This window comes from Echiichthys vipera (genome assembly GCF_963691815.1).
Source record: "Echiichthys vipera genome assembly, chromosome: 9".
NCBI lineage: Eukaryota > Metazoa > Chordata > Actinopteri > Perciformes > Trachinidae > Echiichthys > Echiichthys vipera.
Window position 1 is genome coordinate 8,042,602 of NC_139834.1, and position 131,634 is coordinate 8,174,235.

The window sequence follows — 131,634 nt, forward strand, 5'->3', positions numbered from 1 at the left end:
AACAAACAAAACTTTCACCCAGGAGACCAATGTGAGTTTCAAAAATGTCAATGTTGACTTTATTTTCAAAATTACGTAGGCTACATAAGTTAACTTTCTTATGTAACATCTTTTACACAATATTTTAAATAAACGCCACATTTTTTTAACCCAAACTACGATGTTTTTCTAAACCTAACCAATTAGGTTTTTTTGCCTTAACCTAACCAAACTGTGACCATTTTAGAATATTAACCATGTCAACTATTACGTGCAGGTATGAAGATGTGTGATCTTCTGCCACCTGTAGGGGCACTACTTAAGGAAAAACTCCTGTGTGTTGTATTAGGTAGGAACAAATGACCAATGTGGTCTTACAGGTTGGAGGAATTGTTGAATACAAAGGTTTCTCAGTGATTCCCAGGAACTGGAAAAAAATGTATCCATTAATCTAAAAGTCTGTTATTTGGAATCTGTAGTAAGTAAGCCGAAACCAAAAAAGGGCGTTATGTTTCAATTCTGGAAATGTGTTTGAGAGGGACTATTTGTTCATCTTTACTGTAAAAAAATATATTATTCACATCATAAGTTAGGTCCTAACACATGTCATTGCACCTGCACCTAAATGACAACACAATTTACGTTTCATGCTAATTTAATTGCACATTATTAGGAAATAAAATAAACAATCATTAAACAATAGTTGAAATTAAGTCATTTTAGTTCAAACTGTGGAATTCTTTTCGTAAAGCAAAACAAATATTTACACAGAACTGAATATGTATATTAGCTACCTTCTATTTCCAAGAGGTTTTTTTTCAATAAAAAATTGTCTAAATTGAGAAGTTATAGTTGAAAAACGTTTGTCCGCTGACAGATCAGATATGACTGATAGATATCACAGCTGATCAATCATATAAAAGAAGATATATTTTGAATATATCTTCAAAAAGGAACGTTTGATAAAAAGTGTACCGTACACTGAAGTCTGCCTGAGAACTGCTCCCCACACAAGCATAATATCTCTATGAGTAGCTAGACAGAACCACATCCCTCATGATGATCTTAATTAACTTCTACTCTCCTGTGAGGACACCAGCAGAATAAATCTCAAGGACAATAGACAGGATTAATTCATTTATTTACCAAGCAAGTGCAGCTCATCAAATTTTGATACAAGCAAGTCTCCTTCATGCAAATGGCTCTTTACTGGAACCTCACTTCACCGCGTGATTCCCTGATCCCTCTTTGGCCTTTATGTTTATTTAACAGGACTAATCAGCCTGGATGAGTACAGAAAGGATTTACCATTGTTTCAAGGCTGACACCCTAAAACTACATAAGCGGAACAGATATGGAGAAAAGTTGGCGAAGTGGTCTCATAAAATGAAGAAAAATAAAGTGAATGCCCAGGATACATCTTGTGCTTTAACTTAATAAAAAAGAATTAGTATGCCAGTATTATCTCTAATGCGGGGGTTATATTTTATATGTAAATCATTTTACTATTTTCCAAGGCCAGAACCTGCCTGCTAAAAAGAGTAAATGCCTTCTGCTGCTTCTATAGTGATGCCTATCGTGTGTGTACAGTATAAATATATAAGTATATAATACTGTGTTGTAATCAAACAAAGAGTTAAAAATGCTTATCAAGGACAACCACAAAGTTTTACGTGAACAAATAACTCAGGATATATGAATATGCTAATACGACAATCCAAGGATTTGCTGTGGCTATGATTACATACCCCGGGGGTGTAAACCAAATAAAGAGTTTGAAAAAAAAAAAAGTAAGCCTCCTCAGTAATTTAATACACCCCCGATCTGTTCTACCCTCCCTGTAAGCTTCAGCAAAAGTAGAGTGACTGTTGCTCTGTGTGGAGGAACATCAGAGAAATGCGTTATTTTCCTCTACATAGGAAATAGACATGGGCATGATGGAAATTGCCTCCTTCACAGACCCCTGTGAAGAGCATTTTCATATTTTCATGCCTTCATCATTTCTTTTGAAAACCGTGATGGGAGGGGGGTATGGATGCTGCTTGGCACGCAGCGTTTGATGCGTTCACCACTGTGTGTTAAAATGGATCAATGGAACAAGACAAGAAAGCTGTTGGCAGAGCTGTGCTGTACCCCCAGAGTGAAATGACGGTCGGGTAGGCCAATGGGACAGGAGGTGGGTGGGGGTTAACAGCGAGAAAGAGTCTTTGTTGGCCCCCTTTATCTCCACTCTCTCTTCTTCTTCTCCCCTCTTTGATTTCTGTTGACCAAAATCGACTTGGGGACATTTGCTCATTGATGGATCTTTTTTTTTTTTTTTTTTTACCACTTTGCTCTAAAGTAAGATACGAGGAGTTGCCTCACAGCTATGGATTAGCTTTGATTATGTGACAGAAGTTATCACTGCACACAGCTGTCTCGGTGGCCAAACTATAGGGTCCAGACTATGTATATGGGAGCTGGAAATGCATTGCATTGAATATTAATGTTATCAGTACTGTAGTCACTGTTTGTCCCAAAGAATAAAAAAATCACACTTTTAGATGGTGTAGACGGAGTGAGGTTTTGAAATTACAGTGTGACATGTTTCCTTTTCATTTTTAAAGGATTAATGCAAATGATTTCACGTCCAAGGTCATTGAGGAGAATATTTTTAAATTATAATGTTGTTTTTTTAATTATTTTTAATTAAATCTCCTCACACAATTTATTAGATAAATTTAGAGTTGTAATCCGTAAGATTTTTATCAAATCAACTGTCTGTTAAAGTCATAATCCGTAAGATTTGAGATATGTTGTTTCTAGCAGCCTCTTTGGTGGTAAGATGTAATTGCAGGCGAGCCTGTTCTTTCCATAGACTGTATAAAAAATGGATGTAGCCTCTCCGCTGGGGCCCTTTCTCTTAACTTGATCCAATCATATTCGCCTCTGGGAGTTCATTTGTCAGACATTGACTCCTCCTCATATCCTCTTACCAGAAAAGGGAATTGAAGTGACGTTGGGGGGAGGGAGATACGTCTGTCTGGGTGGCGTTTACAGAATTAGCAACATTAGCTAACATTAGCTCCACCGCCCGGGACACGTTACTAGATAAACGGGAGTGGGAGTCCCGTGTCTCTAGCAGAGACTACACCGGCTATGATATGAAATAAAGTTTTTGGGAAAAAAAAAAAAAAACACCAGCTCCAGGAGTGAAGTGAAGGCAGTCAGAGTTTATGATTTCTGATTTAAACTGATATTCAACACAGTACCATGCTCATAGACTGTAAAACACCGACCCTCACTGCCCAAATCCTCCTGGTGCTCCAGATTAGCATCTAGTATATCTGTCATAGATAGCAGGCTGTACTGCAAGTCATGGTGCAAGTGCCGCTATTTAATTAGCATAACAAAGCTAACGTTAACACAGTGGGTTCCTAAACCATCGTTTGGTACAGTTGATCCTAGATTGAAGCTACTTATGGAAACACCACAACACAAATGACCGCAGACCAGGTCGAGATGACAAAGTTAGCATGCTTATCCTGACAACTAGCCTCCAAGGAGAAGTGAGGGTCTGAGGCTAACTGTCACTCAAGAGACCATGCCCCTAATTATTAATAAACTTTAACCTCCAATAAAATAAAAACTCGCCTGTTACAAAAATATTCACCCTCCTAAGTGTTGTCAAATATACCGCCTGTTTAACATCAATGAGAAACTGCTCTATTGTGCAAACCACTCCTACTGGACACTCGGAGAACTGCAGTTTTTGGCACGTCCTGAATGGATCAACCAGGGAGTCGCTGTGGTGGGGGCTTGATTCTTTTAGAGCCCTCCATCATGTGTGTTGACTTTTTTTTTGCTCTTTGTAAACTTTCTTGACACATGTTCACCTCTCTACTTCCATTCCGTCCCCTGTATGTTACCCTCTTAAATCCACACACACACACACACACACACACACACACACACACACACACACACACACACACACACACACACACTCCTATTACACTTCTGCTCTTACTATAAGCCTGATTCCGAAATTGGAAGTTTCTGACTGACATATTTGTTAGTGACGAGCTGCACCAGCAGACCTATCACTGTCAGCAGTGTCACTAACATGTTGCATTTGCATTTGGAGAGGGAATGTCTCCACAGACACACAGATTGGAATACTCAGCAAAAAGGCAACAAGCGTTTTCATTAGTGGGTCACAGTGTTTCCCATACATAGACCAATGTGTGGCGCTTAAAACAATGGTGATGGATCAAATGACCCACTAATGAAAGCACTTGTATTTGCTGCTTTTCTGAGAAATACAATCTGAGAGTCTGTGGCAACTTTACTGTGCTAAAATCAAATGGGCTGCACAGTTAGTGACGCTTTTTACGTCGTTCCCCTTCTCCCTTCAGACCTCCTATTAGTGTTGAGCATGTGAAGGCATCACACTACATCGTACAGGTGAGAGCTGCCAATCTACTGACTTCATATAGTCGACACTGTTCAGTTTCCAAAGGAACTCTGGGAAATGAGGTCCCAGAGGAGTGCCCGCAATTACATCTTACCACCAAAGCGGCCACTAGAAACAACGTATCTCATCTTACGGACTACAACCCCACTTGTCCCTCCCTTTTATAAATGACCTGAAGTCTTTCACTTTATGTGAACTTTTTTATACGCAAATGTCGCTGCAGTACTCGTTTCGAATGAAGATAAAGGCATAGTTGAAAGTTATGCTGAGTGTGGAACTTCTTAATATCAGCAGGTGGATGAAAGATAACAAGCTGGGACGCATTTAGGAAAAACTGAATCCATTCTGCCTGGGTCAAAGATGAAATTGAAAAGGTGACCTGGTTTTAAAATAAAAAAAAGTGAAACACCGCTGAATGTCAAAGAAAAATAAACAAAGTAGGTGACAAAGTCTTCAAAAAACTAACAGCAGGCAACTGACCACGCTGTGTCAGTCCTCAGACAGAGGAACGGAGGTATTGAAAGGGACAGAGAGGCGAGAAACTCTCTGAGGGTGTGAATGTGATTTAGAGATGGTGTGCACTGTTTACACGGCCTGCCTGGAGGGATGCGCTTCTGTTGGCAGGAGAACATTGTTAGCATGGGAGGCACGTCGCTCCGACCCCACTTCCCTCTCTGTGTCTCACTCTCCCTCTTTCTCCAGCTGCTCGGGGCCACACGATGGTCTGGGAAAGATTAATGCATCTTCAACGGCATGCCGTGAAATCAAATTAGTGTACTCTGATCCAGAGACGGGGAGGGCTTAGGCCAGGGCGGCAGCAGGGACAATTCCTCAATAACCTACAGTTCTGCAGAACCCCATGAAAGCCACTGTCTGCTGGTTATTCAAATAGCCGACTTTGTTTTGACTGTGTTTTAAATCGAAGTTTGTTATTAATTTACAGATTTATCTGTATAATTATCCCAACCTGCTAGGCTGTGTTTTTTTCTTAATCACATTGATTTCTAACTCTGCAATGGGTCATTACATTACAGCAGGAGAGAAATGTGGAAAACAAAGCCACTCATGGCAAAGTCACTTTGCATTATCTCAGACATGCCCACATGTTATTGCAGGTTTCCATCAAATTCGGTCAAGGATGAACACCTATCCAGACACAATATGCTGTTCAAATTGGATTTGCTGGGGGGAAATGAGGGGATTATTACTACTTCAGTGTTTTGTTTCTGTACACTGCATTTTGTTACTCTTGTATTTGATCATGTAATCAGGCAAGGAAAGATGGAGTCATTCACAGAGTAATAACCTGGATATGGTTCCAGTGGTGTAGTAAATGTGGAGTGTGTGGATCAGTGGGGAAGTCTGTCCTTGGAAATGGAAATTCACAAATAACCTGTGTGAGCTGCTAAACCAAGCTCATGTTGTCCACCTTTAACCTGCGTGCTCTGCACTGAATATTTTGCATCACTCTGCTCACACCGGCTAATCTGTATTGATCATTGCCATTCTGTGCAGCTCCTGCTTACAACTGTATCCAACATTATTAGCCTTGTGATTAGTATTGCGTGACCTGTGCTCTCCCACTGAGAAACAGGTGAAGCGATGCCATTATTTAGTAAATTAGATTTATTCTTAAGGTGCTCAGTAAACGTAATATCTGCTGCCCTCTGGAAGGGAAGAAATAAATAAGAGAAATAAAATGCATTTACAAGAAGGTTGATGTACAGTGAATCATCATACAGAATGAACTTTTGATCCGCAGAATGGGATTTGATTATGCCTAATTGATTTTACAGCCCAGAGGATAATCAAGACAAGATAAGCAATAATGACTATTGACATCCTGATAAAGTTAACAACCAGTCAATATAGAGGCGCTTTATGTTTAAACAATGAGAGGCAGCTGTTGTGTGATTCATCCACATGAAATTGTTTTGTTCAAGCCTAGAAGAATAAATATCTGAGCCCTAAACATATCATTGATATGTGAAAATACTGTAACTACAGTTTTGGTGCAAAATATATATTGTAGTAAGGGCAGAAGTGTAATAGGAACATAGTAACCGTGACAAGACGGAAGCTCTGAAAGAACAGGCTCGCCCGCAGTTACTTTTTACTACCAAAGAGGCCGCTAGAAACAAGGTATCTCAAATCTTATGGAGTATAACTTTTAAGCATGTAAACACTTTCTAACAGAACAGAACAGAAGAAGTATGAACCTCAATTATTATACAAACAGAACTATGGTATTACTGCCTTGAGAAAAAGATATAAGTAGGTCCTCAAACTTGGTATTTTCTGAACTTATCAATTATTTTGCATAATATTCTGCAAAGTAGCCATGTAACGCTTAATACGTTTTGCTAAATACTGTTTGCTAAATACTTTTAGTAATAAAAAAATATGTGCTTTTCTTACTATAGATCCAAATGTGTGGGTTTTCTCCAGGTTCTCCAGTTTCCTCCCACAGTCCAAAGACATGCAGGTGTTAGGTTCATTTGTGACTAAATTGTCAATAGTTGTGAATGGTTGTCTGTCTCTACATGTCAGCCCTATGCTAGTCTGGCATCCTGTACAAGGTATACCCTGCCTCATGCCCACTGTCAGCTGGGATCAGCTCCAGCCCTCAGCGACCCCAACTGGGATAAGCAGTTAGAGGTAATTGATGGATAGAGGTTCAAATGTCTGCTGTGAAAAATCTCAATGCCTATCAAGTGGAGCAAAATATAAAGTCACATAAAATTAAGATTGTCAAATGAAGCACGAGTACTTTATGCACAGAGTATATGTACTCTGTTACTCAACCACCTGTGTGTTATATACACAATTCTATGCAAACATCTAAAATCTGCTTCCAATATCAGCATGTGTTATGGACGTAAGGGTTGTCACTTTACATAAGGAACAGAGCTAAAGTACAACTTGTGACAATTACAAAGTGCACGTGAATTGTTATATTAGCTGCAGCTGCAAAGGCTGGTAAAGATGGTGGTGATCAGTCTTAGCCAAGGCAGGTGCGATAGGCTTCGCAGCAGACCTAACAAAGACAGATTGGGACCTGCAGGGCACATAGCAATAACCAGCAGATCCTCTCACACACTCCAGCTTAAAGCTCTGAAATGTGACTGTGCATGGATAACTGCTGACATGACAGAGATACCACACACATAATACACAGAGGACAAACATATATTTCTTAAAAAGGTCAGAAAGATTGCAAAGCAAGGGGGACAGCAAGTTAATTTTAATGCAGAAGTTAAGTATCAACTGATTAACCTGCAGCAGAAACTTCTTGTAGACATGTTTCTGTTACAATGAGGTGGGTGGTCACTTTCAAAGTCTAAAATTCACGGAGATGAAATTGCACTGAATTGTAAACAAGTGATAAAAACATGTCAATCCCTCACTCAATATCCTTCATTTGAGGTGATCTCCAGTTTAAGATTCGGAGCATGTGTGCTTGAACCAGCCTTTGGACAAGTGCACACAGCCTTCGCATGAGCTTCTCTTTACCCTATTGACTGAGGATGAGCCTGTCACTGGATCCGGATTAAAGTCTTAAGACTATCTATAAAAAGGGGGTCGGGCAATGAGGGGGACTTGTCAAAGATTTGTTTGCTGTCAGGGGCTTGTTAGTGCCAGGAGAAGGTATGGCTGCAGAATAGCAAAAACCTCGATTTTTCTTCCAAAGTCACTTCAAGATCAAACCTCTCTTTCTCACCACAGTAATAATGAAAATCAGGCTCTTAATTAATCATTAGCATCCTGTCATTATATTAAGAAGTCAGGAACCTGGTGCCACCAGAGACTCTATCAAATCTATAAAACCCACAAGTTCTAATTTTGCCCCCCCCCCCCCCCCAGATGCTTGCCAGCCTGCTCCATGTGCCAGTCTGCTCTATGCAATTCACAATTTTTTAACACAGCTATGTTGTTTGGTAAACAGAGTGATACTACATAAACTATACCACATAAACTCACTGTGATTATGCACCAAGACGAAATTACTGTTTGCCTCCTACTTAAAGTCAAATGGGCCTAAAACTTTTGTGTGTGTAACAAAGTCTGGTTAAAAACCAAGGATGCCCAAAAGTCATAGAATATATATTTGTCAGATATTCCCCTCGTTATATAATCTCGTTTAAAAGCAATTAGAAATTACATCTATTCTGTTTGCCCTGATAAGAGATCAAACGTTGTGTCTCTGTGCAAACAAAATGCTAATAGAAGGCCACCCATATTGATGCACACTGGGCAAGTACGCCCCGTGGAACCCACATGCAGATTACCTGCCCGTCGACCTGTTCCTAATTATTATTCATGTTTACAAACTTTCATCTCTTGGGACGGGCCGCACAACCAGCTGCATATGAGATGAGCAAACAGAGGCAGCAGCAGCACACAGGAGTGGACATGAATTTATTCATGGTGGAAAGAGCCCATCCGCGCAAAAGGGCCCTACGTCTCTTTGCCTCCCAAGAGAGCAGACATTTATGAAGACATTCCCTCAAAATCATTATAATAGCATTATCATTCCAAGCAGCCACTACCTGCGTCATGATTGCATTTGTTGCTCTGCCAACCCTCCGCCGAGGCAACCAACCAACCAACCAACCAACCAACCGCCAACTAACCAACCCACCAACCAGCACCCCCCTTTCTTACATCCCACAAATGTAACCAAGCAAGGTGAGGGAGAGTGCAGTGAATTTCCCCTGGGGTAGGGGGAGCAGTGTTTAACGACAGTACATTCTTCAGTAGAAGTGCCTCCATTCACCACCCACTATGGGAGGAAACAGCTGCTTTGAACAACTGCTTTGACCAAATTGGGAAAATACTGGACAAACAGTCCTCAATTAACTGTTCTTTAGTCTGAAATGTGACATCAAATGACTAGTGGCAACGGATACTGACTTAAACCTGCGTCTCGGCCAAAAAGTTTCACCTGAACACACCACAAAGACTACAGCCAAGGGCCAACTAGCATTTTCTTTTTGTGCCTACATGAGAAGAAATATCATTCCATCAAGGTAGCGTTAATTAGCATTTAAGACACTACTTGGCCGGTTAGCACGTTAAAGGGATACTTATCCCATTTGAATCCAGGTCTGTCTAACAGCAACATGGGCATTGTGTTCAGATGAACAGTGTTTGGCCTTCAATCTCCAAACACCGATCTATATTAAAAGCAAATATCTCCTTGAAAACACAACCTGATGTTGAAAGAAACAACAAATTATATTTTTTGCTTGCTTGCTTTCCTCGCCTCCGTTTCTCTTCTCATGGACTGATTTGCTTCAGCTGAACAGCCAATCAGAGTGATTTATCTCACAGACGACTCCAATGCCAATTCAACATGCTCCAGCATCAGCCAAAGACAAAGGCAGACTAGCGCCAGCAGTATCAGACACACCGCTGACCACACTGATTGCTCATCATTGGGTCTTTATTCAGGAACATACTGTACACACAACTGTGCAAAGACAATTCTTTGGCTTATTTAAACTACTTACTTCTCTACAGATAAACATCTGATTGAGGTCATATTTATTTAATGTATGTAGTTTCGAGTGTTCATATACCATAGTATTTGTGCTGATGGTTTTCATGTGACTAACACATCTTTTGAGCAACCATGGTTAAAGATGACTATTTTTTCTTATTCTTTTGTCTGATTCACTTCAGGTGTCTTTGAATCAGCACAGCCCAATAAACATGTAGACAATGTCGGTGGCTTCGTAACTGATGGCAGCTGTATGTGCTGTCAGCTTTGTGTCAGTCAGCTCTATCAAAACAAGAAGCTCGGTCCACAATTACAGCTTGCTGTCAGTGCTTGATGAGGCATTAAGACAACAGAACAAGTTGTCAGATTGAAGCTCACACTGCTCAGATATTGTCTACATGACATGAAATACATGAGGCCTGCCTTTGCTTCCCCCGTAAGGCACCATACAGACCACACATCTTAAATATATACACTGGAGATCAAAATTAGAGAACAAAGTATTAAACCTTAATTTATTACTTTATTTTTTATTGTCCATAATTTGATAGAATATCTGCTGTGGCTATACCACTGCTGTATGAGCATGTCTTCATTAAATCACCTAGGCACTTCAACAAAAACCTTTATTTTATGAACAAAAACAGTGAGCAAAATTAGAGAACCGTAAAATTAGAGCAGTGTGAGAAACTAGTGAAGCCCTGTGGGCGCGGATGTGCTGAAGTCGTTCAAAGCAAAGGCCTACACTTCCTATTCATTTTGAATCCTATGTCCCTAAGAAAACATTGTTTAAATATTCTCTTCTGACACAATGGTTACTGTTCTCTAAGTTTGCTCACTGTTTTTCACTCAATAAAGGCTTTTGTTGAAGTGTCTTGGTTATTTAAAAAAAAAACATGCTAGTACAGCATGTACTAGTTCAGCCACAGTGGGTATTCTAAACAGTAGAAAATAACAGTATTTCAGAATAAATCAAGTATTTATAATTTGTTCTCTAATTTTGATCTCCAATGTATTTTTAGCAAACATTTTGTGTGACAACTTAACCAACAACTATGTTTCTCCATCTTAATAGAAGCAGTTACAGCATTTTATGATTTGGTTGCTGAGAAGTTGAGGTTGTGTCATCACTAGTCTGTCTAACACATACTGGAAAAACCTTGCACACCAAGGGCAAATGATTTTTGTTTGTAATAGCTATTAAAACAGTGAGGGTTGTTCCCATTAGCTAAATGGGTGATTAATGCACTAATGAATCATTAGAAGAGATCATTCCGGGTTAGAGTATGCCATCTCACAAAGTAATTGAGCTCAATTAAGCCAATCTCTGCAGAGGTTGCCTTGTTCTCCCTAATGTGTGACCACTGTCTGCCTGACCTCCAGCCAGCAGGCGAAGTCGTCCCATCGGGGCAGCACCAGAGGGCCAGTACGAGTAGAGCAGAAACCCCAGGAGAGAGAGGAGGGAAACGATGGAAAAGAAGGAAAATGAACATCTCCAAAATAATCCTATGCTCCCAAAACAAATTGGCACTCGTCTCCAGTCTAAGTGCTGCAAGGATGTACCGCGGGGGAAATAATCAATTCCACCTGACCTTCCAACTTAATCACCACTCGCTCCACTGCTGCTCTGTTGAGACCTCCAGCACTGTGAGATGATGCAGAGGGTGAGGCCTGCAGTGGAAAGTCACTGGATAAAGCTATAGTAAGCTTTTTTGATTAATAACAATGTCCCAAACAAAAAGTCCAACAAATAGATTTCCACTCATTTTTATAGTGTTTTAAACACAACTTTTAAGTAGCTAAAATAACTAAAATACATGTTGATTGGTGAAATACCTTAATAATTACTTATTTTTCATATTAAGTTAATAAAGCTATTTATGTATATGTATCTACCTGTGGGTTTGTTAATACAATGCATTTTTTAATTACCAAATGTATACATTTGAATTCCAGAATTATACTGTTACTATAAGAATTTATTGTGTACGTTTAAAATCTTAAAACCATTGAATAAATTAAAAACATAAATATTAAATAAAAATAAAAGTAAATAAATATATATAGTAATGTAATTTTAGTTATCCTACATTATCAAAAGTTGAAAATATTTCAAGTGATTAAATAAATGCATATAAACATTCACTATAAAGTACTTGCTTACCACATGTTCCCATGCTATTTATTGCATGGGGATAAATTACAAAATGTGTAGGTCAATATATAGATTTAGATATTAAATCAGAAACGTAATCATTAAGAGTCTGGCATAATTACACATGTAGTGTACAAGTCAGACATTGTGAAAGCATGAACGTTGATAACATATAAATAGAACACAATGCTTGGCTTGTAAAAATGTATGCAAAGAAGACAAGCAATATATTAAAATGAATTGATTTACTATAGCCAGTAATTAATATCACTTGCTTGATTTACTTTGATGATTCTATATTAATAACTAAACAAAGCGTTTGCAAATGTTCACGTTGTTTCTCTGTTTTTTCTTATTGTTCTGTCCACACCGATCCTCGTTCATGAATTTTCCAGCCTCTATACTTTATCAATTCCATTTTTCTACGTTGTCAAAGCTCCTCATATCGACAAGTTCCGCATGTCACCAATTACCATTCATCCCGAGCCCTCAATCAGTCAGTTTTTGGATGATGCTCTTTGAATGTCGACCCTCCACCTTTCGCCATCAATATGGTTGCCAGTCTGTCCCAAACCACTGAACCTAAAGGTCCCATTATCCACCCGCTGACATTTCTCCACCACCACTGTCCAGACCAAACAGTCGATGGCCCAGACTCTTGGGGGATCCTATCTTCATGGGTCTTAATTTGGTAAAGATGCTAAGCAAAAAAAAATAAAAAACTCTGTTCCTCTATTTCCAGTTGATTAATTAATCCAGATAATACATTTATATTAACTGCAACCGCAGCCAGATCTGTTACTACCTGCATCTCTTTAATTAATCTTTAAAACAAAATTAAGAAAATCAGATGTTCAACAATTCATAAATGCTGATCTACTGCAGTTGTGAAAACATGTCCTCCAAGCAGACTCCAGAAATAGTATAAATAGAACAATTACACATCTCTGTATGTGTCCGCTTGGGAGTATATTCAAAGACATATCTTGAGATAATGTAATAACCTCACTCAAGTGGAAGTTAATATTGGGCTGTATGTGCAGAAGAATGAGAGACCCATTACTTTTATTAAAAATTTAAAAAGCTACAAAATAATTAACAGTTTGAGTTTTTTTTAAATGGGAGACAAGACATTAAGGTGTTCATTAGAAATTGAATGATTCGCAGTATAAAGGAAACTCAACAAGTGTTTTATAGATAATTATAAAAGCAGAATGGGTGGTTCATTTCTCTGGCAGCTTTTAGAAAAGCAACAGTGAAATCACTTTTACAGCTTATGAGTTTGAGGCTTATGCATCAATTCTACAGGACTGCGTCACCTCAATCTAGACCAATATGTTGTTTTGCAAGTCAAACAAGTAATCTCCTTGATAATGGAAAATTGATTCTAAAAAGTGCCGGAGGCCACTATGCTGAGAGAAATGCCCTTTATCTCACAGCCTGGTCTGGCGTTTACAGAGCACAGAGGTCAGGACGGGTTCATAACCAGCGTTTGTGGGCAGCAAAGGGATGAGAACAGTAGACTCGTTTGACATCACGACCCTAATGTGCTCACTTTTCTCAGCTCTAAGTACATGTTTTAACATACAGTATACCGAGACTCCAGTTTGTACCAGCCCTTGAAGATGAGAAGGAGATGGCGCTTTATCTGGCTCTGCTGTGTTCCAGCTGAACTTGAAAGTCAGTGGAAAAAATGTATACTGGTACGCCCCCTGAAGTCGGAATTTCAGAGTTCCCTGTCAGTGATCTCTTTGAGCCCTTGACCTCAAAATCCAGCATGGCTGCCCCCGGCATCAACAGTGGTTAAAGCTTTAGGAATACAGTTCACTGTTTATTTGCACTTCTGACTTATTTGTGTCTCATTAGATAAAGTAACAGTACACACAGAACTGTCCATCTTTCAACGGTTGGTAAGCACTAAATACAGCATAATGCATTGTCATCAGCCTGTATCACTAACAATCGAACCTGTCAAATATAATGGTTTTCCGACTTTGTAACTGGAACCCAGTAAACTCGGGTGAGACGTCGTTCTGACTTCCAAGGTAAATGGAATGAACCAATAATTAAAAAAAAGAAATCCTCAACATACCTTGGCTATGGTTCAGTGTTTCTCCAATTGTATTATTAAGCATGACAAATAAAAACTTCATAATTGATTCTGTTTTGTTTCTCTATCCTTTTGCTTATTCATTTATTTTAATTTCTTCTCTCTTTCCATAGCCATGTGTACTTTATAGTTATCCCTACCTGAGCTGAAGCCTCTCTGGGTGCCCTTCATTGAAGGATAGGAGAAAATAGCTTCTCTCTTCTGCTTGCTGATAAGCACACCCAGGCGCGGGCAGGCCTCCTGAGACCACACATGCTTTTCTCCACAAACCACAAGTGGTAGCTCATCCTGCAGAAGGTCAATGAGAGTGAAATCTGCCTCTGTCTGCCTGGGGACCAGGATGTAGAGGAGACTCAATGACCTGACACCACAGGCCAGGGGACTGCACCAGTCCAGCGTGTTAAAGAAGTAAATTATATATGATCTGGTTTGCAGACAGCAAATTTATCTTTGTTTGGCTTCATGCACTTGAGAACACAAGGTGTATAATGGAAGGAGAGTGGACTTGTTAAGTCAAACATATGGCAAAAGAAATTGAAGTAATGCTGAAGATTGCCTCAGGAGTTTGCAGGCACTATGGCTTCCCACTACATTTCACAGGTCAATATTTGCTAGATGTATTGGCTTCAGTAAACACTGCAGTCCACACACAGTGCTCATTCCAGCAGAGAATAGAGTTCTCAACCAGCTGTACAGTATGAAATGTGTTATGTCCCAGTAATGACACAACAGAAAGCCAGGCAGGTGGTAATAAAGATTCTCTTTCTGCAGAGATGCCTCATACCCTCACTCTCCCTTACCCTTAATTTATTCCCTGAGGTGCTATGAGTGATTTTGTCTCTTCTTTCCCTTATATTAAACATCGCACACTATTAGCTCTCAATAATCATTTGCTGCAGCCCAGGACACAATGATTTCCCATGACACATAATACTGCAATAACGTCAACTTGGTTTCAGAAATAATATTGCCAACATTCTTTTTTATGCGTCTCCCCCGGCAGAAGAAAATACCTCCCTGTGACTCACCCACTCTCATATGGAGAAAAGAGATTGCACGAACCATTTGTAACTTTCAAAAGTTACAAGAATCTAGTTTTTACACATTTCTCCAAATTCAATATCTTAGTTACAAAGGCAAAAGGAAACATTTTACGCAGAAAAAAATGTGCTATACGCTAGGAGAGACAGATAGTGAAATAGTCTCAACCATGGCTTAGAATATTAATATACTGTGCAGTGTTCACCAGTTCCCTGACCCTAAATAATTATGATGTTTTTATAAGGGACATTTTATAAACTATTGTGCAGCATTGTGGTCTCTCTAGGACATAACGTTTACAGTTAAAACATACTGCAGGTGTTTCATATCGACTGTACTGACTGTTGATGCAGTAAAAACATTTCCTCTGAATGGAGAGACTGTAATCTCTCCTGTTTGGATGACAATAACGAGGAACCTCTGTCAAGCTGTGGTGTGAAATCACAGGGCTGGTTCACACTGTGTTCACACTGTGTGTCAAGTGAGTATTAGGGTGAGCTAAAAAGCAAAATTAAATTAGCTGTCAAAGAAAGGAAGAAATAGTTGGAACCTATTAAACTTGGCCAGGGTAGACTGCTCATTTCACATTTCTCCAGGCATGCACTGTGGACACTGTGAATATCTATGGTAATCAGATGGAAGTTCAAGTGAGGCCTTGGACAGTCGGGGTTAGAAAAGTCCAAGAGAGTTTCTCATATTCAATTAGTACGGCGGCAAATTCCACTGAATGTCAAGTCTTAAATAAGATGTTATTCTAGTGGCTCATCCATTAATGGAAATAAATTAAGGAAATTTAACTACAAGGGGAAACAGACAACTTTTCAATTTTACAGTGCCTCCGGTTGTTCCACTCCTACCATTGATGATTCCTGATGATAGCGACTGGGTAAGTTATATTGTTGAGTTGGCAAAATGCTCTCTGGTAAGGTGATGGAGTGTATACATCTAATGCTTTTATTGTGAAGGATAATGACAGAAGTAGTGATGATGCAATGCTCTTCTGTTGACAGTGTGGAAGTTTACCATCTTGGTTCAGACCACAGAGGATGTTTTTATGTTATTACCTTCATGAGTATAGACGCAGCTTAAGCGCTTTCTTCTTCCCTGTGCCGTTAAGTGAATCTTCATTTACACACCCGTTTACGGAGGGAATTGCATAGTAAGAGCAAGCTTATAGGCAGCCAGTCTAAATGCAGATGGTGTCATTATTCTATAGTCATTATACTGTGCAATCAACATTAACTTCATAATGATGAGGTAAAGGCAAAAAAACATGTCTATTGTCACTTTAAGTCTCAGACGTCTGGTTGCTGTTTCGTGTTTCTGCCAAAAAGACATCCCCCCTCGAAACTTCTCAGGTGGTTTCAAAAGGCAAAAAGATGTCAAATGATGTACCAATATCTTACAAAAATTCCAAACATGGACTGCAGATTTGTGCAGCGGACCTTCTTCTTTCCTAGCTCAATAATCATCACGATGCCTCCGATTTATCTTGATCTTCAACTTAGAATCACTAGACTGAACTACCTATGCTCCAACTTGACCTGATTCAATGGTAAAATGCTACTTACACATAACATCATCCCTAACAATCAAATAATAATACATCATTCCAGCCACCCTCTGCACTCTGCCATCACCTCCCAGAGGAGCAGGTTCAGCAGCAGACTGCTCTCACTGAGCTGCTGACTGAGGGGATCCTTCCCCCAAAGGGCCATCAAGCTTTACAACACTGGGAGGAGAGCAGGGATCCAGCCAGTAATCCACCTTTGGAGTAGTTCCTGTGTACGTGGCTATAGTTTATATTTTTATAAACTATAGCTATAGTTACACTTTAATGTATAATGATAACAATACACTGTCACTTTATATATAAAGTTATATATTTTGCCCATTTTATGTTTGCAATATTCCATTCATCGCACAACTGTATATTCTCATCATATTTTCTCTCTATATTGTAATTCTATTATACTGTATTTCTATATTTTATATTTTTGTAAATGTCCTGCTTGCTACTTGAGTGTAATATTTGGAACAGCTGAAACTTGAATTTCCTTCAGGATCAATAACGTTTTTAATTCATCTATGTCATTGATAATATTGCACAAGTCACAGTGGCCATTTTTCTGCAGAATAATATTTCTTCTACAATTGGGCCTTAATGTTGGCTCTTCCCTATTGTTTAAGACAGTTTTACACAGGATTCAGTACACAGCATCTTGTGTGTTTAAGACCGTTTACTTACTCCCCTATCTGCTTCAGTAGATGGCGCACAAGAGCATTTTCCTTCTCTTATTTGGCCAGGGAACACAAACATGTGATGATCCTCCTGCAGGTCATCAGTGCAGGTACTCTGCTGAGATTGTTATGGTCCTCTTAGTAACTCACTTTGTATCATTTTCCAGAGGAATAAATTAGGTAACTCCGAGATGCCTCATCACTAAGTATTTTTCTTATTAAAAGGACACTGCAGACATGTTTGTCTAATTCAGAAATCTCTCCTAATCTGCATCAGCATCGAGGCAGATAATGGTCAAGCATTGCTGGTGTTAAGGTTTAACAACCCTGCCAAAATGAGGTTTCAAATTGTACACCATTATCGGGGACTCAGATCCCATTACCTTCATGGAGATGTGTTGCACTGATGCATTTTGATGGTACTCCCACATAATAGAGAGAGTCAAGAAGCATCAAGCTGTTATCTACGCTTGAGGCAGGCAAACTGTATTACCTTTCCATTTCAAAGAAAATCTCACAGCTGGATCAGGTTTCACAGCTAGGCAGGTCCAGTGACTTAACCAGAGCCGATCACAGAGGACGAGAAGCTTTACAAAGCTGCAGCTCATGTTGCACTGTGTCAGCATCGTTCGGGAGAAAAATAAAGGCATTCTCATCTCAGTCAAATTCCTACAGTAACCTCAGTAGGATACTTCAGCGTGTGAGGAATCAAGGTGGAGGTGAAGGCAAAATATTCATGTGAGGGAATCAGCCTCAAGCACGTGTAAAGCTTCATCTGATTTCTTGAAAGGTAAAACTTTTTGTTTCCTCTGTCATTGTAGCATGACATGAAGCCTGCCTGTCATTAGTCCTCAGAGATATCAGAGGCTTAAGGTAACAAATCAGCACAGCAGCTGATGATGCTTTTTGTTGAAGTTCTAGTAAAAAGAATTCAGCACTAATGCCCCTTCTCTGCATTAAATGTCTCAATTACAATTTATTATGCATGGTCATAACCCGGGCCGATTTAAAGAATGCGTTCAAACACCACAGTTAACCTCCTGCAATTAAAATAATAATAAACAACTTAGTAGAGAGTGAACTTCCAAGTTGTCTTGTTATGTCTGAGCAAGTTTGCACAGACTCTTGAGGACATACATTGTGCAGATAGTGCGAGAACCAGAGACATGCTCCATCCTGTCAGCATTCCACAGTTTCTGCAGAAACACTTGTGGAAAATTCCTACCTGAGAGATGGCAGGAAGGAGAGAGGGGTGGGTGGAGAACAGTGAGAAAGATCCCTCATATGTCTGACTAACCGCTGAATAAATCTTTCATTGTAAGATTCTTCTTCATAACTAACATCAGCTTTATTCAGAGATAATCTACATAGTTTTTGACTTGCTGCAGGTCCCAATGGGATGCAAAAACCCTCCCCGACTACGGAGACTTCTGCACACAGGAGTCATCTAAATGTCAAGAATCTACAGTGCATCTTGGAGCTGACCAGATGAATTCCCATTAATTCTGGGCTCCACAACAACTGAATAGAAAAAGGCCATGGGATGAATATTTATCACAGATTAGATAGCAGTGCTTTCAATCAAATTCCAAACCCAGAACACTATTCTTATCCACATGTAAAGTAGGAAGTATTTATTCTGGGTATGCGCACTTCAGCGGGAATAAATAGGCCCTTGCAGAGCTATACATCTGCCGTCCTTGTTGCCCTCTCCTCATCTAGAGAGCGTGGCCTATGAAGAGGAATCAGCATTAGATGTTGATACATAATTTAGTTTCCCAGCTGCGTTATCCAACCTTTGCTACCAAATAAATATGTAAAGTCAGCAGCTGCGGCTATTATTTTCAAAAAAGTCAGAAATTCATTTTGCTTCTCATGTTCTATTCAGATAAGCAGGGGCTAGAAAATAACCAACGCCAGATTACAGACTCAATTTAGTGCCAATGACTTCTAGAAATAGAATGATGTGGAAATCGTCTCTAGGCTAAACATCAACTGCATTCTGACTTTATTTGTCATTCAGGATGGTGTTGATGTTGCATACAACCTGTTTTTCTTAAGTTTGGAATCATTTAATATCATAGCAGTCGGAAAATAAGTTTACAACTTTTTAGTTTAAAGATATTCCCCCTCACAAGATGTTGGTTGTAAATCATTTATACAGTATTAACAGAGCAGATATAAGACAGATACAAACGAGTGAATAAATACATCAGCATGCACTGGTGGAAGAAGTATCTACTTCAGTAAAATACCACAGAGCACAAATACTCTTACATGTAAAAGTCCTACATTCAAAATCTTACTTAAGTAAAAGTTCATAAATATCCAAATATATTAAATGTACCAAAAGTAAAATTTCTCATTGCAAAAAGCCTTATTTCAGAAAAATGTATGTTACTGAATTACAGTCAGTTATGCATTCATGTGTCAATAATGTTGCAGCTGATAAAGGCGGTGCTCATTTCAACTAAACTGCTGGGTAGCTTCATCTTTAAAAAGGTTTAATATGCAGTATTATCCTAAAAAACAATGTATCAACTAAGCTCTTCGCAGCCGCTGCTTTGTCGAGCCCCTTTTCCTCAATGTCTTAGGGCGCACTCACACTGTCCATCCGTATCGTGCCCCGTGCTTTAGGGTACCCCCCCCCCCTTCCCTCTCCCCCCACGCCCATTTGTACTCACACTACCTGGGCCTGTAAATATGCCAGAACAGGTCACACGCATTGATTGACATCATCGCGATATGTCGCTTTGTTTACAAATATTTCCATAGACCTCAGAGTTTTTGTGCGTCTTGTCGACTGTTTTTAAATATTTTCATCGACCAAATCTGCAGTAAACACTCCACCTTCGCATCACACCAACGTGAACCTTTCGCCGCCATTGTTTTAAATGTCCGCGCATGGTCCGTCTTTTTTTTTCATTTTTTTTTCTATGTCCGAACAGGCACACATAAAATGACATCAGAACCGCCATAGGCCTCGTGCTCGTGCTCGTGCTCGTGCTCGTGCTCGTGCTCGTGCTCGTGCTCGTGCTCGTGCTTGTGCTCGTACACGTGCGGACGCTCGTGCTCGTACATGTGCAAACATGCTTTACAAAAGCCCACCTCTCCCAAACGGGCTGTGACCGGCAAGCGTACCACAGCTAGGCGCACTCACACTGGTCAAACAAACTAGACTTTAGCCGTGAAACGTGCTTGGGCACGGTACAGATTGACAGTGTAAGTGCGCCCTTACACTGACACTGAAGGCCCAAGGCTGTGAGTTCTACCAGCATGCAGACAAAATCTCCCCTCTTTCTTCCGTCTGACGAAAAACCAAACATTCCGAGCAAAATATTCTGAATGGAAACCTTCTGTCACACACCCACACCGTCAACAATTCACACCTAGCCCCCATGGAAAGCAAACATTACACCTGTTAGTAATGGGAACAAACATGTTATCATCACCTGATTAGTTCTCCTAAGCTCTGATCTACAAATTAGGCTTTGTGTCATTTTGTGGTGGGACAACAATGAGCAAGTGACAGAAAGTGAACGATCCCATTTTGGATCATGGCCTTGATGAGGATAAAAATATCAAACCTGAAGAAGAGGCGTCTGAATAAGAAGTCAAGTATTAGTGGTGAAACAACAGATGACAGTGCTGGTAAACTTCTGATCTTGAACTTTAATTAATGCACCTTCTTCACAGCAGACATTTCTGACTTGTCATAGAAGGAAAAGTACAAGTGCAACTAATTACATAAACGATGGCTCAATTTTTTTTCCAGGTGTCCCAGTAGGCTGGGACAGTGAGCCAGCGTGCACAACACCAGGACAAAGTAGAAACCAAAGAAGGTAAAAATCCATCATTAGTTTCTGGATTTACACCTGTGCTTTTCCTTCTGCCCACTGATTTATTGGCCACTTGAGGACATTGCACCAAGCTCCAAAAACAACATTGACATAAAATACCCTTATAGGCTCCTGATGATATGGTGAACAGGTTAGCAAACTATGATTTATTTAGACAATGAGCAGACACATTTGTTGTTGTGAGCAGACTTTTGTGTCTACCTGATGAATGGAAGTGCATATTCACTTTGATTTCAGCTGTGTTTTGGACCAGTTCCTGAGAGGATTATCCTTCTTTTTAGCTGCTAAATGCTCTACTATGTTCACCAGTTAGTCTTTAACTCTAACACAATAAGCTTTTCAAGCTTTTCCACTGAAAAAGCTGAAAACAACACTGATGAGAGCAGTGAGAGTGAACCATAAAACCAAAACAATTAGCTGGAGGAGGCAAAAAGGATCCAAAACAAATCCCACCATGATGAATAGAGCAGGCTTTTGTACATATAACTAAGAAAAAATGCACTGTAATTCATATGTACTCCAAATATTAATAACTGTAGAGATTCCGTCTGCAGCAAAGAAGGAAATCAAGTGACGCAGCATAAGAATGCTAAATTCCACATGGATTGGTCTCAAAACACAGGATTTTCACCCGGGGGGAACAAACCCTAACCAAGTCACTTTGACGCATAACCCTAATGGTAACCTATTGGTGCCTAAACTTAACTGTTGCGGTCCAATTCCTGTCACCGTTTCATTGCGTAAAGTAGAATGTCATATTTCCTAAGCTATCATACAAATTGTTTGGCCAGAACCTGCTGATGAGAACATGCTGAGTGGGCTGATTTTATCAGCTTTAAAATTATTACTGGCATACAGATTTAAATGAGTGACAGTCCTGGCTTGTGTTTTTCCATGACATCACCGCAGTGTGTGTGGGGGGGGGGGGGATAAACCCGGCCTTAACTAAGGGAGGCACTGCATGAAGAGGATCTTGCTTAAAGATGACAGCACCTTCCCACACACACCAGCCTCGGCTCTGCCTCTGTGAAAGCTCCACTCGTCAAAAGCAAAGAAAAATTATGAAAATGGCAGCTCTGCACCCCAAGAAATGTGAAACAACATCATGTGCCACAAATATAACAAGGTCATTTGCAAAGCACCTGCTGAGACTACTACATACATACTACTACATATGGTTACGGTTGGTTTGTAGGAGGATCTGGACGCAGGACACTGTGACAAAACTGCAACTCCTGTCCACAAAATTGGGTTGTTCCTCATCCTCCAACTAGACTTCAGATTCAAGATGTTAAATTCCACACAAATATCATGTCATGGTTCTAGAGATACGGTTATGGATGTTTAAAATGCTGTTCATGTTCATACTAAAAACGAATCAACAGGATCACAGGCTGTGTTGAACAATAAATGAAGTTGAAACCCTTTGGCTGTTACGATACAGATGATTAAAATAATAATAGTGACAAAAGCTCACAAAGGTTCACAACAAAGAAATGTTGCCCTTTTTTGAGGTTGTTATGGAGCTTTCACAGCTCCCCCCATCTTAACTGGCTCGCCACTAGAAATTTGGTGTAACCATTAATGTCTTCTTTCTGGCTTAGCCCGGATAATCCTGTAACTCTATATTGAGCTGAAATGTGGGAAACAGCTCCATGAAGGTTAGTTTCAGTCCTCAAATCCCAAAAGCTGTCCAGGTCCAGCACCACCACCAGTCCTTTGAGAGATTAGGAGCTTCAGAGTGACAGCAGGGATGCTTTGTTACAAACTGACCTTTGCCAAAACATCTTTCTCAGGTTGTCAACAGCCTTAGTTGCTGAGTAATAGTTTTTTCTGAACTATTTGAAAATACTTTCATTATAACTGAACAGTGATTTTCCAATCATAGTTTAGTAACTATAACGAGGCACAGTCGGCCTGTCAAGATGTGGATTTCTCCATATGCCAAAAATGTGCGCATATAAATGTAGGAATATTCAGTAGTATATATGAAGGGTTCATTTGCAAAAACAAACAAAACAGTGTTTTTATTTATTTGTGTCCAATCCAGGGACTATCAATAAAGTTGATGCTTTATTAAGAGATCTCGATTTTTATTTCACAAACATTTTTTTTATTGTGACCTCAAGAGAATATCAATTGAACCAGTGTAAGGTAGTGTTTATTCATTTTTTAGAATGGAGTTTATCTGGTTTGACAGATACACTCTGCAAGTGGTTTGAACACGAGACTAAAAGTGTGAAGAATGAATTTAACTGTGTGTTTATCTGCTCGAATGTAATCTGAGAATGTTACAGTAGAATTACCTGTTCACTACTGTGGCTTACAGTCAGTGATGTAGTGGTAGCTGAGGCAGTAGGGTTTATTATTAGTGGGAATACTCTTCAATATATTCCAATGGCTTTTTGGCTGATAGGTGGGTATACTGTAAACTACCAGACAAAGACATAGGTATACCCTGTATATCATAACTGCGTATACCCTTCACTACACCTACTTACCTCTAAACACTTCCAAACATTTTGCTAGTATATCAAAGTTTTACAGCTCTGCCCTGTTCTTTAACTTTACACTGAGGCCACCCAGGCAACATGTGCATTAGATGGCATCATGTTACCAGTTGAATTAAAATACATCTTCTGTGATTCTTGACCATGTTCTTCTCTAGTATCCAAACCATCCAAGGGTTATGATCAACATACTTTAGATGGCTCTTCAGTTTAATTAGAATAGTTAGAACATACAGAGGCTGGTTGTTTGTAGAAGATCAGTACGAATAAAGCATATTGTGATACTGTGTAGAGTACTACAATTGTTCCTATAATTTTGTTATTTTCACACCTGTGCCTATACAATCAGCGCAAATTAACACTTCCTCGTTTTACTGCTTTGTGAGATTTAAATGCCACCAGGTGAGATTGGTCTGTGTGTTTGAGAACAGTCTGGAGCTATTTACCATCTCTGCTTCTGTTCTGTCAGGCCACTTGTGAAAAAAATAACCTTTCTGCTGAATTGTTGCTTTATATGGCTTCACAATCACACCTCCTACACATTTCACACACACACACACATACACACACACACACACACACACACACACACACACACACACACACACACACACAATCATGTTGTTTCAATTTGGGAAATAATAATTACCACTGCATCTACTGTATCACTTGTTATTTTTCTTTAACACAAATCAAAGTGTAGAAGTCTCACTAACTAGCATTCTGCACATAAAAACCTGGCAACATGATAAAAGGGCTAGACTATTCATCACCATTTTACACACAGATCAGGGTAATGGCCAGTTACATTACATTACATTTATATAGCTAAGTGCAATTTACCATGAAGGTACTACCCATAAAGTTCTCTTTGCATCTGTATGCAACAATGTCCAATGTAACATTATAGATGTAAACAGTCTTTCTTTTATTCACAATGTTAATCAACTACGACCGAAAAGTGTCTGTGAAACATTGATATTCAACATATCTGTGGTTTGCAGAAATGTTTTGTGGCGATGCAGCTGGCCCTGCCGTAAACCAAAAGTCAAAGCTGATTTTGTTTAAATTACACAGTAAGCTGCTTAGGTTTCTTACATAGCGTTCCTATATTCCTTTCATAAGGTTGTTAACCAACATTAACTAAGTTACATAACAAACATAGTTATTTCAACCCAAACCACAGTCGGTTCTTAACCTAACCAAGTAGTTGTGTTGCCTAAACTTAACCAAGTAACATTAGTTTTGGTTGAATTTACAACGGGACTCCAAAAGTGTTAAAAAGCTAATGGCAACCGTTACCGTTACCATGTGAAAAGATGATAACGGCCTTCTAAACCTACTAGTAGGTGTAGCTGGCCTATCCTGAGCCATATCTATGAGGCTGATAACCACCAATAATGCTCATTCAATTGAGACATTTGAAATACGTGATTTAATCCTTGTTACATTTACCAGCTGGACGTGAAGATGCCACCCTCATGTGTTTAGGATAAATATGCTTAGCTTAGCATAAAAACTGGAAACAGGGTGAAACAGCCAGCTCCGCTATGTCCAAAGGAAAAAAAATAAATAAATAAAAAACCATGGAAGCTGTTTCCTCAGTTTCCAGTCTTTTTGCTAAGCAAAGCTAAAAGGCTGTTGCCGTATATTTTAACAGACAGTTATGAGACTGCTATCAATCTTTTCATCCGACGCCGGCCAAGAAAGCAAATAAGCATTTTTCTCAAAATGTCAAACTATTCCTTTTAGATTTATTTTTATGATCTGTCAACAGCCAATAAATGTAAATTTAAATCTAATTTAGAGCTGGTGCTTTGTTGAAAGAGCAGTTACTCTCCTTTCGGAGATACAGCTTGGATGCAGTATTCAGCAAGAAAGTGACCACTGACATATTCTTTGCCTGCAGAATTTCCCCAAATAACCTTTACAAAGAGACTAACCGGTGCAGCAAGCACCCAGTCACACCCTGCTCACTTTTTCTGCCGCTTGTTTTGTCTCTGGATTAACTTTTGACTGCGGAGGCTGAAGAATCTAAATTGACTCTCAGTGACCTCTTTCAGTCCCCTTAGACAATATATTGACTTTCTGTGTCAAGGTACCCAAACGCTGTGACCTACGGTTAGCAGCAAAAAGAAAAAAAGAAATCAATCCATCTGTGAAGCTGTGTATTTTGAAAAACAATAATTCAGGAGATACACCTTGTATAACCTTTGCTTTATTTTGTCAGCTGGGAATTCAGGCCTCGAGTTGCAGCTGAATTGATGAGTGAAGCTGCACATGAATGGTAGATGTAAGTTATTTCCATATTAGCCAGACAGCACAGTCATTTCCTTGATATACAATTAAACCACATGCCCGGCATACACACACGCAGACCTGCACACTCTCAAACACACTAGAATCCGCGCCCTAATCATCATCAGACCTTTTGGAGATTCCAACAGTGCGATATTTGACCCAAGTGCTCCATGAAGTTCTGTTGTGTGACCAGGTTAACTAATGGACTAGCTAATCAAAGGGTGTTGCTCATGTCTGTCTCACCTTTGTCAATAGATGAGTGTTGACCTCTCAACTACGTCTGCCCCCCAGTCCCCTCCCAAAACGCAGACACAGAAGCCCTTTACCTTCATTCAAAACAAACTAATCAGCACCCCCAGCCAGCTGGAATGTCCTCATTTTTAAAGTATAGGCTTTAGTGAAAAGCCAGACAGGTATTCTGAACAGAAAACAAGCCCAGACTCATTCCATGACAAAGCTGCAGGCACTATTATAAAAAACATGGGAGTGTTTAGTGAAAGAACACAGTCTTGGCAGAGAACATTCTGCAAAATGTGACTACTAATGCAGCTTGTAATTTAACAATGCGTCTTTTTACAACTGTTTAATCCCCATGGCAACAGTGGGGAGTGATGTGTTGTCTTGATGGTTTTGAACACAAGAAAAGAAGTGATCGGGTGTCTGTGGTGTCGTGCTCTGCAGTGAATTGCACTGACTAGCCTTTCACGCTCCAGTAATATTCAGATAAGGCACGATGTTGCAGCAAAACGAAGCATTTCAAATGATTCCCGCTGCGATGCCATCCCTCCACTGTTATTACTGCACGTTCCATTACATCGTGTCAGGGAGAGAAGTGCATAAACACAGGGTACTGACAGAGCCTAACAAACATGAATGGGGGACTGATCCAGCTCTTTCCTCCCCCAACACACACACACATGTTGCTCCATTTAAAAACTATTTTAAAGCATTTATAATGTGCAGTCACTCAGAAGTAGCCAGTGGACGGCATTAACCCAAAATTTGTGTTTAAGAAAGTTTCCCATGAGTTCAGCTCATTAGTATTCATTAACACTGGAGGTTGGACATATGAATGGACAATCAATCAATATATGATAATAGATACAATTACTGTCATTAGTTCACTTATGGTAACAAAATCCACAGGGAATTAATTGCACGATACAATACAATACAATATGGTAGCAAGTCACAACCACAAATTACGTATATTGTGCATACATGTACATGTCTATACATTGTTTTAATTAGGAAAATCCTACTAGTTGTACAGTACCTGAGGTATGTACTTGTTACTTTCCTCTGTTCTATAAGGTAGAGCCAGTTCTATCCAGATACAGAAAGAAAAGACATAAAGAGTTTCCTGAAACCACCCACAACTTCCAAGCTCTCCTCATTGTATGCTGTTTGATCAATGTTGATGATTGCAGTGAAAAGAATACCTTGTGTTTTTTAAAAACTGCAGAAATTTTGGACATTCAGGTAGTTGCATCCCCTAGCTGGTGCCTGCCAATAGTTGAAATTGTGCAATTTGATTATGATTCAGTCTGTATTATGTATTTATTTATTTATTTTTTACAGTGATTCTCAAAAGGGCCTAATCGCATTGCACCATATTTGTCAAGTGCTCACACAGATCATATTCACACGTGGGCCTCGGTTATTTTCCGTGAGAGAGAGACAGCACATTTGTATTCTGGGTCTGACATCTTGAATCTGCATCCAAATGGAGAATGAAATATTTATGCTGCAAAATGATGGCACTCTTCATTGTCAATTTGCGTGAACATAAAAGTGCATTAGAAGGTGGATGCATTCCTGCCCAGGCAAGTCAGAACAGAATCAGCCAATGAGGCGTCAAGAGAGAGAGAGAGAGAGAGAGCTAGAAAGAGATCAGGGGAGTATCAAGGTAGAAAGACAACCTCTGGGCAGCCTCGGGCTGTTGAGCCTGCAGACAAGGCCGACACCCTGGAATCTCACACAAAAACATTCAAATTGTAATAGAAGTCAAAAGCCTCTGAAGCAAATACCATAATTTAGAGGTAGAAAGCACGTTTGTTACATTATTTAAAAGGCGAGTTTCAAACACACGTTTGTTCTACGATACATCTTCACTTCATTGAAGAATGGGAGATGTACAAGACGCACAACATAAATATTAAGCACATACAATATCGTGTGCTCATAATGCAACATGTTTCATGCTACATACATGAATAAACCAGAAGCATTTGTAACAGCTGTGATATGTTTATGTACGTATGTGTGTCATTAGTTAACAAATGTATGAATTAGTGTTATAGCCCTTAACATACTGTCATTTGCATTTTAATGGAGATGTAGATTGATGCAAATGTCTGCACTCACCGTTTTTCCAATGCATCTTAAATCATTAAAATGATCTGTTTTGTTTTTTTATTCAATTTGACTGAATGGCACAAGTATTAAGAAGTAGAAAATACCAGGGTTAGCACTTTGGAATAAATTATGTTTTTTTTATATACAAAATAGTTATTTAATAATTATTTTATATTCCTGATACTTGTTTTGTTCCTTTTTATATCTTAAAGTCGTTTTTATCATTATCTACTTGTCTTACTATCCTGTTTTTATCCCTTTAAAACTTTATTATTGTCACTTTCTTGTGTTTTCAGTTTTTAATAGCTCTGTTTGCACTGCACTTTGAGCTGCATGTTCTGAAAAGGGCTATATAGATAAAGTTCATTATTAGAATTGTTAACCCAAAAATATTTTTGATCATGCCATGTATGATATAAAATACAGTACTGCTTCTCACATGTTGGCACTAATATGTTTCTATTTCTATTGAATCTACTCATCAAATATCTGAAATCACATTTGGATAAATCGTCCACATTTATGACACTTTTTCACACCAACATGTGCATGTAAATCTACACGTGTGAGTTCGGTGTTGAAGCTCACATTCCTCACATGTGTGACGTGTTTCAACAGAGCCTTCACTCTGTGAGCTGCCTTCAGGGAGTGGAGTGTTGAAATTTAGCACCTCTTCATTCGACAAGTCTCTCTGTCTAAGGGTCAGCGCTCACCCCAAAACATCTCTGAATGTTCAGTAATCTTGCTTGTTCTTTCCATGAAAAGATAGATCTATAAAAAAAAAACGTGCACCTTTTCAGGACTGAATGCACTGTTGACCAACCTGTCAGGTATGTCCCCCCACTGGGACAAAAACACATTTAGCAACAGAACAGCAGTTTTAAGTAGATTTATTCTGAATAATAGAACCCTCTGGGGGTAACCTGCCCCTGAAACATTAAGCACATAGAGAGCCATTGAAGAGATTATTTTCCACATACCCTGATGGATATTAAGTGAACTGCAATTATAGGAGTAGATCTGATCATAAACCAGCAGCAGTCAAACTCAGCAGAGCTTATTAAACAGGCGAACACACTTTGTGGACGGTTTGTTCTCATGTTCTCTGTTAGGTTAAAATGTTTTGTATAGTTGCACTGTCGTTATTTGCTGCTCTGTGTGCCCTGAATTGCCCCCCGGGGACAAATAAAGTTTTTTGAATTTGAATTTGAATTTGAATTTGAATGTGTTCACATTTTTGCAATATTGTTTTTGTAGTTTCAATAAAAAAAATGTTGTAAACACAAAGCGTTTTTGTGGAGAGGGGCTGCTGTTTAACATCGGGCCGTTTGATCTCATCTGAAGCAGCTCCCCAAAATCAGCACACACCTTTGCTAGAAACTTCAAGGAGACCACAGTTGATGCATTTGATGCATACTGATACAGGTATGGTGAAGTCTAGCTGTGGAAAATTGTATGTATTTTACTGCGTATATGTTGTAAGTTAAGCAACGTTCAGACAGTATGAAGCAACATGGGCAGTGTTTTTAGAGGCTCGTTTTTCAGCTGTCACCTTACAGAAGTCCAAAAGATTACCCCGAACAAGTCACACTGTGCTATCTGGCCCCCACAGAACACAGAGGTAAAGCACTGTCTGTCTCCAGAGAAAAAGAGCTCATAACTCAAAGATATTGGTGTCCTTGTCAGTAAAATCACATATAAAGAAGATTGGGCTCAAATGAATGTGCTCTCGAGAGAAATATCTTGTCAGGTGAGGCTTGGTGCAGCTCTCTACCTCTCAGGAATGTATGGGCGCTGTTCCTCCTCAACCCCCCCCCCCCCCCCCACGCACACACACAAACACACACACACACACAACACCACCACCACCACACACACACACACACACAACACCACCACCACCACACACACACACACACACACACACACACGCACACACACACACACACACACACTAACCCTGCCATTGTGAGTGGGAAGGAATGCTTTTCAAAAAAGTCGGTCCTTTCACATTGAGGGATGTCGGGTGTCGACCCATTTTTCATTTTAAGGCTGAAAGGTGGGTATTTACGTGCAGCAAGAGAACAGAGCTGTAAAGTTTCTTGTTAATAAAATGTATTCCACCTGAAAACCACCTGTCCACCACCTATTGTACAGATGGCAGTTCAGTTAGCGCTATTTCGATAATAAATTACAATGTGGATTATAATGATTTCAGGGCTGAATGATGCTCAGGAGGTTGAATAGTTAATAGCAATTTAACTAACTGCAAAAGGCTCATCACATTTGCAAATTATCATTCAAATATTTTTATGAAAATGGGTGAAGGGCTTCTGAAATGCTTCAGACATTAGACTGATCTAATGAAGAACTGGGTGTACTCTAGAGAGTGAGACAAAAATTAGCAAATTACAGCAGAGACCCATCAAATAATGAACATGAGGCCCTTATTAGATGAATATTACATGAAACCCCTTTATTTCATTTGTAATCCTATGGCTTCCTTGGAGTCTTTGTTCAAAGCCTTTGAAGTTAATAAGATGTTGTGTCTGTTATGCTAACGAAAGATTTGATGATTTTACTAAAACTGTTGTATGGCCACAGCACTTTTGGGAGTACCTTTACTTTGATGACAGTTTATGTGTTTATTAGTTATTTTCTTCCTTATTCCTGGCAATAAAGCCACGCCACATGGCAGGGTGTGGCGGCTTTTTATGGCTGAAAAAAGGAGGTAGGTCCTACTCAGGTGCTCCTCTCTTATTGGTTGGCGCAGACCTCTAAAACACCAATACCTGAATCAGGTAGAGAAAAAAGCCAGAGAGAAGACAGATAGCACGTCGTCAGTTGTACCTCCAGTCCCTTGTGAAGACTTCTTTGAGCTATTTTGTTGTTTGATTTGCATTCACAGAGTCACCGGGGAACTAAAGGAGCAAATAAGGTGAGTAATGCATTTTGAGTAAGGTAAGGCATTCATCAATAGACAGAAAAAACTAAAGGTCTAATCTTGCAAATACTTGAGACAGTAGATTTGTCTAGAGCTACAAGTATAACTAATACCTTGTTACAAAAGTGCATGGGGTGAATTTATTAAAAGGATAAGATCAGAAGGACCAAAGATTTTGGGGTGTAGAAGGGGCACAAAAGTGTGCATAAAAGAGGAAGAATGACTATCAGAAAGCTTCAGGTGTGGGGAGTGAGTGATGTGTTGAGCTGGTGTCGTCTTTCCCCAGGGAGCGGAACTCTGAGGCAGCCAGATAGTGGGGCTGGCCACGGTGTCTGGTGGCAGTGGTGGGATTAACAAGGGCTGTGGTGGGGTTGAATCACTGATGACTAAACAGTCATTCAGCTCAGGCCTGTGATAACGTGCCAGAGCTCAGGATTTCAACAGCAGCCTGAAACCCTGGAGCCAAAGAGCAGGGCAGGCCTGGTCTCGCTCAGACTCAAACTTAAACTCATGAAAAAGGGAGAGGCCAACATTCAATCCCTGTTGCACTCATTGCCACCCCCTCAACCTCACAGGCTTCCTCATAAATCACACACAGTCTCTGCTCTGCACCAGGTGCCAGGGTCGGCCTCCGTCCAGCTTCCAGCTCAACATTAAAAATCATCACTTTGGGAAAAAACTGCAATGAATCAGAATCACAATGAAAATCAGATTGGAAAGGCTGTGTTATGAATATTCATGTCTTACATTTCAGACACTTTTCTGCAAGAATATTCCATGTGTTCTATCCTTCATTCCACCGGAGTCTGTATCTGTATTAAACCAGATTTCAGTGGTGTGAAGTGTAAAAGACATGGGGATACTGCTTCACAAGGGAACTCTCACAATACCAGAAGGCATCTAAATCAAAAGTCAAAAGTAGTAACTGGATTTGTTCCATTCTGACGGCATTTTGAACATTGGAAACTGCATGTAAGATCATACTGTTTATGTGATATGCTGTATTCTTCCTGCATCATAGAGTACAAAATGTATTATACATATATTTTCATTAATATGATACTGTACTGAGCAACTTATTAATATGAATAAACATCCTGACCATGTGCCCACTTTTTCTTTCTTTCAACATCTCAAATCATTAGAGAGCCATTATACCACCCACACCCAACTTTCTGTGGTTGTCAGCCCCAGAGCATGATTTTTTTTCATTAGCCAACACGGAGAATTTGAGACTCAGCCCACACAAACAACCTTTACTGTTTGGCAAATGAAGCTTATTAACAATTTAAAACATGCCCTCACTGTAGCCCACACAATAATGTCATTAAACATGTTTCTCCCTGCTAGAGGGATGCATCTCAAGTCTCCATAGTAGTGCGCTTCAAAGGAAAAGACAAACATACTAGTATTTGCTGTTTTACTTTACATACCTTAGTGTTTCATTTATAACCCACTTTGCAATGCAAGTGATTCAGATTGCATATGCAGGCTTTGGCTTTGTAGTTTTTTGGAAAGCTAACTGCAGGGTTTATCCACCACACTTGATCTGGATAAAGTTCAATAGAATTTTAAATAAAAACCTGGAGGTTTCCGCGCATGCACTTTGACTGCCAGCGTTTGTTTAGTTTTTGGTTCATGGCATTTTAAAAATGGGAAACATTAATGCCACAACAGAGAGAACGCAGCATATATTTGGCTCACATAAATATAAATGCACCCTACTGGTCTCAGTGGTCCCTAAATGTATCTTACTTACTTAAAAATGTCAGGCTATTATGTGCATAGCTACAAGCAATGTTGGTCTCTCAGAACACACAAACAGGAGGAGAGACAATGTGCTAGCTGAGATACTCAAAGGAAGCCCATTGACAACAGGTATGTGTAAGTCACACAATGAACCACTGCACCCAAAACAACTGTCACACACGTATGATAATTATTCACAATACACCGGATATTTACATTATATTTCACAGATATCTCAAAATACTGACATTATCACATCACTGTTTAATGTGATGTCGATTGTTGCTTTTGACTAATTTGTATAACTGTATATCTAAAATCAGTTGAGTAGATAAATAGACTGGTCACTGGACACATCTGAATATACATTAAAACAAAACATAGATGTAAAGTGTTACATCTATGTTTTGTTATTGTCACAGCCTGTAAGCCCATTACCAGTTTGAAACATGTTGGATCTTAACCGTTGCAGCCCTACAGTAAAATAAAATTCAAATCTTTCTCCTACCTTTTACAAATTGGACACACACACAGACACACACACACACACACACACACACACACACACACACACACACCGTTAAGCACATGCATAATGGCATTCATATTCCTTGCATGGTGATTGGCTGTTCCAAAAAAGGCAAAGAATGCTACTCATACTGTTCACCATTCAACACATTCTAGATCATTTGTAAGTTTTGAAAACAAACTTCATATATTGTCAGCAGCGTGTATAGAGTCTAACCTACAGCTGAAATGAAACTCTGTCCTTCCTTCTTCTTCATCTTTCTGCTTCTGAGTTCAGCACTTGGAGAAGACACAGGTGAGAGCAAACGTTCCTACAGCAGGTGCAGTTGCATCAGCAGCCAGCTTGTCTGAAGAATTCAACTGAGGAAACTCACAGTGAGACTCAAATTGCTGATTGCTCTGTTCTCTGCTTGTGAAATGTTGATTATCCTGTTTCTATTCACAGCAGATGAGGAGGGAAATATGACAGTTTCACGCCACACAAGCAGCACTTGCTAATTGAAAGCACAAGCATGCTGCAGAAATGTTGTGAAGTGTCAGCATTACGCTTCATTAACTGGATTTTATAGTGTATTGTACGGCCATGCCTTCAAATTGCCTTCGTGTGTTACGAGTACGAGCACTGGTCCTGTTATCTATAGGCTAAACTGGTGTTCTTCGTTATGGCTGTTTAGTGGCAGAAGACATCAGTGTCCATCAGCTGGAGCGGTTGGTGGAGTTACTGACGTCTCAAGAGTGCGAGGACCTTCTGTTTGCCCTCTCTCACCCAGAAGAAAACATCTTCCAGCACCTTGAGCGCCTCTCACCAGAAAAAAACCAACTAGATGTTAAGCCTAGAGCCAAAAGAGATGCTTCTTCTGCTGCAGGTCAGTACTCATCATAATCTGAAACACACCTTTGGCCAGTGGCGTGCACAGAAGAGGGCACGTTAGCATGCATTTTGGCTCCCAAGAGTGCACTTTAGCACACGTTTTGGCTCCCATGAGGTCACTTTGGCACACGTTTTGGCTCCTAGAGGGCACTTAAGCAGACATTTTGGCTCCCAAAAGGGGACTTTAGCACTGTTTTGGCCCCCATGAGGTCACTTGAGCACATATTTTGGCTCCTAGAGGGCACTTTAACATGCGTTTTGGCTCCCATGGATAGGCGTTCTTCAACAATTGGGCCACGAGGAGGGAAGACTGGCTTAACAGACTTAACAGCCGGATAGGCAGGACTGGATTAAGGTTTTGAATATTTTCTCAAGTAAAAGTACTGTTACTATAGAGACTCAAAAGTACTATAGAGACTCAAAAATACTCAGAAAAGTAAAATGTAGGTCAGATAAATGTTCTCTGAGTAAAAGTTACTGTTACATTTTTAAGGGGAAATATATGATGATGATTCTGTTACATGATAGAACTATTCAATTGAAGACATTTTTTAAAGATCAATCATAAAAAGTACAAAGGCTACATTAGCATTAGCATGTAAACTACACACAAGTGGAACAACATCACCCTATAATAAATTCATTTTCTATGGACGGCCATTTGCACCCTGTGCATACAACTGATTATCAGTCACAAATAAACAACCACCTTCCTCAGTGTTGTCTTAAAAAAGATTAATTAGAAAAGAGGACGAAACTCAAACAATTACACAACAACGATCAACAATAAACAAAACAAAAAATGTACATCACAGGTAGAACAAGCATTATTAGAATACATAAATGAAATATCCTGCTTCTCTAACAGCAGGATAAAACAGAGATGTAAAGTCAATATAAAGTCAGTATCGACTACAGCTACAAAAACACACAACAAAGCACAAGATCCTGCAGTTTTTACACTGCATAGTGCAACACACACAGCGCAACATTGAGTAACAACAATCAATGCCTTTGTTGTTGTACTCACCTGTGAGATTTATGCACAGGTTTTCACAATCTGTTTTACCTCTTACTGTAGGTCATTAATTCTCAATGCTAAATACAAGCAGTTAAAGCAGTCTCTCTGTCTCACACATCTAAAAGGTTTTGCTGCAGTAACAAACAGCAGAAGGCCTAACACACCTGACTGAAGGTGATGGATCCACCATGACTATATTAGCATTTAGCATTTAAGCTAGACCCAGCATGCACCTGTTGTCGACCTAACATTATAGGTGTGTTTCACTCGGGTCACTTGACATGCTAAAAATTACCTGTACAACAAAGTAACATTCTCAATCACATTTCAAGGGAAATGTATATAGTTTCGGATTACGTTTGTCTTTGAGTATAACAAATATTGTACTTTTTTTTTTTTTAACTTTGACTCATTCATGTAATATACCTTAACGTACTCAACCTAAAGTAAAAAGTAGGTCGGTTAAAATGTTACAAGTAAACATTACTGCTTTACTTTGCTTAAGTTTGTCTCTTGAACACCAAACTTTGGTGGAAGAACATAACTTTACAAGCTGCCAACTTGATTTGTGCAACTCTGACGCCTCATATTTTTCCGCTGAATGCATTTTTTCACAGGAAGAGGACTGTTCACTAACAATGAAACTGCTTTACTGTAGAAAGAGATTTCTTCAGGTCAGTACAATAGGATTTATTAAGGCAGGCAATACATATTTCACCGTACATATGGACTTATTATTTTAAGGTCGACTTGGCAAAATGTGAAGCTACCCTTCAAGAGTTAAACACTATTGTGACTGTAATAAGGTAAAAGAAAATAAAGTCCATTCTGAGACCTGTCTGTTTCTCACACGTCCTGCTCAGCTTGGGGAGTTGCTGGCAGCAAGCTGACTGTCAGAGACCTGCCTGTCTGAGGGCCATATGTTTTGTGTTTACTAGATAGTGAGGCTCAGTGCCGGAAGGCCCTGACAGACTGGCTGCTGCGGTACGGCGAGAAGACCTACTACGACAGGCTTTCACGCGCCTTGCAGCACATCGGCAGGACAGACATTGCCATCGGTGAGAAACAAATGGTCACAGAAAGAACACCATCTCTGAAACATTACTTTTTAAAATAAAGTTATTCTGTGTTGTGCCACTTTCAAATGAAAATAGTACACTTTTTATGTATCGTACACTGTTGTTTCAGCATGTCCCTTGACAAAAAGAAAATGGAACAAAGCCTCATTTTGGTACATGTCAGTGTATTTTCAAAACTGGTTTATTTCGGTCAAGAAGGCCTCCTCAAGACTTGAACAACAGTGCGTAATTGCTTCATTACTTTGAGATTTGTTTTAATTGGAGCTTCCAAAGTGGCACATTTTACACACTGCCAGTCTCTGGCATGTGTTGCAGTCCAGTGTGCACACAACTCCACAGCCGAGTGGCGTTGGATGGAAGGAGGTGTAAATGATCTGACAGAGGACTCAGTGGAGCTGACACCAGCCACAGAACAAACCATCTGCTCCTTTCATCAGCAGCTTTGGAGTAAAAAAAAAAAAGACAAGGAGAGGATGGGAAGAGATGAGTTATAAGACATGAGGGGTGGGCAGTGGTGGCTTTGATGAAACAGAACGTGTAGATGCAGAATGTGGCAATTATCCTACACTTGATTGCAGTTCTGAGGAGATGCACTCATATGTACAAACTTGTCATTTTGTTCTATTCTGCACCGAAGGACGACAGTTGTTCTCCTGCCAGAACTAATTATGTTCAGGGCGCGAAAACAACAATTAAATTGAAATGCACAATCTTTTATAGGATGAAATACATACTCTAAGCATTTGAAGTGGCAGAGAGATGCTTTTAAAATCAACCCTTTTTTTTGCAGAAGTAGGGAAGAACATCAACCAGGACAAAGTCTTGAGCCTGAAACGCTACGTTGAAGACTATCACAAATATGTCGACTCCTTAAACGTCCCACCGGTACAGTCACACATCAAGGGCCAACAGCATGAAGGACAGAGGGTCAGAAAAAGAAAAGGTAATTTATCCTAAAGCTTGAAAGAATCACACTAGTTTGTTTCAATGCAAAATAGAATTGGTGGTGGTGGGTGTGGGCATGCTTCCAACTAATTACTCCTCAATATCAACACTCGCTATATGAGGTGTATTTCCCAGGATACGGAAAAATTCAAAAATGTAATTATCACCTGTTCATTTTTTTTTTTTGTATTCTTCCTGTTGCTTCATTCAAGTTAAAACTTGCCCTTTGAGATGGTTACTGTATCTGTCCTGTTTGTGCTGTGTGTTAGTAAGGGATCTGACGTGGCGTAAAATGGATCTGATCGTGGAGCGGGCCCCTGTTGCTCTGTACCAGAAGGGTCCTTTAGATGTAGCTCTGCCCCTGATGTTTGGCATCCTGATGGGCTTCGGAGGTACCTTGCTCGCAGGCGTTTCTATACTTTTCATCATCATACACATCTCCCATAGAAACCAGCAGCAGAGCCATCACCCTGGGGTCAAAAACAGTCCCAGCTGCAGGCTCATGGTCGGAGATGCGATTGTGGGAGATGCAGCTTCTGGGGGGTCAGAGGCTGCAAAATAAGCAGCTTAGGGGCTTAAATTGTCTAGGGGATGTTAAAAATAAAGTCTGCATCCCAACTATATAACTTGTACACATACATAAATAAACACAAAACAGATTCTTTATTTGTTTTTCTGATGTCTCTGTTTTATGGAAGATTTAAAATGCCAAAATCTTCCAATGTCTTTGTCCACAGTAATCAGCAGAGCCAACACAGAAACTCAATATCGATTCCACCACACTACAACTAATTATGATAAATATGACATGTATAATGCCATTTCAAATAAAGTAATTATCCATGCTGTGTATTGCTAGACTAGTAAGCATTATTGTTTTGCCAGAAGGTAGATGACTAGTGATGTGACAGATGCGCTGGAACCCAGCCCTCACACCAAAGGTTGTTCCGGTGTTACTGTGATAGTGATGCAACTTTCCATTTCCCCTCCAAGTGACGGCAACATGCCCGTCTGGCATCGAAGAACAACTAATTATCCAGCCTGGCGCCTGCTTCCCTAGGAGCCTGCCGATACCTCCACAGGCAATCCAAAAGACTAATAACAATGACAATGCTAGCAGACAATGGAGCACTCTTGGTTGTGATGGCAGCTTCTGGCGGGTGATGGAAGCCAAATGAAAAAACACACAGCTATATCTTTTAAACGTGTGAATTAGCGAGGATTATTGGTAGGCTGAAAAAACGTGATATGTGAGATGCTGCAGCGAAGTAAATCAAGAAAGTGGCATCAGAAACCAAATTGGATAAAGAAACGTCCATGTTAGAATATTCAAATTAACTTTGTTAACACGTGAAAGCTTTAATTAAGAAAATCATTTGCCCACAATGAGACTATTTTCACATACTCTGCTGAGTATGTTTCATAATAACGAGACAGAAACCACGCTCATGGCACTGGGGTGCTTTCTAGCTTCTTGTTCCCAGTTTCCTACGCTATCCCTACTTTCGTCTTCGTAATTGAACTAATTACTTCATTATACAAATCTGGCCTAATGTGCTTCAGGAGGCAGACAGCTTGGATTAACAGTGGCACTAAGTAGCAATTACAGACAATTAGTTCATAAATCAACATTTAAACAAATTATAGTGCCAAGCAGAACTGTATGAGCAAAACTCTAAAAGGCCTAAAGGGCATCATGGAATTGAGTTTTGACTTATTACCTGAACAATGATCCAAATAATCTGACACATACGGCATGTTCTTCTTCTATATTCATATTATACTAAGCGCTCATTTTTGAGGTCCCATATCGAGAGAACTTTCACGTTGATGTTTGTATTTCGGTTTTCCACTAGAACATGTTTGCATGCTTAAATGTTCAAAAAAACACATTCTTTTTTTCATACTGTATGTCTGAATATACCTGTATTCACTATCTGTCTGAAACGCTGCGTTTAAGCGTCTGTCTCTATAAGACCCCCTCCCGAAGAAGCCCGGTCTGCTCTGATTGGTCTGCGCTGTCTGCACCTCATTGCAGCCAGGGAATAACTGAACCTTTCTGCCTATAGTCACACAAAAATCCATCTTGTGAGGCTCCAAGTAATGTGTAACTGCAAAAGTGAGCCAGACAATCAGCATCCTGTGAGGAGCTACTGGCAGTTGAGAGGGTGTATTCAGCTGTGGATGCTGGCTCAGGGTTGCATGAGTAGTTGTGTGGGGCTGTGACCACTAGTAAAGGGCCTTGGTCGCACAGAAGATAGATGCCCAAAAACGATCCTAAAGAGGTAAGCTTAGATGCTGCAATAGCATCAGTTTTATCAGAACTGGAGAGTATTTCTTCATTGAGAGAAGAGAACGACACTGAAGGCTTTTCTCGATGGAAAAGATGTTTTCTCTCTTCTCCTGATTGACTTTGGTGAGAGTTTGATAGACAGATGGTTCATCCAGTCATCTGTCAGGTATATTTTGAAAGTGCCTGCCCTTTCCTAGTCAGTTCCCAAGGACTCCTTCTCAGGTGATTCTGTGAAACAAACCATATGGCGAGTCAGGTTGCCTTTAATTAATAATCTAATGCATACTACTTGATTTGAATTTTTTACATATTTGGCAGGTGAAGCACAACCAGTAACATGCAGTGATGACATTCTGTCTTTCTCACCATGTGTCTTTAGTACAATATTGTGTTTCACCTTCATTACTAAGCCTCCCAGGAGGCATAGCAGAGCAGAACTCTTCACAACAAAACTTCCTCTGTCCTTCAGTTTTTCCCCTGCTGGCTTGTAGGATCCTGCAGGTGCTGACTATGACAGGTTCACCTGCTGTGGGCTCACCTGTATTTCTGTAAGCAGTGGAGAGGAAAGCCAGAGTACTGTATGCCTGAATGACTCACAGAAACAACATGCCACACGGGGCCTGCATCATGGTTGTGACACTCTTTAGCATAGCCAAGGTCCCACAGGGAAGCTGCTCTTAGTGGATAAAGAAAGCTATAAAACACCTTGAGCCTGTTGAGGCACACCGCATAACTTTAGAAATATATAGTACAGTGCACAATTTCATATTCTATAGAACAGAGCCAGATCATGCGATCGGCTGCTACCCGACTCTTTAAGATGCATTTCATTTATAGGGCACTGAAATCAAGGTCCAGAATAGGCCAGCATTCTTTTCAAGTCATTCTCATGCAAAGGGATGAAGCAATCACAAACGTCATGGATGAATAGAGAAAGAATCTGACATGAAATTGACATTTACAGCGAAGGCGAAGCCAACGTGTGAGGGTACGGTTTCCAGGCATAACCATTCTCATGTAAAATAGGGCTTTTTCGTTTTTATTCCAGTAGTTTCTTTGGGGTTATTTAATAGTTTTGTGGAGCAGCAGCTTATCAAACTGGATTGTCTGTGGAGGGCACATCTGTCTCGTCATTGCCTCGGCTCAACAAAAGGAGTCAAGTGTTTGTCTGGATGAAAATGTAGACGGACGAGATGTGATGCGTGCCAAGGGGACGCTGAGACAGAGAGGCTGTGTCCTTGATGTGCTGAGGCTGAGCGTTCTGCACCAAGGCCTCTGGGGTGTGCTTAGTGTCACTGAAGGCTTTAACTTCCTCCTCCTTCAATTTGCATCTTCATTCATCTACAGGGCCACTGAGGTGCTGCAGTCCCAACTCAACCATCACTCTCCCTTTGCTCAATATATATGGATCACAGGAAACAAGATCACAACACCAGCTCTTTTACAGTCATACTTTTTCTTTAATCGCCTCGGCTCCATCTCTCACAACTTTGTCTTTCATGGTTTCCTTGGGGGAATTTGAGACTTCTTCAAAGTTTTTACTGCTGATCAGAGAAGAGCAGCTCTGTGGGTTTACAGATAAAGCCACAGTGCCATCCTGTGGTCACAGCAGGCCATTACAGCAGGCAATCAACAGAAAGAATGAACTTAGAGTTGAGAATTGTATTTTTACTTATGAGTAGTTTTATATGGCTGTTATAATTCATTAAGCTGTAAGAGTAGAAAAAAATTGTAATAGTTATATACTGCTGTATTAAAGTGAGACACTGAGCCGTAAAAGTCATTCTGGATTCAGAGAAGATGAGAAGACAATTTCTGCTGTAATAGCCAGGGTACTGGAGTACTGGCCATTTGATTGGGTACACCTGTTATTGCAATCTAATCAGCCAATCCCATTGTAGCAACTCATTGCATTTAGGCATGTCCACAAATTCTATAGAGACGATCTGCTATAGTTCACACTAAGCATCCGAGTGGGGAAGAAAGGTGATCTAAGCGACTGAGAACGAGGAATGGTTGTGCCAGATGGGCTGGTTTGAGTATATCAGAAACTACTTATCTACTGGAATGTTCACGCACAACCATCTCTATGTTTTACAGAGAATGGAGAATATAACAAATGGTGAAAATATCTAGTGAGTGGCGGTTCTCTGGGCCAAAATGCCTTGTTGGTGGCAGAGGTTAAAGGACAATGGCAAACTGGTTTGAGCTGACAGAAAGCCAACAGCAACACAGATGAGGGTAGATGGGCTACAGCAGCAGAAGATCACAAGGGATGCCTCTCCTGTAAGCTAAGAACAGGAATGAGGTTACAATTGGCACAGGCAGTAATCAAAGACTGGAAGAATGTCGCCTGATGAGTCACGATTTCTGCTGCAACATTCAGATGTCAGGGCCAGAATTTAGCGTGAACAACAGGAAAGCATGGATCCATCCTGCCTTGTATCAACCGTTCAGGCTGTTGATGATGGTAGTGTGACAGTGTGGGGGATATTTTCTTTACACACATTGGGTCCCTACCAATTGAGCACTGTTTAAACACCACAGCCTACTTGACTATTGTTGCTATGTCTATCCCTTTAGGATCACAGTGTCATCCTGTCATAAAGTTCAAATCATCCCGAACCGGTAACTTTAACATTACAATGAGTTCACTCATGTGAGTGAACTCAAACTTGCCTCCACAATCACCAGATCTCGTGGAACGAGAGATTCCCATGATTGATGAGCAGCCGACAAATCTGCAGAAACTGTGTGATGCTGTCATGTAAATTTTTTCAATACCTTGTTGAATCTATGCCACTAAGAATTTAGTCAGTTGAGTAACATATATTGCAGTATTAAAGCGTTTTAAAGATCAACACAATGTGCTTTATGCCATGCAGAAATGTAGGAAGAGGGTCATTTGCAATTCAAATGCCTTTTTGTTGCACATCTACATGCGCGCAAGTACCCAAGACATTACACGCACAGCTTTGGCCTTTAAACATGTCCTTGCTGATGAAGCATTTTCCTTCCAGTTATTGTGACAACAGCATTGTGATTCAGAGTGCCTTGCTCTCTAAAAACAGCTGTCTAACACATTATGACCATCTACTCACCTCTGTCTTGCATTTAACAGCTACAAATCATCATGGTGTAACTGCTACCGCTGTTCTGAGAGGTGAAGCAATAAAATATAATATCCACTATGTGTCAGTTTGGAAATATTTGTAGTTATTTGTTTAAAAGTAAGAAATGTAAGGGATAATCACCCAGGGATTTAATTTGCAATAATGAGCAGCTCGCTGTACGTTATTCCGCTTATTACACGGCTACAAAATAAATCAATAATCTGACACAAAATATTGTTTTAATAATGGACCATGGCAACGTAGAATGTCGTAATTAACCAATCAGAATTGCATTTTCCATAGAGTAATAAGTTTAAATAAACCATATGACTTCAAAATAGACACAGGTAATTAAAAACTGATCAACATTATGTTCGCTAATACCTGCTGTGCTGTCCCTAAAGTTTAATATTGTGATACACTGTTCAAAGACTAGGCAATAGGCTTTGTGTCAATCTTCATGCATCCAATGGATAAAACAAAATTTGGCTCCAATTTAAATGAGATAATGAATTCCGACCACAGTTAAATTCCCCTGATGAAAGATGAGTCTTGATAGAGAAGTAAACAAAAGCAGTAAAGGGCTTTGGATAATGGCTGTCTGGCTTGTCTGTTTATTGAGATAAAAGCAGCGGTGTCTCCTTTGAGCTTCAGACAGGTGTGTTTCCTCTGCAGACAGAGGTACCCATGGGACACTCGACAACAAGAGAGCATATCAAATTGGTCTGAACCACAATTTGAGTGAAAAACACAGCAGTTTTTCCTGCTTTGCCATCTTTCCCTTATTTTCACTTTGTATGCTCTGTGTTTTGAAATGAATAAGTATCATACCGAGAGCTGGATGGAGCGCTGTCATGAGGATCTCACTGGAAAGCCAATTTGCAAATGTTTGTGTTAATGATTCTGATATATTTAAGCAATTGAAGCAGGGGGCAATTTCACTAATGCTTGTGCGGTTAATGGTCTCAGCCTGCTCTGCCTGACAGACATTTGTAGACACTCAGACACGGCTGGTCGTTGTCTCTAATGTCTGATTCATGTATCAGCTGAGCCACATTCATGACAGTTCAATTTATTTAAGCCTGACTTTTATACTACGTCAAGAAGTGAAGTGAAACTGGTGTTTGCTGTAGACTTTCCAAGCACGCCTTTACTTTCACGATGCAGTCTAATCATTTCTTCGCAGAACTCTGTCTCCTATAAAAACATGTTTACACAAAGAGATACTGTGGTTATAACCATATATTCACAGCTATGTTGACTACCTGTCAATGTCTATGGAGATCTTATCAAATAGATTAAAGACTTTGAGAAGACCCCAAGCAACAAGAAATGTCAGTCTCCCATGAAATAATCATTCAATACATAAATAAACAGCGGATCACGACCTCACCATATTGCATCAAAGCCTTTCCTCTTTTATGTCCTTCATGGCCCGTGAGTTTATCATGCAATATTCTCAAAATTAATGAAGTAATTGTGCACGAGCTATCAAATTATGATTGTGTAATAACACTCACAACACCCCTGATGACATGTTGCAAAGTGTCATGTGGCTTCCTCCCATGCTGCAGTGTTGTTTAATGAGCTCCCTTAGCGTTGCACCACACTGCGTTGTTTTGCATTGTCTTGTCTAATTTCCCCGCTGATACTGAACGGCTCAGTAAGGAGCTGGTATCTGCAGTCATCACACTGCGGTTTTTATCTAATAAGAAGAAGGGAGAGCAAACAGTACCTGCCGCTCGCCTTAATGAGTGGATGGCATGATAAAACACCTCACTGATGACATTCCCTTGCATATCTGTTCAACATGATGGCTGCAAATCTATCTTTGTCTTGATGGCATGTTCAGAAGGAAGGTCAAATTGTTTATCTTTCTGAAGCTTTATCTCCTCGTGCCAGCTTTGTTTTAGGATACTGTTTATACATTTAAATCAATTCCTTCCTTCCTTCCTTTCCCACAAACCAAACATTTAAAAAGATATATTTAATAAAGCTTTTCTGCAGCCTAGTTTTTATCATTCCATGAAGGTCAATTGACTAATTAAGACGTGTGATTTCTTTTAAAGCAAAAATATTACCGTGAAATCAAAGATCACATTACATCTACAAGTTGCAAAAGAGAAAAACAAGAATGGCAAGCAGTCTGAGCAGCATTTTCCATCAAACATGGGGTTGTGGCTTAATTTAACTATAAATAATTAACCATCCTGCAGTCTGATATGCAGACTCAATAATTTCTAGCCTTAATTAATCACCAGAGAATGTTCCATTGTTGGTGCATTTAATTGCCGTTGAACTACTGGAATGAGACAATGCGCAACATTTAGTATTACCAGCTATCAGTGGTCAGATTTGCCCTCAGCAACTTTGTAAACAAACCCTGTCCAAGGATAATTTGCTGACATTGCACACTCAAGATTTATGATTCCCTGGTTACAAACTGGTTCATTAATTAAACAGAATAGATGCCCAAACATAGGTCTATAAAATGCATATGCAAAGCACCAACTGCTATCGCTTGATCAATGTCAAACAGCAATTATTTAAATTTATAGAAATGGTTTCAGCTGCTCTTATGCATCAGTCTTTTAATACAATTTGGCTCCACGGTGCTTTACTAAAGCGCTCCAAATTCAAATCTTGATACTGAAAAGGTCAGAGCTGAATATTTTCTCACGGACAGCTCTTCATAAAAGCAGGCGAGCGCTAAATGACAAGGTCCCATGACTCAACGAGGAGATACCCTCTGACACCATGCAATTAGTCTCAATAGTATGAAACCACTGGGCGTGTAAACAAATTTAATACATAAATCTCTCCGTCTCAAATATCTAAAAGGGACCTTGTTAATTAAACCATCATGGTCAATGAATGTGCAAGGGGTGTTAAATTAATTTTTATATGAACTTGCAGTTACAGGGATTGTGAAGCTAGTCCATTATACCGATATCTCATTTGAAACAGGATTCAGCTAGAAGCATTTCATAACTCAGTGTAATCATCATTTGACCTCCAGAAAAGGATGGGGGGGGGGGGGTTCAACCTATAGCGTTACTGATAAGGGGAAATTATATTATATTATATTATAATACAGACCTAGCAGTAACAAAGGGTTACCAAGCACTGATATGGGGATCAATTCTAGATGCAAGCTGGAAAATGAATGTCTGAAATGTGCCCCAGAGCAAGGCACTGCAACCCTACAACTGCAAAAGTGCTTTCTCCTGACTGACCCTCCACTGTTACCTCTGACAGAAAGTTTAGAAGTGGTGGCATTTATCCCAATTTTAAACTACAAACTCACTGTGTATGGTATACTACAATATATCCTAAATGTTAGACTGCATTTATAAACTTAGATATTTAAAGTTGAGATTCAGTGTTCTGCTCAAGGACACTTCAACCAGCAGACAGGAGGAGCTGTGGATCTCCCCCTGAGCCACAGCTGTGTTTAGTTTACAAGGAAATGATACGATACATGTGCCAATGAATGACAAAGATAAATGTATTTGTTTTTAAAGATTTTTCTGCAGCTGTCATACCACCACCTTTGCAGCTCTGACCAACATTGGGAGAGGATTGCATTGTGGGACTTTAGTGTTTAGAGTATGTGTGTATAACTGGGACATAATATGTGAAATGACTCCTTTTTTATACATTCAAACATGGCTCGTTTAAAGACCCAGTTCCTGAAAACAGGCTGTGTGTATTTCTCTGTGCATTGAGCATTCTGATATTTTCACAGTATTTATACAGCACCTCGACCTGCTTTATAGTTAAAAAAGACATACAACTCTCACTTTTTACAATATGGAATCTTTAAAGACAAGAACGAGTGGTTAATCTAACTATTTCCATGTGTTTATTTCACCAATTCAACTTATTTAAATCAGGCCCAAGCAGCAAAGGGCTTCTACAGATGGTCTCAAAACAATGGGAGTAAAGAAAGAAGAGGCTGAGCACATACACACATTAAGTGATGAGAGACTTTCCCTGAGCTCCAAATTAAAGCTGATGGCCACAGAAACCTTGTAATCACTTGTGGTGCCAATTTGCTGCAGAGAGGAAGGAGAGCAGGGGAGCAGATGTGTGCCAGAATACCTTAGGATGATTTCTTAATAGCTTCATAAATCCATTCATGCATCACAAGCATACCAACACCACTGTCAGCCTGCTGCGAGGCCAGACACCACATGCCTTTAAGCACCTGCTACACAAACACAAGTTAGTTGGCCCACATATTTTTCTTTGTTACAGTCACTCTGCCAATGCAACTGGAAACAATTATAAGTGATTTTGGTTGTTGTAGCTTGATTACACCTGATGGAATATGATGGAGAATGTGGTCCTTCATAGAGTTTGCAAGATAACAGAGTGATGAAAGTGCTGATGCTTTGTATTCCTCCTTTTATTTGTGTTTAGCCTTTCTCTGTGGCTTGCCTCCACAGGGACTTAGCCAGGCTGCTCAGCTGGCTATACCACACAGCTGTGGCCATGCACACTCTCAGTTAATTACAGGACCACTTCTGTATGACTGCACAGTCAGCAGGTTCACTCCACAGTTACTGTGAGAGGGTGGGTGAACTGAGCCTCAGAGTTTCCCTCGTTATCTTCGAAGAATTCTTCTTGTTACTGGGGTCTCTTGTGCTGGTCTGTACCACCCCCTGTCAGTGGAGCCAAGTACTGATAACTGTGCACCAACCACAAAGTAAAACATTTTATTAAGATAACCGATACAAAGATCAAGCACAGAAAGTACTGTTGTTGCCAACATTACATTTCTATAAATGACTGTGACACTGAAGAGCACTGTTAGTATCTTCGGGCCTGTTTCTTCTGCTTGTCTTCACTGCAGTGCTCAAAACATTTCCTGTAAAAGTAAAACTACTCTTAGATAAAGAGTAATGGCTTTGTTGTGAATAAATGTAAGATTGTGGTTTTGAATCAGCTTGATGGGCAAACTAGTGCATACCTGCTCCAGATCCTTCTCCTCATTAATGTTAAAGGCGAGTTCCTGTCTCGCTTGCTCTGCCTGCAGCCAACAAAGTGAATATTTAAAGTCAAACAGGCAAACACTGAAATTGCTCTGTTCCAAATGCAATATTGCTGGTGGGAGTAGAAAACATGTGGATGTAAGAGGCAAGCTAAAGCCAAAGTAACTCTAAAGTGGTGTTTAAAATAATGACATACGTTACTGTTTACAATTTGTAGTAAACTGTGCACATGCGCGTTTAAAGTCATTCTGAGTATCCACCAGTTGTTAAAAAGAGAGGCATTATTTCAGGGTATTTTTTTGGCAGTTGAGACTGGCAACACATACATAACCTCCCTTAATGAATCGTGAATGAAAGATTGCAACACTGTCATCTACATTAACTGTGTTTTAAATCCTGATGATTGGTAATGTCTGTTCGGTCAGATGCTTTAAGAAAAAATGTGCCACCTTTTATGTGGATGAACATCAGTGTTCATGGTAAATGTGTTCAGCTCAAGCAATACCTTCTTCAGTCTGTGTCGTATCGACCAAGAAAGCTCCTGCCAAAACCTAGTTACATATGCAGGCAATATAAAACAAAAACACAGAGGCTCCATAATCTGGAACAGTGTAAACCAAGAGAGCAACAACTCTTTATTATGTTCCACACTGTCAACAGCAGCATATTACAATAAAAGCCCAACTTGAATTCATGCAGCATTTTCGTTAATTTGCAGGTGACAAAAATTACTGAGTTAGCCAAAACACTGTAAAATGCATCCTTGCCCATAACATCCTATGCACTCATATTACTTGTAGAGTAAAGAAGTTCTGTTCTGAGCAGTATTTACAGCGCATCCCCTAGCTACCCGGAGGTGAAATCCAAGCTGAATAGCCTGTGGTTCTTCCTCACCTCCAACTACATCACTAGATGCAGGAACTGTTTTTGCAGCTGCAAACTGCAGTTTTCTTGGTCAACATAGCCAACACTGAAGAATGTATAACTTCAATCGACATTTACCATCAACCCTGATTGAACATCCACATTAAAAGTGGCAAATTTCTCTTTTAGAAAGGTGCACAATGCTTATCAGGCAGTAAGAGAAGACAAAACCAGGCACACAGCATACAATATCCAGCATGACCTTTATGTAACTTACAACCTTGTTTGCTGTGGTCCTTAATTTGTCTCAAAATCCTGTGTGATATTTCTGTTTACCCTTGTTGAACCAGATAAGGTGAATAAAGCTGTGCTGAAAGAGGGAAATGGTACTTATAAAATAAATCTTGATTTTCTACTCTTCTTAATCTCACTTTATATCCTTAACCTCAGAACCCTTGAACAGGTGTTTGTATGTGATGTTGTGAAAAAAGCATTTGAGTGATATGGTTATTTCCTACAGTGAGGCTTACCTTGGGGGAGACTTGTCTGTCTCCAGAGGTCTGCTGAGAAAACACAATGGCATCGTGGACAGAAAGGAAGAGATTACTGCGGGCAATATTGCCATCATCAAAAGCTCCTCCAACCTCCAGTTCTTCATACACCTGGGCTGCAAGCAGCAAGACAACAAACAGCACACACTTAAAACAAGTGATTTTTACCTTGACGTCCATGTGGTACTTATAAATAAAATACATAAAATAGCTATACTATATGCCAAGAAAATATTTAAAAGTAGTCCATCACAACAATTCAGAATCACCACTTTATCTTTATCTCACTAGGAAATGGAAGGCTCGTGTGCCCAGTGACAAGTGTTTAGGCATTTAATCTCTGACTTACAATTGTACATTTATTCTGCCAGTGTCCTTCACAAGCCTTATGGACTTAATGTTGAATGATTGACGGGGTCTGTTTCCATGCCAACTGTTCAGTAGAGCCAACAAGTGTGAAATGCACTTAAGTTATTTAAGATTTTACCTTGAACATTCGCCAAGAACAGTTTAATGCCAAGCATCGAGTAGCTTTGGTTCATCTGTGGGGGAAATAGAGGAAGAATAACTATGACTGTACACACATATTGTAAATTCCCTCATAAAAAGGTTCAGTAAGGAAGGGTCCAATCTCACAAATCAAAGGAGAGTATAGAATTACAACGCATTGTAGAGGCAGTCTGCATTAAACACATTTTACCACATCCAGGTTAATAGCTCTCTTTTTTCATTTAGACAGTTCTCTACACTTTAACTGGTTCTTTTTCTTGAATTGAAATATAGACTTTTGCTCTGATTATGCTTTTATTACTATTATTAACCATCTATTGAACATTTCAAGCTCCCTGTCAATGCAAATCAGCTAAGATAGGTTAGTCATATATAAGTATATATTATTAGGAAATTATTAGTATTTATTACCGTTGCTATGGATCATAGAATATTGAGGACAAATTTTAAATCGATAAAATCACTTTTAGAAACAATAGTTTGTGTCACACTATTGATTTCTTTAGCAAGCAGCCGTGTAATAAGTAGGTTAATGTAGAGTGAGTGAGTTATTACAGAGAATTAAACCCCTTCAGAGTGATTCAAGACACCATCGCAATAATGACACTCTACGTATCTTTTACATGACAGTTCCATAAGTGTGTCTTCTCGCCGTTTTTATAAAGGTTTTTATTAAGGAGAGTATCTGCGTGTCATGGTAATGTAGGGCTAACATTAGCATAACAGTAAGCCAGTGAAACTGCATGCTATGTGGGTTATACGTCACTTTACTAGCGTAAATGTGTTAATTTATTAAATGACATGTATTTTGCTAATGGTTTTATAACACACATCTTGTAAAATTAAAGCCGATACATGTTATCAATCATCATCATATTATTATTACTGTAATCAAATTTAAACTCTTACTGTGATTTAAAAGAACCCTTTCATGCTGATAAAAAACCTGAAAGATGATGAAACCTGTAAAATGCTTCTTATTGAACTTTTTAGGAGTGCCATACTGATAATACAAAAATAATGAACCAGAAAAGGTTGTTTGAGTAGGGAATCTAGTATTGCAAAAGACCTTGTAAGCTTACAACCTTTATCAATACTTTGATTCCCATTAGATCTATGAAGCAGACCCCTGCGAAGTCGAGGATGAGGGTGTGGAAGGGCATGGGCTGAGTCTCCAGTGTGACAGTGGGACTGGGTGGCTCTTGGTCAGGCTCCTGCTCACTCAGCTCAATGTCACTACGGTGGAAGTTGACATAGCTGGTGGGAGGTTCAGGTTTGCTGGCGCTGCCATCGCTCATATCAAAGTCATTTTGCAGTTCAAGCTGAGATATGGTCTAGATTTGGAGGAAATACACAGAGAAAGGTGTACAGAAAAGGTCACAGCTTGTGTTTCAAATCTGCTACGAGCTGCTAGGTCAAACACGTTTGTCATGTATCGTTTACACTTAATCCCACCTGAGACTTCATGTTAACCAAAGAGCTGGGTTTCCTCCTTCTCGTCTCATTGTCTTTCTTTTCCTCTTTCGCTTTTTCCCTCTGTTCTTTCTCCAAGAACTTCCGCCTGGCCAGAAGCAGTTTGCCAGGATCCAGCCCAGTCTAGACACAAACATGTCTATGTGTAAACACCCATATACCACAGGATTCTAACCTTGAACGACAGCAAAACACGTCATTTTTTCAGCGTACCTTTTTGATGACTTTCTGGCGAAATATTTCAGCATTTGCAAAATAGAGTGGTGAGCAATAGTTCACTATTTTCACACCCTTTATCGATACGACCTGTGGAGTTATCGCAAAAAGATAAGATGGATTTCCCCTTACATTATGAGTAATGACAAAAACACACACAAATATTTTATTTTCATACCTTACTGTACACCTTTGGGTTTTTGTAGATGTCCGTATCCATAACCTGAGCTACTTCCGAACCATTACGACTAAGAGGAATGCATTATTAAAAAGACTAGTGCATTAATAAACACTTTATACTCTGCTGCATTATCTGCTTTTCATTTACAAAAAATAGACTGTTTACTCACAACTGTGTCTTGAATATCACTACCAGGATGGAAAAGCCCACTCCGATAGCAACTCCATAAGGCAAGCTTAGGAAGAATGTGGCCAAGAATGACACAACCCACACACACTGGAAGAGAAATAACAATAGAATAAGATCAAATATGGAAAAACATATATAGCATCATATCGTGCTACAATATTGCATCCAAGGCTTTGACTCACACAGTCCAATTTGCTCTTCTTCCATAAGTAATAAGGATCAGAGAGCTGAAGGAGCGTGTTCTTCAGGTTTACTGCGATCAAGGCTCCAAGCACTGACTGGGGAAACCAAGATTACACGGCTCAGTAATCATCTTTACATTTTCCTCTTTCTGAACCTATACTTAAATATTTTGTCTAATTCTTCCAAATAATATGTCCACCTACTTTTGGCAGTGGTTTCAGGAATGCTCCCAGTGCAAGCATGGTAACCATTACAACCAGCATCACGCACAGACTGGCAAACTACGAGAGGCCAGTAACAGAGGTGCAGTAGGGAGCAATTTGAGATATTATTTACTAGTTGTCCATAGTATTTTTGATGAAATTACACACAATATTTGACCTCAATTACAGTTACAGAACCTCGGAGTGGTAAAGCAGCACTCACCTGTGATGTTCCACCAGCACTGTCCACAGCCAGAGTTACAGACAGGGCACAGCAGATCACATGGATCTTAAAGAAGGACCCGAGGAAATTGCTGCAGCCAAGAGCCAACATTTCCTGTACAAGACCATGTATGTTGTTTTTACAAAATGTAATAAAATACACATTTAACTAGTAAATGTGGATACTACACATTTTCTACCTGGTTGGGATCTACGTCGTAGCCATGCTTGGCTGCCAGTGTCCTGCCCATAGCCAGGTTGATGACATACCCCACGATTGCCAGGGAGAAAGCTGTGCTCAACATGTCGCCCCACTGACTCACTGTTGGCAGGATTGGAGCGGGGAATCTGGAAAAAAAAGACAAGAAAAAAATATAAACTGTACAAAAATTTAAATGAATTTAAAAAAGTGACAATGAGGCAATAATTGATTCCAAGTATACTGATGTATGCTATACCCCAAAGGAATTTTTCCCACTATGTCCATGTGATAGATCTCAGGAAGATGCAGAGGGCCCGAGATCGCTGTGGCCACCACCACCTGTGATGTACAGCAACAGGAATCAATCACTCTTAAACTTTATCTTTAAATTACACAGAAATCAAAGAAGTCCACTTTTGGGTCCTCTGAGAAAAGACAAGTATAAACTACTTACAATTACGATCTCCATTGGAATGGGGAATGGCAGCTTGTGGCGGTAGCGTGCACTGAGTTCCTTCACCACAATCAGAACCACACTGCTGACCAGAGCAAATACTAATGATGCTATGTTGGTATCAGGAAGGCCACGTACGATATCTACAAGAGTCTGTGACAAAGAATTGAAATGAAATCTTTTATCAGCAAATCCTGCAACCTAAGTATTGTGATGTTCTTTGACCACAATATGAAGAATCACTTGCATATATAACAGCCAGCGGACCACTATAAGGTGGGACATGGATGCCAAAGATGTACTTGAGCACCGAGATGAGGATCTGCAATCCTGCAGCCGTCATGAAGCCTCTGACGAAAGATTCTGACAGATAGATGGCTACAAACCCAAACTGCATGAAGCCAAAGCCAATCTGCACAGATATAAGTATTCTCAAGGTGTCGCTTTTACATTACATTTCATTTCTTTCAAACTGCACAAGACTAAGCTTTTAGTGCTGAGTACCTGTATGATTGCAGTGAGACAGGCCAGCGTTCCAGATATTCCCAGGCGAACCTCATTCATCAGGTCTGTGTCCACTATTGTAGCGTTAAGAGTGGCATTGAAATGGCTGAAGTCTGACTCTGGCGCCAACCTAAGACACACGATTCCCACCATAATGCTGAGGACAGCAAACGTGCCTAGACATAGGAAGCAGTGTGTCACATCTATTTTCTTTGTCATACTGCAAACTGGGCAGTCAGGCTGAGCGCTAGCCGATCTGCACCTTGCAACTCTGGCAACTTATCACTGTCATGTGAAACCACTGCAGAAAAATCACTCTGATTTACCTGGGACCATCTGGTGAGCAGTGCCCATGAAGAAATATGGGATGAGGGGGAAGAAAGAGGAATAGAGACCATTGACAGGAGGGAGGTTTGCAAGGAGGGCAAATGCCATGCCTGGAAAGAACAGAAAGTTTTTCATAACTGTCACATAAATCACAGTCTGGCTCACTTGATGCACATCCAGTGCATCTCGTACACACCGGATGTCAGGCTCCTTCTGCTTTCTACGCTATCTGTTTTGCAAAGGCACTGTTGGCTTAACGCCACCTAAGTCCATTATGACTGGTTCAAAGAAATACAAACAAGCCAGAGTGGGGTTTTTTCCCTGCTATCCCAGAATGATAAGCTGGTGATGCCAAACGATACTCCAGCACTGACGTTATAGCTTTATAAATACACACACTGTGTTATATACTGGAGCCAGTCAGTCAGTGGGTATTATAGAGGCATAATGAGGAGAGTATTGACTGACCTTGGGGAACCTGAATGGTACCGGCGCTGACCCCGCTGATGACATCACACAGCAGGTTTTCTTTCACTCTGTACTTGGGAAGCCAGCTCAGTATGGGCAGATGTCGGAATAACAAGCCTTTGAGTCTCAGCACAGAGCATCTGACGGAAACAAACAAGGGGATCTCTTTGAAGAGCTCTGGTTGTTGCTTTGAAAAAGTCCATAACACATGTCTAAACCTGATAGCTATGGGGCTCTCTCCACTGTTTGATCACAACACAAAGCTTGTCAGAGGTAGAGTTAGTGTGATGGGCAGACATGCAGTTCATGTTGACTGTGCGACAGGATTGCAATTCTGTACCTGAAGAGTTTCTTCACCTTTTCTCCGACGGGGAAGTGTCGAGTCTTCTTGTCAAACTCTCGGTCAAAGTCTGAGAGGTTATACGCGGGCCTGTCAATAGCATAACGTGGGCGGTCCTGGTGCATGGCTATAGCATACTGAGAAACATTAAGACCATAGAAAATTCTGTCTCAAAGTATTTCTTCAATTTGCAATTCAAGACGAGGAATTATATTTTCTTATAGTCATCAATCAAGACAAGCTAGGGCTGAGCAATATGATAGACAGTACATCGTCAAGACTATATTAGAATTATGTATTTTTCTATAGCGTTCATATTGTGAAAAAAAAGCACTGTGTACATCATTTGGACAGAGTTATACATTTTAACCCTTGTACGTTATGTTCATTTTGCAATAAAGTTCTTAATAAAATAAGAAAATGGACTTTGCCACGGGGTTATCTCACATAGACTATTTATTTATTAAACTATTAGAATACATGCTATATTGTGCTCGTTATCGAGATAAAATTATCTATGTTGGGATAGAAACTTTTGGCCATATCGCCCATCCCTAACTGAAGGTAGTATCAACATCATTTTAACTCAACAGCATGTTTAAAATAAGGTTACACAGTTGATATGTCACCTCTTAAAAAAATAATTATAATTTTATACTGTAGTTGTGGAGACAAGAGTGCTTTAGGATTACTCCTCTGTGGTTTTGCATTTAGGCGACACATTTCAAGGGCCTTAATCTAACCTTGAAGTGTGAAGGATCAGCCAACAGGTAGGTGGACTGCTGAAATATTTGTAGCACACGCACTAGATTATTCTTTGTCATACAATCTATCACCTTTCATGTTTTATAAGAAAATCTATTTTATTTTTATTGTTAAATGCGCATTTTACTATTTAAAGTGAAACAATTGTCAAAAAATGCACAACTTTGAATAAATGAAATCCAAATGACAACAGCAAGAAATGAGCTGACCTCTAAAATTTAACAGTTTTTATTTCAGTATGTTAAGAAGCTCTGTATTAGTTTATGTAAAAGTCTCAAAAGACGACAGCACTGTACCTTATTGTCGAAGCACAACGTCTGCAGGCATTCGGCTCTGATGTGTGTGCTTGTTTGATTACTTATCAAGCTACACTAAAGACCCTCTACACCTTCTGGGTGGAGCTTTGAAACTAAAAACCCTTCAGCACATGCAGCCTTGCAGGACGGTTCAATCACTCAAATTGAGTCACTGGAGACATGGTGTAATTAATAAATGCAACTTTAATGGGTTCAGTTTCTATTTACATGTAGCGTCCTCACATTCATTCTTTTATCAATAGAAATACATTTACACAGTTTATGGTAGAAGGTAGACATGAGCATCAGCTAGAACTAAACCACTTACAAGCTTAGGTTCATTTTACTTTAGTTTTATACTTGACTTACACAAATCATACCAACTGTAAAATAAATTATACGTATAGTGTATTTCAACATTTAAAAGGGTGAGACAGAGATGAACATGATTTCTTCCATTGTATTGAGATTTGTGTGCAAAACATTGGCATCAATATCAAAGACTAAAGTGCAATTATTCATCAAATTCGTTTGTGTTTTCTCTTTAGAGGAATGCCATCATTTTCCAGTGGACAGAAAAATGCAAGCCTCCCCCTGTTGGTGGAACAAAAGATCAAAAGCAAAAATTCCACAAGAATGCCTTATCCTCACTTTTGTATATTAGAAAGTGGGCTATAAAGGGAGAAAAGAATTGCATCAACTGCCCTCTTTAAAAAGCTTTAAATAGATGTTCAGCTATTCATATCAGTGATTTGATTATTAAAAAAATGGTTTCATGACTGACTGACTGACTGACTGACTGACTGACTGACTGACTGACCGCGTAGTCTGGGGGTTTAATACAGTTATTAAAAACTATTTAAAAAAAGCTAATCTGGGTACAAACATTCAAACAACATACACTGTCAACCAAGTGATTACCGGAGTGGCTTCAGGTAGGAGGTTTTAGTTTTGGTTCTGAGGACGTTAAGAGTATTTCCACTTTCATTCTTACACCTTATTGAGTTAAAAGCCTTTAACAGCTGTTTTAAGATGAAACAATTCCAAGAAATTCAAAATCTGCCGGAAAAAAATCACAGCATGTCTTTACACAAACAGCCTCAAGCAATTAAATCAAAAGCAGTTCCAGTCTTCAGGGGTTTAGACTTATGAATACTTACAGGAATATAATATCTGGGTCATTAAAAGTAAGGGAACAGGTAACAATACAAACACAGAGCTTGTTAAGCAAGTGCAACTCCATACGGTAGAAGTCAGATCACTTTGTAAGTGTAGTCATGTCTGCTTTTCTTCCTCTTTGTTACAAAAGCTCTTTGACCAGCTCCTGCTGGCAGCCTAAAAACCCTCCAAGTCCATCACAGACTATAAAATCAGGACTGACTAGAAATCGCTGAGGATGCTGATGTCTGCAAACTCCTGGCGATATCTGTAGGAGTGTAAGGCCAAGAGGAAGGACCACTTGAGAGTCAGGAAGCTCCACACACACGAGAGATAGAGGCTCCTCGGGTCAGAAAGAGCTGTGAGACAGAAAAATTATACATAAATAAATGTTTTCTTCCATTTATATCAATCATCACTAATTCTAAACTAGGCACAGTAGAGAGATGTTTACATTGCTTCTGTGTGATGGCAAGAGTTAGGAAGGTAATGAAGGCAGCCACAGCCAAAACTGAGAAGAGCGTCCCAACAGTGATGAAGAACTTGAGGCCTTTGAGCCAGGTGCGCCAGAAGTCCTGCAGGTACATGACGTGTGTGATGAGACACCAGAGCGCCAGAACTCCTGATGAAAGAAACAAAAACACACTTTCACACAGTGTATTTTAAAGCTTTGCCTACACAGCCAACAATCATCCACATACTGTATGGGGCTGCGACTAACTTTCTCTTTCATTCTTTCCTATTGAATCTGTTTTCTCAATTTGTCATTTATTTTCTAAACAAAAATGGTGAAAAGTCTCCTTCACAATTTCATAATGTCCAAGGTGATGTCTTTAAATTGTTTGGAAATATTAGCAGATATAACGGTATCAGTAGATGTTGGCAAATAAGTGAGAAAAAAATGGCAGTACAAAAATCTCAAACGAGATTTGAGGTTATTTAGTGTCTCTATTACACAGATTGTTAACCAGGGTGCATTGACTGTGGATTTTTTTCAACTGAAAAAAATCCTGCTCAGTATTTATCATGGTCACAATTAAATCACTAAAGGAGGTAACTTTATCAAGATTAATGTTCATCTAATGCATTTATTTTTTAAAACATTTCTTATAGGTGGACCTCAAAAAGCCCATTTCAGTCAGGCTACAATAAATATGCTAAAAGTAACATTCACCAAAACTGCTAAAACTGGTATTGTTTAAACCAGAGGGGAAGCTTCAAAGGCCATAAGCTGCCAATCTGCTCATATGCACCAGTGTGAGCCACATGAGTAGCCTTTAGCCAGCGAACAGACACAAGCTGGATTCAAACAAACACTGACACAAATAATGTGCTAAGTTCTCAGTGACACCGACTAAAGAATACAGAAAATACAGCGAACACCTTATGATGATTGTGGTGTGGTGCTGAGACTGTGCGGGCCTTGTAAAAGGATAAGACAGTCAGTATCATGTGAAGAAGACAAACACAGTACAGTGTAACAGTACAGTTCACACTGTAGAGGTGAACACATACCTGACAGGCCTCCCATGGCCGCCGTCCATGGCTGTTTGTACGCGATATTCCAGACCAGGAAAGCCGAAAATCCAACCAGAGTGCCAAAGGTAGCATATCCTATGCTAATGTAAATTCTGCTGACTCCCATCGTAAAATACAACTACTGCCACACAAATAAGCACAGACGTGAGAGTTATAGGCGTAAAAGACAGGCTGGTATTAAGCTAACATCGACGGCTTACCGCCACATTATGTAATATCAGCGATGATAAACGTCAGGAAAACAACAACAACGGACACCGACGGTCGGTTGAGCCACCACCGAGAACGCCGCTTTTAGCAAAAGTAGCTTCAGGAAACGATAATTAATCGTTTGGTCATGCACCTATTGCGACACACAAAGTCAGATGACACTCTTTAGATTTAACCAGACAGCAATAAAATACCAAACACAAGCGTTTATCTGATGTACACCGCAAAGATGACAGGCGGTGAACGAGAACACACCCTCACCGCGGATCCCCGTCTTCAGCCGGTGCCGCAATTTTAAAAGTGAGAACTAATTTTCTTCGGTTTAAATGGTCGGTACATAGGCTTAACTTGCTAGGCAACACTCAGAATACAAAATAGTTGTTGTTGCTATGTTGAAAAAACGAATCTGTTTGGGTGTTTCTCTCAACAATTTGGCCGGAAAGTCATCTATCACTTGTGCATTCAATTATCTTTGCATTAAGGAAACCCCCGACTGGCCATCACACCGCCCCCCAGTGGAGCAAAGAGGAACAGCAGGGTTAGACCTCCGAGGCCAACACTGTGAGCATACTTTTGGTGTAAAGTGGGTGAGGATGTTCTTTTGGTTGCATGCATGAAGTGATTACTGAACGGGACCCATAAGGTCGAGGGCCCTGACTCATAAAGAGCAAAAAAGCAAAATGATCACAGAGAGATGTTAAATGACTGAAAATAGACACAAAATGATTAAAGAGACAAAGAAATTATGACAAAAAATGACTAAAAATAGATGGAATGATCACAGAGGGAAACAAACAATTACATGGAAAAACTAAATTTCTAAAAATATATGCGAAACCTCCACAAATTATGCGAAAAGACTACAACTACATTTAAAACAATCGCAGAGATGCAAAACCATTACAAAGACATATACAGAAAACAAATGACCACGTAGAAAACCATCTAAAAATAAGTGCACAAACAGGACCCAAAATGACTACAAAACGACTAAAAGTAGACTTGATGAATTTGGGGGTCTTGTTCCTCCAGAGACAGAGTGGGGGGCCTCTTGCATGTCTGTGCTGTTGTGGGAATTTTGGATATTTGTAATTCATAATCATAGTTTTGTCAGGTCAGACGCAGTTCAATGTCTCCTCTGTCTCACATTCTTAATGGATAATGCAAATAACTAACTCATGATGATATATTGGCACATTTGTGCATCTGTACCCTGTGTTAGAGACCTTGTGATGAGAGAGATTCAGAATGTTCAGAATTGTAATGTCTAAGGCATGTTTTTGTTTGGTCTAAAGACGTCACCCAACCAAGGCTATTGGCGTCCTGTCCCTCTCCCTAAAAGACTGTGCGAGTTTTGGCAAATCGTCATTCCCTGCTGGACTCTAACTTGTGAGGATGTGGGGATGAACGTATTTTTGTCTGCAGAAGAAAATGCTTTGGCAAAATAAACCACGGAGAAAAAGCTGATCCTGTTTGTTGATCTTTATTGAAGAATCCATTTCCACAACAGTGCCCAGGGGCCCATTGTCCCAGAATCCGCCCATGGTTCCATGGAGGCTTTGTCAGCTCATTGTGAAGGTATTTGTTTGTTGATACATTATTCATCTATAAACATAGGCATTGCATAAGTCAGACATCCAGAAATGTAAGCATTGACAGCTAGGCGACGATAGTTTGCAATAGGGCTCAGCGATAATTCAATATGATCATTGATATTATTATGAATGCATTCATGTGTAATTAACATTTTTCTGTGGTAGTTGGTCGAGGGGATTTGAACTATTTTATATGTTGGGTAGTTTAATAAATGTTTTACATACATAACATATGTTGAACTTGTGATTTATTTATTTAAAAGGGACAATGCATATTACGGTAATTAACAAAAGCAACAAAGTCACACATGTAAATGTGCCAGATTTAGCCATATAGGCTAATTTTCATCTGCAGTCCCTGGCAGGTTGAAGACATTTACAGAAATATTAAAAGGCATATAACTTGTTATCATGTTTTATAAATTAATCATATGTTAAAGTAACTAGTAACTAAAGCTATCAGATATATGTAGAGGAGTAAATAAGCACAATATTTCCCTCTGAATTGCAGTGCAGTCGAAGTATAAAGTAGAATAAAATGTAAATACTCAAGTAAAACCTATTTTTATATCAAATTTGTTACATTTCACAACTGTTAAATATTGAACAAGATGCACAATTTGCAAAGAAAAAAAACAAATGCTTCTACAAAAAGGAGATATTCTCATTAAAACACTGGAATCGGTTTTCTTCGCATGTGGTTGTTTCAGAGTTAGACGTAAATCAAGCAAATACACATGATGAAGTGCTGTGCTCCAAAAGCTCATAAGCTGAGCTTCAAAGCTTCCTGTGGTTTTTTAGTAACTATGCAGCAGATAAGGATGTCACAGATTAAAACCACAACATTTAAAAATAGCTGCAAAGTGAAAGAAAATGTAACCACAGAGTATGCAGTTGCTTATATTCTGATCCCGTCCTCACGCTCACACACTACTGTAACTGTACTCAGCCCATGCCCTGGGGCGCTCTCTTCATGGCCAATCAGAAAGATACAGGAAGCTTAGTCCAGCAACACTCCCCTAACTCACATAAACAGCAATGAGTGAGAAATCATCCTCGGACATTTGAAAAGAGTGAAAAGAGACAGCAGAAAACCCCAAAGTGGAAGCCAACGGGCTGGAGAATCTTACAAGAGCGTGCCATAGGTGAGTGACTGATCACTTATCAAAATGATGTTAACAGGCTGACAGGATTGTTTGGTTTATGACATTGTTGTAGAATTATTTTATTTCTTCAGATGGAAAATGGATTTTACACAATATGCCGTGCAAATGTACGACAAAGCATTATTATATGTCTGACTCGACTGATAAAACAAATTAATTCTACAACAAATTGCTTCAAATTTCAAGACAAAGCATGACTTCCATTCTCTAAATAATATGTTGAAGTGATGTGTTGCTTGTTAGTGTATATAGCTTAATTCATTTGGTAAGTATCAACATGCAGCTTGTCAGCAGGAGGTACGTGTGTTAGAATGATGCTGACGAATAGTTCTTTTTTTGTTTTTTGTTAGGTGTAAAAATATTGTCACCATCTGTTTTAATGCCTCCGCTTGTGTCTGCTTCACTTTCTGCTTCAATCCTCATTTGACCATGGGGTCAAACGAATAAAATGTGTCCATCCCTGTCACCACTGCTAACTAGACAGAGGAGAGGAAGGAAAAGAGGTGTGTGTGTGTGTGTGTGTGTGTGTGTGTGTGTGTGTGTGTGTGTGTGTGTGTGTGTGTGTGTGTGTGTGTGTGTGTGTGTGTGTGTGTGTGTGTGTGTCCGTGTGTGCGTGTGTGCGTATGTGTGTGTGCGCGTGTGTGTGCGTGTGTGTGTGTCTGTGTGTGTGTGTGTGTGTGTGTGTGTACACCTCTTGTCCGGCACAACAAGTTGGCAAAGTACCCGTTCCATGGGCGTAGATGTGTTGCAGGAAATCCCACTCCCATTCCCGGGGGATCTAAATAGAATCACACATAAATAGATAGAGAGAGAGAAAGGCCGAGTGAGAGGGAAACATATACAACACTTAAAAGTATTATTAGGTTACTGGTGAAAATATACGTGCATGAACATCACCACTAAAACTAATAATTAAAAAAAAGAGTAATCTGTTGATAGATTCTAATATTTTAATTTGTACACAAATAGGAGATGTGTGTAAATTTGCCCGAGGCTTACGTGAATTTCTCCTGCACGTGATGTAACCTGCAGAGCATCTGTGTTCTCAACAGAGGGCGGCATTTGTTTTCATAATGCCAGGCGTACATGTGAAGTGAACAATGCAAAGTGACCTGGGATCTGAGACCCTGAAAAGTTCAAGGTGTCAACAGCTTCACCTGTCCTGTGAGCTCTTTAATGTCCACAACTGAGTAAACACTCATTTCAGACTTCATGTCAATCTCAGGGCCATAATATAAATACCATCCTTGAATTTCCTGGCTTTACTTTTCATAAATGAATCCTGAGATTATCCCCAGCAGTTTTCTCCTTTAGTGTGGCTGGAACCTTCTATATTTGGATCTAAACTACCAAAAATTCCCCGAAGCAGTCAAATTTTTCTCAGTGATGTGCTGCCGTGCCCACAAGACAATCAAGACAGTCACTTTTTCAGATACAATCAAACAGACTGTGGCAATGTGCTCTTTCTTATCAGCCAAACTATCATGTTTACATTCCCTCAGGACGTCATGAGAAGGAAAACTGGATTCCTTTGTTGTGAACATTCTCAATTTGGCATCGGCGAGTCCCTGTAAGACATTTGGAGCAGACAAAGACCCACACAAGTTCAGCCGGAGCACAGAAAACCTTATCAGACGCACTTGAAATGATATTTTCCATTGGGTTTGACTGCTTCCTTATTTCTCAAACTGGCTTTTGGGGCAGTTGTGACTGGAGCATCCTCATGATCCCTCACTGAGGTTACGGAGGGCTGAACAATTTGGTAAGAAGTTGCTGTCTTTTCAGAGAAATTGTATTATTTGTGCCTCTCGGCAGCTTCAAAGTACAGGGCGTGCAATGGAGATTCTGTTATGCAACTGAGATGAAGGGAGGGTTGTGATTCAAAGTGAATTGAGCTCTGTAGGCTTTTGGCATTCACTCAGCACACACGCTAATGGAGTAGGATTCAGAGAAAGGAGCACTAATGTCTTAAACAGCGGTAACATACAGGCCCACAGGTGCTGGACTTTTAATAATATTGAACTGAAGAGGCAGTTATAAAAATGTTTTTTTTATCTTTCCAGCTGGAGGAACAACCTAACCAAAGCACAGGAAGCGGCACAGAATTAGTGTTCTTGTCTTGTGGAAAGCCATGGCAAACTAACTGAGGCACTGAGGTCAGTACAGGAAGGGCAGCCCTGCACTGGAACAATAGCAGGGATTTAAACAAGTCTTACATAACGTCTCTAGGCTACAGGACAGTTATAACTGGAGGTGCATGGGAAGTTGAATAAATAGAGGGTCCCCTTGTCCTTGTTTGACAGTCTGAAGATTTACATCCATTTGCTTTGTTTTGACCAATTATCAACAAATATGCATGACAAATGTATTTCTTTCTTGGCTCTAAAAGAAACTGATTATTACCCTGTTTCTTGACTATTTCACACAGATACTGTTAAAGCCGATCTACTCAATGGAGAAATCCATCTGTTTCCCACTGAGACGTTGTACACCAGAGATGGGGGAAGTAAGTCATGTGCTTCTATGCTACAACATAAATAAAGTCAATAAAACATCAAACCACAGATATCAGGGGTGAGCCAGAGACCGGGAGAAAGATACATTCACAGCTGAGCGTTGCACCTGTTAGTTCAACGTACAGAATAATCAAAGCAAATCAATCTTTATTTATATGGCACTTTTCATTCTTCTTCTTTGACAGTAGCACAAAGTGCCTTACAGAAAATAAAAGCCAAACAAAAAACAAAACAAAACATGAACAACAAAGAAACACCATGAAAACCCAAACCTCCCACCCCCACAGATATACACACAGAGATACACAAAGACATACACACTCACACACACACAAAGCCATACACACACCCACACACATACACTAGCAGTTGATGAGGAGACATGGCTAGGCACCGATATCCGAGGTGAGGAAAAATCTACCTTTGGGGGCTGCACACACCGAGAGGAATCATGGTCCATGGCTGCAGGGGACACCCCCACAGGGACCCCCCAGCCCAGGCAGACAGGAGGCTCCACACCACGGGGTAGAGCTCTCAAGCCACCTGGGCCAGGGCCGTCCACGGGACAGCACCTGCATCGGTGGACCAGAGACAACTCCGGGTGTGGTCGGCCCCCTGGAAACACTGGAAAACCAAGGGGCTGAAACAGTAAAATAAGATAAACATCTATAGAAGCTAATTAAGCTCAATTAAGAGTTTTATGAAACCATAAACCAGTTATGGCTATGTAACAGTTTAACACCTGTGCAAAGGACACACACCTGTCATCAAACTGAGAACTAGAACTGAACAAAACTACTGGTGAGAAACATCAAGTGCTGTTCTACAACCTAAACTGTTTTCTGCCCTTGGAGCAGTTTATCTGCAAGTCCATGCGCTCACAGACCCGGTTGAGCCAGACAGCTGGACAGCCTGATAAGTGTGTGTGCGGAGTTCTGCAGCTCAAGTGGGCTGCCGTGAGCTCCTGCACTGAACAAACTAGACCATACAGTGCCTGCATGGAACACTATGCCTCCTTTTATAACCTTGACCCAGTCTTGTGAAGTTTACAGTGCCAGGTGAGCTGCAGAACAGGTGGTTTACAATCCAGTGAGCCTGTTGAGTGTTTGTGTGGTCTCATTGATTGATTTCACCACAGGGATGTACTTCAGGTTAAGCCCAGCTGCAGATGTAAATGGATAATATAGTGCTGTGTTACATATTGATGAGGAATTTTAAGGGGAGATAGGTTATATCACCATGGTTAATTACTTAGTTTTTGTTTTACCTGTTTTCTGAAATGTTATGTTTAAATATGCAAATATCTTATTGAATATCTGCTAATTTGCATTCAGTTACAGAACAGAATCGAAGAACAGAAGAACACTAAATCAGTCTTTAAAGATATTGCATTTACTGGTGAACAGGGTAAAAAACGGACTAATGGGTCGAAATGAAACTTCCCCAGTTGATTACTTAAAGCAACATTAAGACAATTGGGGGTTTTTTTGTATTGCAAGTTTCCTGAAATTGTATATTTAAATACGGAAATGAGACATTATCCAACGCTAACCTTTGGAGAATTTCTTTAGATGAAGTGTAGTAAAATAAACACCTAAATGTGTAAAATTGTGGTTTTATTTCCACTAGTCTGTAGAAAAAAAAAATACAAGTTATGTGAGTAGATTAGCCCAAAACCTCAAAATTGACCAAAACAATTGTTTTAGCTTAAGCCTACATCAGTCATTCTGTGTTGGTATTTTATTCAACGCATTACACTTACAGGTCCATGTTGTGTCACCTTTAAAACACAGCAGATCTGCCATTAGTGGAATCTATGAAGCTGATTAAAAAGACACATTAGATGCATGTTCTGCCTGTTCTGTAAATAAAGGGCAGAATGTACAGTGTGCACCTGCCCACATACACGCAGTGCATGATATCACTATAAATGAATCAAACGCCATTAATTAGACGGCACAAATGCCAGAGGAGGCCGTCTTTCTCATGACTCTGTGCCAAAGAGCGCGCACACTCAGCAGCGCGCCTGTGCTGCTGCGAGGGATGGCTGAGGACGACTACACACTCCGTCCTCACTGAGGCAGACACGTCTACCGAGGAAACCGGTCTGAGTTTGGACACGGGGACGATCGCACAGAACCCTGCCTGGATTTTGTAGGATAAAAATGCGCAGTCCTGTTGCCAAAACTGTCGCTGCGTCGCGTCGTCGGTGTGCAGTAATGAGCGGGTGACGCCGCCGGGTCGATCTCCTTTGCTGTGAATAATGTCTGGAGGTGCTGAGTCCGTGTGCAGATCTTCTGACTGGGAAATTTGTTTGTCGGTTGTTTGGATCTGAGACAAGATGCATCTGTTTCGGAGTCACAATTACCAAGTGTTCCCGGACCGCTCCTCAGTGGAAACACCGACCATACGAGGCATCAGCTGGGTATGCTGCTTTCATGTTTACTTTAGAGAAACAAGTGCGGAGTAGTCCATGGATCACACTCAGTAATTAGTTTGCTATGTGGTAAGATGATATATTAATACTCCACTACCATGTAGGCTACCTGATTGCCACCACTACCTTCTGGTGCATTTTTAAAGTAATCAGAAAATAACTTGTCCATGTTCACATAGACATCTGGGACTTTATCACAAAATGTGTCGCTTGCTTTCTGCAAAGGTCTTGGATTTGTCACTGCTCCAGAAGCTGAAAGCCATAATCATAATTTCTGGCACTGGCATCTAGTGGATGTCTGGCACATGGCTTAATAGCCCTGAAAGCCCTAGTTGTTGTTAAAGTGACAACCACCCACAACAAGATGGTCTTCAGTAAGAAGTCTGAATTGCAAGTGTTTGTGTCTTTGTCAGAGAGCAGGTGTAACAAAAAAAAAAAAGGAAAAAAAAAGGGGGGGGGGGGGGGGTAGTTCACCTTATTCCTGTCACCTCCACTATGATACAGTTCAGACCCCCAAAACAGAAGCTTGCAGATATTTCAAGAATGCTTTCAGTGGACTGAAGCAGATCTCTATTGTTTTAGCAGCTTGGGTGTGGGAGCACGAAGGTAACAAAGGCAGCACAAAATCTTTTCTATTAGACTCAGCTTATAAATAGTGTATTGTTTATTGTGCACCTTTACCACAACTTCCTCGCTCAGTTTACAGAAGAGCTTGTGGAAGAATGCACAAAGGGAAGGTTTTTGTCTCCAGGTCACAGGAAGACTCTAAATTTACTTGACTTTTAAGCATCAATAGGTCAGAGATGACTGTAAATCTTCAGACTGAGTTCTGAACTTCCTGCTGTTACCAGCCAAATATCAGTGTGGTATTTGACACAAAGCAGCACAAAAGGATGAACTACAATTATACTATACAATATTATACTACAGTAAATATCAGTTATGTTATGGAATGGTACGCCAGACTGACACCTGCCAACCTGAGCTTAATAATTGCTCAATGTAACATGCTACACATATTGTCAAATGTCACAGGCATGGTTAAACTTGTTGCACCAAGAGTTTGTGTTGACTCAGATTATCTTCTACATGATGAATTACACAAAGAGCACTTCCACAGATATGTTCTCACCGGCACAATAACAAGATTTACACTGAAGTATAAAGTTCAAGTTGACAGCATACAAAAAAACATCATACTTTCATCATAAAATGAATAAATGCAATGACTTGGCATTATACACATGATTGCCTTTTCTTTGGGATATTGTTTGTACTACACTGGCATAGAGGCGGTAGTAGTATTTTTAATTCCATACTACATATTAGGATTGATATTGATCAAAGTTGCAGAGTTCCCAAAATTGTCTCCGGTAAATTTGTTCATTGAAGTATGATGAAGCAGAACAAACTACCTCACATTCATAATTGTGTCGGTCTGTCTGTCTACATACCTGGAGGGACACTGGTTTTTCCACATTGTCTACTTAGAGGGAACATGTGTCATTTTGGTTGGGTCATATCTGATTACCTTTTTATTAGAGCCAAGATCACAATGAGTTAAACATTTATCCTGGGGTTCAGACTTGCATTTGGAGCTAATCATTGTTGTTTTTTAATGAGTCAGTTAAAACAATCGGCAATGGGCCATTCAGGCTATGATCATGTGACATAGCTGGCTGCACAGCATGCCAAAAAGTCAGTGTGTACTCTGCAGAAGGACTGGAGACACCTGACAGATGTGTATCAGTGATGTGAGGTGGATCGGCTTCCTGATCGATACAGTCTGCTACTGTATGAATGAATGTCAGCTATGCCATGTGATTACTTTGCATACTTTACATTGCGCAAGCTGTAATACAATGTATCAACGAAACACATAGACAGAAACTCACATATTGCCTATAGCCTAAACACCCATACCCATCCCATTTAGTAAATATTTGTCCAAGCAACCCATTGATGACCCGAAGTGAAATGTGATGCCTATAAAATCAGTTCCCTTCATTTTAAGAGGATCCAGACATGCCACTAAATACCCTCAACAAGCCTCAAGATAGGGAGAAGCATCTGATCTTAATAATTTGCTGTAAAAAATATTCATAGTCTACATCTCTGAACTGAATTCACTGGAAGTCTTTGGAATACGTACATGTAGATGACTACACGAGGGTCATAAAGACATAAAAACCAAGCCACAAAGAGGAAATCTAACGGCAGAAGTAACAATACATACATGGTAATAGTGATTATCCAGTGGCAACAACTACTTTACGCAGATGTAAAATTACAGTTACTAACTTCTTTAAAAGAAATACTCTGCCAACTACCAGCAAATGACGGTAGCAGTTAGCCTGCTTGGCTAACAGGCAATCAAATCGCAAGGGGGCCACCAGGTAATCAGGCCACACCTGGCATCAAAGCTGTGCCATCCGTGAGTTTGGGCATGAGCAGTGTTGTTTTCCCCCTCACATATTTCATGACTTAGATGGCAACCCAAGTCTCGCGAGATGGTTAGACAACCTTGAATGGTTAAAGTTAGGCATCAAAATATTATTAGTATGGGTGGTCGAGAAGAGAGAACGCGAGAGTTTGTGGGTTATCATCAAGCCGCAACACAATTTAGGATTTTATTAATGTCCCCATTAACTGATGCAAAATATCAGCTACTCTTCTGGGGTCCTTATTAAACATAAAACATGACAATAGATAAGACATTTACAAACAAAACAACCAAGTTATATTAAAATCCTGAGTGTATAGATAGATCCCTTCTCGCAGACATTTATTTCCACATGTATGAGCACTAAATATACAAAGATGTGAAATCCTCCAATTCACTCGTATACATAGAAAAAAGTACCAGCCAAAGACATGAAATTGTATAATAATAACAAATAACAGCAGCAACTGAAGACTGTTTGTGTCATGCATTAATCTCAAATTACTCAGTACCACTAAAACAACACTTTGTGACCTGTCGTCTCTATGAATATTTGTACCGGGCAGCAAGTTAAGGTTGATCTGACTCTTGCACAGAAATAATATGGATACATTTTTGTATATGTTAAAGTGCATTTAATCTTTAATTGGTCGGGATTTTCAACAGCATTTTCATATGAAAAGGATATGGTTAAAAGCACCCTTTTCATTTAACAAAATGCGTGGCAACAGGCCATGTACTTTCCTTTGCTGATGTCTATGTACTCTTTCCTCCCACTTCATCACACACTTGACACCCACCCACACCACATTGGAGACAATGGTAACACAGCACTGGTTGAGATAATGTATTTGTGTTGACCTTCATCCCAATGAAAAGAAAATAAATAATTTCTATCTGAACAGTCCAGCTAGGTTATATGTGTTTATTTGGTGCAACCGCGGCAAGATTATCATAAACGACCCGTCCAGCTAGTTCCTGTGGAATGCCGTTCCAAAGCAAGTTATCTGCTTTATTTCAGAGGCTTTGAAAATGCAGAAACGGCTCAGTGGTGATAACGTCTCTCTTCCTGTTTCTCTAGACTCCGCTGCCAGAGGCCCTGAATTCAAAGGACACCATGAAGCAGGTGTGTATGCCAGAGATGGTGCGCCTTTGGTTCATCACCTCCCCACAGCAGAGAGTGTTAAAGTCCTGCTGCTGAGTGCACACAATTTCAGAGGAGAAGTGTGATTTCAGCAAGTTTTCAACACTTAAACAAGTATGGATCATCTCCTTTGAGCTTTGGTCATCAGGGTTAATTATTATCTTAAAGCCATTCATATGATAACCTTTGCCATTTTTTATTCGAGACCTCCATAACAATTTCATAATCAGGTTATTTTCTCTCTCTAGCTGTCACTCTGCAGATTAGCTGACCCCCATATTTAACACTGGCTGGCATAGCTGTCACCAGCCTGGATGTCTCTCTCTCATCTCTTGGCTCTCTGCTATCATCCAGAGTTGCAGTGTTTGCATCCTCTTAAACTGCTGAACTTGGTCTTTTGTTGTTATAATGTCCCGCATTACTACTCAAGCGAGTCTTTAAAAAACACATTCCTAGCGGGGCATGCAGTCACAAGGAGTCTAAAGGGCACTCCAGGGCACTCCCACAGTTAATTGACCCTCCCCACCATCCCAAGTCCTACCTCACCCTGCCCAGGCCCCTCACACTGCCTTATCTCAGATTATTCAACGGCATGCCAAGTAAAGAGCCTTTTAAAACACTCATAACAGAGAATCCTGTTTTGGTTGAGTGTCTCCCCCCAGACAGAAGACATTGAGCAAGAACCCTTAAAGAAACAATGCCTGTGCATTTAGTTTTGTGCGGGAGAGAAAAGCCAGAGAGAGGATAGACTAATCGTTTCTGCAGGAGGCAATTGTTGCTAACCTCTCGGAGCTTTGTTTGGTTGCTTGGGAAGTGTTGGCTCTAAAAGTCATTAATGAGCATCATACATTCTGATAGCACTATACAAGACGGATAGCTTTTAATAACCTGTTTGATTGCGCTCCAACTTTGATATGCAAGAGATGTAGTTTTCCTCTATAGACAGGATCACACTGAAGTAGAATTCACCATACTTGAGCGCACGCTAAATAACTACTGATCTTTGTTCACAGTTAGAAATACGTTTTTGATTTGTGTAAGGAAGGCTGGACACTTTTATTAGCAAAACTTCTCCTGTACTTTTTATCTTCCCTTTGGGGATGTACAGGACTTTGTAGATTGAATGAATAGGCTGTGCTCAGTTATATAAAGTGTTTGTGTTCTTGGGCAATTTTCCCATACACATCTAGTGTAGGTCAGAGGTCTAAGTTCACATAAACTACAGATACAACCTGAAAGATCTAAAAACTGATGCCAAATGACCCAATCAAAAGCCTGGAAAAACCCATATCCGTCATATATTGCAGGGTGGAAATGTTGCCTTCAGAAGTTTTATTTTGCTCACGCAGAGAAATTGGGAAAAGTCAGGTATCTGCAGTCCACAGAGCTGCGTAACGCTGCTCGCCGACTCACACAGCGTTCATCCGTAGCTGCTTCTCACACAACTCAGCCCACCGAGGTCACTGAGAGAGCAAGACGGAGAGAAATGTCTCGCCTACAAAGAAGACACACAGTGGATAACTGTACTCATCATCATTCCTCTCCACAAGAAGGCTACAGGAAACCAAACCACGTACTACACACTTTGAAAGATTATGACACACTTTCAGCCAGGACCAGATTGAAGTAAAATAAAATAATACAAAGAATAGATCATGTGATTGTGTTGTGATAAATCTTTCAACTAAATCACTCCTGTGTGATAGTAAGCACTTGCCCTGCTGAACAGCTGCTTGTCCTACAAAAAAAGTAGGTGCAGCTCTAAAGATTATATACGTTTGACAGTTTAAGTGTAAACCAATATGAAGTAGATTACCACATCCAGCGGTCTTAAAACACTTTTTAAATATGGGCTCTTGACTGTAAAATGACCTCAACAGCACAATGGAACTGGGCCATGAAATGGGTCATAACTTCCTGTCCAAACCTATATAGCTGGCCCATACATCAGTGTTGGAGTGTGTTTTGTACTTGGGAAAGGTGTTTGCTCTGTAATTCAACTTACTTTGAACAATTACCTGTGGGTTATAGTTCTAAGATAACATGATTAGTTTGGCCTAAATTCAGACAGTAAACAACAGTTTAACAAAGCAGACAGCAGCACTGGAATAGAAAATGTTGGTCGTGCTTGGCAGCGAGGGCTAAGGCTCCCCCCTCTGTGAAATATGGCTTTTGATATTGTTTTCATAAGGACTGGGTTAGGTCATGGAAAATGGCCTCATCAAGAAAATAGGTTTTGGAGCCAACATGCCTGAGAATGTGAGTCCCCGGGGGAGAATGTGCCCCTGGGAATACTGGTGACCTCTAGACAACCAAACTCCAGAGGGGCACAGCAGACGCCTCAGGGCACATTTACTCTGTCGATGTCAGGTCTGGGAACGGGCCGATATGGGGGGGATAGGTTGAAGTGAGTACTGTACAGTAGTCTGTTATAGTTTTACATTATAATTAGCAGTCCTGCGTGAACATGGATTTATCAAGGCAAGGGGTCAGTACAGATCAGTCAAGGGTCAGCAGATTCAAGATTCAAGATTCAAGATTCAAGAAGCTTTATTTATCCCGAAATTATTTTGCAACAGTTTCATTACAAAGGTGGGAAAGGATCAGAGTAACAATAAGCATAAAACATAAATCAAATCAAAATAAAGCTAACATAAAATAAATCAACCAATGAACTAAGTGTGACAGAGTGCAACAGACATTGTGGTTAAGCGTGGGTTTATACAATATACAACAATACGCACTGTGCAGTTTAGCAGCAGATTGAAATAAAATAAGTACAAACTAAATAAGTGAGAAGGAGCGATAAGTGTTAAAAATGTAGCAGCATTTCCTACAGAACTAAGTGACAGCAGGCGTTTTTATATCCTGAATGAGTTGCCGAACACGAGAAAATTCAAAGAGTGACAATTTCTTCCTTACTCTACTTAAGGAGAATATACCGCTATAGGCAATGGTCATTGTTGGATTTCCCATGTATCTCAAGACCACCACCTTGGTCAAATAGCGGTGCCTTGAGGAAAATCCAAAGAACAAACAGGAAACCATCTGAGTCACTCGTGGAGTCACAAGACTTGTTGCAGGAAATGTGAGAGAGGGAGTCTTAACAGGGAGAAGCACATTTAAAAAAGTCTACTTCATATGCACAGTAAATATTGTTGGCTAATTTGTTTTTGAAATAGAAGCAGAGCGTATTGTAAAGCGTGAAAAGGCGTGAAACAGGACAAACGCATCACAGCCAAAAACAAAGCACATTCTTGTTACATAAGCCTTGCTTCTGCATCAGTGGCTTGACAGGTCTTGCACCCCTGTTTTGCACCCCTGTCTGCTCTTTTTTTTTCTCTTTTGGTGTCAGACCTGACCCGAGTGAGTTGTGTGAATGTGTGTCAGGGGGCGGGAGTGTGAGTGGGGGGGGGGGGGGTCGAGAGGTTCAAAGGAAATACGCTGAGGGTGGTCAGAAAGGGAAAGTTTATTGTTGCTGCGTGCCAGGGTTGTAGAGGCAGGGAACAGCGAGTTGGGTGAGTTTAAATCATTTTGAACACATTCTCACCTCCCTGCAACCCACACACACACACAACACACACACCACAATACACTCCAACGCTCACAGAAATTTCCTCTTACACTGTTGACGAGGGTGTCATCACACACAATCTTCACACTGAGGGGAAAGTCACTCACTCACACATTCACACTTAGTTTTTTGTTTTTTTTTGCTAACTTCTGTCTGCGGCAAACGTGCACGGCGGCTGTTTCAGTAAACAAGACTGCCTGTGTTAAATCCCGCCTTCTCTACACAGCCCCCCTCTCACTCTTTCACACCCTGGAACACAACTTACATTATGTTTATGAAAGAATAACATAATAGTTTAAATTCTTGATAAAAATAAAAAAATAAGCCCAGTGTACCAGCATTGTGTGTGTTTATAGTGTTATAGCAGTGAGGGATAAAATTTGTATATTTAGAAAAGTTGCGGTCAATTAAAAAATATATATATATTTACACACAGAGGTGATATGAACTGAAATACTGTATAAATACAGCACCAGAATGTAGTATTATCATGTGTACAAAAAAAAAGCCCAGGACCATATCCAACAAATGGCTGTCACTTGCTGAGGAAAAGGTGTTTTTGCAGTCCCAATACAACTTCTCTGACAGAAAAAATGTAAAATGTCCTGGTTGACTATGGAGCTATTTAACAAAACACACATGGTTAAAGGTACAAGGTTCCCTGAATCATATGATGTACAACACTTGATACTGACTGAAAGAAGCTCACAATTGGCAAAAATATATAAAATGTATAAAAATGTCCAGCTGTTTCTTTGTGTATGTATACCTTAGAGACTAACTCTTTTTTTATTTACGTTTTTCAAGTTTCTTTCAGATCGCGTAGTAAAGGCAGCGAGAGCAGTGTACAGTGTTATGATCGAGAGGAACCCTGGTCTGATCCGAGATAGAAAGTATCACCTCAAGACATACAGGTAACTACACTGGTGGTGTCATTTCTTCCATCTTGAAAAAAAAATCAGTGCTAATTACATGCATAATCACATGTTAAATTTCCCTTTCAGACAATGTTGTTCTGGTAAGGAACTTGTTGATTGGCTGATGAAACAAAATGAATGCCTGCAATCAAGAAGCCAGGCTGTTGGGATGTGGCAGGTCTTGGTGGATGAAGGAATCCTTGTTCATGGTATGTAATAAAGAGCTGGATTTTGCAAAATTGTGACTTAAGAAAAATGTATAATTCAATCTCTGCTTTGACCAGCAACCGCAATTAAGGATAAATTAGCATAATAACTGTCGTGTTGGGCGATCTCACGCCTCGACATGGAGTGAAGGATCATGCAGAATAATTCCACAAGAAATTCTTTCATATTCTGGTATTTCTTTAATATATTCTGATAATAATGTCTGCACTTGAGAATCTTCCGGGAGTGCTTGTGTAGCTGGAAATCTGGCAGCTGAGCCTGAGGGCATATGTTTTATAATGTCTTCTCACTCAGTGAAGTGTTCACTAACGTCTGATGCTCTTTGGACGGGGGACATGTCCTCTTAGAAGGAAATACTCCAATCAGGATTTGAATGCTTCACCATCAAATGAAGGGCCTCACTCTGAATAAATAAATCGGATTTCCATATATTTTGTCATTTTGGAGTTACGTACCCATTCTCCTTACGGTCAAATTGTATTTTTGTTCGTCTAATCTTTGATGTAATCACAATTTCTCTGAAGTTCTACAACTCGCAACAACTACAAAATTCTAACTCTTAGTTACATGTGGGTCTCATCGATGCTTTCCCTTCTGCCTTATCAAGTGAAACACGAGTTGAACTTCCATGACAAGGACACCCAGTTCTACCGCTTCCAGGACTCTGAGTTCGGCCTGAACCACATAACAAATGAGAAGGACTCTGAGGACGAGCTGCAGGAGGCTCTGTCGCTGCTGTCTCAGCTGGGTCCCGACGCTCTGCTCACTATGATTCTACGCAAATGGTCAGTATGTTGGGCCTTTATATTACTATCACGCATGAAAACCTGTTGTATGTGTGGTATTGGGTATTTAGCAAAGGAACCAGTGAAGTCGTCATCAAGCTTGCATCTTTCAACAACGTTTTTAAGTGCATTGATTACAACTGCTGTCTCTTCCCTGCATAGCCCCAGTCAGAGGAGTGCTGAGGACCTGGAGGTCATCTATGAGGAGCTGCTCCATGTCAAGGCTGCAGCTCGTCTCTCCACCTCTGTCAGTCACCATTTCTGCCTTACGATTAAAGCCACTATGTAGTTTATGTGCATAGAAAAGTGAGACTGCACTTCAAGTGAAATTCCAGTGTAAGATCATCCCAGGGTCTTTTTTCGGCAAATACACTAATCAAAAAAGCCCATAAGACCATTTTATTTGTGTAACAATCGCTAACAGTCGCTAACAGCTGAATGCAGCTAACATTGCCAGCACGGTGAAGGCATTCAAACGTCTTTTTTAACCACTAATACTGCTCATGATAAAACCAAACCTCCTCAGCAGCATGAGAAGAGTCCCTGCACAGAAAACAAAGCAAAAACAACGTAGTTAGTGAACCCAGAGTCTATTAAAAGAGTGTTTTGAAAGACTTACCTACTGGCCCCGGTACCAGCTCCTCTCTTAGTCCATTCAAGTCAATTACTAAATGCAATCCAAAAGGAAGGAGTTCATTGATGCTTCATTTAATGTGTATGGACTCCTGCAGAGGTTTGGTGTTATTTTGAGCCGTATTAGTGGTTAAAAAAGACGTTTTAATGCCTTCACCGTGTTGCCCGAGCTAATTACTAATGTTAGCCGCATTAAGCTGTTAATGACTGTCCAGAAAATCTCCATTAATAGTTGTTACACAAATAAAATTGTCTTGATGGCTTATTTGATGAGTGTATTTGCTGAAAAAGACCCTGGGATGCTTTTACGCCGGAATTACACTTTAAAGCTTTACTTTGATGGTAATATTATACCTTAAATTTCAATTTGATGCAAGAGCTCCATTTGAACTGTTTTAGTTTTGCAGAATCAACCATAAAACAACTGTATGCTAAATAAAGGAAATTAAAGCAGATCATGAAGCAACAGTTGCCTCATGTTTCTAACATTGCTCATTTGTGATAATAGTAGATGCTTATTACCATAAATTCCATGGAAAAAAACAACAACCATGCATACAGTTTATTCTGAAACTTAAACTTACCTCGATCAAAGAACCATTGGGGTATAACAATGGAACAAACAGGAGTTATCAAAGCAGTTCAGTCTAATTTGTTACCCTGTTGTGCTTGTAGGTGCGTAAGGAGCTGGCAGCAGTGCTGGTCTTTGAATCCCATGCCAAGGCCGGAACAGTCTGTGAGTGTGGTAGAAAAGCCTTGCACATGCAGACATGCACAGTTTCATTGTGTAGTTGAACCACACTACAGCACACTTTTGTTCTGATGTGCACAAATGCCCTCTTAACATCCTCTTCTGCACAACACGCCCGTCTTACCAAACAATGTATTACATCAGGAATATTCAAATATCCTCATGTCACAATTGATTCATTAGCTCAGTGGAGACAATCAGGTCATCATGTGTGTGTTTGTTTTCTTCTTTTCATGATGAATACGAAAGTCATGCATACATAACAAAGACTGTTAACATGATCTTCATGCAATTATGATGGTTATCAACAGAGACGTGTGTAAATGACGATGTTGTCTTTTGTTTGTGATGCAGTGTTCAGTCAGGGGGACAAAGGCACTTCTTGGTACATCATCTGGAAAGGCTCTGTAAATGTGATCACACATGGGAAGGTAAATAATTTTACTCAAGTAATAACAATAATAAATCTCAGAATTATCATTCATGAAATGCATCGTTGTCTTGGAATTGGATGCACACAGGGCCTTGTAACTACGCTTCATGAGGGTGAGGACTTTGGGCAGCTAGCTTTGCTGAATGATGCGCCTCGCGCTGCCACCATCATCTTGAGAGAAGACAACTGCCATTTCCTCCGTGTTGATAAACAGGACTTTATACGCATCCTCAAGGTGTGTCTGAGTATTTATTACATGTCTAAACAATGCCTAAAAAAAGTGTCTTTTTCTCTGTGTATACTACAAATTCTCTCTCAAATGACTTGTTCCTTAGGATGTTGAAGCTAACACAGTGCGGCTTGAAGAGCATGGGAAAACGGTGCTGGTGTTGGAGAAGACCACAGACTGGTGCGAGCAGGGAGGAGCAGGAAACAACAGCAAGTGAGAAACTATGACGCACTCACCTCTGAGACAATACAACAGTCACTTAACGAGCAGGTTAACAATCATGAGACACTTAAACTGGGCGTGTGCAGATACTGTATCACGCCAATAACACAAACACTGCCACTGACAGTGTGAAGTATACAGATCCTTTTGTCAGATTTGGTGAAAGTCGTATTAATCCCCTGTTATCTGACAGCCAGAAAAGAAATGGACTTCAACCCTGCCTTGTTGAATGACTTGTTATCGGTCTTGAAGTGTTTTGGCAAACATAAATGTGTATTAACAACCCCCTACGTGCACACCTACGCACATGTCAACCATCTTCTCTTGTTCCCTGCACTCTGCCAAACAAACCAAGAGTTATTATCTGAGGAGTATTATGTTACATTTTCAAACCTGATGCCATTTGAGTTATGACGTAGATAAAGTAGGGTATGTGTTGGAAAGCAATGCATTTATTGTTCAAAATCAACAATATGATCTGTAGTTCACCTGTTCACTCATGGTATGCTACTGCCAACTCTACTTCCAAAGTGTTGTAAATATAGGACAGGAGTCTGCAAGACAAACATGCAACAATTACATCAGAAGCTTTTTTTCTGGTTCTTCTTTTTGGGGGATTATCAGTCACCTAAACTGACATGTATATGTAGTTAACTAAGATTAGTAAACACAATTATTAATAAGCACAGTCTCACAGAGCCTCTAGAATACTTGCATGCTTATATGCTGTAGAATAGCATATAAGCATGCAGAGCAATTATGACAACAGAAACATTATACTATATCAGGTACTATAACACAACCCAGATTGAGGCAATCACACAAAAGCACACTTCTCAGCCGGAGTTTTTTTTTTTCACATGTCATAGTATTGTTAGAGCTTTTTACGCTGCTGATTGACTCACCCAATAGAAATGGAGCCGTGGCCCACTTTGGCTCCTGACCCTAACTTTGGCACTAATAAAAACACGCCAATGAAAGCATAATGCATGCGTGCAGAAAGGAATAATTTGTTCTTTCTCTCTTCTGTCAGATACACAGTTATGGCAGGAACACCTGAGAAAATCCTGGAACACCTGTTGGAAACAGTAAAGTTGGACTCTAATGGAAATGACACCATAGGTGGGAGCCTGAAGGCATCTTGAGTGATTCAAGATAAACAGACGTGGTCGGCTGATTAGTTAATTGTGTGTTGTTTTGTCCCTGCAGATCCCTGTGTAAGCGACTTTCTGCTCACCCACAAAGTCTTCATGCCCTCCAGCCAGCTGTGCCCCGCACTACAGCACCAATATCCTTTGATGGTCAATAACAATATGCAGTGATGATGATGCTGATGATAAGGATAATGTGTACTGCCGTTACTGCTGATGATGATCATCATCATGATTATGATGATGTCTGCAGTTAAAACAAACATAAACATATAATATATTCTGCTTAAATACAATGTCTCGTAATTGTTTTCAGATTGTTATGCCCCTTAACCGTCATTGCACCTATCACGCGGAGCTCTCTGAGGGTTCAGATCAGGAGAAGGCTTCCTACATCCTCACCACCAAGCAGAAGGTAGTGAAGCTGATTGGCCAGTGGGTGGCCCTGTATGGCCTTCTGCTGAAAGAAGACCCCATTGCTCTTGACTCTTTGGAGGTGAGATTGGAATATTTCCATTGCATTTCATGAAAACAGATTTTATTTTATTAAGAGGTGAATCAATATTTATGTTTGTGCTTCTTCTTTTTTTTTTTTCAATTTCCATGTGACAAACAGAGGTTAAAAAAGGAGGTGGCACGTGATTACCGTCTGTCCAGCGTGCTGAAAGAACAATTTAGGGAACGGAGGAAAACAAAAGTGTAAATTGTCTATATTCTCTTATAACATCTGCATCATCATTTCTATGACATTTCTCAAGTTATACATATTGCAGAATGCTATCTAACACTGTCATTCATCTTTTAATATCTTTCCAGACTAGAGAATGGATATCAATCACTGAGCAGGGTAAGCTTGTGTTTTTGCACAGCCGGGTGCACAATTTACATTTTCATGAGTTAGAAATATTAGATTAGTCATCCTACTGTCATTTGTCAGTTTGAGTTGCACAATATGAGAAAAATATGAGACCTGCAGAGTATCTGTGCCACTTCGTCTCCCCTGTATCCAAAATATTGCCAGATGGCTGCTATTATTTTAAAGCCATGTTCCTCTTTTGATTCCACACTTTCGTCTACACTTGTCCTCCTTCAACCATGCAACATAGAACGCCAGGGCTAGTTAAATAAACCTCACTCGCATGTGTGCAGATTCTGACTAGTCAGACGACGTCGGACACGAGGGCTCTGCCTGAGAGTTAACAGCATGACAAATATCAGACAAAATAGTGCCTACAGACCGAATATAATTGAATACATTGTTACTATATTAAAGTCAACGCGATTACGTGTTAATTGTGCTTAAGTTGAGATCGTGATAACGATTAAAAAAAGAAGATATATTGTGCAGCCCTAGTTTAATGTCACTCTGATGCTCTCGACAGAGCCAGCCGTTTGATTGGTTTTCAAACTGTGAGGAGCCAGCGGGGAGGTTACAACCAATCAGAGCACAAGATAAAGGTGAGTAAGACTGTAAAACAAATCAATCAATCAATCAATCCATCTAATCAACGATACTGTACAGGTGCACGTACTTTGCATCAATGAACTTATGAACTTGTTTTGATCTATATCACTACAATATGTTGCAACATGGATAAGTATATGTGGGTGTTCACCAGTTGACAAATCAGTATATCTTGACATTTTGGCTTCTTTCCCTTCTCGGTGCAGTACTGTATGAGATCTACAGGCCAGACTGCAAACCACTCACGCTGATGCTCCCAGTGAACACATCTGTACAGGATGTGATGTCAGCAATTGTCAAACCTGGTGGAGATCACATCCTGGTCAAAATGAACTCCACAGGAGGTGAGACTCAGATATTGACGACACCTTTCTTTCAAATTTTCATTTAAATTCCTCTTTCTTGTGAAATTCTTAGAATAAAGCATTCAGAGCTGCACATTAATGTAACTTTCTACCGTATTTGTCAGTTCATTTAGCTGAAAATGAGTTTTTGATGTAATAAATGCACACAGAAAGAGCTCAGTTAAAGCTGGATGCGACTGCAGTCTACACAGCCCTGGGACTCAACGAGAGATTGTTCATCTGCACAAGCAGCCAAGTGGAACAGCTGGTGAGGAATAGGTGCCCTTCAGACCATTTTTCTTTCTTTTGTAAAATAAATGCAATTACATCAAACATATTGTCGTATTGTGTTCCTTGTTTATTATTTGTCTGTGTGTGTAATTAAAGAAAGCGCTGGCACATCCAATCACTGATTTCTTCAATGCACCCCTGTGGTGATACGTTTATGTAAACTTGTTTGTCGTCTGCATAGTTAATATGGTAAATGATGGTGTTGTGTTCCATAATCTGAGCCAGTGGAAGCTTGTGGATGTTAAACAGAAGAGTCTTGGGCAACTCTGCATGTCATATAGTCCCTGTTCTCCCTGCATACAGTTGAGTTTAACATGGTGGTTTAGTTTAAAGCGGTTTACCTGCCCCGAAAGCCATCAAAGGCACCATACATTTCTACCTCTTCATTTTCTTTCTCTCTCCCTTTTTTCTTTTAGATGCCCCTGAAGGAGCAGCAGGGTCCAGAGCGAGGAACAATTGACATCCTAGAACAGATGGGCTCTAAAGATATCGCCAATGAACTCACCAACTATGACTGGGAACTGTTCACTTCCATGCATGAGGTAACTCAGCAGACATGGCAAATTTTACATCTGACCACAGCAGACAGTATAAACTAATTGATACAAAACAAAATAAATTTCTGATTTACACTTCAAATGACTCATCAGGGCTGAGCTCCAGCTGCCTATCATAAAAGTAAAGCCAAAGCTGAAATCGACATTAAGGCATTTCCTCATTGGACTGGGTATCTCTTTGATGAATGTATGAGTCACACTCCTTGGCACTTTGCCATCAGATCATCTGGTGCTCTGGTACAACACATCCTGCATGCTTCACATGCTTCTGAATCCTAATCATTAAGTCCCCTATAAAAACTCTTCTTTCCTCTTCTTTGATTTCCACACCTGTTTTTTGAAGGTAGTTATGTGATTCACTGCTCCTGTCTCTGCAGGTGGAACTTGTGTGCTACATATTCGGGCGTCATAAATTCCCAGGTGCCATCACGGCTAACCTTGAACGGTTCGTGCGCCGCTTCAACGAGGTGCAGTACTGGGTGGTGACCGAGCTGTGCCTCTGTGAAGACCTGATGAAACGGGCCATTCTGCTCAAGAAGTTCATAAAGATTGCTGCAGTGTAAGAGTTAAAATACATAAACCCACAGTCATGTTTTGGTGGCAATGTAGGTCAATAGACTGAAATATGTCAACATCTATTGGATGGAATGCCAGGAAATTTGGTATATGCATGTTCCTCAATCTTTTAATTTGTCCACTACTTTAGTTGATGAGTAAATACTGCAAAAATAATGATTTTTCATCAGCCTCAACTATATTTTGTAGTGCTCATTAGCAAATCTTAGCTAACACACAAAACAACTTGCTTAATCGGCATGTAAGCATTTGGAAGTTGGAGCTGGGGATGACATCACAACGGGGTTGTTGAGGTTCTCCTGACTTTCCAAGTCCAAAATCCGACTTCAGGTGTCGTTCTAGTTGTTATTTTTAACTGGGAACTCGGAATTTCTGACATCTCAGTTCAAATAGAACGCACCAGGAGACTAGCTAGCATGGCTGGAGACTTGTTGTCCTGTTTGCATAATAACCTCATCTATAAAAGCCATGTGTCCTCTCTGTCACAGATTAAAGGAGCACAAGAATCTGAACTCATTCTTTGCTGTGATGTTCGGTTTGAGCAACAGTGCAGTACACAGGCTTTATAAGACTTGGGAGGTGAGAACCCCTCTGAATGCAACAGTTATGATGATTATATATTGTGTCACCATTTCCTAAATGACATATTATTGTCTATTCCAGAGAATACCCAGCAAGACAAAAAGAATTTACTGTGCTTATGAGAGGTTGATGGTAAGTTACACTACATGCTCTCATTTCAGTACATTTTCATAAATGTTAATAAAAGATCATTCATTTTGTGCACCAACATAATATAACAGTGCTCTTTTTATTGTCAACTCCTGTTAGGATCCCTCACGTAACCACAGGGCCTACAGACTGGCTGTGGCCAAACTGAGTCCTCCTTACATCCCCTTCATGCCTCTCCTGCTCAAAGGTGAAAGACAATAGTGGCATTACAGACATGAGAATGTGATGTTAATTAATTCACTAATCACCGACATGTTTCTTTTTCCTGCCCATGCCCAGACATGACATTCATCAATGATGGAAATCCAAACTATGTAGACAAATTGGTCAATTTTGAGAAACTGGTATGACAGAAAAATGTTTTCCAACGTTGCTCGACTTCTCCTCTCAAATTTTGTCCTCCGTGTAACATTTATCTTAAATGTTTCCTTTTCCTTCTATTCTGACAGCGCATGATTGCCAAGACAGTGAAAATTGTACGCGGATGCAGAAGCCAGCCTTACGGTAAGTGATTCAGCTTGTCATGAAACTAGCAGACTCACAGTACTGGCAGAAATATAGGTCAAAGGTCAATCTTTTGCACGTGCATGTTTAACTAAATGGATAATGTAAGAGTTTGGCTATGCATTTAGGTGCATTTTGATATATCAGGTACTGTAGGTAAACTTCTATTTCTCTCCTACAGTGCCATCGTCTCCACAGAGAGGCCTGGCAGATCGGATGTTTCTGGAATCGCCTGCTACTCGCATATCTACATGTAAGCAACATCTACTATATAATTTATTGTTGTATCCAATTTCTACTTCCTGTAAAGACATTCTTTTATGTTAATCACAGTTTTTGTTTTTTTGCTGTTGTTGCTTTTTTAGGATAAATAAGGCCTGTAGCTAATGGTTCTGCTCCAATCTTGTTGTTTTTCACATTTGCCCCTTTCTAGTGTCATTAGAAATGATATTATTATTATTATACTTCTGACAAATAACAGAAAGGAAGTACACTTAAACATGATTTCTTTCCTTCTACTCCAGACTCAGATCAAGTCCTCCCTCTGCGCAGTTCCAGCAACATCCGACACTACATTCAGAACCTCAAGGTGATTGACAACCAGCGTAGACTAACACAGCTATCCAGAACACAAGAATGTTAGAACATTGACGTGCAAATGTGCAAAGACTGGTAAAACTGAAGCACAAATCTGAACCAGACAACAGATTGTAGCTGCATGAACAAAATTTCCACCTTGACTGAATAATGGATGGATGTTTGGAGAGGTTTGGTGCCATGGGTTCACTCTAATTGAAGGAGCTTGGCCACTCATAGAAAAGCTGTCTCTATCAGCATCGACAGTGAAAATGTGCTGTGTGCATAAGGACACTTTTTTTATTCAAGTAGCCTGTGTGCCACAGTGGACACTGGCAAAAGCAATTTTACAACATGTACAGTTAAGCAAAGTATGCCTGTATTTGGTGAAAAAAATCATTGATGTGACATTTTGTATTCTGCTGTCTGTGGAAGAATCACTCTGGTGGTTCCACAAAAGAGCCATAAGAACACATACATACAGATCTTTGCCATAGCTTATCACTTTTGGGCTTTTTTTTGCGCACAAGTATTTTCACATTAAAACTAATATATTGTATTGGAACTGACATGCATATAATTTCATACAATGCTGTTTTCTAAATAAATTATTTTCTCAATTATGTGTGGCAATGAAAGCACAAGAATTTGTAAAAAGGGAAATATTTTATTTAATTACAAACCATACCAGGTAAAAATTGACCTCCAAAGACTCCCCTGTCCTTCCCCACCCACAACACAAATGTTCTCCCCAATATGGGGTGAGAAAAATTCACAACAAATCAGTTATCCTTTGAATTCAAAAATACTCTCCTTGTCATAAATATGTACAACTTTTTTTTGGAAGTCCTGGAGAGTGAAATGGGCTAAGACAGGTAAAAAAAAAAAAAAAAAAAAAAAAGAAGAAGAAAAACCCAGTGCCTTCTCCTAATGTAACTATGGAGGAAGTAGTAAAATGACCCCCTGTCATTATAAATAATGGGTTGACATGTTCAGTAAAGAACAGACAATGTTAAATGTTTTAAATCAGCTACCATATAGGGGATTCTGTGGACCATTTGACAAATTGTAAATCACTAGCCAATAAAAAGGGTCATATAAAGAGTGTGATGAAGCAAACAAATGTAAAACATGTGGTTGGTATAAAGTTGGTGTTTGGACAGGTGCAACAGCAGAGCACATAAACTATCAAACTATGTCAACACACCTAAGTTCAACACAGATATGTCCCGGTGGTTATGTTTCTGTGTCAGTCTGTGGTATCAAACGTACGTTCAGAAAAGTGGTCCAGCAATAAAAGTGGTGAGTTACGGAAGCCTTGAGAGGAAAGTTAGAATTTTTTTTATCTGGTTATATATTTTCAAAGTCTCATCTCAAGTCTCAAAAACTTTTGGCAGGTGTTAAAATTCACCTACCAAACTTTGAAAAAAGAGAAAAAAATATTTAGACAAAACTTTTTTCACAGATTAAATAAAAAAATAATGGTTTATTTACCTGTTTTCCCAGAGAAACAAAAAATCCATCCCCCCAAACTTGAAAAAAAAAATGATCCTGGCAAAACATTTTTTTTTCTTAAGTTATAAACACAGGAGAGAAAATAAGTCATATCAGAATTAGAAAATGGATCGCCAGGAAAAAAAGAAATCCTCACTTGCCTCTAAAGGCTTCCGTAGTTAGTACATCAGATGTGAAAAAAAAATAGTTTCACACTTAAAGTATGTTTAGTGAGAAAACAAGTGAAAGTGAAAAGCCAGAACCTCACAAAGGACTTAACGTGTGTGCTTATCACATACTTTGATACAAAAAGTCCTGATTTATCACAACTCAGACACATATAAAACAAAACAAAGCACTGTAATATTAAAAAAAGAGTGAATATAAATATTGCACTTCCAAACAACATTTACTTCCCACTGCCTGGTTGTTATCCCTTTGTTAGAGGTACAAGACATCCTGTAGGATCTGGACGGTAGCCTTACAGTCATTTCTTTGGATTTACAATGAGGTTGTAAGTGGTTTAACATGCAGTTAAACAAGTTGTCCTGAACACTGACTGTATTTATATCATGGCTAATAGTAATGCAGATCCGCTTAACCTCAACGATCTCAAGCTACAGAGGTAAAAAAGGGATAAACAGGACCAAGCAGTGGGAAGAGTTATAACCAATTCATACGCAAAACAAACATTCATAAATATACCATTCACACAAATGCATGTATGCATGAAGTCACATATACATGCAAGCGCACACAACCCTAATGCTAACCCACAGACATTAACTATTTAGATGTAAGGCACATTCAATCTATGTACATGACAAGTAAATGAAACCAACACAATGCATTTTAATGTTCAGTCCCTGTAGCCTTCTGATAGTGGGATGACTTCAGTCACTTCTCTTTCTAAAACATGGGCAGCTTTTACTCAAAAGACAATCAAAAATACAGTATCTCACAGTAACACACACTGTAAGCTGAAAAACAGATCTTCACACTAAAAAAGAGTGATGATCTCGGACTAAAACTCTCTGTCAACGCTACAACATTGCTGATTGTCACGTCTTTGGTTCAAGACATCATCACGCCATCAACTCTGCGGTTTCCCCTGCGTTTTTTTTTGTTTGTTGTTGAAGCACCACGCTCTTTCTAGCCTAATGTGAGGTTTCACAGGTCTGTGGTGGTTCCAGTCCCATCCCCAGTCGACTACACAACAACGATGATGCCAGCATTGGTAACTCTGAACATGAACAAAGGATTTAAACAAAGTGATCAGTAGGAGTCAAAATCAGAACTCAAAGGAAGGTCAGTCAGTCAGTCTTTTAGGTGTCTCTGGAATTATATCAGTAGATTTCCTTTGAGTGCAAAAACAACTCAACCCGGCGCTGTCCACCAACCTGAGGCAGAGAGACATCATTTGCATGAACAGTTAAAGAAACATCCATCCATGCATTTTTCTACGCCCGCTAATCCTGTTCAGGGTTGCAGGGTGCTGGAGCACACCCCAGCATGCATTAGGTGAGAATTAGGGGAACAGCTCAGGCGTTGGGGCTTAAATTACGTAAAACTTTAAAATGTTGCAAAAGCAGAGCTACTCAACAAATTCAACATCTAGGCCGGTAATACTGGTGCTTTTTATAGCCAGGTTAATGTTTTCACCTGAAACCTGTTTTCTTCTGTCACTAATGAGCTACCAGAAGAATACTTTCAGGCCTCAGCAGGCAGCTTCATTCACAGCTCCTGGCTGCCATAAGCTAGATGTGGCCATATCCATTGAGAGGCAGTGAGCACATCAGATCAATAGCACCAAAATAAGGCAGTTAAAAGGGTATTACAGAACTCTCCATCACAAGAATCCACAAAAGCCAAACCCAACGGGCATCTCACTGCATTCACAGGCTGCACTTCTCTTGCAGTCACTTTCTTGTTGTTCAGTCTAACGTTGGCCTTGAGGCACTGAGAAAAAGTTCTATTTAATAACAATCCCAACCTGCCAACAAACAAGACATAAGTTAAAAAAGAAAAGAAAAAAAACATTCATTTGGCTTGGAGATCTTTGGATTTTGTCTTCTCTAGTGCAGCACAGTGGAGTTCCAGTGGTCTCTCTCTTTTGCTTCAGCTGCTTTCTGATCCACTCTGCATGTTCCATCCTGTTTCTCAATTGCAATCATATGGCCAGGTACTGTGGTTCTCGTAAGCTCGGGTTGTCGTTTTAGGCCTCAGAGGCAGCCTGTGGTTTGAGCTGAGCTTTCTCCATGGCCGTGCCGTAAGGTAGAGATCGCTTGAAGAAGCCGAACTACAAGAAATTGTTTTGGGGGGAAAACCAAAAATCAGAAATAAGCACAGACCTAATCGGTTTAATTGCAATCTTGTTAACCTTTCAGTGCATAGTATAACAATATGAGAGATGTTTCAAATCCTTGTTTCACAGCAGCACTGACCTTGTATAGGACGTAGATGAGCAGAGCCAGAAGCAGCAAACCAGCCAAAATGGACAAGATGATGATCCACAGAGGAACTGAGTTCTCGATATCTGGTTTATTCCACACCACTGGGGTCACCACCTGAGGACAAAATACAGTTTGTCAGTTTTATTCATCCAGGAAAATTATGATAATAGCGCTGTATGAAGTAGGCCTTATGGAGTGAACAGACTAATGATTGAAACAAAGATCTTAAATACCTTTTTGTGTCCAATGGGAGCATGTTTGGGCAGGATGGCATAAGGCATCTTCTCCACACTGTATCTGGCCAGGCACTCCAGCACATATTGCTTGTAAGCTCTCTGGTGTGAGTAACAAGCAAGTTGCAAAGTCAGATTCAAAATGAGCGCAATCCACGGGTTATACACTAGATGGCGACAGAGTCCACATGCTTTTTTTCAAAGAAAATCCCTTCAGCATTCCTATCCTATGAGACATGTGATACTAGATAATGAATTGTCAATACATTCACACATATGCCTTGTGTTGGATGCACAGGGTGTTAAAGAGTGAGTAGCTCAGACATGGTATGCAGACAGAAAATAAATGTTAACTTGTAGAGACTGCAGTCTGTAATTTAAATTCTCTGTTAGCAATTGTTGTCCCATTGGTAAGGACAAATACTGGCAGCCTTAAGAACTGATCCAGACAAAGCACAAACAAATATGTAAGGCTGACTACACCAGCTATGTACCTCTGCCAGCAGCACATTTTGAGGTTTTTAACTCTCAGTGTTTTCTTTTTTGATGCCCTGATGAAAAATGGCTTCTTACTTCCTGCCAAAGCCTGACATGAGAAAATACACAGGCACCGGTGGGAAAAGACTAATCTATAGTGCACAGTCTTTTCCTCTGCCATGCCTTTGTCATCTGGTGGGAACACGTGTTCATGTACAGTACATAGTCTAGGCAGTTTTTGTAAGGCAAGGGTCATCTCTGACAAACCTCGGTGAAGGTCTCGGCCCAGATGCGGGAGCGCACTTTGAGGATAGCAGTTGTCCCCTTCTCCAGCAAACCCACGGTGCACTGGAGCGACCAGCACTCCGTATTATCAGAGCAGGACTACAGAATCAAAAGAGAAAAAGAAAAGATTTATGACAAGGCTAAATAAGTCATTCTTGTGCATGGATTTTGTGAATCTAAAAAATATAGATTATTCCCCAAAAAGCATAACCCACAGAAAGAAAAACAGTCCTACAGGCAAAATTGAAAACAGGTAGAACAGATATGGGAAGGACAAATAAAGAGTCATGTTAATGCTGCAGGTCGTATAAATATAACAAAGAGTCCAATGTTATGATCACTATTCCACGCCTGCTTCAAATTAGATTGAAGGAATGTCATGAGACTGTAAAAATGCAGCATGCACCACTCTCCACATTACTGCCCAACCACTAAAACCGACCCTTTTTTCTCAAGACTGTAGAATACACAATACTTAATTAGATCCCCATAACGCAGCTTGGCATGTTTAACATTTAAGAACATGCACACACTGTTTTAGAGGTGGTGCTGTAGCTAGACCACCCTCAGATTGAGAGGTTTCAGTGGGTATCCTGTGGGAGCGCATTTGTTTACTTATTACACCGAGCAGGACAAACACAGGAGGAGAAGAGTGCCCGCTTGGTTCCCTTAGGCTCAGTCTTAGACAAACTTAATGAGGGTATCCAGACAGACAGGGAGCGTATCAGTCCACTTCCTCCTAGTGGACCTCCTTGATGCCCCAGGGCACCGGGGCCACAAAGGTATGTGGAAATGACATGAACATGGACCAGTGCCAAAGATGCCTCCGATCCAAGTCCCACATATCCTCCCTGGTGGGATTATATGGTCAAGATCTGGAGCTTGGGGGTGTAGGGGCTGTTCCCACGGCTTCATGAAATAACTGGCCTCACTGCACAGCTGCTGTACACTTTTGGTACTGTATTTGGTGGTAATCATTAAGAAATAAGTGGTGGGTTGTACACTAATAAGCCATAAAGTCTGCAGTTACACATGTTAAAGATCCCCTATTGTGGAAAGAATCCCATGTGTTTTTATTGTAATTATAAAGCAGTTTGACGTGCTGTATAAATACTGTGCAAGTATCGAAACACTCAATCCACAGAGAAATGCACACAGCCTGTATTCAGAAACTGTGTCTTTAAAGAAGCCGTCAGGACTTCTTTACAGTTGTGATGTCACAACTATACGAAATCTATAAGACCGTAAGACCCGAAAAACACAGAAACAGTGAGCAATCAGAGCAGAGTGGGCTTTTTTAGGATGGGGTTCTTAAAGAGAAGGAGCCTTTTGTCAGTGAGTGCATACAGGTATATTCAGACAGACAGTATGAGAAAAACAGAGTGATTTTCTAACATTAAAGCAGGTAAACATGTTCTTGAAGAAACCTTAACTTGAAATATGAACCTGAAATGAGCATAATATGGGACCTTTAATAATTTGCTTATAACTGGATTTTGGTCCTGATTCTCAGGTAAATGGTCAACACTAGCGTCCTGCTACAGGAAGTACACCTATATCACAGAGAAATGGATCACTACCTGGCAACCTTGGTATAAGAAAACCGAAACATATGATATGCTTCCACAACAGCCAATAAAACTCAATTTCAACATAATAATAATCTGTCGTTGCCGCCGACTCCGACCTGTGGCCCTTTGCTGCATGTTGCCCCCTCTCTCTCTCCCATTTCCTGTCAATATCATGGCTACATTATCAAAAAAAGGGCCTAAAAAATAATAATAGTCAGTAATTATGAAATGCCTTTAGATTATTAGTACAAATAAAGCCAGTTCTTTGTTCTTCACACATTGCTCAGCTCTTCAAAGACTCAGCAGGTCATTTTAAATTCTTACACTATGACCTGACAGCTTCATCCAAGCATCGCTAAACACTAACACACTTTGATGAAGGGACACTTTGAACAGAGATGTCTGTCCTTTAGAGCGTCAACAATAAAAGTGCAGACACGGGGGAAGACAGGAGAGAATGGGGTCCTTCATACTAACGTGTCATTGGACATGCTTGATGAACGAGCGCAGTCAGGAGTGATAGGCGCACAGACAAAGTAGTCTTTGGTGGAGGCAGGTATGGAGGTAGAGAGAGAAGCTACCTGCAGCTGGGTGGATCAATAGGGCCAGTGTGTGGGGGCTCAGGGCCTCACGACACCCAGAACCCAAAATTAGAGAGCAGTCTGTGAAGTAACCAGTGCATCACTGACAAAAAGCCCCATCAGCCTCTCCACCCCTCCACCACTACTAAAGGCTCTTTAATGTTAATCACCACAACGGGACAAGCCTGTGCCCTCTGACCCCTCCCTTTTAACGACATCATAACCTAATTACCCAGTCCCAGGGGCCTCATGTAGGAGCAGGGCCAGTCTCACCAAAACAGATCCAGACCTGCACACTTAACTGACTTATTCAACACATAGTCCTGACCGCCTATGTAAGTGACGCAAAAGTGTTTTTTATGACCACGTTAACCATTAACTTTAAAACTCCTTATTCCCTCACTTTAAAGTCACCTATTACATTAGCATTCACCTTTTGGCCTGATGATATTAAACACACTGTATTTATAGAATGTGACAATTCCCCTTTAAGCATCTTACCAGGTTAGTCAAATGAGCAAGCTGATCCCTGTGGACTTCCCTCCTCTCGACATGGTGCTCGTGGGCCTTCAGTGCCAGGATGGGTGGTTCTGTGGATGTGTGTTGGAGCTAAAGGAGGAGAGAGAGAGCACATGAACACACCACCCATTAGGACAACACATACCCTGACCTCACCAGGCAGAAGAGCACACCACCCTTTCTGTCAATATAAGACCTAATGTTAGCATGACCCTGAGGCTTTTTGTCATTAATCAGAAGCATGTGAGCACTACTCTGCATGGATTCCCGTACTTAGCAATTCACCAGGGGGGAAAAATACATTAGATCACCACTAAGACAAATGACCACTCACAGCCCTGCTTAACATATGATCAAGCTTCAGAAGTAAATACAAACAACTGCAGTGAAATACCACCAAGTACAACTTGGTATAAGGAAGCACGTCACTGGATGTCAAAGATGAGTGCAGGGTGAGGTTGTTCATCAAGCTGTTCTGAGCCTAGGGAAGAGCTGGAACTTCAAAGTGGTGGTGGGGTAACTGTCCTGGGTGGGGCTGAGAAGCTGGGAGGAAGACGAGGGTGTGGGCCAACCAGCGGGATGGCCCCAACTGTTAATCATACATCTGAGTGGGAATCGACTATCTGGAGTTGCCTCTTCTGACCCCTGAGAGGTGTGTGCATCTGAAGTGTTGTGCAAGTTCACCGATTAAAATGAACCAACTGACGTTCAAAGTTCACAGTTCCAAAAAATGAACTAGTTCACTACAATTTCTACTTTAAAAAAAAACCTGCTCCGAGATTGGTCGAAGTTTCAACTTGATGTAGCATTTCAAATCCGTTTCGGATGTGCAGAAATACAGTCCGTCAGCCTTTGTTTTTTTTCCAGAACAAGTGTTCTATTGAAGTCTTTTCCCTGGTCGAATATTGTTTCCCTGCTGTTAAAATGATGTTTCCTGTTGTGACCCTCTCTGTGATTAAGTTTAGGGATATGGTTTGGATCAGATAGGCAGGGAAAAACGCAGTTCGACAGGGAAACAGTGTCTGACACAACACCGACACGCAAAGTGCCTTAAATCTTCAGGTGCCACACGTTCAGGTTGATAACTGTCCTGAGAGTTAACGACGCTAACCTTTCTATTCATTAGTTAAAAACTCATTTTTTCACTTCACATCACAAGTCATCAAAATCATGAGCACATGCACAGAAAACTGTGCATCTGCATGCCAGACACCTACCTTGAGGTCTAGGTGGTTCATGTTTTTGTCAGAGGTGCAGTTGATGGGGCCTTCTATGGAAAACTCCAGAGGGTAAAGGAGAGGTTGACCCTGGACTCTGAGAGGGCAGCTCAGCTCAAGTCGGGTGTGGCTGATCCGGCTGGGCCCGTTGTTCACCAACTGGAAAAAAGGAAATGAAATAAGGAAACTTTAGTATGAGAAGCATTAGAAACTTCAAAACCAGATTGATGGTTTCATATGATAGCTGGGAGGATGCTTCAGATTTCCCTATGCTGAAACTTTCATATTTGGCATATTTTCTCTATCTACAAATAGGCCACATAAAAGTAGGGGGCTGTTAAATCTCATGCAAGTAAATGTGTTTCAGCGCAGCCTGAGAATAAATCACACAGTGTAATCTGGAGTACATTTGCTTTGGTATTCCTTCATTTGTGCCCTGGGAAGGCGGCATGCTTTTATGAACAGTAGGATTTGCTTTCCAACCCAATCTGCTCAGCCCCAATGAGTGTGCACAGCTAAGAACATTGATTACCTCATAGATGTGCTCCACTGCAGGCCCAACGTCCTGCTCCACCCCATAGTTTTTGGTCACCTTCCAGTTTGCCGGCGGGAAGAAGACCTTATCTGGCCGGGACACACTTGAAAAGAGAAGCAAGGATGTGAGAACATGCATAGGAAGACACCATAGACCCAATGAAATTGCAAAAATTCAAACGAGGGAACCCCAGCACTCAACTCACCCCTGTAGAATGACATCAGCCTGAACAACCACCTCCAGCTTGTAGGGCACAACCTCACTGTGAGAATTATTCTCATTTTTACTGTGGACCCAGAGAATAAAAGATTCTGATTAGCTGGCGTACTGCTGAACCAGAATCCACACGCATTCTTTAAACTGTTAGGTGTTTCTGTTGCATGTTGACATCATGGTGTACCTTCGAATCTGCAGCTCAAACTGAACGGTTTTGTGCGTGTCCTTCAGCCGAGGAACTGTGAAGCGCAGACCTGCCCACAGCTGCAAAGAGGAAGATTCAGCATGTTAATCATCATCATTATGTAAAACATAAGTTGATCACAAAACATTATATTCCCATGACTACCTAACAAGCACCAGAGAAGAAGTATGGATGCTGTAAAGCACTAAAGCAGCCATTCCTCCCATCTCTACTGTACTATCATCCGTCTGATGGATATGTGATTTTCTTGGGTGTGTCAGTCTGTTAACTCCTCTTCTATCCAGCAGACAGATGCATTACACGTGGCCAGGTCCTAAATGAGAGTTCTTGCTTTGTCCTTTCTTTATCTATAATTTGCTTTTCACATAAACATAAAATCTCTCTGCATCCACCTTTTTATGCCTCTCATTCACATCAGATAAATAATGCTACAATCGTAGAGACCTTAAGTGATAAGTGAGCAGATGCTACGACAACAATTTGTTTTTGAAATGTGCCCCGTGCATATAAGCTAATGTAGCAGCCAGTCATTTGGATCTCTTCATCTCAAACTCACACGCTTTTTGTTGCTTTTCATTGTTTTTGTAGTACAACATCCATGCAGTACATTTTCACTGCTCCACAACAGATTTTACAGATTCCTCCCATCTATTTGTGGGGCTTTTGATTATTTTTTGGTACATAAATTACTTTCTCATACCTCTTTCACACCAATGACCCGGGTCAGACTGGTAATTATCTGACCTGTGTTGAACTCTTCTTTTGTCAATTCAAACCAAGACAGTCAACACAGGTTAATCCCTGGTCATCACAATTCAGATACAACCCGGGTCACAACCCACGAGCAATGCATACAGACTACCGGCACTTAAGCCGCATTGCCATCAAACACTTTTGGTGACTAAACATTAGCTCTGTTTTGGGTTTCCATGTTTCTACTCTTCTACTTTTTCATTCCTCACTGCTCCATCCAGCTCGATGCAGTGGAACATCTGCACCGATCAACGGACTGCAGTGTTTTAGTATTTTAGTATCACATCAGTGTACTAGGTACCTCAACATAGGTATAACAAAAAAATCTGGAGTGGAGTGGTCTTTTGGTACCGTCCACAACTTTTGACAATGAAAAACTGTTCTTATGTGTAAGGAACTGAACTGAACAGGACTGCTCAGTGAAAACAACCTGGGTTTCAAAGCCGCTTCAGTCAAGACGTCAACCCTGGTTCAACCCTGGTTGAGCCCTTGGTGTGATAGGGGTATTAAAGGGTTATTAGTTAATATACCATTGTGTCTTCTGTCTTTGTCCCAGTCTATGAGTCAGGCTGTGGCAGACTGTATGTCTCTTCCAGTTACCACGTAGTTGACAGCCTTCCTCTACAGACACATTAAAAGCATGCCAGCTTGTGACTCCATCATTAAAAAGGGGAACTCTACCCAGCAGGGAGCTGAGGGCACAGATGGGAGTCTGTGTTTCCTGTCACAACATTTCCTAACACATACTGACTTTCCTGTGCTGTTAACACCCAACCTGGGGTCGGCATTGAACCCCCCCCCCCCCCCCCCCCCCCAACAAACAGCCGGAAATCACGATGTTTCAACTGTTGTATCCTATAATCCTTATACTAATACTGCCATAAAGACGTAGTGGTGTCCTTACATTTGTGCCAGACTTCATCGGGTTGCCCAGGTCACAGCTGAGGTATCTGGTCTGGTTCTCTGTCTCATAGCTGCAGGTCAGCTGGGTCAGGCTCTGAGAAATAAGGGGGCAGATTGGTCAAACCACAGCAAAGGACAATCACCAAGAAAAAGACCAATAGCTGTAATACCCTCATTAATTAATCACCTCATTATTGCGGGCAATACCGCTGTAGTCAGCTTCAGGGGGCAGCACCACATACAGCTCCGACTCGTACGCCCCTCCCTCACCCTCATTCCTGGCATTGAAAGTCAAGGTCAGCGAGTTGTCATCACCCAGGTAGACTTCCTTCCTGTTCCTGAGGACCCGACCAAAGAAAAAGTTGATTACTAATAGGGTCAATGGTCAGGGTAAATGGTGTCAGGCCTCCTTAGACAAATAAATATGGACAAAGTTGTGTTATGTTGTGAGTAAACAAAGACATTCTTAGTTTGTGTTTACAGGCAGTAAAGTGGCCAGTAAAATTATTTTGCCTTCATGAAATGAATACAGTTTGAAGCTTTGTGACTGGCATTTCTTTTTTTTGTTGTTTCGAACTTGGCTGCAAAAAACGTGGTAATAAAGATATACATGCTTAATAACACAGTGTGGGATTGTAAAACATCTCCCCCTCCTTCCTTGCTTTCCCTCACTCCCCCCACTGCTAAGAACAATGAGAAATTCCATTTGAAGGGCCACACAGACGCTTTTAATTACAGCCCGCTTTCATAAAGCAGAGCAAGAGAGAGACAATTTCTGAAGCTGATCCTCTGCCAGCCTGCGAGTCGAATGTAGTCTGATTCTAACTGGCATTGCACTTTTCAAACCAAACAAAAGACTTAAAATTAGAAAACACCACAAAACCTTAAAGCTTCCCTGAGAGACCCTTCTTGGTCTAACAGGTTATGTGCTTTGGCAGTGGTATAAAAGAAACAACATCGCAGGAATGATGGGATTTCTCTTTTTTCTGAAATTCCACCAAATCACAGCCATCCCGTCAACCCCTCTTACTACTATTAAGCGTTCTTAATTTACAACAGAGCAGACAAAAACATGGAGCTATTATTTTAAATTGCACCAATCACACTTTCTGAAGCTCTTGAGTTGCACTTGGATGGAGCGCAGCCCTAACACAGCAGGTTGTTCCATATGTGATGGATCAGCCATACATTGAAAAAAAAAATGGAGGCAGATGGCAGATAAATATAGGAATGTGAAATCAAAATGACAGAGAAGAGAAGGGAGTATCATGGAGACTGTTATTTTTGAGAAAAATGCTAACAGATTTCTTGAATCAAAGTGCAGGGTGCTCCTGTCGGCGAGGTTAGGACTCTGCCGCGCAGCTCCCGTACTCTCCCTTTCATCTCTCCTGTCTTTTTCCCCATAACTGTTTGTCAAAGCAACTGTAGAGCCAGAGCTGCTTCCTGTTTTCAGAGGACGGTGTTCCCCTACTCTACTGCAACACTGTGGCTATTAACAGTACCTCTCTGGTATGCTAAACTAAACAAAGCAGCGGAACAACACAAACATCTGTATTTACACTTTAGCACTCAAATCCAAGATCCTATTTGCAGTGGAGGTGAAGAGTTCGGTGACCCTGTTCACAGTTTACATGTATTATCCATCACATTCTAATAGATTTTCTGAATTTACACTCTGGGACTTTTTTTTAGAAATATATAAGGAAATGAACAGACTCACCCGTGAACTGCCAGCTTCAAGTCAGGAACACAGATGTTGTCCTCTCCACAGTCCAACAGAATCTGAGCCTATAAGATTGGGGATGATTAAAGATTTAATAGGTGCTGTATACCATGATGATCATCATACAGCAAGTTATGACCAAAACACACTTATTTACATGTGAAGAGAATAAGCCACACAAGATAAATCAAAGACCGGTTTATGGGAGACAACAGGATGAGTGTAGCAAGATGCGACATGTGGTATGACTAATACATTCCACACACACACAGACGCACACCTGCATTGCAGTCCCGTTATCTACAAGACATTATAACTGCCTCATCTTCAGACAGTAAAAAACAGTGTTGTGGCTCAGAGGGACAATGTCTGACTCGGTGAGGTCATGACAGGCACAGACGCACTTCCCTGAACCAGCTGTCCCGACAAACACACATGCTTTCTGTTTGTGGCGTATGAGAAGTAAATGACGGAACGGAGGAATAGTCCAACCCAGAGAACGTGCCAAAGGAGATACTCCTGCGGAGCTGAACACAAAGCTGCCGGCTCCCAGCTCTCACCAGCGTCCCACATCACAGCACCATGTGGCAAACCCCACTGGCACCACACGCTACACCACCCAGCGCACCACAGCAGTATATGGTCATAAGGAGAAGGAGGAGCCTACAGCTTAGAGAAACTTACTGAGACATAGGATATCTTTGTTGACCTGAAAAGCAGAAGTTGGGGTTCATAGATTACAGTGGGGGCGAAAGGACAAAAAAGGAACAGCAACACTGCTGGATAAGTGGATGACCACAGAACGTGTGGCAGGGCAGCGGCAGGGAAAGCCCTGCGGATTGCTAAATTGCATCCCGCTGCGCCTGTGACAGTGTGATGATGCTCATGATGATGGAGATAATAAATAGAAATGGAGGAGGAGATTAAAGAGAGCCAAGCACCCCCCTTGTCATTACACCATCCAGGGGCTCTAATTATGAACACCGTGGAAACCACCATGCTAACATGGTCACATGTGCACCCTGGGTCTTCATGTCTGTGTAAGGCAGGAAAAACAACGTCTGTAGGCCCACTACTGTAGTGAAACAACAACAACGCTGACCTCAGCATGTGACATAATGAGGGCAAGCATCATGCAGTGAAATCGAATTGCTAACTTGGCAAAATGAGTGGAATCCATTAATCAAATTCCCACTCATTTGGTCAGGTGTTGTTATTTTAAGAACAATGAGGGCACAGTTTCCATGTTTAAAGGTGACAAGAAGTGGTATCCTTCCTGGTTTAGCACAAATGTATGCCTGTGCGTGTGTATGGGATCTGAGAATGATAGCGATTAATAGATCCATCACAGCATCTAAACATGTGGAATGTGTTAAGAAGACAAAGAGATTGAGACTGTGCCGAGCACATCAACCATCTCTTGTTCCCACTCCGGCTTTAGGAGAGTAAGAACTTGGCGGAGTAACTGCTACATGGGCTGCCACATATTCTGTAGCATATGTAGAAATCAATAAGGCATCATGTGTCTGATCAAGGCCATGGCTGCAGTGTAATAGTTACCCTTCACTGTTTATACACGGGTATATTAGCACACTCTAAAGCAAGATTAATGAAACATGTTGGCAGCCTGACCCTACTCCAACTTCCCTTTCTCACACACACACACACACACACACACACACACACACACACACACACACACACACACACACACACACACACACACACACACACACACACACACACACACACACACACACACACACACACACACACACACACACACACACACACACACACACACACACACACACACACACACACACACACACACACACACACACACACACACACACACACACACACACACACACACACACACACACACACACACACACACACAAACACAAACTCAGATCAGGTTTGCCCTCTTTGGGTGTTCGGGGGGAAAAGGGGCTTTTTCCAGTTTAAGGATGATATTTAGCTGAGGCTTGTCTCAAGGTCTTGGTTCCACAACAGACCACATCTGTTGGAGGCCCACCAGCTTTGATATCTAGGAAGGACATCAATGACAGGGTTCAGTCCTGATCCAGGAAGATAGAAACAAACCACGATAGAGAGAGAAACTGAAAATGAGGGAAACTACACTGATTGCCATTCCCAAACGCTCTAGTCCGGTAGCTGCTGTTGAACTCACATATGGTGCACACTATGCCACAGCTGAAAGGATGCCCACATGTTGAGCCAACTCTACTCACTGCCAGAGGAAAACTGGCAAAATGCCGCCAGATTTCAACCAGATGGGCAAAATAGTGGTGCTGTGCCCCACCCTGAAATATCTCCCAACCTTCTGTGTCTGCAGTCTGGAACGAGTCACCTATGTACCGTTACGCAGCCAAGCAAGCTGAGAGCAATTCCTGTTGGGTTTAGGAAAACGCTCAGCTGTACATATGCCTCGCATTTTCATTTTGAAAAACAGCTTTCCAGACACTCTGGACCTCTTCCCAGCGGAGTAATTCAGAATTGACATTAAAAAGAACAGACTCACTCTTTCATCGAGGACAGGAGAACGTCCGTGAGTAGCTGGCGGCTGATACGGGGAATGATTACTCAATGTGGTGGATATTCTTATCTAAGCAATCTAAGAAACATGTGTACATTATTAGGGAACACTACATCACCATATATTGATGCTAGAAGGCCCGTAGATCACTCCAGAGTTAGTTGACTGTGCTGGATAAAAGATTGATGATTCGTAGTAAACGTCAAAATACCTTCTGTTCAATTACGTTGGTGGTCTGATAGTTGAGGATGGGCCGCAGGCCGTGGGAGTCGGCAGCAGCTTTTGGATCCAAGCTGAAGTTCAAGGCCACATAAATGGAGGAGAGTTTATCCCTGAAGTCTTTCTCATCCTGCAGTCAAAGAGACACATACCAGGGTTTTTGTCAGATTCAGTTTGTACAGAAAATGAGAAACTGTTGGTCAAGACAGAATTAAAGGCTTGCACCATAAAAAAATAACCAAGGTAATTGCTTCATAGTTTTTAGAAAACAAATCAACTTTTTTCACCAGCAGCTATGATGATTGCACAGACAAACAGTTTTCAGCCCCTTTCACACAGCCAGACATTACACAGAGGAGCTGTATGCGAGAAGGCAAACGTCTGAATCAGTTGAACGGAAATCAAATAGAGTTTACCCTGCCAGCTTCCTAGTTCAAAGACAGTGTAAACTCCAATTGAGCCGATCATTGTGCGGCAAATTCACAAAGCACAAAAATCCGAGGGTGACGAAGAAGGTTGATTTACAACTGGAGAAATAACTAGATCTCAAGGGTGGCTGTTAAAATCACGAGACAAATTCAAGGAATGGCAAGAGACTTTTTTGTGTCCAGATTTCGAACCGGCTACAGGACCATGTTGTAATCTGCATCATGCCCTGCCTCCTGAATGCACCACCCACCCCTAACCTAAAACCAAATTCCCTGTTGTGTGCTAAGTGTTTGATAGGGAAACTTGAGACAATGTTCAAAACTAATTCCGCAGACATTGTTTTGAGTTCATATGAAGAAAGGGCTATAGTCATAGAGGTTTTCTTTATTAGTGAGAAATAGAGCATACTCTCAGGTAGATCTTGGTGTTGTTGCATACACGCTCGCCATGGCGCACTCTCACACTCCTCTGGAGCGTGGGCTGCTGAGTATCCAAGAACAGAGCCCTCCTCACCGCACCTTTCTGCTTGTGCTTATTACTATCGAGCTGCACCTCCACCTGGAAATCTGTAACACACAAAATGAGCATTCATGGCTTGATGAATGTACTTGAGTCACGTAATGACAGGTCTAAAAAAAGAGCTCCATAAATACTCTGTGGCACACACAATGTAGTCAATGTACCTAAAACTTCACGGCACGGGGGAACACTTGTATATAAAGGAAGGAGTAATTAGAGATAATAACTAGGGGTTGATAGGGAAAAGGACTGAGCACAGAAGAGGTTTTAATCATTGAAGATATTTTGCAAACTGCACTCCCTTTTGTTGTCATAACAACTCCCCCCAAAAAAACCTTTAACCTACTGGCTGTTATGGATTTAAAACATGACCTTTCGTGGCTATTTGACAGTTTCCTTACTTGTAATAAAGTGCAGATGTGGAAAATTGGCTCACCTAGGATGTCTGGTAGGTGTTTCCCATCAGCAGATATGCAGAAACTCAGGTTGACACTGTTTTGGACAGAAGGGACATAGGACATAATGAGGGAGGCATATTCATTGATGGCAGAGATTCAGTATAAATATACTGTACACACAGGATACCTCACTTGCCCTCTCTTGTTCTCTCCCTTTCTCTCATGGCCCACTTTTCTTGTGTCAGCTCCCTACATGGTTTGCATTACAAGGCATGACACGTAATGGGAATACAATGCAGAATATGAAAAAAATGTTTGGAGACGTACTGGCATCTGACCACTTTCGCCAGCCAAGCTGATAAATCGGTGTGTGTCTCCATTTCCACCCAAAGCCCCCCCCCCCCCCAAACACACACACACACCCACACACAAACACACACACACAAGAAATAGCAAAGTTAAGAAGGGTGAAATTGGGCGACTCAGGTTTCAGTGCTGACCAGTCAATGGCTGTCTATATAAGCCTGTAGCTCTCTCCCATGATATCAGCCACACAACACACTGCTGCTGTCCAAAATCCTGCAACCCCAAAACCCCCAATCCTTTTACAAGTAAACCCACACAAGAGTAAGAAAGGAAAAAAGGGAGAGTCTGTTGGAAAAAAACAGAGGAAAGGGAAGAGAGGTGAAAAGTGAGACAGAGGACTTCTTTCGAGGAGTAGTAATAACTTCATGTATAAGCTCCTGTGTCTGCCTGTTTCTGCCCAAGTGTGCGCGCGCGCTCTCGGGAGTCTACGTGTCCTGATGTTTCCCAGCTGTGTTCCAGGACCGAACAATATCTCATTCAAAGTAACAGCGAAAACCTTCCAGCCCCTCCCCTCCTGCCCTCCCTCACATTATCCTTTGTGCTCTCCTTTCACCCCCAAACACCAAAATCTCCTCATCACCAGGCAACATAGTGTAATCAAGACACATGTGTATACAAGAGTTTCCTTTATGGATCAGGATCTGGAAGGGGGGGGGCAGACACATGAGCGCGGTGTCAAGCATGTCGAACAGCGAGCAACCGTCTGTTTCCTCTCCCCTTTTCTGGAACTGAACACTGTGCACATTCGGTGGGAGAGGCCAAAAAATGGTTAACAATGCTGCTATTCAGCATGTTATTTCTCTGCTCCTCAACAGAATTGAGGTTTTGATGTGAAGACATTTTTGAAAATAGGTCAGATTAAAGCAGCTCTTAATACCGTGACTGAGGGTGGAAAGGATATTCCTTATCAGAACTTCCTGCCAGGATAGGGTTGTTTATGCATGATGGGGAAATGGGGAAGACCATCTTTTTGCATTTGGGTCAAATATAAACCAAGAGAGCAGTACTTGTGCAGTGTCACAGGAAGCTTAGTTTTGATGCTGGACAAGCAGCTGAACACTCACCAAGCAACAGGAATGCTGGTGTTTCCACTGGTGACCATGCAGTTCTTCTCTTCAGGGTTGATCATGGTGGGATTTACCAACAGAGAGGCACTGGTGTTGACTATCGGACGTGATCTGATGGGGAAAAGGATGTAGATTAAAAACCCAATCATCACATATTACATTTTCTCTTTCACTCTGTTAAAGAAATAGCTTGACATTTAGGAAAATATATGAACTTAGAAATAGAAAACAGAATATAGAAAATAGAAATAGAAATAAATAAATGAGAATATTGATACCACTACTATATCTCTCTGTTAAAGACACAGTTAGCTTACCTTAGCATAAAATATAGAAACAGAGGGAAACAGCTAGCTGACCCTGTCCAAATGTAAAAAAGAAAACCTGCCTCCGTTTCCCTCCCTTTTCCAGACTTCATGCTAAGCTACCTGTGTAGACATAACTATTGAATTTCTCAGCAAGAAAGTGAATAAGCATATGAAACAGAGTGCTATATGATTGAAAAAAAAACATACCTATAGAGAACTGCCTTATTAACACCAAAGGCACCAACAATGAGATCTGAAGAAATAAAGGAACAGAATTAGAACACATACAAATATATATCTAAAAAGCTAATGAAGGCCATTGCATACTTGCAGCCTCACTCACCTGGGTATCCATTCATGTCCAGGTCTTTAGCACCTCTGAGGGCAAATCCAAAGCTGGCAGGAATTGCCCCAGCAGCCCACTGGCCAGTGATCACCTGCGATGGCTTTTCCCTGAGTCCTTCTGTGTATCCATTGTAGATGTAGACCAGTCCCTGCTGATCTTCCCCCCCAAATGGACAGCTGATAGCCACATCTGCGGAAGGTCAAAAGTGAGGGAAAATATTAGAATGTAGCCACAGTAGCCCCATACAGACGTTAACACAGAACTAATATATGAGGCCGAAAATCCTTTTAGTAACAAGACTTGCGGTTTACATCCAGTGGCTCTGTGAGGCTATACTTAGGCATAGTTGTGCTTTGAGCTAAATGCTATGTTTGCTAATTAGCAATAAACACAAAGTACAGCTAATCATGCCATTAGTTTCACTGGTATTTGGCCATAAAGTGAAGTCCTAACATATTAAGGGTGAGCTAGAGGAAAAGTGTGTGGATCACCAAAGGCATTAGGCTTCATCCTTTTGGTGCCATGAAATGTCCAAGATTTTATGGCAATACAGCCAATCGTCTGGACCAACATGTTGGACTGACCAATCATCCAATCAACATTTCCATCCTGAGCCAAGAAAAGGGGTTTGTCTGGGTTAGACTGCCTATCAAACCTTCAATCGTAGTAGATAAGCGGTTGTGATTGCCACAGCAAATGAAACATGTCCTCGCCAGATTCCTTTGGTTCCCAGAGTTTTTGTTTGCTACTTTATTACTTAAATAGCACTTTAAAAACAATTTAAAACTCCTCCTTATAGCATTTGAATTTCTATCTCACGTGGGTAAGATGTAGAAACAAAAATAAATCATGATATTCAGTAATTTTACTTCAAATATCCCATCACTCCCCCATTCTTACCATTGAAACCGTCCTGGTTTAGATCTCCCAATGGTGCAATGGTGCTGCCAAATCTTCCAAACTCCTGAGTGCCTGTCAGGTGAGGTAGGTGAAGCTCTAGGCTCAGGGCGCCACGCTGTAGGTAAACATAGACCCGGCCCATCTCTTCCAGACGGCCATCAGAGCCCCGGACCATGAACATGGGAGCTCCCACCAGCAGGTCAGCCATCCTGCAGACAAGACAGGAAAAATCCCAAATTAATTTAAGCTCAGACAAATTGATGTCTGTAATGGGTTGCTGGTGGCATCCAATCCAAACTCTGTCAGATAATTATCACGCAAGAAAGAGTCGTTAGAGGGTGAGAAACACAGACAAGATGACTCACCCATCACTGTTGATGTCAGTCGTTGCCACTGCATATCCAAAATAGGATCCCATCTGTAAAGAAAATGGTTTCCACGACTTTAGCTAATGAAAATCTCATCATCCATAGACATCATTAAGCTTTGGTTTGGTCTTAGCTACTACAAACTTCAGACTCCTTTTTTGCATTGCAAGAAAAAAAAGGGAGGTTTGAAGGAAACTCGGGGTTTACAGGTTAGGCCTAGTTCGGTGCTGTTCCAGTTTAACTTTATTTTCTGTCACGAACCTTGAGTCTTAAAAAGCACATTGTAGGAGCCGTCTAATTGCCAGAGTGTAAGCATATTCACTTGTGATTTTATTTATTCAGCTGAGTCAATCATCACTGTTTAAAACGAGCCCAGTGCCGTTCTATTCCCAGAATCATTTGCACAAATTGCCACTGCATTTTCCCCTCAATAACTGAGCTTTACAGCAAACCACGAAAGAGACCAAAATCCAGTTAAGAGAACGTTGTTAAGGAAATTATTTTTGCTTACACTGACTCAACAAATTAAGAGCTCTCAAGAGCAGCCAAGCAATGAAAAACACAGAGGAACTGGAGCATGAAGGGAGTTCTTTCTGCAGAGTCCGGAGATAGGAGCTCTCTGACTCACCTGCTCGCCAGTGTAGTTTATCATGGTCTTCAGATCTGTGCCGTTCAGAACAGACACCTGCAACACAGCAGCCACATATGGTGAACTTCTTTTTATATGGTTCTAATATAAGCACAGTCTCTGGTGTGGAATTCACTGCAAAAATAGTACCCATTGTGACAACATCACTAAGGCTGTTTTCTTTCTTTTACTTTCCAGTATCTGTCCCAAATCTAAAGCCCAGTCCTCTCATCCTAAAAGCACAAAAATGAGGGCCAAAATGAGAGCGATGATTAAGCTTTCTTACCGAGCCGTAAAGCATGAGTCCTTTTGGAACACCAGCCACGTAATCTGAAGTGCACAGAGAGATGAAGCAGAGATTTAGGAGGGAAAATATACAGGTCAAACCCAGCAGGAGCATAGGAGAATTGTAGTATTGATGACATTTCCAGCTCAATAATCATGTAAAATATTGCAGCTGACCCAAGTTTATATTCCCTCCAGCTGTAATATTTACATTTCTATGTGACTGCCTGTATGCATTTTACTTGCTAACATTGGCCATGTGCGTGCATTCCCTGTTTTATTGACTTACCTTCCACTAGATCACCACTGAATTCCCCAACAGCAATAGAATAGCCTGTAGATAAGACGACAGATATCAGCCTCAGATTGCATGGCGAAGAAAATAAAGATATGTTTGAATGTGCAGTTTTCATGAAAGCACTGACATCATAATAGCTTCTCTTACCTTGGTAGCTGTCATCATGTTCAGACTTGACCTGTCTGGTCTGGACTTGGCCCTCCACAGACTGCATAAAATAACCTGGATAATACGCTTTGATAATGTCCTCCTTAGCTGCAGAGATCACTTGACCTAAAGTAAGACCAAAGAGAAATTTAAGTAAACTTTTTAAACCTTTGAAGCTTGGTTTTTCTGACTTTCACATGGTTGATTTGTATCTCCTACATACCTTGCCAGAAGTAGCTGCCAGGCCCTCCCAATACCACTTTGCCATCCTGAAAGATAAAACCTGTGAATAACTAAAATTCAAAGGAAAGCATTACCCCAGAAACCTGAGGGTTCACTTAGTTATTAGTTATTACCGTTGTGAAGTCTGCACTGAATCCTCCCTGACAGTAGCCTTGTCCCACTGCCTCACTGATCTCTGAAACACAGTATTGCAGTGGTGCATCATGAATTATTTCATGTATTTACTATTTAATATTCCAGAACTTCTGGTTTCAATTCATTACTGCATCAACAAAGACATTTTTCTTCATCTTTTTCCCACCTAGAGGATAGCTGTCATATTAAGATAAGCTACGTCTATGAGGAAAGAAAACAATCAATGACTATGTTTACATGCACGTTCATTTTTCATTGTTATTCAGTGAGACAAGATTCCACATTTCATACAGGTCATGCAAATGGCCGAACATAGGATTTTATCGATTAAGACACATGGGAAATGCCAATATAAAGTCATTTGGAATTTAGAAGCAATCTTTGGCCATGTATAAAGCATGTTCAGAATATGTTTTTCAACTGGTGTTTACGGTCAGCTGCCAAACCGACAAGCCAACCGTTTGCAAAGCTCGGGTTGCACAAAATAAAATCCCACATTCATGGTGGGGAGGAGTAACACACCTACTTTCAAACATTATGGAAATCTTGGATATCAACAGGTTTCCTAATAGGCTGAAACATCATAACACGATCGAACATGTCTTATTTTGTTGGCTGCATGTAAACGGCAATATTGGTGGAATATTCCTTTTTCATTAGCCAAGTTAACAGCTTAAAATACTGACTTTTTCTGAAAAGGGTTAAAAATATTTTGTGCATGTAAATGTAGTCGATGTTGAGGTATGAAGAGAGGTGACAGTTACCTGTGCGGCAGGGAGCGTACTCCACAAATTTGGTGAAATTATGGACTGAGAGGTAGCAGGTTCCTGTAGCGTCAGAATGAGGGACATCCTTTTCAGTCCGCCAGGAGTACAGAGGGGCACAAGCCTGGGGTAGAGAGAGGGAGTGCAGAGAGATGGGGATTGGCGGGAGGGGGGTAAGGGGGAGGGATGAGATTTGATGATGAATGGGGTGAGCTTTTACGTGGGAGATGTTTTTCCAGTTGCAACGTCACACTGGTGAACTCAGGAGGAGACCCTGGCTGAGGTCAGCAGTACATCTGGAGCAGAGTTACCACAGTAACCCAACCCAGGTCACAACCCGTCCTATCAGACCAAACAAGAGGCGGCTAAACTTTGATGTCACTGGGGGGGTCACAAAACATTTCTTTATGATGTGTCAAGATTACAGGTGAAAACTGGATCTGAGTGACAACAACTTAATGGACAGCAATGGGTGGGAAAAATTTCTCACAAAGAACATACACATTCTCTGTGATGTCAGAGTGAGAAATCACAGCCATTGAGCCAGAGCAGGCTTCACTGAAAGCCCCAATCATAACAGCAGAGAGCCCCAGTTGTGTGGTGCACAGCTGAAACTCTAGTCCTTCTCTTCCCAGCCCCCCAAAATCATCCTGCAGAGGGTCACCTTACCAGAATTGTGTCACCGTGAGAACGCACAGTCGCGCCGAACCACTGGTGGGACTTGAAATCAACCTGATGTTCTGTGTCGTTGAGCAAGACGGTGCGATCGCCTGGAAAAAAACACAAGAAAACAACACTGAGCAACAGCAATATGACAAAACATGCATTCTTTCATTTGGGTTCTTGAGTATCTTAATTCTGTTTTCCCCTCCCAGGCCCTCGGAAACATCTGGACAATTGGCAGAGAGCACGCTTTAAGACTCCGGTTACACTATTTTTCATGCAAGACAGTCAAGTTGAGAGTTTGAGGAGAGGGTATTTGCTACTCGGCCACTGCTCAGGAGATATTACTTCTCTTGCTTTGGCGGGGTTTGGATTGGACTAGCTTAACCTCGCTGACCCTTTCACTCTGTTTGACCACCTGGCCACTAATGCTGATGTCCCACTTTGACGCTTTGACAGCAGCAGGTGATATGACAGATGGTCTGGGGAGTCAGATTTAAACACAACTTTATTGGAAGACAGATGTTACATCTGTGCCGCAACGGAGAATGAAACGCAAAGAAATTGATTAGGCAAGGAAGTCGCATCACTATCAGATCAGCTCACACACTGAAGGGATATGAGGAACGTGAAAATGTGAGATCAAGAGCAACCGCCCCAGTTCTACTTAACCCTTGCAGTCATCATTCCCTCTGTACACTTTAGTCAAACAACAGGCATATTGCAAAATAGCAAAATTGGGTCTGAGGACTGGAGGATACTGCAAGAGATCATGACCCATGTAGATATGAAGAAAGCAGGCTGTGTGTCAGGCCTCTCTCTCCATGCCGTTCCACCCCTGGCCTTTCTTCCCAGCCAACTAGGCAGTCTGGAGCTTCTCCGTGTCTTTGTGGAAACAGCGAAGGGGCTGGGGTCCAAGGAAAACATACACACTCTGGCCCAGCTTCCTCATAGCAACCTCCCAGTCATCTCTGTTTAGGCACACACTTCTCTTCCCCCTTTCTCTGTTTTCATTTTCAATATTTTCTTCCTATTCATTTTTTTTTTTGCAATATCTCGCTCTTAGTCTCCACGTCTATACTGCCCTTTCTCTCCTTTGCTTCCAGGGAGGGATGCTCCCCCTCAACCAATACAGTAGGCAGAGAGATTATAGTTTTTTAAAAACCCAACTGTATGTCTGCTTAATCTCCAACATCGGGGATTTCCTGCTAACGTTATTCATCACGGGCCTACAGCAGTGAGCCCTCAGTGTGCTAAGTGGCCAGAAGTCTGTGTGTGAAAACAAGTGCTTTAGCTATACAGGTAATAACATGACCAGCACTTCAAGTAGCTCCTTATAAGCTTGTTACTTTAACTAATCTGTTTTAGCTGCATGGTATGTGTTTTTCCTCAAAGCATACACCTTTTTAATATTTTCATAACTCAGGGGCCTTTGTTTGGATAAGGCCAATGCAAAGCCACCAGGGAAAGGTAGGAGCAGCACGGTGACTTTGTCGGTTTGAGTCATGATAAGGCAACCAGAAGCAGCAGCGGAAAGTCCTCTTGTAATTCATACTGCTAATCATAACTATGATCAGTTATCTGGCCATCCAAAAGAAAGGAAGCACATCATGGTAACAGCTCTGAGAAGCTGAAGCTCTCACATGGCAGCATTAGTTATAGCATTAGTTCTGTGTCAGTTTAATGGATGATGAAGAGTTCTGTTTGTTGTCTGCGAGGCGACTGAAGGCAGCTGGAGTCACATGGAATGCTTTTAATGAAAATCGAGGAGATTCAGCAGGGAGATAGAGGGAAACACAGATACGGGACACAACAACATGTCATCTGACCGAAGTCCCCCTGGGAGGCTGGTTAGAGCAGTGTGCTGATGTGACATGGTGCCCGGCCCGGTCTCTCCCGGGACCAGCAGTGGAGTGTGGGGGTCTGGAGTGCATCCATAGACTCACTCTCGCCTTTGAACTGTGTGAGACGACAGCCATTAGAGGGGTTAGAGCCTCTCACAGTGATTGTGTGTGCGTGTATTTTTGCATGTGTCAGTGGGGTTGAAGACAAATGGCCAAATTCACTCATCACATCAGCTGCCCCCATGGGAGTACCGACAGCAGGAGAACAGAGAGGGACAGAGCGGAGGAACAGGGCTCTGGTTTCTCCCTCCTTCCTTCTCTGGCCTTCCCTCTCTTCCTCCCATCCTGTATGTGCCCTCCTCACACCCTCCCTACTGCCTTGGCTGCCCTGTCCTCTTCTCAGAGCCATAGACAGGCTCTTATCTCAATGGAAGAGGAAGTGGATGGGAGGGGGCCTCTGGCCACTTTGACCCAATTAGTTAGGCTAATTAAGAGGGTCTCTGGCCTGTGGGTCAGAGCTCAAACACACCAAGAAACAGGGAGACGTATGAAACCCCTTTGTGGTGGAACACACTAGGTTCCAATACTTTAGTGCTCGGATCAACATCAGGCCTGCCAAAGATCCCGTCCCGTCTGAAGACAAGACCGCCAGAGATCTCAGCTACTTTCTTTTGTTTTTTAGATTATTATTATCGGACCTGGCAGCACCCCTGAAAATTATAAACAACAAAAGGCTAATAAGGCCTGAATAAATTTATGCTTTTGTTTTTAAATGTCTGGCCTCCACGGTGTCTGCTTAGAAAAATTCTGGCGCTTAGACATATGTAGTTGATGACCCCTGCTCTCGGGGAAGATAACACTCCTACTCAAGCATTCACAGTGGCCAAAGTTTTTTAGAAATGTGTTTGTTTTTCTTTTTCTTTTTGCTTGAGCAATTGTAACTGGCAAAGAAACCCGTCACAACTGCAGTAAATTAATCACAGCAGTGAATGTCTTCTATGTAGCAGCTGTTTGGAACAGACACATTTGCATGCTGATGTCAATGTATTGAGTGTTCCTCCACTGTACAGTGGTTTTGCTGTGATCCAGATGTTGGAACTGGCTATGGCACTCTGCTCCTTCAAAGGCCTTTAAAAAAATATGAAGGACACTCTCTGACAGCCCTGGGGACTAACCTTCACTGCGAGGCTTCGCTGCTTGCACATGACATCACTCACTGTGGCCTCCAGCCAGCGCCCGTGGATGTGCAACACATTTTATGTTTCAAGAAAAACAGTGTAAAAATAGTGGAGCGAAGGGTACGAAGCAGCGGTGTCCAATAAAAGAATGTTGTTAAACTAGGCTTGTGGAATATTTCTCCCTATTGTGCATTATGGACAGTAAATTTACATTGGCCCACAATGCTTAGCTTTGATTTCTCAGGAAAAACGCCAAAAGCACTGCGGTTACTGTCCCTCTATATGTGTGATTCATACTGTGTGTGTGTGAGTGTGTGTGTGTGTTTTATCTAAAAGCTAGTAGACTTTTTTCTTTGATCGTTCCTTTCCTCACCTCACCACAGCTCCATTGTGCAAAACAGGCTGATGGCTACTCTGCCAACATACTGAAACATGAATCCATTCATTAGACTTCCTCGTGTTCTCCCAAACCACTTTGCCTAATTCTGACTCAACCGGAGCCTTATTGTCAGGGCCGCCGGTGTCTGCTTCACCTGTCATACAAACAGGACATTTCTTTGTGTCTCCTATTTGTTTATTGGTCGCTTATCTCCCTATAGCTCCTTCGGCAAGGTAACACAAACACGGCCTAGAGGAAGGGAGGAAGAGTATCCTTCAAAAACCTCTTCAACACCCCATTATCCTTTTCATCCCCAAAGAGAGGGACACAAAACAGGAAAAAAAGGATCATCCTGCGTCCAGGACTCAACGTAGCCAGCAACAGTTCAGTGACGTGGAACGCTGATGCCTGATCCTGACCGGTTGCTGACAACAGGAGCAGAAAGGAAATGATCTGATGGCTTCAGCTATTTTAAGAGAGTTTAGACACCATCTCCAGTTTCTCAACCTTGCAACAACCAGGTACCTTAGTTACGCAATCTATGCATAATCAAACACCGTAAATGTAGAACAACATTTGTTGAAGATTCAGGAGAATTTTAAAAAAAAAATGGTTTTGCAGCCAAGTTGCCAATACAGCTGTCATAATGCTTACCTTCAGTATCAAACTCGATGGTGTGACAATCTGATTGGCTGAGGCTCCATGGACAGAAGAAAACTGATCCTCCCTCTGTGACGTTAACCTGTCTTGTGCTGGCTTTTGGAGCTCCTATCACCACACTCGCACTGCAAAAAAGAGACAGAAAGAGAGACAACTTGCTGTAAATGTAATGTTACAAGTTTACCAAACCACAGGATCCATATAAACCTGAATTTCTTGACTTAACCATTGCTAAGAGCAGTAGCTCTTAACCTGGCCTTAATTAAAAATCGCATTCCAGACCTCCCACTCGACAGCTTTAAACATGATGCAGTACGCACATTTTACCGCTTAGCGAGCTGTATTTTGACTCTCAAGAAAAACATTTTAACAGGTTGCAGCACTGTTTTACATTATGCCATACAGCCAGGGGATGAACTGGTGCGATGACGTGTGCACATGTGATGCTCATGGACGGATTTACTTCACTTGAGCAGTCAGAGACACACAAGTAGAAACACTCACACGGTCACACAAGCATCCCTGTGGGGCAGATTCAATAAGAAAAACAAGAAAGCAGACAGGCTAAGTGGAGTCACACTCTTGTTTCTTCAGCTGTGGCACTAAACTTCCATGTCCTTGGAGCTACAGTGTATAAGTACAGGAAGGGCAGCCGACCACTTCAACTGACAGGGAATCATTCAGGTTACAGGTGAGCCTTCAGAGATTAAAGAGAAGAAGAGAGTGATGATACGTTAATGGAGAAAACAAAGATTTGGGCAAGTTAAAATATGGCCCAGCAGATAATGCGTCTTAAGTGGATGGTTTAGCCATTACATCATTCTGGACCCACTTGACCCGACAAGCATCACAGACACAATTGCTGGCATTGATGTGGGTAAACTCGGCAAGGAACCATTGAGACCAGACGGTGTCTAGGGGGCTCCAAAGCAGGAAGAGCACACCCTTTCCTGTCCCAAGATCTTCCAATAGTGCATGAACGTTTACATTTTGGTTAAACGTAGCATCCTGCCCCCAAGGGTAACTACTCAGCAGAGACCAGATGAAGTCGGGGGAAGCCAATAGGAGTCGAAAAGCACATTAAGCATGCAAGATTCCAACCTATCTATTAATTCAGATGACAAAACGCAGAAAGTTATGGTTTATGGAAAAAAATCTAAGAGAAGTGGGCCAGAGTGCGTTGGTGGTCAGTGCAAAGCTTTTTATAGCATTTCATCATCTGGGGTTTTGAAGACACACCACTTTGAGAGAACAAAGGGAAGGTCACAGAGCAGAGGTTTTCAGTTAAGTATCACACTGATAACTGTGGTCATATAACCTCAGAAGAGGTACAGCGCAATGCCAATTTCAAATGTGGAGCAGAAGCTCCTGGTTTGTGTTGGAAGAGAGAAAAAGAAACACACCAAGCAGACTTGGGGAGCAAGAAACGTTTTCTGACTGCATATGCAGACACAGGAATAGAGCAGCAGCGCTCCACCTGTACAATAATCTATATCACAGAGAGGCTTCCTGGTCAGGGATTCTCATGATGAGACAGCTGGGGATGTCCTCCTCGCTGTCTCAAACACAAACAGATATGCAAGCAGTCAGTAAATATTTAACAGGAGCAGACCACGCTCTATTAATCGGTTTTGAACAAGTTCAAGTCCCATCTGCAAATCAGCACGCTCATCACCTGCACTCGATATCTGTTTGAAACTTTCTTCAAAAGACTGCAAGAGTGATTACCTCTGCTGAACCTGCTGAACAAGACAGTAATCAACTGATGTTTCTATGGCAAAAAACTTCTTTCAAAAAATAAAGAACATGTCTACACTAACAAGGCCAAGGATATTTGAAGCAGCAGCATCTTTTGTTCAACCAGATCGGAACAGGGTCCAGCCGTAGTTGGCTGTGGCAGCTTTTCAAAGGAAAAAGTACAGGAAATAACATAACAAGCAGATCATGCTTTAATCAGCAAGTTGGCGGTTGAAGCAAGTTTTCACTACCTTACACAGATGTGCAGACACAAACACACACAAACACAGATTGATAGTAATCTGAAAGCACTGTAAATGAGTATGAATTAGCATTTAATGGGTCTTTATCTGGTGAGGATCAGTCTAAACTGGCATTTCTCCGCCCTACACCTTATCTCCTAGCTGTGTGCTCAAAAGGTTTAGTATTATTAGCATTTAATGAAGCTTTAACTGCAGTCGGCTGAGTGTTGCATTACAAATTCCTTTGTGAAAGAAGTTGGAGTGTATGACGGCTCTTGGGATGGGAATGCAAATATATGTAATCGGTGGGGGGAAGATCCTCAGCTGTTCAGCTGAAGGACAGACTCATCGTGTGCAAGCCTCTGCGGCTGAAGTGAGCCGAGACAAAAGGCGGTTCACAGAGGAATTAACAGCAGCAAATCACAGGTTTGATAGGGATCACAGCAGGCAATGCTCAGGATACATCTGAAAAGCAATGGCCAATCTTTATAGTGAAGCTCTCTGAAATGTTTTGGCTACTAGAGAATGAAACCACTCTTGCTTATCTGTCAGTTTCATAATGCTATGGACAATAGCAAACATCCTTTTAGGAGAGACTTGAGCAATGTCCTAATGGGGCAACAAGAGGATGAAAAGCATTGGCGGCTTCACCATGTCTAGGATAGTCAACCTCACCAGCTGCCATACAGCAGCCACTAATGACCCCACCCCCCTGCTGACAATTAAGCATGAATTAAACTACTGTAAGTGATTTGGGCTGCAAGTGAGGAATGTGTAAACAGCTTCAGTGCAACTGAGGACTCGGTTTGTCTCATTTGAAGCTCAAGCAATCAGAGTACATTCTACAAAAAAAAAATCTTCCACCACACCACAACTGCCAGACTTTAACCACTTTTTTATGTGGGGTTGAGAAATTAGGGGTGATGCAGAGTGCTGGAACTTGCTGATGTGACACTATCGTGCGTAGCCATGCCTAATACAGTTTATGATGAGGTTACAGAAGGGGTTGTCAGAGGGCAAATTCCTCTGTTGCCCCCCGCCCCTTTAGTCCGAACCCCCCCCCCATTCCACATTTAATTGTCTTCCACCCAGCTGCAAAAGCTGATGTCACTTGAACACTATTATAACCGCTTTAAGCTAAAAAGGGGAGGAAAGAAAAAATAATCACATTTGTTCAGTCGGCCGGTGCCGGCTGCAGTCACCACCTGCAGTCATAAACACGGTTTGATGAATGCTGTGGCACAGATGCAAAATGAGCAAGGAGGAGGAGTTGTGGCCTTCAAACCTCAGCAACACCTAAGAAAAACATGTACAGTGACCCATGGAGTTTGCACGGAGCTATCAACACATGCTTAAACATTGAAGTGGTTCCATATCAGTAAAAGAAAAACTCAGATGCAGTGACCTGATCTGAGCCAGAGGCAGCTCTTGACCTTCACTGCTCTCACTTGTTGGCAGTGGAGGAATGTAATGAAGAACGCCAAAATACAACAAACATCTCTGAAGGACCCCTTCATCGACAGAATGAAATGATATCTGAATCAATGGGAGTTGACATGTTGAACAAATTAATCAATCATTATATGATGTCATCCTGTAGCAATATTGACTTTTCAAAGCATGCGTGGGTACTTGAATGTGAGATCAGCTGAATGACAGAAATGAGAAGCACAAGTAGTGTGTGTGATGACTTATTCTAGACCACATGGAGCCATATGAAAGGTCTCACGTCCTCCACAGAACCAAGGCCAGACAGAAGCTGTTTGAGTCCTTACGGCTGCCATATGGACGATCGTCTACACACACAAACACACACACACACACACACACGCACACACACACGCACGCTGTCCAGGAGCCTGAGGATGATGAGAGTAGCAGTGCCTGCTGGGATGGCGTGTGCTGCTGACTACAGAGAGTCTACTGTGCTGTGCTTAAACCACATTTTTTTGTTAACGGTCAGATGGTACTGTAAGAACCAGATAAAGGATCTGTTTGTTGCTTTTACAGGCCTAGAGCAAGTCATGCATTTTATGATAATCTATAGACAATGCCACATCCCAGGATGAACTTGAAAAGGAACCACTGAGATCTAAACCAGCACAGACCAGTGTTGATAAGATAAACAGCCCGGTCTGTCGAGGATCTGACCCCAATATCACCACAAAAAACATTTCTTTGTTGTCCTCAACAGGTGGCCTGCAAATCACAATCTCAACTAGCCAAGGTATCCAAACAATGTTGTTTATTGTCACATGATATCAATTCTCCTCTGCAGCTGGGTAACTGGCCTGGTAGCTGAATCAACAAGTCCACACCAAGCTGTAATACAGAGATTTTTTTACTTCTGACCTATCAGCAGTCACTCTGTGGCTGCATTATACCATCCTTATGGGTGCTTTAACAGCTAATGTGGGGAAACCAGCAGCTGCTTTGTCAAAACCACCAACCATGCAAAAGGCATTTCACAAGTGACAAGTGAGAAATTTGAAACATCCTGCTGCTTCTGAAAAACATCAAAATGACTTGTGGTCGGGTCTATGCATTTTCTCATACCAAACTGTTTTCCCACCCCCGTCCCCCAAATACAACCCCCTCCCTCCCCCCTTTCACAACTCAACTACCCTAAAATCCTCCTGCAGGGAGTTTAACTGCTGGTGGTTCACACCTCTCCACAATGCCCACGTCAGGGGGTCCAGTCCTCTCACCTCAGGATAGAGAGGCTGTTGTATTAAACGTGGTGATGAGGGGGGTGAAGCAGCTGTTGAAACACTCTGTGCACCCCCACAATCACAACCGCACCCACCCACACATGCATACATACAAACCTCAAAGACAGTAGCCGTGTTCCTATTAATTTATATAAGAGTTGTAAGAGAACGTTGGATGTCCGTCTCATCAACCAGTTTGTTGCGAACTAGGCTACAGCGTGGTTTGGTCAGAAGCAGGGCAATAATTTAATACGATCATGTATCGTTTTGTGATGAAATCATAAATCAAGATACCTTGATACACTATTACATCAACTAGTTTGATAATAACAAGCACATACTAATTCATTTTTTTCTAAAAATCTGATGTGAAATAGTTTTAGTTTATATTTTGCAAGTTCTTAATAAAACTTGGGAAAATATTCAATATTTTAAATTTGTTATATTTGTTAAGAGTACACAAGATGCCACAACAAGCTAACCCATCTACAGGTCGTCTTCAAGAATTTGGTCTAAATGGAAAAGTTTTATTGTGCTTTAATTTCAGCTAGTATTGGCCATGCAGTATTGTGTCATGCTGGCCTGAGATGAGGACACGTTACGGGAATATCCTGGGAGTTATTAGAACTTAGAAATTAGAAGAACTTATTCGAGAAATGTATCTCAATATCCCAGTTAGCGCATCAAATCTGTTTCGACAGAGACAAAAACTACTACGAGTGAGTGAAAAAAACGCAATTAAGGAAGTTTGATTGAATTTTGCCATTTACATACAGAATTTCTACTGAAATAGTTAATAAAAATACTTGGAAACAATACTTGGAAATGAAACCCAGCTAGTGATGGCTAGAATTAGGTTTCATTTCAATTTCAAATATGAGATCTGATGCTAACCAGAATCATTTTATAGTGCATGTGCGTCATATGCCTATTGCTGTATGAAGCATAGCCTTTATCAAGTTACCATAGATGGGAGTCAGTTAGTGACCCAGGGGTTAAAACAAACCAGGCCTACTGGCAGCCAGAGATTAAATCTAGCAAAGTATGAGTCAGGACGACCTGAACAGCTAACAAAGTAGACATGACGTCCTCCGGGCATTCCCTACTCAATACAGCAGACGTGACAGCAGGGTCCACAGGCCCTTTAAACACGTCGTCACCCTCCACGCTGACATCTTTTTCCAGTGAAACACACACAGGTTCATTATTTAAAGCCCCCTATAACCAACACACTAGTAAAAGCTAGACAGGCACTTTATGTTTGAGACAGACGGCAGTGTAGCCAAGCTATCCCGACTGACCTTTACAGACACAAATGTTCCCTCTACCTACTGGCTTGATTCTCATAGGTGCACACAAAGTTTGACAACCCGAAAATTAAAGCAGCCTTTCAGAAGGCCAATAAATTAAGAAAGAAATTAGTCATACAGAAAACTCCTCAAATGGAACACAGTAAACAATTCCTGCCATCAGACAAGGAGCCCCATTGTCTGCACGCCATGACGAGAACCTGGATGAATAAAAGCTTGGCAGCCTAAATATACAAACTGTGCTCCTGCAGCTCAAACACTTACTGGTTTCATTTAGAAACAAGTCCATAAAGAAGGACACCAATGAAAACAATAACAGAAATAAGACTCGTGATCATATATGGCGAGGGGACTCTGTGTAGACAAAACATTGCCGCTTTAGTGGCCAAAAGAGACCTAAGTCCAATGTCAATATTAGTTCAATGCTAACCCTGTTTGAGGGGGCAAACTTCAGGAGAGTGACCTACATGGACAGGCTGACCCCTGCATGTGCAAGTCATGGCTAAACTATCCGTGAGCTAATGCACATCACCGACACGTCACTGAAACACATGCAGAGCGTGGAACATATTACTATCTCCATCAGGGGGTCATCCATCATTGGGTGTAGCTTATTTAAGGGCAATATAATCTCGCTCAGTGCAGGTCAAGTCTTAAAAAAATTGGTTGTAATATATGTTTCCTGAAAAGTGCAACATTCAACAGGCACCAGAAGCTGCCTCATCCTTTTATACACTCCAGGCCGAGTCTGTTTTTATTTACAGCCCCCTGACCCTTTGACTCCTTCTGCCTTCAGTATGATCCACTCCCTTATCCCTGCCTGGCACCGGAGAGAGTCAAAGAGGAGGAAGTTACTGAACCACTGTTCCCGTGATGAAGAGGGCCTTCATGTGAGGAGTCCATCTTCACTCAACATGGAATAACACACCCACAACAGGGGATCATACATCCTCTTTGCCCTTCCTGTGTGGATCTGACAAGAGCCGTCACACAGTTCACAGACACTATCCTCAGGCGTTCTTCCATGGTGGGCCGTCTACCAGTGTCCAAACTTAATTTTATTACGCCAGGCTGAAGGGCATGACAGACCCGCATATATAAACTAGTTGTCAACGATGAGCGTCAAACTGGGAGAAAGTAAGCCTTTGTGTTGCATGTCAGGGGCATTTATGGACGTGTGAAGTATCTTCCTCCCTTGTCTCTGCATCTACATCTGCCATCACTCTCATTTTTCTTATACATGGCTGTAGTCCAACCAGTGATGAACACAAAGTTTTTAAAGTCAAGCTCATCCTTACAAGAAGAATCTCCCTGTGCAACCCTCAACTGACTTTACCCCCGGGTTCCAGCCACTCCCCCACTCCCCATGTCTCTGACGTGTGGATGATGATGATGTGACAGTACAAACAAGAGATAACAGAAACTCGTTTCACGTTAAGTTCAACCTCTAAGAAACTATGAGCAATGAGTCATGATCCTAAAACTGCTTTTTTTTTGTAGCCTCCGTATTGACATTTCACTTCTGAATACATATCATCCACAGGGAAATTACAGGGTGTCTGGCTGTAGGAGGCTACACTTCTGCACATTAAAAAAATTAACATGAAAACCCATTGTCTCATCTCCTCCTCCATAAGCACGGCATCCCAACTGCAGAAAAGTTCAGGTTAAGTCATCGGTAAGATGACGTCTACTCTGTCCCACACTTAATGAGTCGAGGAGAGATGATGGGGAGAGAGGCTAGACGGTGGGGGAAGGTCTAGTGGATAGATGAATTAAAAAGCCCTGCAGAATGACATCAGCATAGAAGGAAGTGAGGAGGGGGATGCTGGAGAGAGAATACGGGTTCATGCATTCAAGCTTCACGTCCTAAATCATATGGCTCTCCTGAAGGTCCTTCTTCCCAGGCGGAGGGATGAAAACCAATAAGAGAAGGCTCTTAAAGAGACAGTTAGGGCCAGGGGGGGATCTCCCCATGTCTGCCGTCCAGGGAAGTCGGGAGGAGAAACAGGGAAACTAGAGCCGCTGCTGGCGGCCCACTCGGCACAAAGCCTCTTCTGAAATCCCAGCATGCCGGCTGGTTGAACAGTGGGCCGGGATACTGCTGGTGCTCAGCAGACACAGACTCAGCCAGGAAGTCTGAAACATTGACTGCGGCTACATAACCTTTTGTTAATGATTATTACGAGTAGAGGGCTGGGTACAAGGCTCACCAAAATGTACTTTATGTACAGATCTGACAGAAGCAGTATGTATTTCTTTTTGCTGCATCCCTGTTGATATAAACACGTCATGCTTTGAGGACAGTCAGAATGTCCCACACCATTATTTTCCCCTTTTACTACCAGGGTATTAGACCTGACCACAGGCATGTATGCATGACTTTAAGTCTCTCCAAATGACCGGTGCCAAAAGTCTCTTAAGGAAGAATGTGAGACAATCACAGCATGTTGGGTGTCAAAGGGGATCACATCCCCACTGAGCCAGGAAGCATCACAATCAGCAGCAGCATTTCAGACCAATAGATGAGATTGCTAAAGGTTGCAGTTAACAGGATTTGCTGGCATTTAAAGGCAAGTTAAAGGTTAAAAGGTCAGAATTAAATGTAATTTTATAAGACTATAAGATTGAGATCTGAGGGTAATTCTAAAAATGGGTTTGCTCTTTGTTTGAGTTCATTCTTTTTTATGATATTAGCATTATGTGGGCTCTAGTATAGGAATCATCTAGCACACAAATGCAATTACCTGAATATATTATATGACAGTGAGTTGTGTGCACAGTGATGGTGTGTGCGCTGTGCGTAACGCATGTATCCAGAGTATATCCTAGTATATGCACGAAACCCCTGATTTAATGTCAGAGCCATAAAAACATCCCGCAAATGAATACCGTATTTCCTTTTGGAAACTTGTATTATAACTTTAACAGGGAGGTTGTAAATGTTCTGGAGTTTGGCAAAAACACGCAGTACCATGGAAAGTTTACACGCTCAACACTTGTGTACAAGCGGGGTATCGTGAAGCGCCCAGATACAATTATAAACATGTTTCAGACTCTGCTGGAGCTTGTTGCTGAAAAGCCCCTTCTGCCTGTTTTTATAATAGAAAAATGGAAACATGCATTTCAAAGAAACTCACCTGGCAGAATCAGCCAAATAAAAGTCAACAGCATATCCGAAGTAGCTCCCTTTAGGTCCGCTGTAAACAGCTGGGTTATCCACGTCCAAGTTGAACGCCTCGCAGGCAGGCTGAGAAAAAGTGAGCAACAGCCCGCTGATACAAAGGAGTGAGCGGGCGAGAAGGGCTCCTGTCCCCGGCGTCTTTACGCGAAATCGTTCCAAGCCCATATTTGAGAATAAATTAATCCACTCGAGTTTGTTTCTGAAATTGCGAAATTGTCCCAGTTTTGGCGCTTTCGAGCCCGCAGATCAAGCCTGAAAACAGTGGTGGCATACGGCTAAAACTGCATCCCTGGAACTCTAACCGGCCAGTATCTCATTAATGCTCAGTCAGCTCCTCTCTGCGTCCTCACTCCTCTCTCTTTGCTTCTCTCTCTCCAGGCCCACGCCTTCTGCGCTCACCTACTCATGATACATGGAGCAGGGAGTTCCCACAGCCGTGACAAAGTTTGGAAGAGGAGGAGCCTGTGATTCCCTAAAAAAGAAGAGGGCAATTCTCATCCAATAACATATCTCGGAGTACATGTTTACAAATGTGGTGGAAATGTGGTCACTTTTGCACTGTTGAGTTCAGAGACTTTCTTATCAGTGGCATTAAGATCATTAACCAAAAGAACAATGGATCAGAAAACCTCCTGTCGATGTTTATCTCCCAGTTATCTTGAGGTTTTGTGACTGAAGCTGCTGTTGAGAGAAGGCAGCCTGATAGGTGATGGGAAGGTCAATGAAGCTTCACATGGCCAACCAATATAGATGCTTCTGTTCTATGACAATCTTGTGGCTCTTTATCTCTTGAGGTTTTTCACTGATATGCCAGGAATTCAAACTGTTATAAAGCACAGTTTTCTTTTCTACTTTGTGAGCATTTATAGCATTAAAGGGACAGAAAAATCACTTATTACTTATTTTCTTAACTGTAGAGCTAGTTATCTATATAGATAATTTTGGTGTGCGTTAGTGTTAGCGATATCGTTTGTAGAGATTCTGCCTTCTCTAGAATATAATGGAACTAGTTCAAGTAGATAATGTTACAGATCAGCTGAAGAGGACGCCATAACTGTGTACACCTCAGCTGTCACAAGCTTCTTGTCCTATATGTGAAACTGCTCACAACCATGGATGTATTATTACAACTAGATGTTGGATCCCAAAATGGCACTGATTCTGTTCATCGAGAATCGCTACTTTCTGGTCTTCCAGGTTTACTTCCGTGAAATGTGGCCCACTGATGCCCAGAGGTGTTTCTCACACTGGCATGAGTTCCTGCTCGGCTCATAGATTTCACATAATGGCGACTCCACAAGTTTTTAAATGGCTTTTCTCAGCCCCCGGAAGGTTTTTCAAATATTAATTCTCTATGGCTTAAACATTCAGAATTGAAAGAGTCCTAATTGACTTTGTTTGTTTGGGGTGTCCTGTTAACACTTATATGGACATCTCTTATACAATGGTGACCTATGGAGAAAATCATTTTATGCGTTTTCATTGCAGTTCCGCGAGTGGCCACTGCTAGGCTGAGTGAAAGCATCTTATCCATTTCTCATAATACATCCATGCTCACAACAAGTCTTTCATGTTGAGTAACCGAGTTGTGATCTTTTTGGAAAGAGATATTTCTGTTGAACCTTTTTAAATGTATTTATTTTGGAGCTTTGATCACTACAAGCCCTGTCCCATCGAGTTCTACTATATTATAGAGAAAGCAAACATCTTTACGGCTGATATCTCCAACACTGGGCGACTCACACCAAAACAATCTAGACTGATAAATAGCTCTACAGGTCAGTGGAAAAATACTGTATGTATTTATGATTTGGGGTTGAACTGTCCCTTTAACCCCAACTTTTTCAATAATAATAATAAGCTAGTTCTGTAGCTTCTTTAATGATTCCATAAACATGCTAAAACTAGGAATATAAACTGCTACTACTCCACTGGTCAAATAAACCTCCCAAATATACAATTCTCAAAAACGTAATGGCACACTCCACACTAATTACACCTTTGTCACTCACTCTTGCCACTCAACGCGTGATGCACATGTATTTCCATGTAATTACAGCGTTGATCTGATTTGGGCATACAATGTCCTCTGGTGCTCTTTCAGGGGGGTGTGGGAAGATTTCGTATCCCTGCCTCTGGCTCACATGAGACGGAGGAAAGTGGTTTTAGGCTGCGAAAAGCAACTACTCACTGCAATGAGACCTTTAATAAACCTATCCTGGCTGGCTGGAATTAATGACTGTTGGTTTAGCTGATTCACTTGAAGCCTCTGGGATTGAACGCAGGGGCCAAATTTGGCTGTGTGGCAGTAGCAACACGAACTCTCTCTGTCAAGTGCTGCTCGTATTTATAACTGGTCTGAAGCTCCCCGTCACAGGGAGCGAAGTCCGACCGTAGACCGATGGGAGTAATCCAGAGTGTCTGGTGGGGGGCAAGTTCACAGCTGTTGGGGGCACTTGATGGTTCAAAGCCTTAATCCTAGAGGGGTCTCATTCTCTCGCTCTGTTTTTAGGTCCTCAGGATGAGTTGTGGATGAAGCAGAATTCGAGGCGTGGTTGACAGAAAGACGGATTATATGGAGTCCTAACTTTCCCACTGAAGTCACGGTTTGGTTTTTTTTAGAAACCCAATCATATGCAAGCAAAAATATTTGTGTAATCTGCCACAAACACACTGAGGATTTGTAATGATAGACACGTCAACACATTCCACTTTGATTTGTGTGTCTGACAGTCTGAACCCACTGCAGGTCGTCGTCATTCACACACACAGTACCATGACCTCATGATGGGGCCAGCAAATACTTTGGAAAATAGATAATGCCGGTATCAGCTCTCAGTCATTGTCTTCTTTAGCGTCCGCCTGATTGAACAGCTTCCATGTTATCTATCCACATCACAATTATCTATTTGAAGGTATCGGAAAGGATCAGGATTTAACAGGAGGTAGGAGAAATATTATAAGTGTTCTGACCCCCGCCTTCCCACGTACATTTACTCAAGCACTTAAAGACACATTTGAGGTACCATTTCATTTCGAGGGAAATACTGCTTTTACTACACTACGTTTGTCTGACAGCTCTAGTTGATTTACAGATTACAGTTTTTCATCCCCTTCCTGGAAACCATGTATCTCCAGAATTGAATCCACAAATTTGAATGTTTGTGATAACCTGAAGGATTAAGTTTTTCTTTTTCAACTAAATTAAGTAGACTTTTTAGAGATGCATGGTTCTCACAGGACAGCGACGCTACAAACATATGATGATCTTATAGAATATGATGCATTGCTGTAGGTTAAAATACTGGACAGTATATAAAAAAGGACCATACAACCTTACAGCAGTAAAATGCAACATACAGGTTAATGCAGCAGAAATGTATTAATCCATATATAGTAAAACACTGACAGGAAACATTTTACTGCACAATGAATACCTTTACTTTAAGTACTGTAACTGCATTTTTCTGATATATTTTTAAATAATTCTACTTAATAAAGGTTTAGAACGCAGGACTTGTACTGCAGTATTTTCACAGTGTAGTATAAGTACTCTTTTTACTTAAGTAAAAGATCTGAATACTTCTTCCACCACTGCTCTTCACACACGTCTGTATTTGTGTCATCCAGTAGCAACATAACCTGCAAGCCAGTGTACACAAGTGTGTTCCGGTAAGCATATTTTGTGTGTGAAGCCAGAGCCTGTTCTGCTTTCGGTGACGCGTAATTGTTTCTGGCCAACTGAACAGTATTTTCCATCTCCCTCCCACTGTGATTTCCATTAAAAAAAGGGGGTGTGGTTTTATTCCAATGCCTCTGCTTTGACATCATCATTTGGCCGCTATGGCAACAGATCTGAAGTGCAGCAAAACACTTAAAGAACATTTCACAGGACTCGACACAGCTGGCCAACTATTTTAAATATAGACCTGACACATTGGCACTTCTGCAAGGCCAGGCATATACGACACACACATTGACTCTCCTCTTTCCTGGTTACTGAACATATGCTTTCCGCTATAGTGGGACAAATTATTAATAGCACTACCAGCAGGCCACTTACTGCTCTTATCTTCACAGTTATATCAAGATATGAAAGTGTTAGCTCAGTGTTCTCATGCAACTGCTTCTCATTTACTTTACACTTTCTTTATGAGGCATTTTAACAGATTTGGCAACACATGAACGGAAACATCTCTGTCACATGTCTGCCATCTCCAATACTATACAAGTTGTGGTTTAACAGGGATTATGTGCCATACTATTTCTTAACTAGTGAGCATTAAAAAGGTGCTTGTAGGCGAATTTGCGTCTGTATTTTTCCACAATCCGAAAAGAGGCCGATGTAGGCCGATGTATCTGTAACATTAGTGGCATCTACTTCCTAACCCTGACCATAACACTAATCGTAACCGTAACCTCTAACCCTAACAAAATACGGAATTAAATCTGCAAAGTTATAGGCGTATGCGACCAGGGAACATAGGACCCCAATGTACCCTGGTCGGGGAACATCGGACCCTGAGGGATGACCCCGAGCTAGGCTAGCTGTTTCATCCTATGGTTTCACCGTGCTTTCTGTCTTTATGCTAAGCTAAGATAACCAACCTCCTGGCTCCTGGTTTAATATTCAACTGAAATATGGAAGTGGCATTGATCTTATCATCTTACTCTCTGCAAAAAGCAAATATTTCCCACAATGTTGAATGACTCCAAGCTGTTTCCCTGTTTCTTTGTGCTAAGCTAAGATAACATAGGTTTCTTATTTACCATACAGATGAGAAAGTAGCATCAATCTTCTCATCGTCAAACTTTCAGTAATGCAGTGTCTTCACAAGGCTGCATAGTGAAAGCAGCATGGCAGAGCAGCAGCTTCAGTCCTATGTTCAGGCACAGTATTTGGTGTAGGTTACCTACATTTTGGCAGCGCCCAGAGCCCAACACACAATCACTGTAGTTGCATAAAACTGAAGGAAAATAAAATCAAAGCCAAAAATATGCTTAGGTTAGCAGCCTGTGTCGACAGCTGTATTGATTAAATGAGATGAGTGTATTTCACAAAATGTCAAACTATTGCTCTACTCTGAACTTCAAAATTAAGGTTTTCTGATACTCAAAATCAGCTAACAATGATTACATCCGTTGGCGCCTGAGCAAAACTTCAAGTGGAGGAGATGCATCTCCACATTTTGCCTTTTTAAAAATAAGCTTATCATTATACAGTAATCATGTGATATTTCAGCAGCTTATATCAAAAATCCTTTTACTATTTTCAGCAACTGACAAAAACTATAACACGTTTGTTGGTTTCATTGAACCTGATAATTTGACAAAGCATCACTGTCAAGCCACACAGGAGTCCTACTGTTTACAGAGCTAAGAAACATTTACCATAACTGAGATCATGGACTGAAAATACCTCATAGGAAACAATCGCCTGTCATATGTTGTATCAACCTGCTAGGTCCATGGACTCCAGTCAAACTTTAAATGAGCTAAAAGTAGGATTGTGCTGTCGCTGAAATGCCGAAACGATTTGCAAGTCAACAGTCCACGTCCACATTCCACCTAATGTAAGCTCACTGATCCGAGGTTAGATTGTGCAGAAATGCAGAAAATTTGTTTTAAATAACAACTGACCCCTGCCAATTATGTATCGTCACAAGTTGCTCACCTATTTTCAAACATAAAAGGTACCCATGGCTACATCGCCTGAGGCACCAGCCTACCTTCATGTCACTCCTCTTGTAGCACAAACAGTGAGCAAAGACCGATGATGGGCTCGACAGGGGTCAGATGTAGAGACACCCTGATGGCTGCCTTTAAGCAACTGTTAGTGCTTTAAGTCTCAGAATAAACACAATCTTACCACTCGGGGAACAGACAGCAAATAAAGGCAACAAGTTGCAACTTGATAGTTTGTCCATGCATACAAATCAACAGTCCCAACAATCAGGCAAAGAGGATCTAACTTCTGTTTGTTCCTTTAAGCAGTTTGCCAGTTCCTTTTGGATGTATTGGATTTGTGATTCATTTAGTTCCTAATAAAAAGTCTTGTTGAGCCAAAAAATTTAAAGTAATATGTAAAAATGTATTTTCTGAACAGAGGACTATACATGCCGGCTCTCATTCATATACAGTTAAGTCTTTGGGAAGAATGGGCTACTGTGGCTTAGATTCAAACCCGCTCTTGATCTAAAGCCTGAAACCTGTCTTGAAATGCCCTTCAAACACACAGAGCGAACTTTCCTTCCTCCTCCTTCTTCTTCCCCTCTCTCCGTTTCTCCTTAACTGTAGAAACACAGTGATACACATCTTACAGGCAGGAAATTCCTCCAATATAAAAGCCGGCCTGGGCTTCCTGTTTCAGCCAGTTCCTACTCTTTGCATCTCTCTTTACACACACAAACACACAACATGCATACATGCAGACTCAATTCCTATCCGCTTTGCTTTCCCATCAGCTCTGTAACATTCCCCATGTACAAGGAGGAAAGGGTGGTGAGGTGTCGCTGATTGCTCCAGCCAGTCTGAGGCCTTGCATACTGGATGACAGATTTGTCACAAAGGGGTGGAAGTTCTGAGCTGGCCCGTGTTGCTGCATGGACTGTCCATTGTTTTCAACACAAGCTCTTAGCAACGTAGTGGCTGAGTGAATCATATGATTGTTTTAGACAGAGAAAACATCTCAGAGGCCCCTTACAAGGCGAAGTACACCCGCCCTTCTGCATTATGGTTTCCTCTTGTAAGCTTTAACTGTCATCCAGATAAATTGAGACAACGTGTGAGGAGAGCAAGATGATCCAAACAGTGTCCATTGTGTAGTTGCCTTGTTAAAACAGCTACAAAACACCTAGAAATTAGCTGTTGTGTTTTTATGTACATCTGCTAATCAGTCCAAGGGAGCAGAGCAGTAAAGCAGCAGCCTGCAAGCTGCTGGGGGGGGGGGACTGACCGTGCTACCAGCTCCAGCGCGCCTCGTTCTACACTCCATAACACACATGTCCCCTGACCCGCCTGCATTTACAGGCTGCTTCATGCAGTGTTTAGTCTGTGTCCTCGCTCACTGAACTTGTTTGCTTGAAAACACAACTCCTTAAGAGGTGGCATAAAACGCTTGACATCCTTTAATGGGAGGTCACTGAGGATGGACCGGGCTGACAATCCAAAACAAAAAGCAAGCACTACAAGAGAGCTACAAGTTGGCTAATAAGAAAATCCTCTACAAGGGATGGATTTTGTGTTCAGATTTTGTGAAGTGCAGATGAATGTGGTTCTTTTCATAGTCAGTGTGTTACCTACAGAAGGTGGAGGTCGGAAGGCCCACAGTCTGGAGAATCTGGCAAGAGGACAAACAAGGAAGTTAAGCAATGTACTGTTCAAATGTATTTTAGCCACAAAAAACTACTATTTGTTTAGTATATGCTATATTTGTAATAATGTAAACGCTATCTTAGAGTCAGCCAGCCCTGTTTAAGTTTACATTGGGGAAACTGAAGCTGTTATCGAAGCTTTTGTCAAAACCATCATACTCCATTGACAAAAACAGTAATTTCAACTCGCAGAACAATTGCTGCTCTACCGCTGCTTTGATAGATTAGTTTGTTTGTTTGTTAGTCTTGTTAGTTCCTAACCTTTTAAAAATCACCAGTGTCACACAATAACACAAACTAATTGACCAATCAAGGCATAACCCGTGTCCTGCAAGGTAAAATGACTGTTTCTGTCAATAGAATCTGATGGCTTTGACAAGAGCAAAGGCTTCCGTTCCCCGCACATAAACTTATTCTAAACGAAGAGGACATTTAAACTGATATCAAGATTTTTAGGCATACCCTTTTTTAGGTGGCTAAAATACGTTTAGCTTAGCTTCCGTGCTGGTCCTCCTGTCTGCTTTTTCAAACTGTCAATCTACTGTTGAAAAACAATATGGATAAGTACCTCATGCAACCCCACTTCAAAAATCTAAACTATCCCTTTAAATACCAGAATCAACAGTGAAATATAAAACTGGTAACACTTGAGCCGGATCACAGCAGGCAATATTCACAGGTTATGATAACGAAAGAACAACAAATAAACGGCGGAGGGTATGACTCTAAAACCAGGTCAAAAGTGTTTGGTTGTGAAAACTTGTGAACAGGAATGTTTGAGTTTAAAGATGACATTGAACAAGACATGTGTGCACAGCCAGCCAGCCAGTTTTGCATTCATGCTCCGTGTTCAGGGTGTCATGTTTTATTTGGATGGCCTATTTGTCTCTCAGAGTAATGGTGTGCCCCACCGACCCCCTCCTGTGTTTTGCTATTGGGGCGGGCGTGCTCTGGGGCCGCCGCCGGGCCCTTGGAGTGAAGGAATGTGGCTGTAAAATGTGTGTATCTGGGGGTACAGCAGGAGAGGGCAGTGAATCAATGTGATCACTGGAGAGCCTCGGGGTATTGTTTCACACGCAAATAAACACACACACACACACAAACACACACACACACACATACACACAAACAAAAATACACACACACGTATAACCATTCACACATTCCCTCCAATTTGCCGCTGTTGCTTTCCCACACCCACTCCCTTGACCAAACATGTTTGACACAATGCATATGGAAACAGTCACACCCGGCTTCCCATGACAAAAACAAACTGCACTTAAAGAGAATATAGATAAATATAGCTTCTGTTTCTTCTTATGTTCACAGACATAAACAAAAACATTTTCTTTTTTGTGTTTAAATATATATATATATATATATATATATATTTATTTTTATTTTATTTTTTATTTTTTTTACAGCCAACCAGAGCTGTTTTAAGCACAACTAAATTTGTATTAGCTATAAAATTAAAGAGTGCACACTACCCTTAAAAAAGGCCTCTGGCTCCACTTGTGTTGTGACTTGAGAAATCTTGTGATAATGGACGGTTGATGGCACCAGTAGACACAATACCATCGCAGGGACTTTCAACACTCGCCGACAACGCCGACATGCACTTCCTCCAATGACGGAGACATTTCTACATGAGATTGATGGAACGACAACGACAAAAGGTTTCCCACAATGTCTTCTCGACATTGTTTGCCGTAACACAGGTGGACCATAAAACAACATTAACTATCATCATGTATCATCTACATTGATGGGTGTAACACATTATAGTTTCCTGAATGTTTCTGGTTAGTATCTTCAATTTCCTTCCTGACGTGGAGGTTCACATTTATCACTGAGGTTTATTTTTTTCACAGTCAAGCAGTGCATGATCCTTCACCACAGTGTTCCAAAGGCTTATACACCTTTGATGTTTTCTTGTTTCTTCATACAGTAAGAAGACTGATGTTGTTAGGCTCAACTCTAACTTTTTTAGTTTTACCTTGACAAGAGTCGGACAGTACCTGGTACTTTTTATGGTACCACCGCGGTCGAGGTTCCAAGTGGGCTGAGCTAGATACTAGGAAATACAGTTAAAACAGTACAGACCACTGATTAGTCAGAGGGAATTGTCACTAGCGCATCACAGAACATCCTGCAGAACCCGCCATTTTTAAAAAGCCAAGTTATCATCAGTAGCCATCACAATTTCTGTATAAAGGTTGATTTTCATCTATTCAATTGTCTTTTAAGTTTTCAAAGAGTAAGTTAAACAGTGGTGACTGATTACATGACCCACTAATGTAAGTGATTCTACTTGCCTTTTTGCCAAGTATTACAATATCCGTGTCTATGGCGACATTCCCAGGCTAGATGTAAGTTTGCCGCCATGTTAGTAACGCTTTTGACAGCATCTGTGCTTTACAAAAGCCCACCTCTCTCAACCGGGTCGCAGCCGGCAAGCGTGACATGCCTGGGTGTGATACAGTTGTACTCACACAGTTCAACCAAACTAGACTTTAGCCATGAAGCGTGCTTGGGCACAGCCCGAATGGACTGTGTGAGAAGGGCGCACTCACACTTACAGTTGAGTAACAACTTGTAATGGGGAACCTCAAGTTCTGAGTTAGGCTTGTAGTAAGGGCAGAAATGTAATAGGAAGGTGTGTGTGTGTGTGTGTGTGTGTGTGTGTGTGTGTGTGTGTGTGTGTGTGTGTGTGTGTGTGTGTGTGTGTGTGTGTGTGTGTGTGTGTGTGTGTGTGTGTGTGTGTGTGTATGGATTAAGAGGGTAACATATATGGGACGGACTGGAAGTAGAGAGGTGAAGGTGTTTCAATAAAGAGCAAAAATTAATAAATAAAAAGAAATAGTCAACACACAGAGTGGCCATGAATGTGACAAGATGGAGCCTCTGAAAGAACAGGCTCACCTGCAGTTACATCTTACTGCCAAAGATGCTGCTCGAAACAACATATCTCAATTCTTTTGTAGTACAACTTTAACTCAACCCACAGTTTAAAAAATGGCAGCC

The 131,634-nt window shown here is 41.0% G+C and overlaps 5 protein-coding genes across 7 annotated transcripts; 2 read left to right on the forward strand and 3 right to left on the reverse strand.

Moving 5' to 3' along the window:
• Positions 1-33,963: 33,963 nt before the first annotated feature.
• On the forward strand, positions 33,964-38,213 carry tmdd1 (transmembrane and death domain 1; the record flags this gene model as incomplete). The annotated part of the gene is made up of 5 exons (XM_083920474.1): positions 33,964-34,030; positions 34,410-34,601; positions 36,566-36,685; positions 37,497-37,649; positions 37,921-38,213. 5 exons carry the CDS (start codon positions 33,964-33,966, stop codon positions 38,211-38,213), a joined length of 825 nt encoding a protein of 274 aa, XP_083776600.1.
• Positions 38,214-42,194: 3,981 nt separating this feature from the next.
• Positions 42,195-55,066, reverse strand: LOC310951988 (solute carrier family 26 member 9-like; the record flags this gene model as incomplete). Its single annotated transcript, XM_083920475.1, has 21 exons — positions 42,195-42,235; positions 47,028-47,115; positions 48,033-48,092; positions 49,449-49,585; positions 49,957-50,011; positions 51,065-51,313; positions 51,435-51,575; positions 51,666-51,758; positions 51,847-51,916; positions 52,019-52,125; positions 52,221-52,316; positions 52,425-52,502; positions 52,648-52,761; positions 52,847-52,994; positions 53,105-53,187; positions 53,303-53,445; positions 53,546-53,714; positions 53,807-53,982; positions 54,133-54,243; positions 54,602-54,741; positions 54,942-55,066. 21 exons carry the CDS (start codon positions 55,064-55,066, stop codon positions 42,195-42,197), a joined length of 2,424 nt encoding a protein of 807 aa, XP_083776601.1.
• Positions 55,067-56,186: 1,120 nt separating this feature from the next.
• slc48a1a (solute carrier family 48 member 1a) lies at positions 56,187-59,125 on the reverse strand. 2 transcript variants are annotated; one of them, XR_014593364.1, is made up of 4 exons: positions 58,676-59,125; positions 57,615-57,782; positions 56,826-57,519; positions 56,187-56,793 (listed from the first exon to the last, which is right to left on the reverse strand). XR_014593364.1 is itself a non-coding variant. In XM_083920667.1 (3 exons), the coding sequence occupies exons 1-3, from the start codon at positions 58,803-58,805 to the stop codon at positions 57,383-57,385; spliced, it is 435 nt and encodes a 144-aa protein (XP_083776793.1). In that variant the 5' UTR covers positions 58,806-59,125; the 3' UTR covers positions 56,187-57,382. The 2 variants fall into 2 exon arrangements, 1 of the variants encoding a protein (XP_083776793.1); XM_083920667.1 differs by having other exon boundaries at positions 56,187-57,519.
• A 2,426-nt stretch (positions 59,126-61,551) lies between these two features.
• On the forward strand, positions 61,552-84,595 carry rapgef3 (Rap guanine nucleotide exchange factor (GEF) 3). 2 transcript variants are annotated; one of them, XM_083919752.1, is made up of 28 exons: positions 61,552-61,649; positions 64,099-64,176; positions 70,148-70,192; positions 74,592-74,698; positions 74,789-74,910; positions 75,537-75,714; positions 75,877-75,961; positions 77,023-77,083; positions 77,453-77,529; positions 77,620-77,766; positions 77,867-77,973; positions 79,016-79,104; positions 79,192-79,283; positions 79,492-79,629; positions 79,750-79,832; positions 79,950-79,980; positions 80,516-80,591; positions 80,805-80,942; positions 81,113-81,210; positions 81,650-81,775; positions 82,168-82,349; positions 82,855-82,945; positions 83,030-83,080; positions 83,198-83,285; positions 83,378-83,442; positions 83,548-83,602; positions 83,784-83,855; positions 84,127-84,595. In XM_083919752.1, exons 2-28 carry the CDS (start codon positions 64,123-64,125, stop codon positions 84,243-84,245), a joined length of 2,577 nt encoding a protein of 858 aa, XP_083775878.1. In that variant the 5' UTR covers positions 61,552-61,649; positions 64,099-64,122; the 3' UTR covers positions 84,246-84,595. The 2 variants fall into 2 exon arrangements, with proteins under 2 accessions (XP_083775878.1, XP_083775877.1); XM_083919751.1 differs by lacking the exons at positions 61,552-61,649; positions 64,099-64,176 and adding an exon at positions 66,304-66,611.
• A 430-nt stretch (positions 84,596-85,025) lies between these two features.
• itga5 (integrin, alpha 5 (fibronectin receptor, alpha polypeptide)) lies at positions 85,026-121,584 on the reverse strand. Its single transcript, XM_083920074.1, has 30 exons — positions 121,191-121,584; positions 112,045-112,175; positions 107,996-108,096; positions 107,327-107,450; positions 106,541-106,602; positions 106,408-106,453; positions 106,185-106,310; positions 106,029-106,073; positions 105,741-105,784; positions 105,455-105,511; positions 104,824-104,876; positions 104,459-104,667; positions 103,556-103,747; positions 103,420-103,465; positions 102,902-103,015; positions 101,510-101,565; positions 100,963-101,120; positions 100,118-100,255; positions 97,341-97,408; positions 95,808-95,958; positions 95,622-95,714; positions 93,944-94,023; positions 93,749-93,829; positions 93,541-93,646; positions 93,009-93,167; positions 91,774-91,881; positions 89,103-89,219; positions 88,359-88,460; positions 88,117-88,239; positions 85,026-87,971 (listed from the first exon to the last, which is right to left on the reverse strand). The coding sequence occupies exons 1-30, from the start codon at positions 121,397-121,399 to the stop codon at positions 87,888-87,890; spliced, it is 3,183 nt and encodes a 1,060-aa protein (XP_083776200.1). The 5' UTR covers positions 121,400-121,584; the 3' UTR covers positions 85,026-87,887.
• Between the last annotated feature and the right edge of the window lie 10,050 nt (positions 121,585-131,634).

Excerpts from the sequence above, each read along its gene's own strand:
- slc48a1a (XM_083920667.1), bottom strand. The coding sequence starts at position 58,805 with ATGGGAGTCAGCAGAATTTACATTAGCATAGGATATGCTACCTTTGGC. Across the intron at positions 57,783-58,675 it reads GGCCATGGGAGGCCTGTCAG|GAGTTCTGGCGCTCTGGTGT; the intron begins GTATGTGTTCAC and ends TTCTTTCATCAG. Across the intron at positions 57,520-57,614 it reads TGCCATCACACAGAAGCAAT|CTCTTTCTGACCCGAGGAGC; the intron begins GTAAACATCTCT and ends TCTGTCTCACAG.
- rapgef3 (XM_083919751.1), top strand. The coding sequence starts at position 66,528 with ATGCATCTGTTTCGGAGTCACAATTACCAAGTGTTCCCGGACCGCTCC. Across the intron at positions 81,211-81,649 it reads GCAGCCAAGTGGAACAGCTG|ATGCCCCTGAAGGAGCAGCA; the intron begins GTGAGGAATAGG and ends TTTTTCTTTTAG. Across the intron at positions 81,776-82,167 it reads TGTTCACTTCCATGCATGAG|GTGGAACTTGTGTGCTACAT; the intron begins GTAACTCAGCAG and ends CTGTCTCTGCAG.
- itga5 (XM_083920074.1), bottom strand. The coding sequence starts at position 121,399 with ATGGGCTTGGAACGATTTCGCGTAAAGACGCCGGGGACAGGAGCCCTT. Across the intron at positions 105,512-105,740 it reads GACTCATGCTTTACGGCTCG|GTGTCTGTTCTGAACGGCAC; the intron begins GTAAGAAAGCTT and ends GCTGTGTTGCAG. Across the intron at positions 94,024-95,621 it reads CGATGAAGTCTGGCACAAAT|CTGTGGGCAGGTCTGCGCTT; the intron begins GTAAGGACACCA and ends TCCTCTTTGCAG.